The 144179-nt window shown below is 42.8% G+C and overlaps 2 protein-coding genes, 2 pseudogenes and 10 gene segments (V, D, J or C); 1 reads left to right on the top strand and 13 right to left on the bottom strand.

Moving 5' to 3' along the window:
* The window catches only part of LOC129407027 (immunoglobulin lambda variable 2-23-like), a 573-nt gene extending 448 nt beyond the window's left edge, over nt 1–125 (bottom strand). The window contains 1 exon segment of the V gene segment in view: nt 74–125. Coding sequence covers nt 74–125 — 52 coding nt within the window.
* Nucleotides 126–16605: 16480 nt separating this feature from the next.
* On the bottom strand, nt 16606–17221 carry LOC129407026 (probable non-functional immunoglobulin lambda variable 5-48). The segment is given in 2 exon segments: nt 16606–17036; nt 17156–17221. Coding segments are annotated over 2 exon segments (477 nt in total).
* Nucleotides 17222–21090: 3869 nt separating this feature from the next.
* LOC101550217 (immunoglobulin lambda variable 5-39-like) lies at nt 21091–30850 on the bottom strand. The segment is given in 3 exon segments: nt 21091–21245; nt 30316–30666; nt 30789–30850. Coding segments are annotated over 3 exon segments (552 nt in total).
* A 1945-nt stretch (nt 30851–32795) lies between these two features.
* LOC129407121 (60S ribosomal protein L37a-like) lies at nt 32796–33144 on the top strand. Its single transcript, XM_055147369.1, has one exon. The coding sequence runs from the start codon at nt 32821–32823 to the stop codon at nt 33097–33099; it is 279 nt and encodes a 92-aa protein (XP_055003344.1). The 5' UTR covers nt 32796–32820; the 3' UTR covers nt 33100–33144.
* Nucleotides 33145–45107: 11963 nt separating this feature from the next.
* On the bottom strand, nt 45108–45621 carry LOC129407025 (immunoglobulin lambda variable 2-23-like). The segment is given in 2 exon segments: nt 45108–45430; nt 45573–45621. Coding segments are annotated over 2 exon segments (372 nt in total).
* Nucleotides 45622–61960: 16339 nt separating this feature from the next.
* Nucleotides 61961–62513, bottom strand: LOC129407024 (immunoglobulin lambda variable 2-23-like). The segment is given in 2 exon segments: nt 61961–62316; nt 62465–62513. Coding segments are annotated over 2 exon segments (405 nt in total).
* Nucleotides 62514–74173: 11660 nt separating this feature from the next.
* LOC129407023 (immunoglobulin lambda variable 2-23-like) lies at nt 74174–74804 on the bottom strand. The segment is given in 2 exon segments: nt 74174–74529; nt 74695–74804. Coding segments are annotated over 2 exon segments (405 nt in total).
* A 6403-nt stretch (nt 74805–81207) lies between these two features.
* Nucleotides 81208–81911, bottom strand: LOC129407022 (immunoglobulin lambda variable 1-40-like). The segment is given in 2 exon segments: nt 81208–81716; nt 81863–81911. Coding segments are annotated over 2 exon segments (558 nt in total).
* Nucleotides 81912–86527: 4616 nt separating this feature from the next.
* Nucleotides 86528–87073, bottom strand: LOC129407021 (immunoglobulin lambda variable 2-23-like). The segment is given in 2 exon segments: nt 86528–86859; nt 87025–87073. Coding segments are annotated over 2 exon segments (381 nt in total).
* A 7617-nt stretch (nt 87074–94690) lies between these two features.
* Nucleotides 94691–95222, bottom strand: LOC129407020 (immunoglobulin lambda variable 1-44-like; annotated as a pseudogene).
* A 5356-nt stretch (nt 95223–100578) lies between these two features.
* Nucleotides 100579–101104, bottom strand: LOC101543541 (immunoglobulin lambda variable 2-23-like). The segment is given in 2 exon segments: nt 100579–100910; nt 101056–101104. Coding segments are annotated over 2 exon segments (381 nt in total).
* A 350-nt stretch (nt 101105–101454) lies between these two features.
* On the bottom strand, nt 101455–117171 carry LOC101551093 (uncharacterized). The gene is made up of 4 exons (XM_055147141.1): nt 117121–117171; nt 116630–117003; nt 101605–101773; nt 101455–101562 (listed from the first exon to the last, which is right to left on the bottom strand). Exons 1-4 carry the CDS (start codon nt 117169–117171, stop codon nt 101455–101457), a joined length of 702 nt encoding a protein of 233 aa, XP_055003116.1.
* A 164-nt stretch (nt 117172–117335) lies between these two features.
* Nucleotides 117336–123247, bottom strand: LOC101557461 (membrane-bound transcription factor site-2 protease-like; annotated as a pseudogene).
* Nucleotides 123248–132189: 8942 nt separating this feature from the next.
* On the bottom strand, nt 132190–142782 carry LOC101556914 (Ig kappa chain V-V region MOPC 21-like). The segment is given in 3 exon segments: nt 132190–132429; nt 142226–142617; nt 142737–142782. Coding segments are annotated over 3 exon segments (678 nt in total).
* Between the last annotated feature and the right edge of the window lie 1397 nt (nt 142783–144179).

Genomic DNA, 144179 nt, shown 5'->3' with positions numbered 1-144179 from the left:
CTTCATCGCACCCTCTCAACCCAGACCATGGTCTCCCACAAAATCACTTTCCCTACTTCCCACTGTCAGTCACCTGGGTACTGAGCTAGTAGGAGGAGGAGGAGGAGGACAGGAGGCCAGGCCATTGCAGAGACACCCTGGACTCTGATGTGGAGCTCACAAGGGAGACAACTGCACAAAGTCCCTCTTATCTTCCCCTGAGGGCAGAGCAGAAAGGAGCCCTTTATGCAAATAACCCCCTACCCCATCTGCCCCTGGGCCTACATTTGGTGAAAGCTGAGTTGGAGGGGGAATAGGGCAGCTACAGTGTGCTACAGGTCACAGTTTGTAATCCCCAGGGAGTGCAGAGCCCCAGCTGGCTCAGGGAGAAGCCCACAGCGCCACCAGCTGAGTCAGATGAAGATCCACCACAGAGTCCATCCAATGTGCCAGCACTATCCAAGCTGTACACATACAGCTACAACTGCTCCTTAGCTGAATCTCAGGAGCAGATTCTGAAGTTCCTAAACATTCATATTCAGGAGGTTTATTATGCTCATAGGGTATGATCTGTAAACATCAAAACCTGAGTGCCAAGTGAAGTGTCAGGCCTAAAATTCTCTGAGGGAAAAGGTATCAGCTTGATAAAGGTACTCAGCTACTTTGGTACCTCCTCAACAATCCCCTGAACCAGATGAGCACTTGCGGGTGGACGGTCCACAGAATAGATTTCAGGTTGTTTTTCTGCTAGGATGCCTCTCCCGGAGTGGACTCTTTCTCAGAATTTATTGGGCTTTGAGGTCAAGCAGGGGTACTTGACACAAAGAGTCAGCAGCTGTCTAGGGAACATGTGTGGTCATGCCTGGATCCCAATCTTGTTACCTGGCATCTCAGGACGAGATAGAATCACTGAAGAGCCACAATGTGTTTTCATTGAAAACCTGTTTTCCCTCTTCCCATGACTTTTTTTGTAGTGTCTTTTTGGTAGCATCTGGGAGGCCCATTCTTTGTTACTAAACTTAGGGTGTGACAGTTATCATGTAGAATAAAAACTATGTCTTTGACTGGAGTATATAGAATTAGGTGACTGTATTTATTTTTATCGAGATTCTGTTTTACAATGCTTTTAATAGTAGATTCACATGTGCATAATTCCAATACCAAATTTATTACTAATATCACCAATCCCCACACCATAACCAATATCATCCATCCCCTTCAACCCCATGCCATTGCCACAAACTCATTTGTTCTCTCATTATATTGCATTTCAAACTTTGCTTCTATTTGTTGAGTTATCGTTAAGTTTGACATATGAGAGAGCATTCTGTGTCTACCTCATTCTATTTGACTTCCTCAGCATAATATCCCCTCGTTTCATCTATGTTTTGCATGCTGAAAATTTTATGATTTTGACCTTGGTTAGAACTGCAGAATAGCCCATTTTGTATATGTACTACAATTTCTTAATCCATTCATCCAAAGTTTTGACTTTGGGTTGTTTTCACACCTATGAAGAGTGATAATAAACACTGGCATGCGCATATTCTTATGAATTAATATTTCCATGTTTTGCAGATAGATGCCAATAAGTAGTATCAGTGGATCAAATCGTAGTGTTATTCCTATTCTTTGAGAGATCTCCAGATTAGTTTCCACAGAGACTGAACCAAGTGATGTTCCCATCAGGAGTGGATGACAATTCTTTTATCACCACAACTGTTCCAACAATGTCTGTTACCAGTATATAAATATAGATCTAAATAGAGCAGTTCGTTTCAACATTGAGTTTTCAGAAAACAAACCTGAGTGGGATAAGATTTTCGTACGATGCCTCATCTCTCTTTGTCCCTATGATAGCCCCAATTGTGTCCACCCTTACAGACATACTCAGCCTTGTCCTTTCGCTGCAGCCAGAGATGAGCAGAATCCCTGCATTGGTCAAGACATCACTGAATTCAGAGAAACAACTGGGACCACCTGGGCCCTGATGTTTGTTGGAGTCCGTGTTGTAGTGCAGAAGATATCAGAGAAGTGTCTCTGGTTTCTGTTGGTACTAAGACAAGCTGTGGCCACCAACACAGAAGTCACTGCTTAGGGTACAGATGAGCTGATCCCCTAAAGGTATGGAGAGGGACAGAAAATGGGCGGCTAAGCCCGCAGAGGCTGGGAGAGAAAACCTGTAAAAAAGGCAGGTCATGGGGTAGAGTCCCATATTATTTCTTGGATCAGAGTTATGGGCTAAATCAAGCTGGAGGGTCTTCTCTAACCCCCCAACACCTGATCCTTCTATGCAGTGAGAGAGAAGCCAGAACAGAGGTCCAGGCCATGATACACAGAGGCCTTGATCCCACGGTAGGGCCTGTCTGACCCAGCCTCCCTTTCATCTCTACTCTCTTCTGAATCAGGAGCTCACCAAACAAATGAATTTCTACCCAGTGATTTCCCTGGTCCTCCCCACGCTATGGTGCTAGAACTCAGCTCACACCCAGATTCAGGAGGACAGAGATTTGCTTCACTCCAGGGAAAGCCCAGGGAGGAAGAACCTGCTGAGAGCACACACTAGCCCTGCTCATGGGAGTCTGTCAGGCTGAGGGGTCAGATCTGATGCATCTCCTCAGTGAGCATAGACGGAGCCCATCTCCCAGGAGTGGATGCTTTCGGCTAGAGTTTGTTCTTTAAATTATATTTTTTTATTTACTTTTTCTTGGTTTTACACTCTCATGGTGCATCTAAGACTCCTCTTTATGAGTATAATTCTCCTCATTCCCCCACACAAAAAGTTCTTTGAATATCCATTTCCTTCTTTCTTCAAACCAGCATAGGTTTCTATTTGTCTAGAACTCAATTTTGTTATATTTTGCCAATTATTTGCCACTTGACTTGCTTCAGTAATTCAGGTTCCAAATGCCAAGGAATCTACAGTAATTATGTTACACTTCTTCATCTCATTTAGCTTAATCAATGCAAGTAATCCCCAAAGCAAAATTACATCCATTTTAATAACAGCATTCCACATATGTATATACATGCATGTATTTTTTGTTGAATATTATATATATACTTATATGCCACAGCTACTAAGTCTACAATTTTTTAGTACAAATTTTATTTTATTGAATCACCATGTGGAAAATTACAATGCATTCAGGCTTAAGTCTCATTGATACAATGCTCAAACATCCATCCCTTCACTTGTGCCCATATTCCTCTACCAAAAATAAAACCCAGTACAGCTCCCATACCGCGCTCCCCCCACCTGAGTAACTGATAAATTTCACTTTGCTTTCTCTTTCCTTTGGTTACATTCAATATTTCAACAAAAACCTCACTATTATTGTTAGGAGTTCCCAACTAGGCTCAGACCTGTTGTGAAGAGATATTAGGTCGGTTTTGGATTTCTGTACTTTAGCAACTAAGTCCAGGGAGATTTCTTTCAGATATTAGATCATTGCAAGCTTATAACTCTCATCTGTGGTCATCATAATATGGCAGTCACCATGACCTTCAGCCCCGTCAATGAAGAGGGGAGAGAGAAAAATACCTTTCCCCTCCTGGGCAGGCATGGAGCTGCGGCTTAGTTCTCAGTCTGGAGACATTCTGCAAGGAGCTGCCAATACCAAAAGTAGTTTAGCAGACCTCTGGAGTGATGCTCATGCAGCTGGGCAGAGGTCGCACCCGAGCTGAATCTCAGCAAGACGATGTTCATGAAAAACGAACTGGTCCCTGAAGCTCCATTTGCTCTCAATGGAACGAACATCTCTGAATGCAGCAGCTATTTGTACCTGGGTCGAGAAATCAACATGAGGAACGACTTGGCGCCAGAACTGTGCAGGAGGAAGAGAGCAGCATGGAATGCATTCAAGAGCGTCGAAGAAGTGCTTAAGAGAACGAAGAACCTCCGACTCCGGGCACATCTTTTCAATTTCACCGTTCTTCCTGCACTTACATATGCCTCAGAGACCTGGGCCCTACACAAACACGATGAGAATGCTAGTAGGGTATCCCAGAGAGGAATCAAAAGAGCTATGCTGGGAAAATCATGTCTCACTCAAGTGAGAGTAGGAATCTGGAGTTCTGACCTCTGTCAATGGTCAAAAATCAGGGATGCTGTCTCGTTTGCCAAGGCATCAAAAATCAGATGGGCCAGGCAAGTAATATGATTCAGAGATGACCGCTGGACTAGAGCTTTACCGACTGGATTCCATGGGATGTCAGATGACCTCATGGCCGCCCACCAACTAGATGGTCAGATTTCTTTGTCAAATCCCTGAATGAACGATTTGAGGCTTTTCCTGTTCCTGGAGCAAGCAGACATCATTGGGCTGCTATAGCATGCGACAGGGACAAATGGAGATGTTACTGGCGCCCACTTGAACAAATCAAAGATCAACGGGACTACAAGTGATACAAGTGACAAGTGATATTTCCAATGATCCTATGTCATAGCTATTGTGAACATGGTGCTGTGAACATAAGAGTGCAACAGTCCTAACAGTTTAGCAGCCTGCTTGATCACATGGCATTTTCATTTGTACTTTTGTTAGAAATCTTTGGAAGGTCCTTAGGTTTCCAATGTTCCAACACTAATCCCACCACCTGTGTCAACTTCCCTCCACTAATTTCCCCAGTTTCCCTACCCTCAATCCTGCCTGGCTCCTTAACAAGCACATTTTTAAGATTCATTATTATACATTGGGCCCCATGCTTACAACATTGTTCCCTGGGTCTTAGATGCATACATAGACAATATCTGTACCTAACCAATGTTTCCAAGGAAACTGTCCCTGCCCCTCTTCCTTTCTGCCCATTTTCCTACTTTTCGATCTCACCATTTATCTCCTTCCATGACTTTTTCATTAGTATAATCTAGGACCAAGGGTTTGCTCCACTTTCATAACTTGCTCTTCATGTTCTTCTATATTCCAAAGATAAGTGAAATCATTTGGCATATGGCCTTCTTCTGATTGAATTCACTTAATATGATATTCTCCACATTCATCTGTGTTTCAGGGAATTGCATGACTTCACCATTAATTGCAAATTATTTTAGGCACTTTGGTTTATAGCACTGATAGTCATAGGGTGTCAGGCTAAAAATATTCAAACTACCCTCCACCAGAATGTCAGCTTCTCCCCCACATGTCCCACTGTGTACCCCCACATACTTATCTTCATATCCCATCTCCCCAGCAGTAATATGCTTCCTATTACAGACTAGCTCTCCATGCTTTTGTCATTGGGGATTAATTGCTTCTTTACTATATTAGTTTATATGCTACATAGGAGGGCTTATTATGTACCCTGGTGTCCATCTCCAGAAACGTTCCTGGTGCTTTTTTACTTTTTATAGCGACAGTGCTAATGATAAGTTTTAGATTTACCCATGGGAGGAAACAACTGCTGGGACTTGACACAGCCCTGGGAGCAGGAGATGGCACAGGTGCTGAGTCTGCACCGGAGTCCAGTGTGCTTTGGAAGGGTTGGCAATGAGGTGTGGTTGGCCGCAACTTTATGATTTTTCACAGGGAGGTGCCCACCTCTACAAACCCTATTGAAGATTCCAACTCCCTCTGCTAACTCATCAAACTTCTGTCTCATTTGTAATGTTTCCTGGACAAATGACCTGACAGTTTTAACAGAACAAAAAATTCATGGGACATGTGTCCGACTCATTGGGAGAACTGATATCAATAAACAGTTTTTCCGATATGATCATCTACATTTTTTTTTTGAAAACTAGATTGGAAACTATGATTGCCACACAATGTGAACCTGGTTGCCCTGGGGTGATGATGCAGAGGGATCTGTGAGCAAAGACTCATCCTTCTACAGAGGGGAGAAGACTGGTCATCCAGGTCCACAGGAGAGAGGAGGTTCTGCTGTTGGACAAGGAGCTTCCTGGGCTTGAACTGCTCTTGAGCCAGCAGAGCAGTCTGGAGGCTCTCTGTCTAGAGATGGTGAGTAATGGTGTTCAACCATTCAGAGATTTCACGTTGTGTGGGGTATTGGGGATGAGCTATGCCCGTCATGGTTCTTGTCTCACATTTCCTAGGATGACTGTGTTATAGGTCCACACCATATTTCTTTGATGCAGCCTCCGTAGGCACAGGTGATGCTGTCTCTGACACCCCACAACCATCAATGGATGAGTCACAAAAGTCTCAAGCAAGGAATCAAGTAAACAGTCATATGAGTCACACTTAGGAAAATGGATGCAAGCTACTGAGTGAGGAAATGTAGTACAAGAAGGATGCTAAGATCATCCTTGACCCCGGTGTTTGGAAAGGATACAGATATAGACAGAGACTGAGTGAAATCAAGCAGGGACGAGGTGAACAAGAAGTATGGGTTAACAGACATCAGGGCTTCAGTTTAACAATGGTTTGAGGGAGGTGTATAGAGATATACTCAAAATACACTTTCAACAGAAATGAAGAAATGAAAACATGGTATCTAAGCAGCAAACCCTGAAATTTTGTGATGTACCTATCAATTTGACAGGCAGTAATAAAGTGGGGCTGAGGATGACTAGGTAATCTGGGAAAACTAGTGAAGAAAATTTGACACTGGTGGAGGAAATGGTGTTGAATTATTGTATGCCTAAACAGCAATTCTAACTAACTTTGTAAATCACAGGTCTTTAATAAAATATATACGTGCATTCAATTCATATTTGTATTGTCTTTTGAAGAATAGGAAAATCTATCACTGTAAGTGGCATAAGGAGTACAAAAAATGAATAAAGGGAGGCCACTGAGACTGAAGCAATACACAGTTCATAGTGGGATATCCCACAGACAACTCCAACCCCGTCCAATGAGGATATGTGTGTGTTTCGTCAACTCACTTCATCCGTCCACTTGGCAGGTAGAACTGAAACCTCAGAACTATCTTTGTGGGGAGTCTTTCACACTCCTCACTCTTTCTCCTTCATAGTCCACCTTCAAACTCCATGGTTCACAGGAAACATCAATATCAGATTCACTGAAATATACAACATTTTATTTTTGCCTACTGTGAATGTTTACCATCAACATCCAACACTTACTTTTGTTCAATGATATAGACCAAAAAACAATCTTCTCTAAATTATCTGAAGTTCCCTTCACTCTTCGGTTTTCCTGTATCATTGGATGTTATTTATATTTTTCATCTTCCTTCCAATAGTGATTCTCTTTTAAAAAATTATGTCTGAAATTCTATTTTTCACCTGTAATTCCATTCAATGATATGCAGGATCAAGTTCTGCTAACAGGTAAAGTGAGTAATTACGGATTTGAAGAGTGAAAGCCCAGGTATTCTCCAGGTTTTCATTGACCTGGAGAACTTTCATCCACATAGGCATCACCTTAAGATATAAACTCGATGGCCAAAGAGATAAAACAGCAGGTAGGGCGCTTAACTTGCACACAATCACTCCCAGTTTGCTTCCTGATACCCCATAAGGTCTCCAAGCACTGTCAGGAGTTATCCTGAACACAGAGCCAGGAGTAAGCTCTGGGCACCACCAGGAGTTATTTAAAAAACAAAGAAGAAAAAATCTCAGATTCCTGAACAGTCCTAGGGTTAGTAAATTAATGATTGTCAAAATCTGATGCCCCCACTCTCACAGCTACAGTTTCTTTCCTTGGGGTGCCCATTCTCACAATGTTTGTTTGTTTTGTTTGGGTTTTTTTTTTTTTGGCTTTTTTTGGATCATATCCAGCAATGACAATGCTCAGGGGTTACTCCTGGCTCTGCATTCAGGAATTACAGCTAGTGCTGATCAAGGGACCATATAGGATACCAGGGATGGAACCTGGGTGGCTCATGTGCAAGGCAAACACCCTCCCTACTGTACTATTGCTCCGCCCCCACACAAGAGAATATTAATCCCTAGTGTTATACTTCCCAGAACTGAAAACCAAGGCTGTCACTGGTGGGGTTACTGCTGAGGGTCTAGGAGGGGACAGAAAAGCCTGCATGGGACTCCTAGTGGTGTCTGGGACCAAAAAGACACCCTGGGAGAAAGACCACAGCTAGGATTGTCCTTCATGGGCCTTGCCCTTCCCCTGTGCCTGTCTCTTTCTTTGTCTCTGTCTATCTCTCTCTGTCTCTCTCTGTTTCTCAGTCTCTCTCTCCCCCTCCCATATGTTCCTGAGTTGCAGTCCACACACAAGAGAGCAGCAGCAATGCCCAGTAGATTTTACCTACAATGTAACTTTGATTGTTTTATATCTGGTTTTATGAGTCACTGTTGGGGAAGAATAAGAAAGAACTTGGGGAGAATTTCTGAATGGAGTTTGTAAAAATGTGCTTTTTCAACTTCTACAAGACCGGTTCAGTGTTACCTGGGATGTTGTCCCACTTCCCCTGCTGTGTGTGTCACTGTGAGAAGCCCTGCTATGTGAAGTATGACAGTAATAGTCAGCCTCGTCCTTAGGTTGCAGCCCAGAGATGAGCAGGACCCCTGCATTGGTCGTGGCATCTTTGGACTCAGAGAAGCAACTAGAGACCTCAGCGGCCTAGTGCTTGTCTGAGTCTGATTTAAACCTCAGGAGATATCAGGGATGATCGTCCTGGCATCTGCTGGTACCAGAATACGTGGTAGTCCCCAATGCTGAAGCCACTGTACCAGTGAGTCTGGCAGTGCTTCCAACAGGTGAGGAGACAGAAGGAGGCTGAGTCAGGATAGTCTGACAGATGGAACATGGAATTTAAAACACTCATGTTGGACAGGGACTAGAGTGATCCCACAAGGGTTTGAGCCAGAGAGACTGACTGGACCCCTGCCCCAGAGCGCTGAGGTCTACCACTACCTGGGCAGTGGGAGAGGAGCATGAGGAGGAGAGGAGGAGAGGCCATGGTTCACAGCGCCCTCTGAACCCTGCAGTGGAGGTGCACTGATCGAGGCCTCTCTTATCCCTCGCCCAAGCTCACAGAGACCAGGAGCTCATGCAAATGTGCCTCAACTCAATGCTCCACCCTATATGGGACTGAGTCTCTGTGAACTGGAAATATTCTGTTCTGCAGTACAAAAAGAGTTAGTTTCCTGATGCAACATAGACCAGGCACAGTTTTGGGTATCCACTAGTGAGGTTAGGATCCAACTCCATCTGTCCCCACACCCACCCACCAAGTTTTACCATCTTGAAGGACTACTATATCTGAAAACACATTCTAAGGCCTACAGATATCATTTCCTGAATATCCCTGACCACACTTTCCACCTCCTCAATGACTGTATCTGGCAATTATTTTTGATTTTGGTTTTGTTTAGGAGTGGCCACACCCAGGAGCTTTCAGAGGTTACTTTTGGTCTATGCTATGGAATCACTCCTGGCAGGGCTCGAGGGGCCATAGATGGTGACAGGAATCAACCTCGAGTATGTCATGTCCAGGCAAGCATCCTACTTGCTGCACTCTCATTCAGGCCCTTGTCATTCGCCTTTGAACAATGACATTCACATTCTGACTGAGACCTCCAGTGCTAAGCACTGGGTAAATAGCCAAGATATACAAAGTACCAACAAAGATCAGCAACAGAAAACTCAAAAAACCTGATAAATAAATGGGAAGAGGAAATGAACTGACACAAAATTTATTGAAGAGACAAGCACTTACTTCAGTGAACAGTTTTGAAATGCTTGTTGGAAATATTTACCCAAACATATAAATTTATATTTAGATTATATGTTTATTGAAATTTTGGTAAATCAATGTTTATATCAAGAATTCTGTTTTATTAAATTACACCTTTGAAATATGTTTGAACAAAGGAAGTAGGAGAATTCCACTTTTTCTTACTTTTCAATGTTGTTTTGTCTAATCTACTTCCCTTCTATTCCATACTCATCTTAGGGTAGATTATTTTTGAGGATAGAAAAAGTTGTTCATGGAAATTTTAAAATATTTCATTAAATCTCTCAAATCTCATATAGTAGGCTTATCAACATTGAGTCTTCCAATTCTTGAAAACAGGATATTGTTGCATTTACTGAACATTTTCTATAAGTTTACAAAATCATCTTAGAGTTTCAAGTAAACATTCTTTTACTTCTTTAACTAAATCATTTCTTGTTCATTCTGATACCACTGGAAATGGAATTAATTTTAACTTTCAGTTATCATTTGTTCCAACTGATTAAGGTAAACAAGAAAGCAGGATAAGAGATTTTTCCTTCTATCATCCTACCACCTCAGCAGAAAAATATTAATTGCAATACACAAGGAAAAATAACTTTTTGTGCAGATTGGGTTCCAGATAGATTATGAAATATCACTGGATTCCAGAATCCATAAATATAATTTTGAGACAAAATATCCATGCTCCAATGGCAGACTCATCTATATTAGTCCCAACTAAAATTCCAGAACAAATCAGTTTTCTGAGGAATTTTCAAATTAGTTGGTCCTGAATTTGCAGCCAAATTACCATTAACTAAAGGACTTAGGAGAAACCTCATCCTCTTAGGTCCCAGGTAACATGTTCACAGAACCAAGACCCATAGTGTTGGCAATGAGGTGGCAGTGGCCCAGTGTAGAACCTGAGCGATTCCAGTCCAGCTTCCCACAGAACAGAAGGACATATGCTCTTCATCCCTAGGCAGGCCTGCCAAACTTGGTCTGACTGCAGATCCAGCCAGTCCCTCTCACTTGTAATACAAGTGGGACCTCCATGTGCAGAGCCCTGAATAGAGACACACCTTATTGTGTACCAATATAGGCAAAGCAACGTTGCTTCATCCTGATGCAGCCCTGGTATCAGACCCCAGCAGTTCTCTGTTCTGGTCCCACCCAGAAACATGGTGGAAGACATACTCGCCCTCATCCCAACTATGGAACATGGGGCATCCCAGTGACTAGGTGTCATCCCCTTCATCTACAATGAGCCACACATCTCTTGTGAACCCTGTCACATTTCCAGAGATAGCCCATATATTTTCACATCTGTACACAGCCCTCCACTCGATATCTTGATTCAGAGTTTTACTCTGAAAAATCTTACCCTTCTCTAGGGAACAACTCCACACACCAAGGTCCTAGAGGCAGCCTTCACCACTCTGAGACCATACAAAGTACACAGAATTCCATGGCACTTTTAAAATTTTTTTTTATTCACCGTGAGGTACAGTAGCAAAGTTTTTATGTTTGAGTTTCTATCATACAGTCATCCAACATCCATCCCTTTACCAGTGCACATTATCCACCACCAAAATCCCCACCCCCCCATTCCACATTTCCCCCTGCCTGTGTGGCAGACAATTTGCACAATACTCTCTTTCTCTACTTTAGTTACCTTCAATACTTCAAGATCAGACCCACCACCACTCATACCTGCCAAAAAGGCAATGATAGACAATGTGTTTTGTATTGTTTGTTTTGGATGCTATATAATGTCGCACAACCGCCCTAGGGGCTGCACGCTCTAGAAATTCTAAAATTTTAATAATTCGGGTCTGAAGAGATCACTGCAGCAAGTTGCCCGGGTTCAAGGTTCATTTCTGTGTCTCTGGATCCTGGCCGTGTGGGAGCTTAAGTAGATGGTGGCCAGGTGTTGCATCATCTCAGAGTCCCATTGGGTCGGGGTAAAGGAGGAGTGTCCACTTCTCCCCTGTCCCGTGATGCCTGGCATTTGGCGCCACCGTCACTCATACCTGGAGCTTATTGCTGACTTCTAGAAAATGGCGGTCTCTGGGGTTCCTACGGTGTAGGCAGAGTGATGTCACTTACCCACATCTGGAGCAGCCCACCAGAAACGGACTATTGCAAAATCCAGGGCCATCTTTATCTCTATGGCAAGTTGCTCAGGTCTGAGTTTCCTTTGTGTGTCTCCATGGCATTTTAAAAAGCTCTTAAACTGTAAGCCTGACTGTACACCTGCAGCAGCCATAATGCCTGTCCCAGCCCAGTGTAACATGGTCCTGAAGGCTCCTCGCCTGACCATGAAGAGAGTTTCATCTGTGAACACAGGACTAAAACCAACGCTTGGTAGCATTAGATCCTGCCCAAGGATGGGGTCCCTTCATTCAGCTCCTCTCTTGCAACCCCACAGCGCCCCCTACAGACCAGAGTTCATCTTCAGGATCTGCAAGGTTTTGGGACAACTGACTTTATTGCTACTGTACTAAAGTGCTTGATGACTTGTGTGCCAGTGAGTGTCCAGATTTAATATCACTCCCCATAGGAAGCACATTGAAAGAAATGATTACACATGTCTCAGTTTTTGTAATTCTTTCCATGCAATATTTCTGAGTAGGACAGATTTTCCACAACTTCCTCATCTTTCTGTGTCCCTGTGATAAGTTCCATTGTGTCCGACCACACAGAAAGTCAGTCTTGTCCTCAGGCTGCAGCCAGAGATGAGCAGGAGCCCTACAGTGGGCAAGTCATGTCTGAATTCAAAGAAGTAACTAGGATCTCCTCAAGTCCAGTGCTTGTTTGAGTCTGTGTGGCAGAGCAGAAGATGCCAGGGAGGGATCTCTTGCTTCTCTGGTACCAGTATCCACCAACAGTGAAGCAATTGCTCAGGGTACAGGTGAGGCTGCTGCTCCCAAAGTTAAGGAGAGGGACTGAGTGTGGGTGGCTGCGTCAGCACAGGCTGGGAGAGGAAACCTGCAAACACAGACAGGTGATGAAGCTGGGGCCACTATTATCTCACAGATCTGGTTTGTGGCTAATATTGACCATGGGTATTTCATGGCATGCCAAGTCCTTACCAATCAATGAAGTGAGAGAGATAGAGAGCAGGAGAAAGGGAGGAGTCCAGGTAATGGTGCACAGACCTCTTTTCCCAATGACAAGATCACCAGGCGAAAAGTTTCCACCCAGTTATTTTATAGTCCTCTGGGATCCGGTGAAGCTTGGCTCACACCCAGACTCAGGAAGATAGACATTTGCTTCACCTCTTGGAGTGCTCAGGGTGGAAGCACCTGCTGAGACCACACAAGGGCTCTGCTCAGGGGAGTTGGTCAGGTCCAAGAAGACACACCTGATGCATCTCATCAGTGAGCATGAGCCTCGCTCCCAGGAGCAGCTTCTTGGGAGGTTTAGACTTTAGTCTTCAGATATTTCTATTGACTTTTTAGACATCAAGATATTATGATATATCGATCTGCCTTCACCTCTGCACCTAGCACGTGAGTAACAACTGCCACTCTTCTCAATAAGTTTTTGAATCCCCCTGCAGTCCCTTCCTGTCCAACCCGGGGGTCCCCAAAGACTACTGCCAGCACCAGCCCCGGGGAGGGGGTCTGCCTTCAATTTTGTCCCCAGCATAACTAAGGAGGTAAAGGATCTCTACAAAGAAAACTACAAAACGGTACTCCACGAAATAAAAGAGGACAAGAGGAAATGGAAACATATTCCCTGCTCATGGATAGAAAGAATTAACATTGTCAAAATGGCAATACTCCCCAAAGCACTATACAGATCCAATGCGATCCCTATAAGGATAACCATGAAAAACTTCAAAGTAATGGATCAAACACTCCTGAAATTCATATGGAACAATAAACATCCATGAATAGCTAAAGCAATTCTTGGGGAAAAGACGATGGGAGTTATCACCCTCCCCACCCTTTAACTCTACTACAAAAAGGTAATAATAAAAACAGCATGGTACTGGAACAAAGGCAGAGCCGCAGACCAATGGAACAGGGTGGAATATCCCTACACACAACCTCAAATGTATGAATACCTAATCTTTAATAAGGGAGCAAGAAATGTGAAGGGGAGCAAAGAAAACTTCTTTAACAAATGGTGCTGGCATAACTGGACAACCACATGCCAAAAAAATGGGCTTAGACCTAGGCCTAACACCATGCACAAAAATCAAATAAATATGGATTAAAGACCTCAACATCAGACTAGAATTCATAAAGTACATTGAAGACAAGGTTGTCAAAACCCTCCACAAAATTGAAGCTAACAGTATATTCAAAGATGACATGCCACTGACCAACCAAGTGGAAACAGAGATAAACAAATGGGACTATATTACATTAAGAAGCTTCTGCATCGCAAAAGACACAGTAACCAAAATACAAAGACAATCTACAGAATGGGAAAGAATATTCACCCAAAACCCATCCGATAAGGGGTTGATATCAAGGATGTACAAGGCACTGGTTAGAATCTGCAAGAAGAAAACATCCAACCCCATCAGAAAATGGGGCAAAGAAATGAACAGAAACTTCCTCAAGGAAGAAATACGAATGGACAAAAGGCACATGAAAATATGTTCTTCACCACTAATCATCAGAGAAATGTAGACCAATACAACTATGAGATACCACCTCACACCACAGAGACGGGCACACATCCAAAAGAACAAAAGCAACTGCTGTTGGTATGGATGTGGGGAGAAAGGGACCCTCTACACTGCTGGTGGGAATGCCAACTGGTTCAGCCCTTTTGGAAAACAGTATGGATGCTTCTCAAAAAATTAGAAATTGAGCTCCCATTTGACCCAGCAACACCACTCTTGGGAATATATCCAGGAGAGGCAAAAAAAGTACAGTCGAAATGACACCTGCACTCACATGTTCATTGCAGCACTGTTTACAATAGCCAAAATCTGGAAAAAACCTGAGTGCCCGAGAACAAATGACTGGTTAAAGAAACTTTGATACATCTGCACAATGGAATACTATGCAGCTCTTAGAAAAGATGAAGTCATGACCTTTGCATATAAGTGGATCAACATGGAAAGTATCATGCTAAGTGAAATGAATCAAAAAGAGAGACAGACATAAAAATATTGCGCTCATCTGTGGAATATAAAGTAACAGGATGGGAGACTAGCACCCAAGAATAGTAGAGATAAGTACCAGGAGGTTGGCTCTCCAGCATGGAAGCTGGCCTCACACACTGAAAGAAGGAAAAGGCAGCTCAGATAGAGAAGGAAACACCAGGTAAAGTGGTTTGAGGACCCGCTGGGGATGGGAGATGCGCGCTAAAAGTAGACTATAGACCAAATGCGATGGCCACTCAATGCCTCTATTGCAAACCACAACACCCAAAAGGAGAGAAAGAACGAAAGGGAATGCCCTGCCACTGAGGTGGGGTGGGGTATGGGGGAATGGAGTGGGGGGTGGAAGGGATACTGGGATCATCAGTGGGAGAGAATGGGTACTGGTGGAGGGATGGGTACTCGAGCATTGTATGACTGAAACACAAGCACGAAAAGTTGTAATCTATAAAAAAAATTAAAAATAAATAAAAAGTAAATTTTTAAAAAGAAAAACATATTATGATACATCAAAAATGATATTATAATATGTCTAAGGATACAGTTAACTCCTCTTCTGTATATAATTCTCATCACTCCATAAACAAAAAGCTCTTCAAATATTCCATTTCCCCTTCTTCTGCTAATGACCAAGGTTTTAAACTGCATCTAAAACTTAGTTTTGTCAGGTTTTTGCCAGTCTGTTTCAATGATTCAGAGTCCACATTTCAATGAAAGCGTATTGTCCTATCCAAGGTGAAGTCCTTGTTTTGTTGCTTAACTTGTCTCTGGCTCAGCTATATCCTAGGTTTAATCTTCAATCCATTCTTCTCTCGTAGGAGAGCTAAACAGTAGAGGTAAGTGCTCCCGGGACTCCTTGAGAGCAGAAAATACACTCCATAATATGTTTCATGCTACAAGCCATCATTTTTTATTTTTAAGAATTTTGCACTATAGTTTAGCTAGTGCCTACCACCAAAGTACCAATGACCCTCCCCTCCCACAATTGTGCCTCCCTAGTCTGACATTCCCACCACTCTCCACATTAATTGTTGATTAATTGTTGAAAATTGTTGATAGACAGTTATTTTCTGGGCACAGACTATTATCTCCCTTAGTACCTCTGCTGTGCCCCACACACTCCATTTATCCTCCCACATGACTTGCAATCAACTTGTTTGTTCCCCTCAACATCTCCCCCAAATCTGTCATTCTCACATCTGTAATCCAGGTTCCAGATTTATTTTGGATTGCTATTGTCCATACCTTGATTTGTTGTGGTATTCGGTGGCATGAGTGGGGACAGCATTGGCCAGTCCTGTCACAACCCTGCATCCATTTTCACACCAGTATCCTGTGCCTTTTGTTTCATGTACTATACCCACCAGGTTGATGAGGGGATTACAATATATCATGCTACAGATAATATCACTACAACACAGAGAAATTCAAAGCTCACATCCACGGTGCAGGGTTAATGTTTTTAAAAGGTCCAGGATTTTGATCCAGATCATCTCCAATGGAAAACAATGTCTATCTTATGTTTTCAGCATTGGTGGGTAAATCATATCAATGAAGGAAGAGGAGACGCAGATATAGGGGGGGCGGGCTGGACAGGGATAGAGCATATCTAAAACAAGTTAAATGTAAACTGACAATGACCGGACATCTGCTGTCATGAGTCAGACCATGACTTCATTTCATCTTTCCACATCCACAAATCAGATAGTGTCCTGACTTCCAGTTCACACGTGAGGAACCAAAAATGGATGAATGAATATGGGAGCATGGACCTGAGGTCATCAGGGTCTGTGGGGCCAGCATCTTTGCTGACTGGGTGTGGTTGTGTCCTGAATCTGACCCAGGAGTGAGGTAGTCTGGAGGGCTCAGACTGGGAGCTCTGTGAACCCACACTACTGCTGGGGGAGGGGAGAAACATCCTGGACATAACTTGTGTACAGAGCAGAGCTGTGGGCAGGTTTTTGTCTCACTTCCCCATGAGTCTGGATCACTGTGAAAGATTTTGAGTTACCATGGTATGTAGCACAGTAATAGTCAGCCTCATCCTCAGCTTGCACCCCAGAGATGAGCAGAATCCCTGCATTGGCTGAAGTATCTTTGGATCCAGAGAAGCGGTTGGGAACGCCAGAACCCTGGCCCTTGTCTGATTCTGAGTAGTACTTCAGGAGATACCGGGGACGGCTGCTTTCCTTCTGCTGGTACCACCTGATCCAGTAACCACCAACACTGAAGCCACTGCTCAGCGTGCAGGTGACTCTGGCAGTTGTTCCAGGAGATGCAGAGAGGGATGATGGCTGAGTCAGTACAGGCTGAGAGAGGGAACCTGCAAACAGAGACACATGCAGGTGCTAGACAGAGACCAGGTTTGAGCTCCTTAAGACTCAGAGCCAGAGATCTGAACACGGAATATAAATTTATCTGGATCTCTGTGGCACATCCTACCTGTACAGTGACAGAGGAGCATAAGGAGGACAGGAATCCAGGCCATCCTGCACACAGACCCTCTGAGACCCTGAGCTGAGACTGGGCTGCCACAGGCATCTCTTATCTCCATCAGAGCCTTTGAGGAGGAGGGACTGTCTATGCAAATTTGTTGCGCATATTGGAGGTCTCTGCATCACCCTGAGGACCAGCTGAGATCTGTACTTGTCTGTCTTTCTTTTCTTTCCTTCTTTGTTTGTTTATTGTTCGTTCCTTCCTTCCTTCCTTTCTTTCTTCATTCCTTCCTCTCTTTCTTCCTTCTTTCTTTTCTTTCTCTCTCTTTTCCCTTTCTCTTTCTTCTCTCTTCCTTCCTTCCTTTCTTCCTTCTTTCTTTTCTTTCCCTTTCTTTTTCCCTTTCTCTTTCTTCTCCCTTCCTTCCTTCCTTCCTTCCTTCCTTCCTTCCTTTCCTCCTTCCTCCCTCCCTCTCTTTCTTTCTTTCTTTCTTTCTTTCTTTCTTTCTTTCTTTCTTTCTTTCTTCCTTCCTTCCTTCCTTCCTTCCTTCCTTTCTTTCTTTCTTTCTTTCTTTCTTTCTTTCTTTCTTTCTTTCTTTCTTTCTTTCTTTCTCTCTCTCTCTCTCTTTCTTTCTTTCTTTCTTTCTTTCTTTCTCTCCCTTTCTTTCCCTTTTTGAGTGTATTTTAAATTTCTTAAATTATTTTAGGCACTCTGATTTAAACTATTAACAATGGGAGTGTTCCCAGGCAAAAGCACATTCCAGCACTGCACCTCCAGCAGAGTGTGAGCTTCCCTCCATCATGCCCCAGTGTCTCTCCCAACACCTGTCCTATCACCCATCTCCCCAACAGTGATGTGCTTCCTGATAATGACTAGTTCTCAGTTTCTGTTGCTTTGTTTTTTGTTGTCTTTTTACAGTGCTGTATATGTTATATATGATAGACTTTATAATACCTCATATGAGGGATCACCATGTATATGTACTTCTCTAGAGAAGTCCCAGATGCTCCTGGTCAGAGGTTTTGATGATGAGTCTCGGATATACCCATGGCACTGACTAACGGGGAAACAACTGCTGGATTTTAACAGTGACCTAGCAGGAGATTCTGCCCAGCCAGAGGCAGCGCAGCTGCTGAGTTCTCCATCTGCCACACAAGCACCAGGCAGAGCCCAGGGTGTTGGGTGTGGCTTGTTGGGGAGGATTGTTTACAGAGAGGGGCCCTCTCTATAAACCCTATTGAAGATCCATAGCGCCCCCTGCTGCCCATTGTCAAATTTTACCCTCATTAGATAAATGTCAGAGCAGCCTCTCATAGTCAGAACACAAAAATCCATGGTTATCAAAAAACATAAAATCACCGTGATTTGTAGGCATCGTAGATGAGAAAATATGATTTTCATACAGTATTACAAGGACTCCTTGATTTGTTTCTTTTTATTCCACAGAGGAGTGAGATTGTCCTCTATTTGTCCTCCAGCCTTGGGTCATGAAAGCTTCTTTTTTGTTCTTTTACTTTGTCTTTTTTGTGTGTGCCGCATCTGATAGTGCTCAGAGCTTATTCCTGGATGTGAACTCAGCAATCATTCCTGGTGGAGTTCGGGGTACCATATGGGCACAACAGACTGAACACAGGTCTATCGAATGCAGGTCAAGTGCCCTACCCACTGTACTAGAGATCCAGCCCTATACCACAATTTTGTTATCCATTCTTGTGTTATCCATTCTTCTATTGTTGGACATTTTGAATGTTTCCGTATTCTGGCTACTGTAGTCATGCAATAATGAACATATATGGCATATATATTTGAATTAATTTTTAATGCAATTTTTAATTTAAGCATGATGATTTGCAGTTGTTTCCAGACTACATGTTTAAGTATAACATTTTGCAACACCATCCCAAAATGATTGATTTTGGGATTGATTTCCCTGGACCAAAGTCCCCAGGTTCCCTTTCCCCCACCCAGCCTCCCTCCTTTACAAGCACATTTTTGAGATTGATTATTATGGTATGAGTCCCATGTTTACAGTATTGTTCCCTGTATTTTCATATCAATGAGGGAAAAGGTGAAGCAAAAATCAGGAAGGAAAGCAAAACCTAAAATGCCATATATTTGTTAGGGAGCAGAGAGATAGTATAGTGAGTAGGGCATGTGCCTAGCACCCAGTTGAGCCGAACATTTCATAGGTCCCACAAGCACTGCTAGGAACAATTCCTGAATGCAGAACCAGGAGTAATCCCTAAGCATCGCTGACTTTTGGGGTTTGTTACCCCAAAACAAACCAATTAATAAATAAGTAATCGACCAATAAAATGTCAGATGTTTGAGTGAGAACGTCAGGCTCTGAGATCATTCTTTGTGGATTGATACTGACACAAGTCGCAATGCCTGCAAAAGGCTTGTGCAATTATTCTGCTGGAAAATGGTGCTGACCCCAGTGTCGCAGACAACAGTGGCCAGACTGCTTTCTGGATCCAATCCAGAAAGGCTTGGATTTCTGGATTGGCTATTCTGGATCCAATCACATAAATAGAAAGGAAAGTTTCTTTCTTATAATGCAGGCCATTGCTGCATGGGAGACAGCTCTCCCAAACTGAGTATGGGGGAGATGTGAAGGGAGTGAAACAACAGTGAGAGATATTAGCAACTGCTAGTATAAGTACAGAATAATTGGAAACCTCATACACTGAAATAGAGAAGTAACCGGTGCAATTTCTCAAACTACACATGTGACCACCCGTGATCATCTAGAATATTATCAAATGACTTGACCACTCTTCCCCTGGGATGAAAACTTACATTTAAACTAAGAAAAACTAGTAAATCAATGTTTCTAGCAGCCCTTTGCATAAGAACAAATAGATTATCAAATAACCTAACTGAGCATGTTCAGTTGAACAAATAAGAAATATATGGTATGTACATATAGTGGAATATGATTCAGAAAAAAACATGAATTTTTTCCAACATATCAGTTGGAAAAGACAAATACTATATCAATTTGCCCAAATGTGCACTAGAATCCAAAATAGGGGACAAACCAACATAAGAGTAAATAGATTTTGAGACAGCTTGAGTTTAGCTGAGGGGAAAGAGTAGGGGGGTGGTACACAGTGAAAGTAGCTGATTAAATGGAGCTGGATGGAAACTAGATGTGAGGTGGCAGATATATACACTCAATACTGAAAGGAGGTATGAAGCCAAAGACCTGAAACTTTTGCAGATTGTAAAACAGTGTGGATTCAGTAGCAGAATAAAATATTGTCCCATGTCACCTCATGCATGGGCCTAGAAATATTATGGAATAAAAATGTAAATAAAATAAAGGAGGTGCCACGTATCACAATTTTTCAGAGCCTATCTATGTAAAATATTTAAAACAGTAAAATGCATAAGGTTTGAACATCAATTAGTGATTTCCTTGGAGTGAGTAGGGTGGGGTAGAATGAGAAGAATCCTTGGTAGGGTTGAAATTTCTTTCCAGAATGATGAAAATCTGATTTTGGTGTTGACTATGCAACTCTGTCACTTCATGAAGCACATTTGAACTGAGCATTGTAAGTGTGCTTATACATGATTAATGAGAGTTTACATCCAGCATAGCTATTAAACACACCCAGTCTCAGAACAAGGAGCCATCATTGACCCCGTTCAGTGGGTCTGTGCTCAGAGTCACACTCAGACAGTGCAGTCTCCACAGCTCTGCTTCCTGTTTGACACAAGCTGACATAGGGACATCACTAAGAGCAGGGCTGGGTTTTGTCGCATTTCCCCTTGAGTCTGAAGCACTGTGTTATTTCTGGTGGTTTTGTCACGTGAAGAATAGTAATAATCAGCCTCATCCTCAGAATGCACGCCTGAGATGGTCAGAGAGGCCTTGTATTCAGTTTTTGAACCAGTGAACCGATCTGGAATTCCTGTAGGTCAAGTATTTTTAAGCATCACAGCTTTGGGGCAGCACCAAGAATCTGCTGGTACCAGCCTACACCATAGTAACCAACATTGTTGCTGTTTCCAGTGCAGGTGAGTGTGACTGTCTGTTCCACAGACCCTGACACTGATATCTCCTGCGTCAGTCCAGTCTGTGCCCAGGAGCCTGGAATGGAGCAATGAAAACACAGAGGTGAGACAGTTACTAGCCACAGCCTTTTCTCAAAACAAAGCATTTCCCCACCACCCCTGTTCCTCAACCCAGATCATGGTCTCCTGCATAATAATTTCCCCAGGTTGGCGTGTCAGTCACCTGGGTACTGAGCTAGCAGAAAGAGAAGCAGGACTCTACGTCACTAATCATCAGGGAGATGCAGATCAAAATAACCATGAGATACCACCTCACACCACAGAGACTAGCACACATCCAAAAGAACAAAAGCAACCACTGTTGGAGAGGATGTGGGGAGAAAGGGCCCCTTCTACACTGCTGGTGGGAATGCCAACTGGTTCAGCCCTTTTGGAAAACAATATGCACTATTCTCAAAAAATTAGAAATTGAGCTCCCATTTGACCCAGCAATACCACTGCTGGGAATATATCCAGGAGAAACAAAAAAGTATAGTGGAAATGACATCTGCACTTATATGTTCATCGGGCACTGTTTACAATAGCCAGAATCTGGAAAAAACCCGAGTGCCCTAGAACAGATGACTGGTTGAAGAAACTTTGGTACATCTACACAATGGAATACTATGCAGATGTTAGAAAAAAGGAGGTCATGAACTTTGCATATAAGTGGATCGGCATGGAAAGTGTCATGCTAAGTGAAATGAGTCAGAAAGAGAGAGACAGACATAGAAAGATTGCACTCATCTGTGGAATATAGAATAACAGAGTAGGAGACTAACACCCAAGAATAGTAGAAATAAGTACCAGGAGGTTGACTCCATGGCTTGGAAGCTGGCCTCACATTCTAGGAAAAAGGCAGCTCAGATAGAGAAGGGAACACCAAGTAAAATGTGGTTGGAGGCCACGTGGGGGAAGGGTGAAGCGTGCTGAATGTAGACTAGAGACTGACCACAATGGCCACTCAACACCTTTATTGCAAACCACAACACCTAATTAGAGAGAGAGAACAAAAGGGAATACCCTGCCACAGTGGCAGCAGCAGGGCTGAGGGGAGAAGGGGTTGGGGGGATGGGAAGGATGCTGGGTTTATTTGTGGTGGAGAATGGGCACTGGTGAAGGGATGGGTTCTCGAACTTTGTATGAGGGAAACATGAGCACGAAAATGTATAAATCTGTAACTGTACCCTCACTGTGACTCACTAATAAATAAATTTAAAAAAGAGAGAGAGAGAAGCAGGACAGGAGGCCAGATCATTGCAGAGACACCCTGGACTCGGATCTGGAGCTCACAAGGGAGACAACTGCACAAAGTCCCTCTTATCTTCCCCTGAGGGCAGAGCAGAAAGGAGCCCTTTATGCAAATCAACCCCTGCCCCATCTGCCCCTGGGCCTACATTTGGTGAAAGCTGAGTTGGAGGGAGAGCTGGGGCTATGAGGTCAAGCAGGGACACGACGCAAAAGAGTCAGCAGCTGTCCAGAGAAGATGTGTGGCCAAGCCCAGATCCCTGCTTTGGTACCTGGCAATTCAGGAGGAGTTAGACTCACCAAGGAACAACAATGTGTTTACATTGGAAGACTGTTTTCCCTTTTCCTTCCCTTTTACTGTAGTTGTTCTTTTGGCATGAACTGGGAGGCTCACACGTTGTTATACTAGCTTTTAGGTGTGTCGATTTTCATGTAGACTGAAAACTATGTCTTTGATTGAAGCATTTAGTATTAGTTGACTGTATTTATTTTTACTGAGATTCTGTTTTTCACAATGCTGTTAATAACAGTTTAACATATGCATAATTCAACACCACAATCATCACAAACATCACACTTTCCCTACACCAGGAACAATATCATCCATCTCCTTCAACCCAATTTCATTACTACCAAATCAATTGCTGTCCCGTTATATTGCCTTTGAACCTTTGCTGCTACTTTGCTGAGTATCTTTATGTTTTACAGATGAGACAGAGAGTATTCTGTGTCTACCTCATTCTATTTGACTTCACTCAGCATGATATCCTCTAGTACCATCTATGTCTTTCATGCTGCAAATTGCATGATTTTGGTCTTCATTAGAACTGCATCGTAGTCCATTTTGTATAGGTCCCACAATTTCTTGATCTATTTATTCAACATTTGGAATGTAGGTTGCTTTCACAACTTGGCTATTGCACTAAGAGTGACAATAAACACGGGTGTGCATATATCCTTTATGATTAATGTTTCTGTTTTTTCAAGTAGATGCCAAAAAGTGGTAAGAGTAGATAATATGGTAGATCTATTCCTACTCTTTGATAGATCTCCATATTAGTTTATACAGAGACTGAACCAGATGATATTCCCACCAGGAGTGAATGATAGTTCCTTTATCACCACAGCTCTTCCAAAAATGGTTGTTTCCAGAAATTTAGATATAATTGTAGCAGTTTGTTTAAACGTTGAGTTTTCAGAAAACAAGGCTGAGTGAACAAGGTTTTCCTACCATGACTCATCTTTCTGTGTCCCTATGATAGACTCAACTATGTCCACCCATACAGACATACTCAGCCTTCTACTTAGGCTTCAGCCAGAGATGAACAGAAGCCCCACATTGTCAGGGCATCATTGAATCCAGCGAACCAACTGGGATAACCTGGGACCTGGTGCTTTTTGAAATCATGTTGTAATACAGGAGATACCAGAGAAGGGTCTCTGGTTTTTGTTGGTACCAGTTCATGCAGTTGCCACCAATACAAAAGTCACTGCTTATGGTACAAATGAGTTGATCCCCTAGAGGTACTGAGATGGAAAGAGGGTGGGCAGCTAAGCCAGCACAGGCTGGGAGAGGAAACATGCAAAAAGGTAGGTCATGGGATAGGTATTATTTCTTGAATCAGAGTTATGGGCTAAATCAAGCTGGAGGGTCTTCTCTATCACCACAACAACACCTGATCCATCTATACAGTGAGAGAGAAGCCAGACCAGGGGTCTAGCCCATGATGCACAGAGGCCTTGATCCCATAGTAGGGCTGGTCTGACCCAGCCTCCCTTTCACTCTACTCTCTTCCCAATCATACACTTACCAGGCAAATGAATTTCCACCCAGTGACTTTCCAGATCTTCCCTGAGTCCTAGTGCTAGAGCTCAGCTCACACCCAGACTCAGGAAGATAGAGATTTGTTTCACTCTTAGGGAAAGCCCAGGGAGTAAACACCTGCTGAGAAGCACACACTTGCTCTGCTCAGGGCAGGCTGTCACAGCTGATGCATCTCCTCAGTGAGAACAGAGCCCAGCTGATGGGGTCACAGCTGATGCATCTCCTCAGTGAGTACAGAGCCCAGCTGATGGGGTCACAGCTGATGCATCCCCTCAGTGAGCACAGAGCCCAGCTCCCAGGAGTGGGTGCTTTTGGCTTGACATTTGTTCTGCAAATTATTTTTTTATTGATTTGTCCTTGGTTTTGCACTCTCATGGTGCATATAAGAATTTTCAGGGCTGGAGCAATAGTACAGCAGTATGGTGTTTGCCTTGCATGCAGCCTACTCGGGTTCGATTCCCAGTATCCCATATGGTCTCTGAGCACCACCAGGGATGACTCCCAAGTGCAGGGCCAGGAGTAACCCCTGTGTATTGCCAGGTGTGATCCAAAAAGAAAAAAAAAAAGAATTCTCTTTGTGAGTATAATTCTCATCACTCCCTCACACAAAAAGTTCTTTTAATATTCCATTTTCCTTCTTTCTGCTAACCAACACAGTTTTCTATGCATCTAGAACTCAATTTTGTCATATTTTGCTAACTATTTTACCACTTTACTTGCTTCAATAATCCAGGTTCCAAATACCAATGAAACTCTATAGTAATTATTTTTCACTTCTTCATCTTATTTAGCTTAATCAAAGCAAGTTATCCCAAAAGCAAAATTACATCAATTTTAATAACAGTGTTCCACATATGTATATACATGCATGTATATTGTTGAATATATTACATATATATTCATACATGCCATAGCTTCTAAGTCTAAGATTTGTGGAGAGGAAGCGTGTTTATACCACACCTGGCTGTGCTCAAAGCTTATTCTTGGCTCTATGATAAAAAACTATTCCTGGAAGTCTCAAGAAAACTTCTCCACTGTACTGTGTTCGGTCCATTAGTCTACTGTTCTATCAACAGGCATATTTTTCCACTGATTCTATGCTATGGCTCTTGTGAACATGTTGCTGTGAACATAGGAGTGCAACTGTCCTTTCAGTTTAGCAGCCTGCTTGATCATGTGACATTTTCATTTGTACTTTTGTTAGAAATCTTTGTAAGGTCCTTAGGTATCCAATGTTCCAACACAAATCCCACCACCTGTGTCAACGTCCCTCCACTAGTGTCCCCAGATTCCCTGCCCTCAACTCAGCCTACCTCCTTAACAAGCACATTTTTATGATTCATTTTTTGTACATTGGACCCCATGCTTACAACGTTGCTCCCTGGTCTTAGATGTGTATGTAGACAATACCTGTACATACTCAATGTTTCCAAGGAAACTGCCCCTGCCCCTGTTCTCTTCTGCCCATTTTCCCTACTTTTAGACCTCTCCATTTCTCTTATTGTTCGACTTTTTCATTGCTATAATCTAGGACCAAGGGTCTGCTCCACTTTCATAACTTGCTCTCCGTGTTCTTCTACATACCAAAGATAAGTGGGGTCATTCGGCATATGGCCTCCTTCTTCTGATTTAATTCACTTAATATTACATCCTCCATGTATATATGTGTTTCAGGGAATTGTATGACTTCATCATTAATTGCAACTGCCATTGCGTATGTATATCACAACTTTATTATTTATTCGTTTGTCATTGAACATCTGGGTTAATTCCATATCCTAGCTCTTGTACTAAGTGCTGCAGTGAACAATAGTATTCATCTGTCCTTTCAAATGGATGTTTTTGTGTCTTGGAGATAGAGAATTAACATTTTGGGAGGGGGGAGGTAGATGCTAACAAGTTGACTCAAATGGCAGCTAAAATTGCTTGTTTGATACATTTCAAAGTTATAAGAGAAAATCCCAAATGTTTTCCATAGAAACTGGACCCAGCCAACATTTCAGAAACCATGAATGAGAATTCCTATTTCCAACATCACAACAACAGCTGTTTTTTCCAGAAATATATACATATGTCTGTAAATACACATATATATTCTCACAGCTGTGAGGTAATACGTCATTGTCATTTTATTGTGTTTCCCTAAATAAGGGAAAACAGGCACTTAATTCACATGATTATTGGTCATCCCTATGACTTCTTTCTGAATGTGTCTATCTCTTCTCCCCATTTTATGATGGGGAGAAAAAAAACTGGTTTTTTTTTCACTAGTTTGGTGAGTGGCTTAAACTGTTAACTGTTTTAAAATTTAAAGGACAGGTTATATACTTGAAATAGTTGAAAGTGATTTATAGGGCCAGATAGACAGTTTAGAGGTGAATGCTTTAAAGATTTTACCTGTTAGTCCATTATCTGCATATTATGTATGAATATATCTTACATTCAGTTGTATGTCATTTTATTTTAGCTTTGCCATAAAAAGCTTTTTAAATTCATATAGTTGCATGTGCTTAATTTTTGTACAATGGAATCAAGCCATTGGAGACCTCTTAGAGAAATATAAATCCTTTGATATCTACATATTTCCTCATGTTACCCACACTTAGCTGAATTGCTTCCTTTTTCTGTGTCCCCTGAATAACTTTAAGCCAAGTATTTAATTCTCTGAATTGCTTAGATGATGCTGCAGTAGTTGATGAAAAGGGTAAGATAAGGAGGTAGAAAGGTGGAGTTCTGCTGTGTTTTTTTGTTTCTGTTTCCCTGTCTGTTTTTTTTTTTTTTTCAGGGATAAAACACAGGATTTTACCATGGAAGGCATGTGTTCTTTTTTTTTCCATTTTTACACATTCTATTTTCATAAAGTAGTTCAAAATAGTTCATGTCAGATAATATTCAAACACCCACCCCACCAGTGAGCATCTTCCCACCATAAAAAGAGTTAAGTGTGTGAAAATTGTTGTATTTCATTCTGGGTCAGCTACATGCAAGGAAAGCACCCTGTCCTCTAAACTCTAAATCTGGCCAGAGATGGTCAGGTGGGCAGCATTGGAGGCACTCTCGATGGACCCAGAAAACCTATCGGGAACCCCAGAGGGTCTGTTATTGTCTTTATAGATCACGTTTGTGGGGGCACTCCCAGGACGCTGCTGGTACCAGTGCACATAGTAAGATCCAAAGTTTCCACTGATACGGGTACAAGAGATAGTGATCTATCTTCTCCCCTGGAGACCCCGACGAGGAAGGGATCAAACCTAGCACAAACTGGGCCCAATTCCCTGAAAGGAAAGAAGAGAGAGATCCATGAAAGAGAAAGACCCAGTTCCCAGAGAGGAAGAAGAGGTTGTCATCTGATTGCTACCCCCAACTCTGCCCTGAAAAATTCCCTGCAGGCACTACCTGGGCAGGAGGCCAGGAAGGTGAGGAGCAGCAGAATTCAGGCAGTGTTGAAGACACCCCCACACTGTGTCCAGGGGTTGCCAGAAACACTGTGTCCTCCAGCACTTCATAGAGTCTCCTAATCCACAGGTCGGGAGGTTTTCATGCAAACCTTCCCCTTCCTGGAAACCTTGCAAGCCCCTCCTTAGAACTGGCCTAGACTCAAGCTGAGTAAAGAGAGATTAGATCAGAGGAAAGGATTTCCCCCCAGCAGGGCAAGGTGGATTCTGCTGGGCAAGAGATTCAAGACCACACAACACCGCCTCCTGGTGGATACAGGAGAAATTTCACAACTGGGCCAGTGCTATCCAGAGCTTCACTTAAACCAATTCACATCCCTGAGTTTTCGAGATCATAACCAAGATTCTTTGCACTGCACTTAATCTCACTTTGCATTTTATACTTCCTGACTGTACAAATTGACCATGACAATGTGAGTTATTCTGTGGATTATCATAAGGTGAATGAGCTGCATTAAAGGAAAGAAGTGGAATCCGCACTGAATTAAAATACAATGTAAGCTGGCGTAAAGAAGAACTTTCAGAAACAAAGATAATGTGCAGATTATGTATGATCTATGATGCAACAAGAAATATTATGAACACTTAACCAGATGGAGCATGCATAACTTCTAATATATGTTGAACTACATTGGCTATCATTTATTACAGATTTTTAGAAAGAAACTAGTTACAGGTTAACTGTTAGTTTGGGTATCAGTTCAACATAAATCTAGGGAATGGCTTTCCAGTTACTGGACTAGTAAGTCTGAGTGATTTCTCTGACTTCTCTAAGCTAAGTCTCCAGTTTGGCTAATTGCAGGTGTAACGGTGCCTCACAGGAGCCAGTGATGATTAATGGGGAGATTTTACACTGAGTATGTACGTCTGCATGGTAAGGGGAAAGTTCAGAGCTGAGCACCTGGGAGTCAAATGCAGGTGCCCAGCATGTCTAGAAGAGGCTGAGTGGTGACAATGACACAGGCCACCTGGTCGTTATATCATGACTTGATTTGATTTATTCACACCATACGAATTAGACAATTCGTATGCTGACCGACCTCCCCAGATGCAATCTTTATGTTAGTGCAGACCTGGAGCCAAAACAGATGTTTTGGCAAGTCTTTGAAGACTGCAAAGGTCAGGCCCTAAAACTTCTGGACCAGGACAGAGGGTGTCCAGGGGCTCAGTTTGAGCAGGTGTTTGAGCACAGTAGTGCTGGGGAAGGGGGGCTTCTCTGTGCAGACCAGAACAGTGTTCCTGTGCTTGTTGTGATTCTCCATTAATCTGGAATAAGTCTCAGATTAATCTATGGGACTGACTGAGGAGAAAAAGCTGCTGAAACTTAACAGAGAACATGGGGATGCTTGACAGCACACTGTGTCCTCAAGGCCTTTATAGGGCCTCCTAATGCACAGGTTGGGAGGTTTTTATGCAAACCTTCCCCTTTCTGGAAGCCATGCAAACACTTCCTTAAAATTGGCATAGACTCCAGCTGAGTAAAGAGAGAGAATAGATCAGGGGGAAGAATTTCTCCCCAACGAGCCAGGGTGACATCTACTGGCCAAGGGGAGAACTCACAGAATAGCCGCCTGGGAGTCAAGACAACACAGCACCGCCTCCTAGTGGACACAAGATGTGTCACTCCTCTACCCAAGCCACATCCTCAGAGTTCCAGATCATAGCCAAGCTTCCCGACACTGCATTTTAATCTCACTTCGCATTTTAGACTTCCTAACTGTACTGATGGGTCAAAACAATGTGACTTATTTTGTGGAATATCATAAAGTGAACAAGGTACATTGAAGGAATGGGAGTGGTATCAGCACTGAATTTAACTCCAAGGTAGGCTGGGGTAAAGAAGAGCTTTCCACATTAGAGAAGCAAAGAGTGTGTGCACAGAATGTAAGGTCTATAATGCTCCAAGGAACATGATGAACACTTAGTGATATATAGCCATATATGTTTTATTGTCATTTATGGTGTATTTGTAAAAAGGAAACTAGGTACAGATTTAGCTGTTGATTTGGCTATCCATTCAACATGAATCTAGAGGTTGGCTCGCCCGTTATTAGACTAGAAACTTTGAGTGACTTGTTTTACTTCTAGGCTAAAATACCAGTTTAGCAAATGGAGGTGTAATGGTGACTTGTGAGACACAGTGATATCTGATGGGAAACATTGCACTGAATATTTGCATCTGCAGACTAAGGGGACATCTCACAGCTGAGAACCTGGGAAGCAAAGAGCAGATGCACAGCGTGTTTAGAACAGGCTAAGGGGTGACAATGACCCAAGCTACCTTTTGCAGTGAGTTCACATGACTATATTCATATTTGACAATATCTTGACCTCCTGTTCTCAGGTGAGGACTCAAAGATGGAATGGAAGCACAGATCTGGGATCTCTCGGTAATAGTGTTGGGACAAGATCTCTGCTGAATAGAAAGGTCAACTCTAAACATTCTAGAGCAGGACTAAGAAAGTTGTGGGACTCAACCTGAGCGAGGGTGTGGGCCTACACCAGTGCTGGAAGAGGGAAGATAACTGCAAGACATCCTTTGCATGCAGAGCAGAGCAGTGGACAGGTTTTTGTCTCACTTCCCCATGACTCTGAATCACTGTGAGGATAAGCATTGCTGTACCATATAGCACAGTAATAGTCAGCCTCATCCTCAGCTTGCACCCCAGAGATGAGCAGAATCCCTGCATTGGCTGAGGTATCTTTGGAACCAGAAAAGCGATTGGGAACGCCGGAACCCTGGCCCTTGTCTGATTCTGAGTAGTAGTTCAGGAGATACCGGGGACGGCTGCTTTCCTTTTGCTGGTACCAGAAGATCCTGTTACCACCAACATTGAGGCCACTGCTCAGGGTGCAGGTGACTCTGGCAGTTGTTCCAGGAGATGCAGAGACGGATGGTGGCTGAGTCAATACAGGCTGGGAGAGGGAACCTGCAAACAGAGACACGTGATGGTGCTAGACAAAGACCAGGGTTGATCTAACTTGAGACTCAGAGCCAGAGATCTGGACACTGAATATGAGATTACTCTGCATCTCTATGTCACAACCCTACCTGTACAGTGACAGAGGAGCATAAGGAGGGCAGGAATCCAGGCCATCCTGCACACAGACCCTCTGAGACCCTGAGCTGAGACTGGGCTGGCATGGGCATCTCTTATCTCTATCAGGGCCATCAAGGAGGAGGGACTGTTCATGCAAATTTGTTGCCCATGTTGGAGACCTCTGCATCACTCTGAGGACCACCTGACATCTGCGCCTCTTTGTCTTTTTTTCTGCCTCTCTCTCTTTCTCTCTCTCTTTCTTTCTTTCTTTCTTTCTTCCTTTCATTCTTTCTTTCTTCATTTCTTTCTTCCTTTCTTTCTTTAGTTTTTTGGGTATATTTACAGGGTAAATATGATACAGGGTATATTAAAGATTTCTTAAGTTATTTTGGGCTGGAGTGATAGCACAGAGGTAGGGCATTTTCCTTGCACATGGCCGACCCAGGTTCGATTCTTCCGCCCTTCTTGGAGAACTTGGCAAGCTACTGAGAGTATCTCGCCCACACGGCAGAGCCTGGCAAGCTACCCGTGGCATATTCAATATGGCAAAAATAGTAACAAGTCTCACAATGGAGACGTTATAGCTGCCCGCTCGAGCAAATCAATGAGCAACGGGATGACAGTAACAGTGACAGTGAGGTTATTTTTGGCACTTTGATTTAAAAATATTGATAGTAGTATGGTGTCAGGCAAACGCACATTCCAAACTGCACCCCAAGCAGTGTCAGCTGCCCTCCATCATGGCACAATTTCTCTCCCCAACATCTGTCCTATCACGCCATCTCAACAGCCATATGCTACCTGATATAGGCCAGTTCTCAGTTTTTGTTGCCTTTTGTTTTAGTTGTTTCTTCACAATGTTATATATTTTATGTACCTGTTATACTTTATATACCTCAAATGAGGGAGAGATTGACTATGTATATGTATCTCTCTAGGGAAGTCCCAGATGCTCCTGGCCAGAGGGTCTGATGATAAGTCTCAGATTTACCCACGGCACTGACTGAAGGGGAAACAACTGCTGGAACTTAACAGTGACCTGAGCAGGAGATTCTGCCCAGAGAGAGGCATCTCAGCTGCTGAGTTCCCCATCAGCCACATAGACACTAGGGCTAGGAGGAGTGTTCACAAGGAGGGGACCTCTCTGCAAACTTTATTGAAGATCCACAGCTCCCCCTGCTGCCCACTGTCAAATTTTACTCTCATTAAATAAGGGTCAGAGCCAATGACCTTGCAGTCTGTCACAGTCAGAACACAAAACTCCATTATGTGTCCTACTGCCCTAGGGTAACTGATATCAATGAACAGCCTTTTCCAATAATATCACCCTGATTTTTAGGCATCTTAGATGAGATAAAATGACTTGCATACAGTATGAAAAAAATTACCTTAATTTCTCTCTCTACCACAAAAGAGTGATATCATCCTGTTTGTCCTCTGATCTTGGATTATGACAGCTTCTTTTTTGTTGTTTTGATTTGTCTTTTTTTATGTGTGTGTGCCACATCTGACAGTACTCAGAGCTTATTCCTGGTTGTGAACTCAAGAATCATTCCTGGTGGAATTTGGAGTACTTAGGATTGAACACAGGTCTATCACATGCAAGTACCCTACCCATTGTTCTATAGCTCCAGCCCCTATACCACAATTCTGTAATCCATTCTTCTCTTGTTAGATATTTTGAATGTATCCATATTCTGGTTATTGTACTCATGCAAAATTGAACATAGATGGCATATATATTTGAATAAAGTTTTAATTTAATCACTGTATCACTGTCATCCCGTTGTTCATCGATTTGCTCAAGCAGGTGCCAGTAAGGTCTTCATTTGTCCCTGTCGTGTGCTAGTGTAGCCCAACGGCATCTGCTCACTCCAGGAACACAAAGAGCACGTTGTTGTTACTGATTTTGCCATATTAAATATGCCACAGGTAGCTTCCCAGGCTCTGCCATGCGGGAAAAAGAAAAAAATAAAAATAAATAAAAATTTTTTAAAATAAAATAAAAATAGCTCTCTGTGTCCTGGGCTGGGTGGCGGCTCGATGGCTAAACGCACCAAGAAGGTGGGGATCGTGGGTAAGTACGGGACGCGATACGGCGCCTCCCTCCGGAAGATGGTGAAGAAGATCCAGATCAGCCAGCACTCCAAGTACACATGCTACTTCTACGGCAAGACCAAGATGAAGAGACGGGCCATGGGCATTTGGCACTGTGGTTCCTGCATGAAAACCATCGCCGGGGGCGCCTGGACCTACAATACCACTTCTGCTGTCACAGTCAAATCTGCCATCAGAAGACTGAAGGAATTGAAAGACAAGTAGAGCTGCTATCAGAAGCATTGCTAGCCTATAATAAATGGCTTAATTTAAAAATGAATAAATAAAATAAAAATAAAGAGGTTGCACTGCCACAAACATAGCCGCGAAATCCAGGAAAAATTCTGTTGCTCTCCTCCGGGAGCTTTGTTTTATAGTCTCTGGATCTTGGCCATTGATGAGATTACATGGCACCAAGGGGAATTTGTGGGTGTGACTGCCAAGCTACCGGAAAACTGGGGATCTGGGTGGAGGAGGCCCAGTCCCGATCCAAGCAGGCTTGGAGATCTCAGCCATGGGTCCCGTATACTTGGGTTCCTCTGTCGGTTCCTTCATGGGTGAGGTTCGTCTGAGCATGTGAAGAATGGCCTTGAGCATGACTGTGGCTGGGTTCCAGAGGTCTTCAGCTGCCGGGGCTCTGCTCAGGCTGGGAGGGAAACTCAACCTGCCCTCTCTGAGGGGGCCCCAGTGAAGACAGCCTGGCATGGGGACAGGAGATTTAATTTAATTTCTAAATTTTAATTAAATTTAATTTTTTATTTAATTTAATACAAATTTTAATTTAAACATCCTGATTTCTTGTTTCCAGACAACATGTTTAGGTATACAATGTTACAACATCATCCCAAAATGACTATTGATTTCCCTCCACCAGGGTCCCCAGGTTCCCTTCCCCCCTCCAGGCTGCATCCTTTACAAGTATATTTTTAACATTGATTATTGTAGTTAGAGTCCCATGTTTACAATATTGTTCCCTCTATTTTCAATAAATTCGTATACAAAAATCTATATACCACCAATGTGCCCAAGGATCCTTCCTTCCTTCTACCTCCCTCTTCATACTTCCCCATCCCTCCATTTCTCTCCTTACTTGGCCTTTTCACTGCTGACATCTAGGGCAAAGGGCTTGTTCTACTTTGGTAACTTGCACTCCTCCCATGCTACTTATATACCAAAGATAAGAGAGAGGATTCAGTATTTGGCCTCCTTCTAACTTACCTCATTAGCAGGGTATTCTCCAGCTCCATCCAAATGTCTGTGAACTTCCTGACTCCATGCCTTCTTGGGACTGTAAAGTATGCTGCTGTGCATGTATACAAAACCTTCATCTTCACTCCTCTGTTGTTGGACACCTGGGTTGATCCAAATCCTAGAAACTGTACTCAGTGCTGCAGTGAACAATGGTGTGCATTTTTCTTTCCAAGGAATGTTGGAAATGAATGATTTTGGGGGCTGGACTGAGCTATTAGGGCGAGCCCATGTAGACTGTACCATACAACGGACAGGAACATAGGGACCCATGAATATGGGCAAGATTTCTCGTGTGTCCTGACTGGTTTGAATGAAGCTGAACATTTTCCCCCTTCGAGCTGCCTTCAGAAAATAATTTTAGTATATTGTAAGGGGCAGTTTTCCATTTCCTACAGAAGCCTGGATGGTCTTTGACAATCAGATCTCAGGTGTTAGCCAGGCCTGATCTTTGACATTGTAGATTTCAGTTTCTGGCCCAGCATACTGTTTGGGATGTATATTTTGCCTGTGTTGCATAAACGTTCATGCGGTCGGAGGCGCTGAGATAAGGAACGCGGAAGAAATGTCTTGATTGGAGGACTAAGGCTCTCTCTGGCTCTTAACAAAGGCAGAGGGTCTTGTGGACCTCCTTTTATTGATCATGGTACCCCTAAAGGGCGCAATACAGTGACGTCACCAAAGGCATCAAAAGATGTTACAGGAAGAACATTGAGGCAACATTATTTCCTTGTATCCGCAGGCCAGTAATCTAGGCCTCCGGAAAGAAGATGCAAAACCAAAACTGAAACGTTGAACCGAGAGCCGCGCCACGAGAAACAGACCCTCCGCGCCTATTGACTGTGATCCTGAGGTCTCCTAACCCATTTTGGCACCAGAGCGGATGCTTGAGCCACGCATTTTGACTGTGAACTGAGCTACAACCTCGTGCAGCCCGGGGAGGGATTTTTTTCCCCTCTCCACCCCATTTTTCTGAGCGAAAATGGCGGCAGCGGTAGCAGCCACGCGGCTTGCAGTTCCCAAGACGGAAGGAGGAACCCAGGGAGACTGCCTCTGACCCACAATCAGGTCTAGGCGACCACTTCAGGGGGGTCCTCGTCTCTCTGCTGACAGACTTGCAGACATGGGCAACTGCCAATTTCTCTAACCATATCTGAAATGAAGAAAGTCAGTGGCTTGCAGGTTTTCTTCCTCGCTCCTTCACTTTCAAATGATTAAGAAATCATAACCAGGCCTAGAAAAAGAATTCAAGACTGTTCTGGAGATTACAAGGGGTTCTCAATAGATAAAAATCGTTTTACCAAAAAAAAAAAACAAACAAAAAACAAAACTGAAACCTTCCTTGGGCTAAAAGCACTTGGATTTACATCCCAAAGACAAAACTGGGCCCCCACCTGAAATCTACATCCCAAAGACTAGGCTGGGCCAGAGCCTACAATTTACAATATCAAGGGTCAGGCCTGGCTAAAACCATCTGCATGCCTAAGACCAGCCAGGCTTCTGTGAGAGAAGGAAAATTGCTCTTTTCAGTATGCTGAAATTATTTTTCTGAAGACAGCTTGAAGGGGGAAAATGTTCAGCTTCATCCAAACCAGTCAGGACACACGAGAAGTCTCGCCCATTTTCATGGGTTCCTATGTTCCTGTCCGTAGTACAGTACAGTATACATGGGCTTGCCCTGGTAGCTCAGTCCAGCCCCAACATGCCTGCCAGTTGTCTTTGGATGTAGATTTCAGGTGCAGGCCCAGCCTTGTCTTTGGGATGTAAATCTAAGTGCTTATCACCCAAGAAAAGTTTCAGTTTGGGTTTTGTATCTTCTTTCTGGAGGCCAAAATTACTGGCCTATAGATGCAAAAAAAAAAAATGCATGTTTTGCTGCCTCAATGTTCTTTCTGTAACTTCTTTTGATGCCTTTGATGATGTCACTGAATTGTGCCCTTTAGAGGTACCATGATCAATAAAAGGAGATTACAGGGCTCTCTACCTTTGTCACAGAGTCAGAGAGAACCTGGACCCTCCATGACATACATTTCTTCCGCATTCTTTGTCTCAGCACCTCCGACTGCATGAATGTTCATGCAACAAATGTTGCTATCTCTTGGGGATAGGGAATAATTTTTTAAATTTAATTTAATTTTATTTTATTATTTTTATTTTATTGAATCATTATGTGGAAAGTTACAAAGATTTCAGGCTTAAGTCTCAGTTATACAATGCTCAAACACCCATCCCTTCATCAGTGCACAAATTCCACCACAAAGAACCACAGAAAAGCTCCTCCCCACCCCCATCCCCCAGCCCCCCATCCCACCTGTGTATATATCTCTTCATTCTAAGCAATGGAAAACAAATTACCAAATGCTTCTTTTCCAGCAGGTCCGACTTTGGGGGGGTCGGACCTCCAAACAATAATAGTGAGTTTTTTGTTGAAATATTGAATGTAATCAAAGTAAAGAGAAAGTAAAGAGAATAATTTTTTTGTATTGAGGCATTGATAGTAGCTACAAGTGGTATAGTTGAGTCAAATAGAAACTCCATTATTAGTTATTTAAGAAACTTCCATATATTTTCCAGAAGTTGGACCTGGTGATATTTACACAAACTGAATAAGGTTACCTGTTTTATCACACCTGACAAACACTTGTTTTCAAATACATATATATGTAGATATAGACATAAAAATATATATAGCATTGTCTCTGGCTGCTATTTCTAGAATTTTCCCTCATGACAAGGGAAATAAGCACTATTTTTTCATGTGTTTCTTGACCCCCCCATATGTCTTCTTCGTGGATGTGTTTATTCATCTCTTCTCCCCATTTTTCATAAGGTTATTAGTATTTTGTTGTTGTTTCTTAACTCTGTGAGTGCTTTCTATATTTTTAGTGTTAGTCCTTATCTGAAGCATTATATATGAATATCGTCTCCCAGATAGCTGGATGTCTTTTTGTTTGCCAATCAAAAACATTTCAGGTCCGACATTTTATGGGTCCTTTGAGCAGGTATGAACTTTGTGGCGCGAAAAAAAAAAAATGTGTGCTTTGAACTTGAAACCGGGACACCTGGGCAGGCTCGGGCCAGGGCCGGAGCTCAGGCTCCGGCCAAGATTCAACCCAGGTGGCCATGCCTCTGCACAGCCGCGGGAATGCCGAAGGAGCAGGAACCAGAGGCAGCTATAAGACTTGGGGTTCCAGAGAGTGCTTGCAACCATGTATCCAGACTGTGAACTAAGCTTTTGCTCCATGCTGCTCCAGGAAGGGAAATGATTCAATTTCCAACTTTAATCTCCCTGGATTTAATTACTAAAATACAGAAATTGTAAATTTTTATCTCTTCATTCTCATCAGTGGAAAACTCAATATCAAATATTTCCTTGTCAATAGGGCTGTATTCTTGGGGGATAAATTCCAACAAAAATAGTGAGTCTGTGTTGAAACTCCAACAACAATAGTGAGTTTTGTGTTGAAATATGGAATGTGGGGCCGGAGCAATAGCACAGCAGGTAGGGCGTTTGCCTTGCACGCGGCCGACCCGGGTTCGATCCCCGGCATCCCATATGGTCCCCCAAACACTGCCAGGAGTAATTCTTGAGTGCAAAGCCAGGAGTAACCCCTGAGCATCGCTGGGTGTGACCCCAAAAAAAGCAAAGCAAAAAAAAAGAAATATAGAATGTAATCAAGGTAAAGAGAAGAGTGAAATTTATCAGTTACCCAGGTGGGGGTGGGGGGTAGGGGTGGGAGGCATACTGGGGTTTTTGGTGGTGGAATATGGGCACTGGTGAAGGGACAGGTGCTTGAACATTGTATAACTGAGACATAAGCCTGAGAACTTTGTAACTTTTCACATGGTGATTCAATAAAATAAGTTAAAAAAAAAAAAAATATGGTGTTTTAAAATAAAAAAAACATTCAAATTCTCAGTTACTTATACATCATTTGTGCCAGTGGAATTAGGTCATCAGAGATCTTTGCTTTGATATCTACATCCTTGCATTGCAAAAGCATGTTTGGGTCTGGAGAAGCAGCTCAGAACTCTGGAGTCTTGGCCCTTGTCTGAGTCTGTGTGATAGTTCAGGAGATACCGGGGAGGACTTCCTGGCTTCTTCCAGGTGCCAACTTATCCTCTGTTCCCCAACACTTCTTGCCACTTCTCAGGGTACATGGCAGTTGTCTCAGGAGATGAAGAGAGGGAGGGCAGCTGAGTCAACACAGGATGGGCAAGGGAAACTGCAAACACAGACATATGTGGGTGTTAGACAGAGACCAGTGTTCATCTGCTTGAGACTCAGAGCCAGAGCGTTGGACACTGACCATGAGCCTAATCTGACTCTCTTTGAACCATCCCTACCTGTGCAATGATAGAGGAGCACAAGGAGGACTGGAATCCAGGCCACCCTGCACACAGACCCTCAGAGACCCTGAACTGAGGCAGGGCTGACACAGGCATCTCTTATCTGCATCAGGGTCATCAAGAAGCTTGGGCTGTTCATGAAAATTTTTTGTTCATACTGGAGATTTCTGCATCACCCTGAGGACCAGTTGAGGTCTGCTCTTCTTTTCATTTTTCTTCCTTTAGCATAGTTAACATTTAAACATTTATTTTACACACTTCGCTTTATAGCATTCAGAATGGTAGGGTGTCAGGCTGAAAACATCCAAACAGTAACTCTCTTCCAGAATGTCAGCTTCTCTCCAACATGTCCCATTGTCTCCCCCAACACTTGTCCTATCACCTCATCTCCCCAGCAGTAATATGCTTCCTATTAAAGACCAGTTCTTGATATTTCTGTCTTTGAGGATTAATTGTTTCCTACCATATTACTTTATATACTACATATGAGTGTCTGTTATGTACCTAGATGACCTTCTCCAGAAAGTCCCTGGTGCAATTCACTCTTTATACTGACAGTGCTAATGATAAGTCTCCGATTTACCATTGGGAGGGAAAAAAAAACTGCTGGGATTTGAATCTGACCTGGGAGCAGGAGATTCTGCTCAGCCAGGGATGGCATAGCTGCTGAGTCTGCACCAGAGTCCAGTGTGCTGGGCAGGGTTGGCAAGGAGGTGTAGTTTGCAGGAACTTGAGGATTGTTCACATGGGGGTGGCCACCTCTACAAGCTCTATTGAAGATCCACAAGTCCCTCTGATTCACAACTCCCTCTGCTGCTAACTCATCAAACTTCAGTTTCATTTGCGATGGCCTGACAGTCTATAACAGAACTAAAAGGACAAGAAACATGTGTCCTATTCACTAAGAGAACTGGTATCAATAAACATCTTTTTCCATATGATCTCTTAGATTTTTTTTTTTTTTTTGCAAAAGAGAACAGAAACTGTGATTGCCACACAATGTGAACACAGTTGTCCGGGGGTGATGATGCAGAGGGATCTGTGAGCAAAAACGCATCCTTCTACAGAGAGGAGGAGACTCTTCATCCAGGTCCAGGGGAGAGAGGAGGTTCTGCTTTTGAACAAGCAACTTCCCAGGCTTGCTTGAGTCAGCAGGGCAATCTAGAGGCACTATGTCTAGAGAAGGTTAGTAACTGTATAAAAATAAAAAGAAAGGGCGAGGGCGCGCAGGTGGCGAGGCAGACGAAGGAAGGAAGAAGGCCAAACTGGTTGCTCGATCGGTTTATTTCATGTCCATCTCCATTCTCCTCTGATTCTCCTCCTGCTTCTTTCTCCCCCATCCTACTTCATTCTCTCTCTCTCTCTGCCTCTCTCCCGGCTCTCGGTCTCTCTCTCAATCTGTGGATCTGGCCCCCGTGGATCTGGCCCCCATGGATCTGGCTCCCATGGATCTGGCCCCGTGGATCTGGCTCCGGTGGATCTGGCCCCCAACCCACTCTTACAGCCTAGTTAAATCTCCCCAGCATGAGGGGGTTGGGGCATACACATAGGTGTGGTCAGCAATAGGGTAAGGTTCTTTTCCCTCAGGGGATGCTTCTCCTAGGACTTAATTCTCTATCAGCAGGAGGATCCACCCAAGGGCAGAGTCCCATGAATGTGTTTCTCTTCTCCTCAGCCAGCAAACATATAAGAATTCATAATATTAATTATTTTGTATGGACACAATAAGAGATGCATTAAAGCTTATAGAATTGCTCTCCTGGGGCCATCTCAATCTCAGACTACAGTGCTCAGGCCAGATCAGTCTTTCCTATCCCTGGCAGGGTCCCAGTCTCATAATTACTATTGGATCATGACAGCATTTGTCTATGATCAAGCTCTTAACTTATAGTTAAGAATTAGGCACTTTGGCCAGGCCCATCTCGATGCCAGGGTAGCACATAACTCACCGCTTGCCCTGGATCCTTCCCGTCCCACGTCGGGGACCCTACTTTGGGGTGCTAGGAACTGAGGGCAACTGAGGCTTAAGTGGAGAAAGCAGATGCCCAGGAGGGAATAGAGGCCAATTAAGTCTTAAGTTATAAAAACATAATATTGTCTTCTTGTGTCCATACAAAAAAGACATAGCTTTAAAGTAAATTATTCAAAAGGCATAAAGAGGAGAGAAAGGCAATGTTATAATATTCAGTGTCCTAGGAAGTTCTGACCTTACCAATTAACAGAGTTGGATTAAGGGAAGAGCAGATAAACTGGTAGAATTGGTTACAGATAAACAAAAGAATGGGAGTGACTCGGGAGCACTTTGATGGGTGTGACTGATAAACCTAAGCTCCTAGTGGCAAGGGGGAAAGGACAAACCAATGATATCCAACAGTAACAGTGCTCAGCCATTCTGAGAACTTCCACTGGGTGGAGTATTGGGGATGAGCTATACCCCTCCTGGTCCTGGCATCACATTTTCTAGGATGATTATGACATAGGTCTGTACCATATTTCTTTGTTGCAGCCTCTCTAGATACAAATGATGTTGCCTCTGGCACCCCAACAACCGTGAATGAATGAATAAGAAAAGCCCAAGCAAGAAACCAAAGGAATGGTTACAGTTACACTTAGGAAAATGCATGCAGAATACTGAATGGGGAAATGTATTGGAGTAAAAGAGGGATGCTAAGATCATCTGTCACTGAAGTGTTTCAATCAGATACAGATAGAAAATGAAAGAAATCAAGCAGGGAAGAGGTGAACAAGAAGTATGGGTTAATAGACATCAGGGCTTCAGTTTAACGGTGAAATGAGTGAGGAGTATAGCCATATACCCAAAATACACTTTCAAGAGAAATGAAAACATGATATCTAAGCAGCAAAGCCTGAAATTTTGTAATGTACCTATCAAGTTGACAGGCAGTAATAAAGTGGGGTAAGGATGGGGAGGGAATCTGGAATCTGGAGGGAAAGTGGAGGGTATTTGACACTGGTGGACGGATTGGTGTTGAATTATTGTATGCCAAAAATGCAACTATCACTATATATATAACTATATATATAACTTTGTAAATCATGACTCTTTAATAAGATATATGCATGCATTCAATTCATATTTATATTACCTCTTAAAAAATAGGAAAACCTATCACTGTAGGTGGCATGAGGAGTACAAAAATGAAAAAGAAAAAAAGAGGGAGGCCGCTGTGACTGAAGCACAAAACAGAGATCATAGGCAGGATATCCCACAGACAACACCAATCCATGGCCAGAGAGATAAGACAGCAGCTAGGGCACTTATCTTGCACACAATCAATCCTGTTTGTTTCCTGATACCCCCTAGTGGTCCCCAAGCGCTGCCAGGGGATCCCTGAACATAAAACTAGGAGAAAACTCTGGGCACCACCAGGAGTGATCTAAAAACCAAAGAGGAACGAAAGAAATCTCAGATTCCTGGACAGTCCTAGGTTTGGTAAACCAGTGATTGTCAGATCTGATACCCCAATTCCCACCACTACAGTTTCTTCTGCCTGGGATGCCCATTTTCACAAGTGAAATTTTGTTTGTTGGTTGGTTGGTTGCTTGGTTTTGGCTTATTTGTATCATACTTGGAAATGCTCAGGGGTTACTCCTGGCTCTGCACTCAGGAATTACTCCTGGTACTGCTCAGGGGACCATATGGGATACTGGGGAACAAACCTGGGACGGTCCTGTGCAAGACAAACACCTTTATCACTGTACCATCGTTATGGCTCCTCACAAGTGCATTTTAATCCCTAGTGTTATACTTCCCAGAACTACAAAACCACTGCTAAGGGCACAGAAGAAGGCAGGAAAGCCTGAACGGAACTCCTAGCAGTGTCTGGGACCAAAAGGACACCCTGGGATATAGACCACAGCTTGGCTTGTACCTCATGGGCCTAGGCTTCTCCTTCTCTCTCCCTCTCTCCCTCTCCTTCTCTCTCTCAGTTACTCTCTGTCTGTTTCTGTCTCTCTCTATCTGCTTTTGTCTTTGTCTCTGTCTGTCTGTCTATCCATCTCTCTCTCTCTTTCTCTCTCACTCTTTCTCTCCCCACCTACATGTTCCTGAGTTGGAGTCCAGACATGGGAGAGCATCAGCAATGCCCAGTAGATTCTACCTACAATGTAACATTTATGGTTTTATACCTGGTTTTCTGAGTCTTTTTTTTTTGGGGGGGGGGGTGGAAGAACAAAAAAGAACCTGGGGAAAATTTCTGAATGGAGTTGTACAAATGTGTTTTTTCAACTTCTACAAGACCAGCTCAGTGGTGCCTGGGATGTTTTCCCACTGCCCCATCTGTGTGTGTCACTGTGAGAAGCCCTGCTGTGTGAGGTATGACAGTAATTGTCAGCCTCGTCCTCAGGCTGCAGCCCAGAGACGAGCAGGATCCCTGCATTGGCCGGGGCATCTTTGGACCCAGAGAAGCAGCTGGGGACCACGGAGGCGTGGTGCTTGTCTGAGTCTAATTTAAACCTCAGAAGATACCGGGGAGATCTTCCCAGCATCTGCTAGTACCAGAATATGTGGTAGTCTCTAACACTGAAGCCACTGATCAGGGTATGGGTGAGTCTGGCAGTGCTTTCAAGAGGTGCAGAATCAGAGGGAGGCTAAGTCAGCACAGGCTGAGAGAAGGAACCTGGAAATACAAACACTCACGGTGATGAAGAGGGACCAGGGTGATCCTACAAGGATTTGAGCCAGAGACTGACTAGACCCCTGCCCCAGAGTCCTGAATTTATCCCTACCTGTGCAGTGGGAGAGGAGCACAAGGAGAGGATCCAGCCCAAGGTGCACAGCGCCCTCTGACCCCTGCAGTGGGGGGTGCACTCTCTTATCCCTCTCACAGGTTCACAGAGACCAGCAGCTCATGCAAATGTGCCTCAACTCAATGTCCCACCATATATGGGACTGAGGCTCTGTGAACTGGAAATATTCTGCTCTGCAGTGCCCCAAGAGATAGAGATAGTTTCCTGATGCAACATAGACCAGGCACCGTTTCTGAGTCTCCACTAGTGAGTTCAGGATCCAGCTCCATCTGTCCCCATAACCACCCACCAAGTTTGCCATCTTAAAAGACTTTACTATATCTGAAAACACATTATAAGGCCTACAGATATCACTCCCTGAATATTCCTGACCATCCCTTCCATCTCCTCAAGATCTGTGTCTGGCAATTACTTTTGATTTGGGTTTTGTTTGAAAGTGACCACACTCAGGGGCCTTCAGAGGTGACTTTTGGTCTATGCTATGAAATTACTCCTGGCATGGCTTGACGGGCCATAGATGGTGACAGAAATCAACCCTAAGTCTGCCATGTCAAGGCAAGCATCCTACCTGCTGCACTCTCACTCAGGCCCATGTCATTCGCCTTTGAACAATGACACTCAAACTCTGACTGAGACCTCGGGTGCTAAGTATGGGGTTAACAGCCAAGATATACAAAGTACCCACAAAGACCAGCAACAGAAGAATCCAAAAACAAGCGGTTTATATGGAGTTCAGAGTTCGAGCAGTCTTCAGCATTGGCCCTATTACAACAGTGGTCAGCAATTAGACAACAGTTAGTAACAGTTTCTAAGAAGGATACAGTGACCCCTCTCAGCCGGCCAGACCCAAATGCCCAGTTCCTTATCTAGGCAAATTTTTCAACTAGGAATTTACCAGAAACTGCAAGTCCTGCCAGGGAAACAGAAACTGAGGCTTTGTTGAGACTTAATGTTAGCTGCAGCCTGTCATGGCATTAGTTTCGCCCTCACATTTCTACCTTTTCTTTGAACTAAACTGAGGAGTTTTCCTCAGTCACAGGGTCATTAATATATTGGTATTGCTGCCTTAGGGCCAGAAGCTGTACTGTATTTCTTCTGCCCTTAATAAAACCACTAGCTTGTTCAGGATGCAGGTGCCGTGGTCAGGAGCAGAAGCAGGAGCAGTACGGGTTTCTGGTGGGACTGGATCAGGGTTACAAGTTGACCTTCCCAGTTCCCTTCCTATAACAATATATACCTGTGGCACAATCTTTACCATTAAACACAATTCAGGAGGACTGGAATCGTCAAAGTAGAAAGGGGACAAGCAAGGAATTTCGTGCAACCAATAACCTCGGTAGGTCCCTGAACAAACACATGTTGAAGTGTGGGCCCTAACTGGCACAGACCAAGGTTAATTGTACCTGTCTCAGTATCAGAGAGTACCCAGTGCCAAAATTGGGGCATGTAAGGAGCTCACTCTGCAGCTGTCACTAAGAGCATTCAGAAATAGAGAATAACCTGTGCCATCCCCATGGTCGCTTTAAGTCACTTTTTCCAGTCTTATCAAAAGAGGGTTGTCTCCCATTGTCCGGACATGTAGCTGGTAGGTGTTATCCTGTCTTCAAACGGGGAAGGCAGATTTTATGTGTGAAGCATGGACCCAGGTTTTTACTTCCATCCACCTTCAGAGCAGTTGGTGTGGCCAGGATCAAATGGTACAAGAACCTCTACACGGAGGCTCAAGGGTAACAGTCTCATGTCACCTGATCTAGACCAGCCAATGCATAAGGATGAAGAGTTACTAGTTCCCCATTACTCAGATTGGCACAGACGGACTGTGGGGGATCACTTAGACCAGGGCTAGGTTTTTGTCTCATTTCCCCTCAAGTCTGAAAGACTGTGGCATTATTGATATTGTAGTCATATGAAGCACAGTAATAATCAGCCTCATCCTCAGGCTGCACGCCTGAGATTGTCAGAGAGGCCTTGTTTCCAGATTTGGACCCCGTGAATCGATCTGGGATCCCAGTAGGTCGAGTACTTCCAAGCATCACAGTTTTGGGAGCAGCACCAGGAATCTGCTGGTACCAGCCCGCACCATAGGAACCAACATTGCTGCTAGTTCCAGTGCAGGTGAGGGTGACTGTCTGTCCCACAGAACCTGACACTGATACTTCCTGCATCAGTCCAGTCTGCGCCCAGGAGCCTGGAATGGAGCAATGCAGACAGAGGTGAGACAGTTACAAGCCACAGCCTGTTCTCAAAACAAAGCATTTTCCCACCACAGCACCCTCAACCCTGATCATGGTCTCCCACAAAATCACTTCCCCAGGTTCCCACTCAGTCACCTGGGTACTGAGCTAGCAGGAAAAGGAGGAGGACAGGAGGCCAGGCCATTGCAGAGACACCCTGGAATCTGATCTTGAGCTCACAAGGGAGACAACTGCACAAAGTCCCTTTTATCTTCCCCTGAGGGCAGAGCAGAAAGGAGCCCTTTATGCAAATCACCCCCTTCCCCTCTGCCCCTGGGCCTACATTTGTGAAAGCTGAGTTGGAAGGGGAGCAGGGGCAGCCTCCAGGGTGCTAGAGGTCACAGTTACTAATCCCCAGGGACAGGTTCTGTGGTAATTCCCCAAGCTGGCTCAGGGACAAGCCCTGAGCGCCACCTGCTTTGTCAGATGAAGATCAACCACAGAGACCAAACACTATGCCAGCACTATCCAAGTGTCAGCTGTCCAAATACAGATGCAACTGCTCCTAAGCTGAATCTCAGGAGCGGATTCAGAAGTTCCTAAACGTTCATATTCAGAGGGTTTATAATGCTCAGAGGGTATGATCTGTAAACATCAACATCTGAGTGCCAAGTGAAGTGTCAGGCCTAAAGCTCTCTGAGGGAAAAGGTATCAGCTTGATAAAGGTACTCAGGGACATTGGTACCACCTCAACAGTTCCCTGAACCTGATGAGCACTTGCAGGTGGCCGGTCCACAGAATAGATTTCTGGTTGTTTTCCTGGAGGGATGCCTCTCCATAATGGACTCACGATTTATTGGGCTTTGAGGTCAAGCAGGGACACTTGACACAAAAGAGTCAGCAGCTGTCAATGGAGCATGTGTGGTCATACCCAGATCCCTGTCATGGTACCTGGCATCTCAGGACGAGATAGAATCATTGCAGAGCCACAAAGTGTTTTCATTGAAAATCTGATTTCCCTCTTCCCATGCCTTTTTTTTGTAGTGTCCTTTTGGCAGCAACTGGGAAGCCCATTCTTTGTTAGGATACTAACCTTAGGGTATGTCCATTATCATGTAGAATGAAAACTATGTCTTTGACTGGAGTATATAGAATTTGGTAAGTGTATTTATTGAGATTCTCTCTTTTACAATGCTGTTAATAATAGCTTTACATACACGTAATTCCAACACCACATTGATTACGAATATCACAAAATCCACACCATAAACAATATAATTCATCCCCTTCTACCCCATGCCATTGCCACAAACTCAATTGTTCTCCCATTATATTGCCTTTCAAACTTTGCTGCTACTTTGCGGTGTTATCTTTAAGTTTGACATATGAGAGAGAGCATTCTGTGTCTACCTCATTCTATTTGACTTCCTCAGCATAATATCCTCTAGTTTCATCACGTTTTGCAGACTGAATATTGCATGATTTTGACCTTTGTTAGAACTGATTCATAGTCCATTTTGTATATATACTAAAAGTTCTTAATCCATTCATTCAAAGTTGTGACTTTGGATTGTTTTCACACCTTGGCTATTGCATGAAGAGTGATAATAAACACTGGCATGCACATATCCTTTTGGATTCATATTCCTGTGTTTTGCAGATAGACGCCAAGAAGTAGTATCAGTGGATCATATGGTAGTGTTATTCCTGTTCTTTGAAAGATCTCCAGATTAGTTTCCACAGAGACTGGACCAAATGACTTTCCCATGAGGAGTAGATGACAATTTCTTTACCACCACAACTCTTCCAACACTGGCTGTTACCAGTATATAAATATAGATCTAAATAGAGCAGTTTGAACATTGAGTTTTCAGAAAACAAACCTGAGTGGGACAAGATTTTCCTACCATGCCTCATCTCTCTTTGTCCCTATGATAGCCCGAATTCTGTCCATCCTTACAGACATACTCAGCCTTGTCCTTAGGCTTCAGCCAGAGATGAGCAGAATCTCTGCATTGGTCAAGACATCACTGAATTCAGAGAAACTACTGGGACTACCTGGCTCTGGCGCTTGTTGGAGTCCATGTTGTAGTGCAGGAGATACCAGAGAAGGGTCTCTGGGTTCTGTTGGTACTAATACTAGCCATTGCCACAAACACAGAAGAAATCACTGCTTAGAGTAAAGATGAGCTGATCCCCTAAAGGTACTAAGAGGGACAGAGGGTGGGTGGCTAAGCCCGCAGAGGCTGGGAGAGGAAACCTGCAAACAGGCAGGTCATGGGGTAGAGTCCAGCATTATTTCTTGGATCAGAGTTATGGCCTAAATCAAGCTAGAGGGTCTTCTCTATCACCCCAACACCTGATCCATCTATGCAGAGAGAAACCAGACATGATGCACAGAGGCCTTGATCCCACAGTAAGGCCGGTCTGACCCGGACTGTCTCTCATCTCTACTCTAATCTTAATCAGGAGCTCACCAGGCAAATGAATTTCCACCCAGTGACTTCCCAGGTCCTTCCTGTGCCATGGTGCTAGAGCTCAGCTCACACCCAGACTCAGGAGGACAAAGATTTGCTTCACTCTAGGGAACACACAGGGAGGAAGCACCTGCTGAGAGCAGACACTGGCTCTCTGAGTGGAGTCTGTCAGGCCTGAGGGGTCACAGTTGAGGCATCTCCTCAGTGAGCATAGACAGAGCCATCTCCCAGGAGTGGATGCTTTCGGCTTGGAGTTTGTTCTTCAAATTATATTTTTTATTGATATTTCCTTGGTTTTACACTCTCATGGTGCATCTAAGCCTCCTCTTTGTGAGTATAATTCTCATCATCCCACACACAAAAAAAGCTCTTTGAGTATCCATTTTCCTTCTTTCTGCTAACCTGCATAGTTTTCTATGTATCTAGAACTCAATTTTGTTATATTTTGCCAACTATTTGCCACTTGACTTGCTTCAGTAATTCAGGTTCCAAATACCAAGGAAACTCTATAGTCATTATTTTACACTTCTTCATCTTATTCAGTTTAATCAATTAAAGTTTTCTCCAAAGCAAAATTACATCAGTTTCAGTAACAGTGCTCCACATATGTATATACATGCATGTATATTTGTTGAATATTATATATATATATACATGCCACAGCTTCTATGTCTAGGATTTATGGAGAGGAAGCATGTTTATACCAGAATTGACTGTGCTCAAAACTTATTCTTGGCTCTATGATCAGAAATTATTGCTGGATATGAACTTGGTGGCACGGGAAAAAAAATGTTTTGAACTTGAAACAACAGGACGCTTGGGCAGTCTCGGGCCAGGGCCGGTACCGGCTCATGCTCCACCGCGAGATTCGACCCGGGTGGCCATGCCTTTGCACAGCCACTTTGCTGCTGAACGACCAGGATCCAGAGCCAGCTACATTACTTCTGGTCCCAGCAAGTGCTTGCAGCCATGTCTCCAGACTGTGAACTAAGCTTTTGCTCCATGCTGCCCCAGGAAGGGAAATGATGCAATTTCCACCTTAAATCTCCATGGACTTAATTACTAAAATACAGAAATCCTAAACCGCGAGGCTGCTATCGTGGCCGCGCGACTTTATATCTCTTCATTCTCATCTCATCAGTGGAAAACTAATTATCAAATGTTTCCTTGTCAATAGGGCTGTACTTTGGGGGGATAGACTCCAACAAGAATAGTGAGTTCTGTGTTGAAACTTCAACAACAATAGTGAGTTTTGTGTTGAAATATGGAATGTAATCAAGGTAAAGAGAAAATGAAGTGAAATTTATCAGTTATGCAGGTGGGGGTGGGGGGTTTGGGGGCGGGCGTGGGATTATACTGGGGGGGTTGTTGGTTATTTTTTTTGGTGGTGGAATATGGGCACTGGTGAAAGGACGGGTGTTTGAGCATTGTATAACTGAGACATAAGCCTCAGAACTTTGTAACTTTCCACATGGTGATTCAATAAAATAAATTTTTTAAAAAAGAAATTATTCCTGGAACTCTAAGAAAACTTCTCCATTGTACTGTGTTCAGTCCATTAGTCAACTGTTCAATTGATATGCATATATTTCCAATGATTCTATGTCATAGCTATTGGGAACATGGTGCTATGGACAAAGTGCAACAGTCCTTTCAGTTTAGCAGCCTGCTTGATCACATGGCATTTTCATTTGTACTTTTGTTAGAAATCTTTGTAAGGCCCTTAAGTTTCCAATGTTCCAATACTAATCCGACCACCTGTGTCAACTTCCCTCCACTAATGTCCCCAGTTACCCTGCCCTCAATCCAGCCTGCCTTCTTAACAAGCACATTTTAAAGATGTACTTATTGTACATTGTACATTGTTGTACATTGGTCCCCATGCTTACAACGTTGTTCACTGGGTCTTAGATGTATACCTAGACAATACCTGTACATAATCAATGTTTCCAAGGAAACTACCCCTGCCCCTGTTCCCTTCTGTCCATTTTCTCTACTTTTCGTCAACTCCATTTATCTCCTTCCATGGCTTTTTTTTTTTTTGCTTTTTGGGTCACACTCGGCAATGCTCAGGGGTTACTCCTGGCTTTGCACTCAGAAATCATTCCTGGTTGTGCTCGAGAGACCATATGGGATGCTGGGTATCGAACCGGGTTGGCCGCGTGCAAGGAAAACGCCCTACTATTTGTAGGACGTTTTGGAGTTCTATTACTCCAGCCCTCTTCCATGACTTTTTCATTACTATAATCTAGAACCAAGGGTTTGCTCCATTTTCATAACATGCTCTTCATGTTCTTCTATATACCAAAGATAAGTGAAATCATTTGGTATATGGCCTCCTTCTTATGATTGAATTCACTTAATATGATATCCTCCACCTCCATCTGTATTTCAGGGAATTGCATGACTTCATCATTAATTGCAACTGCAAAGCATGCCATTGGCTATGTATACCATCACTTTATTATTTATTCATTTGTCATTGAACATCTGGGTTAATTCTATATCCTAGCTCCTGGACTAAGGGCAACATTGAACAATAGTGCCAAAGAGCTCATAGTTGGTGGTCGTTCTGGGAGTTTTCTTCTTAAACTTTGCAGCGCTTTCTTCCCGCTCTGTGAAGTAGAATTTTGCACAAAGGAGACGGTGGTCAGATCCCGCTTGGAATTTTGGGACAACAGCTGCATGGGTCAGGCAAAACCATTGATTGAATATGATGTGGTCAATTTTGTTGTAGAACTGTCCACTGGGAGACTCCCATGTCTAACGTTTAGATTTGGCTTCTCAAGCTGCAAGTTACCATGGATGGCTCTTGGTAAATATGATGAACTCAGACAGTCTCTAACCCTCTTCGTTCCATTTTAGGACATGGGTCCTGATGTGAAGTTCTTCGGACAACCTTCTCAGTCCTATCTTGGCATTAAAATCACTGACAGAGACCTGGTAGAAGGTGTAGTCTTCTTTATAGAATTTCTCCAGCTGCATGTATAACTTCTCAATTTCTTCTTCATTGTAGTTGGATGTTTTGGATTTCTGTATTTTAATATTTTAGTAACTAAGTCCAGGGAAATTTATGCCAGAAATTGCATCATTGCATTAAGAGTGTGCAAATTGCATCAAGCATGAAAGAAAATTGCAGCCGCACAACTTCATATTTCTTCCTTCTCAGCAATGAAAAAATAATTATAAAAATGCTTCCTTTTCAGCAGGTTTGTTTTGGGGAGAGGGTAACTCCAATAATAATAGTGAGTTTTGTGTTGAAATATGGAATGTAGTCAAGGCAATGAGAAAGTAAAGTGAAATTTATCAGCTTCGCAGGTGGGGGGGGCAGTGGGAGGTATTGTGGGGTTTTAGGTTGTGGAATATGTGCACTGGTGAAGGGATGGGTGTTCGAACATTGAATAACTGAGACTTGAGCCTGAAAGCCTTGTAACTTTCCACTTAGTTATTCAATAAAAAAATAAATTATAAAAAATTAAAGAATAGTACATCAGATAGGATGCTTTTCTTTCATGCAATCAACCGGGGTTTAATTTTTGAAGCCCCATGTGGTCCCCTGAGTACCACAAGAAATGATTCCTGAGTGCAGATTCAGGAATAGACACTAAACATATCACTGTATGAAAAATAATTTAAGAATAAATAAAATTAAAACAAAAAAATTGTTGAACAGACTTGCCATAGCTTCTTACACACTTGAGGGCCAAATTGTTCCAATATTTTGGAATCCCAAATTGACATTGTGACAACACAGACAAATTTTGCCTGAAAAACTAGAAAGTATATTGGGTTAAAAAGATACTATAAGAGGGTCAGAGCAATAGCACAGTGGATAAGGCACTTGCCTTGCATGCAACAGGCCTGGGTTCAACTGCTGGCATCTATATGGTTGCTCTGAGCATCCACCAACAGAGATCCATGGCAGAAACAAAGCACCAAGTCTAGAGCACCACTGGGCATGTGTAAAGAACTACCCCCGCACTTGAGGGATGTGTGTTCGAGGGCTCTCTGGGCTGCTCTCTCACCACCCATGTTCGGTGCTCTTGAGCCACTTTCTATGGACAGGATTGGGACGGCTGTAGGCGATGGGAGGCGAAGGAAGAACGAGCGAGGACCAGGCTGATTGCTGACTAGTCACTGTTTATTCAATTTCTACTCTCTCTCGCTTTCTCTCTCTCTCTCTAGTCTCTCGCTCTCTCTCTCCCTCTCATCTCTCGCACTCTTCTTTCTTAGCTCCTCATTCCTCGATTCCCTCCCCGGATTCTGCCATCTGGATTCAGACTCTCTGGATCAGACTCTCACTACTCTTCTTGGATTCTGTCGCCAACTTGAGAGGCAAAAGTCCTACTCGCTGTGCTATTGCTCCAGCCCCTAGCATCCTACTCGCTGTGCTATTGCTCCAGCCCCTAGCAGCATCCAAATCTAGCTATTACTTTATGGATCATGACAGCATCTGTCCATGACCAAGCTCTTAATTTATCATTAAGCATTAGGCACTTTTTCATGCCCATCTCGATGCGAGGGTAGCACATAGTTCACCACTTGCCCTGCATCCATCCAATCTCTCATCGGGACCCTGCTTTTGGGGGTGCTAGCAAGTAAGAGCAGCTGAGGCTTAGGTCGACAGAACAGATGCCCAGGAGGAAAGTATCATTAAGAGTCAAATGACTCCCACATAACAAAAGCATAGCATTTACTACTGTCTTCCTGTGTCCATAGAAAAGGACATTGCTTCGAATATACTATACAAAGAACTTAAGGAGAAGGGAAAAAACGATATTTACAAGTCAGCTGAGCACAAAGAAAGAAGTTACAAATAAGCCAGAGGAAAGGGAGCACTGTGATGGGAACAACCCAATAAACCTAAACTATGAGGCTATGTTATCCTACAGGCATGGCCACAAAACAAAAAAAGTTGCGGAGGCTCAATTTCTTCAATAGTAACTATATTACTAGAATTGAAGACTTGTTCTTTGCTCTATTTTACATAATTATTTTTGTTTGATGATCATTCACTGTCACTATCATGCCATTGTTCATTGATTTGCTCGAGGGGGCACCAGTATCATCTCCTTTGTGAGACTTGTTACTGTTTTGGGCATACCGAATATGCCACGGAGAGTTTGCTTAATAATAATTTTTTGAATGCCAATGATATAGGTTTAAATGATGTCAAGTCTAGTAGTGACATATTGTAAGTCTCTCTAAATGTCAGATATTTGTTGGGGGCCAGAGAGATAGCATAGTAGGTAGGGCATTTGCCTTGTACCCAATTGACCCGAACCATCCATAGGTCCTCCAACCACTGCCAGGAGCAATTCGTGAATGCAGAACCAGGAGTAAGCCCTAAGCATCACTGGCCATGACCCAAAAACAAACCAAGGAATAAATAAGTAAACATCAATAAAATATTAGATGGTTGAATGAGAAAGTCAACCTCTGAGATCATTCTATCTGGGTTGATGCCGACTGTAGCCGCAATGCCTACAAGAGGCTTGTGCAACTGTTCTGCTGGAAAACGGTGCTGACCGCAGTGCTGCAGACAACAGTGCAAGTCTATTCTCCACGAGGCTGCCTTGGATCCAATCACATAAGTGAAAGCAGTTTCTTTCTTATAATACAGCCTATTCCTGCGTGGGAGGCATCTCTCCCAAACTAAGAGGGGGCAGGGTGGTTGGAATGAAGGGGGAGTGAAACAACAGTCAGAGATATTAGCAAATGTGTGAAAGTGCATACAAATTGGAAACCACATACAATGAAGGTAGACAAGTAAGCCAGTGAAATTTCTGGAAATATACATCTGACCACCCCTATCATCTAGAATGTTATCAAATGACTTGACCATTCTACCCCTTGTGATGAAAACTACATTTAAAAAAATGAAAACTAGTAAACCAATGTTTCTGGCAGTCCTTTGCATAAGAGCAAACAGGTTATCAAATAGCCCAAATGAGCGCGTTCAGCTGAACAATTAAACAATATGTGATATGTTCATATAGTGGAATACAATTCAGCAAAGAAACTTGCATTTTCACTATGCTTAGTCCAACTTAACAGCTGGAAATGACAAATATTATATCAATTTGCCCAAATAGGCAATAGAACCCAAAACATGGAACAAACCAACGAGAGAGTCAATCTTTAGATTTTGAGACAGCTTGGGGTTAGCGTAGGGGAGGAGTAGGGGCATGGAAGAGGGTGGAAGTAGCTAATTAGGTGGAAGTGGATGGAAACTAGATGTGAGGTGGCAGATACATACAGTCTGTACTGAAGTAGGTGTGAAGTCACACCCCTGAAACTTCTGAGGTTGTAAACCAGTGTGAACTCAGTAGTGAAGTAAACTGCTGTCATGCCACATGATGCTTGGGCCTAGAAATATTGTATAATAAAAATGTAAATAAAATAAAGGAGGTGCAAAGAATCATCATTTTTTTGAACACTTCATGGTGAAATATCCAGAACAGAAGCATTCATAAGGCTTGAGCATGGATTAGTGATTTCCATGGTGTGATGAGGGTGAGGTAGAATGAAAATATTCACTAATGGGCTTGAACTTTCTTTCCAGAAGATGACAATGTCGTAAAATTAGATTTTGCTGTTGACTGTGCTACTCCATCAATTCATGAAGCAAAGAATTTGAACTGAGCACTGTAAGTGTTTTCATACATGATTAATAATAGGTTACATCATGGCATGGCTCTGAAACACACCCAGTCTGAGAAGGAGGAGCCATCATTGGCCCTGTTCAGAGGGTCTGTGCTAGGAGTCACACTCAGACAGTGCAGTCTCCACAGTTCTATTTCCTGTTTTGACAGTTTATCATGGGGGGATCTCTTAAACCAGGGCAGGGTTTTTGTCTCATTTCCTCTCGAGTCTGAAGCACTGTGGCTCCGTTGATACTGTAGTCAAATGAAGAACAGTAATAATCAGCCTCATCCTCAGGCTGCAAGCCTGAGATGGTCAGAGAGGCCTTGTTTCCAGATTCAGAACCAGTGAACCGATCTGGGATCCCGGTAGGTCATGTACTTCCAAGCATCACAGTTTTGAGACCAGCACCAGGTATCTGCTGGTACCATCCTGCACCAAAGGTACCAACATTGTTCCTAGTTCCAGTGCAGGTGAGGGTGACTGTCTGTCCCACAGACCCTGACACTGATACTTCCTGCATCAGTCCAGTCTGCGCCCAGGAGCCTGGAATGGAGCAATGCAGACACAGAGGTGAGACGGTTACTAGCCACAGCCTGTTCTCAAAACAAAGCATTTTCCCACCACAGCAGCCCCTCAACACTGATCATGGTCTCCCACAAAATCACTTCCCCAGGTTCCCACTCAGTCACCTGGGTACTGAGCTAGCAGGAAGAGGAGGAGGACAGGAGGACAGGCCATTGCAGAGACACTCTGGACTCTGATCTGGAGCTCACAAGGGAGACAACTGCACAAAGTCCCTCTTATCTTCCCTGAGGGCAGAGCAGAAAGGAGCCCTTTATGCAAATCGCCCCCTACCCCTATGCCTCTGGGCCTACATTTGGTGAAAGCTTTGTTCCAGGGGGAGCAGGGGCAGCCTCCAAGGTGCTGGAGGTCATGGTTTCTAATCCCCAGGGAGTGCAGAGCCCCTGGTACAGTTTCAAAGCAAATTCCCCCAGCCTGCTCAGGGACAAGCCCACAGGACCACCTGCTGAGTCAGATGAAGATCCAACATAGAGACCATACAATGTGCCAGCACTATCCAAGTGTCAGCTGTCCACAAACAGATGCAGCTGCTCCTATGCTGAATCTTAGGAGCAGATTCTGAAGTTCCTAAACACTCATATTCAGCAGGTTAATTATGCTCCACAGGGCATGATCTGCAAAATCAACATCTGAGTGCCAAGTGAAGTGTCAGGACTAAAGCTCTCTGAGGGAAAAGGTATCAGTTTGATGAAGGTACTCAGCTACACTGATAACTCCTCAACAGTCCCCTGAATCCGAATAGAGTTCAGGTTGTTTTCCCGGAGCGATGCCTCTCCGGAATGGACTCTTTTTTATGATTTACTGGGCTTGAGGTCAAGCAGGGTCACTTGACACAAAATATTCAGCAACCTCAAGTGAACACATGTGATCATGCCCAGAACCCTGTCTTGGTACCCGGGATCTCAGGACAAGATAGAATCACTGAAGAGCCACAATGTGTTTTCCTTGAAAATCAGATTTCCCTCTTCCCATGACTTTCTTTGTAGTGTCCTTTTGGCAGCAACTGGGAGGCCCATTCTTTGTTACTAACCTTAGGGTGTGACAATTATCATGTAGAATGAAACCTATGTCTAGAATTCGGTGACTGTATTTATTTTTACCAAGATTCTGTTTTACAATGCTGTTAATAATAGCTTCACATGTGCATAATTCCAATACCAAATTCATTACTAATAACACCAATCCCCACACCAAACCAATGTCATCCATCCCCTTCTACCCCAAGCCATTGCCACCAACTCATTTGTTCTCCCATTATATTGCATTTCACACTTAGCCTCTACTTGCTGAGTTAGCTTTAAGTTGACATATGAGAGAGAGAGAGCATTCTGTGTCTACCTCATTCTATTTGACTTCCTCAGCATAATATCCCCTAGTTTCATTCTATGTTTTGCATGCTGAAAATTTTATGATTTTGACCTTAGTTAGAACTGCATAGTAGTCCATTTTGTGTATGTGCTACAATTTCTTGATCCATTCATCCAAAGTTGTGATTTTGGGTTGTTTTCACACCTTGGCTATTGCATGAAGAGTGATAATAAACACTGGCATAAACATATGCTTTTGGATATATGTTCCCGTGTTCTGCATATAGGTGCCAAGAATTAGTTTCAGTGGATCGTATGGTAGTGTTATTCCTATTCTTTGAGAGATCTCCAGATTAGTTTCCACAGAAACTGAACCAAATCACTTTCCCATCAGGAGTGGATGATAATTCCTTTATCACCACAACACTTCCAACATTGTCTGTTACCAGCATATAAATATAGATATGAATATATTTGTATATAAATCTAGATATATATTTTATATATAGATATATGTAAGTATATAAATATAGATATAGCAGTTCGCTTAAACATTGAGTTTTCAGAAAACAATCCTGAGTGGGACAAGGTTTTCCTACCATGCCTCATCTCTCTTTGTCCCTATAATAGACCCAATTGTGTCCACCCCTACAGACATACTCAGCCTTGTCCTTAGGCTTCAGCTAGATGAGCAGAATCCCTACATTGGTCAAGACATCACTGAATTCAGAGAAACAACTGGGAGCATCTGGGCTCTGGTGCTTGTTGGAGTCCCTGTTTTAGTGCAGGAGATACCAGAGAAGGGTCTCCGGTTTCTGTTGGTACTAATACAAGCTGTGGTCTCCAACACAGAAGTCACTGCTTAGGGTACAGATGAGCTGATCCCCTAAAGGTACTGAGAGGAACAGAGGGTGGGTGCCTAAGCCCGCAGAACTGAGAGAGGAAACCTGCAAACAAGCAGGTCATGGGGTAGAGTCCAGTATTATTTCTTGGATCAGAGTTATGGGCTAAATCAAGCTGGAGGGTCTTCTCTATCACCCCAACACCTGATCGATCTATGCAGAGAGAGAGAAGCCAGACAGGGGTCCAGGCCATGATACACAGAGGCCTTGATCCCACAGTAAGGCCGGTCTGACGTGGTCTCCCTTTTATCTCTGCTCTCTTATGAATCAGGAGCTCACCAAACAAATGAATTTCCACGCAGTGACTTCCCAGGTCCTTCCTGCACCATGGTGCTAGAGCTCAGCTCACACCGAGATTCAGGAGGACAGAGATTTGCTTCACTCCAGGGAAAGCCCAGGGAGGAAGCACCTGCTGAGAGCACAAACTAGCCCTGCTCATGGGAGTCTGTCAGGCCTGAGGGGTCACAGCTGATGCATCTTCAATGAGCATAGATAGATCCCATCTCCCAGGAGTGGATGCTTTCGGCTTGGAGTTTGTTCTTCAAATTATATATTTAATTGATTTGTTCTTGGTTTTACACTCTCATGGTGCATCTAAGACTCCTCTTTGTGAGTATAATTCTCCTCATTCCCCCACACAGAAAGCTCTTTGAAAATCCATTTTTCTTCTTTCTGCAAATCAGCACAGTTTTCTACTTGTCTACGACTCAATTTTGTTATATTTTGCCAATTATTTGCCACTTGACTTGCTTCTGTAATTCAGGTTCCAAATACCAAGGAAACTATATAGTAATTATTTTACACTTCTTCATCTTATTTAGCTTAATCAGTACAAGTAATCCCCAAAGCAAAATTACATTCATTTTAATAACAGCATTCCAGATATGTATACACATGCATGTATATTTGTTGAATATTATATAGATACAAATATATGTGTATATATATATGCATATATATATATATGCCACAGCTTCTAAGTCTAGGATTTGTGAAGAGGAATGGTTTTTATACCATAACTGACTGTGCTCAAAACTTATTTTTGGCTCTATGATCAGAAATTATTCCTGGAACTCTCAAGAAATCTTCTCCATTGAACTGTGTTCAATCCATTAGTCAACTGTTCTATTAATATGCATATATTTCCAATGATTCTATGTCATACTATTGTGAACAGGGAGCTATGAACAGAAGAATGCAACTGTCCTTTCAGTTTAGCAGCCTGCTTGATCACATAGCATTTTTTTTTAGGTTATCATTTTGTTTTATTAAATCACTACGTGGAAGATTACAATGCTTTCAGGCTTAGGTTTCAGTTATACAATGCTGAAACAACCATCCCTTCACCAGTGCCCATATACCACCAAGAAAAAAAAAAAGAAAAACCCACACAGTACACCTCCCATCACGCCCCTCCCACCCCCACCTTGTAACTGATAAGTTTAATTTTACTTTCTGTTTACTTTGGTTACATTCAATATTTCAACACAAACCTCACTATTGTTGTTAGGAGTAGCCCACTAGATTCAGACCTACTGTGAAGACGAAGGAGGTCGCACGGCCGCAGTAGTGGCAGCGCAGTTTTGAATTTCTGTACTTTAACAAGTAAGTCCAGGGAGATTTCTTCCAGATATTGGATCATTGCAGGCTTGAAAACCCAAGGCTTAGTTCTCAGGCTGGAGACATTCTTCAAGGAGTTGCCCATGCCGAAAGAGGTTTTGCTGGGTCTGTATTCACGCTCGTGCAGCTGTGGAGAAGCCACACATGCATGTGGCCCCCGGGATCACATCTCAGCGGTGGGAGGGGCCGGTGCCTTTCACCTTCCCAAGAGCACCCTCGTGTCCTTTTGCTGCAGTGTTTGTCGTAAATCCCATCTGTGGTCATCTTAATATGGCGGACACCGCGCCCTTCATCCCCGGAGAGAAAGAGGCGAGAGAGAGAGAGAGAGAGAAATACCTTTCCCCTCATGGGCGGGCACGGGGCGGCCGAGGCTTAGTTCTCAGGCTGGAGACATTCTGAGAGGAGTTGCCCAGATCACATAGCATTTTCATTTGTACTTTTGCCAGAAATCTTTGTAAGATCCTTAAGGTTTGCTCCACTTTCATAACTTGCGCTTCATGTTCTTCTATATACCAAAGATAAGTGAGATCATTTGGTATATGGCCTTCTTCTTCTGATTGATTTCACTTAATATGATATCCTCCACCTCCCTCTGTTTTCAGGGAATTGCATGACTTCATCATTAGTTGCAACTGCAAAGCATGCTATTGTGTATGTATTCCACAACTTTATTATTTATTCATTTGTCATTGAACATCTGGGTTAATTCCCTATCCTAGCTCTTGGACTAAGTGCTGAATTGAACAATAGTGCCAAAGAGCTCCCAGTTGGTGGTCATTCTGGGAGTTTTCTTCTTAAACTTTGCTGCCCTTTCTCCCCACTCCCTGAAGTAGAATTTTGCACAAAGGAGATGGTGGTCTGATCCCGCTTGGAATTTGGGACAACAGTGGCATGGATCAGGCAAAACTGTTGCTTGAATATGATGTGGTCAATTTTGTTGTAGAACTGTCCACCAGAAGACTCCCATGTCCAACATTTAGATTTACCTTCTGGAACTGCGAGTTACCATGGATGGCTCTTGGTAAACATGATGAACTCAGACAGTCTCTCACCCTGTCCGTTCCATTCTAGGACATGGGTCCTGATGTTGAGTCTTTGGACAACCTTCTAGGTCCTATCTTGGCATTAAAATCACTGACAGAGACCTTGTAGAAGGTCTTCTTTATAGAACTTCTCCAGCTCCATGTACAATTTCTCAATTTCTTCTTCTTCTTCATAGTTGGATGTTGGTGCATAGACGACAAAGATAAAAACTGCCAGTTATGAGCCACATCTATTCAAGCGTAAGCATCTGATTTGGGTTGTTAGGCATTCGAACAAATCAATGCTCATGGCCAAGTTTGTGTTGATGAGGATACCGACACCACTGATGCCTCTACTGTCACAGTTCTGAGCAACAGTTCTTCTCCAGTGTCAAAAACACTGTGATGTGATTGATGCCTTCTCTCATCTCGGTCAATGCAATGCCGTCATATTTGATCTTCTGTGCTTGCACAATCAGGTTCTCGATGTATGCTTCCGATGCCAGTGCATGTGTGTTAAAAGTGCAGATAGTCATTTTAGTCCTTCTTTGTTTTGGCAGCCTAGTTCAGTTCTGAGATTTTAGCAATGTCTCCTTGCTCATCTTTCTCAATGCTGCTGTATTGGGGGCTCTTCCAGAGGCAGGGGAATGAGGCCCATTTTTGTTAGTGTTTTTGGCATATCGAATATTCCGCGGGTAGTTTGCCAGGCTCTGCCGTGCAGGTCGCATGTTGGCATTGTCACTGTCACTGTCACTGTCATCCCATTACTCATCGATTTGTTCGAGAGAGTACAGTAATGTTTCTCATTGTGAGACTTATTGTTACTGTTTTTGATATCAAATACACCACCAGTAGCTTGCCAGGCTCTGCTGTGCGGGCGAGATACTCTTGGTAGCTTGCCAGGTGGAGTAATCAAACATGTGTCAGCTGCGTGAAAGGCGAATCCCCTAACAATTGTGCTATTGCTCCAACCCCATGTAGGCATTATGTAATAAAAATGAAAATAAAATAAAGGATGTGAAAAAGAGAGTCTCTTGCCCACACGCCTGGCTGTCTTCCCCAGGGCCCCTCAGAGGGAATGGGCTCCAGCTTCCCTCCCCACCCAAGCAGAGCTCCCGGCAGCCAAAGACCACCGGAATCTAGCTGCAGCCATGCTGGAGGCTCCTCTCTACACGTTCGAACAGGCCTCATACATGAAGGTACGGGCAGAGGAACCCAGGTATGTGTAATCCCATCAACGGTCAATATCCAGAGACTTAAAAACAAACTCTCAGAAGATATCTTTGGCCTACTTCTCCCTCTAGGAGAAACTGGCAATCTTCTGAGAGTTTCCTGCCCCAATGGAACAGCCTTGCAAGCTCCCCATGGTGTATTCATATGCAAAATCCAGTAACAAGCTGGATCTCATTCCACTGACCCTGAAGAGCCCCCAGTGCAACATCTTTAGGAGGGTCAAGTCCAAGTAGACTTCTAAGATCTCAGGGAAAGGACGAAATGAGATGTTACTGAGCCCAACCGAGAAATCGGTGATTAACGAGATATTGTGATTGTGATTGTGATGTGAAAAGTATCACAATTTTTTCGATACATGTATGTGAAATAACCAGAACAGAAAAATGCATAAGGTTTGAATTTGGACTAGTGATTTCTCTGGAGTGAGTAGGGTAGAATACCATGAAAAGAATCACTAATGGGTTTGAACTTTTTTTCCAGAATAATGAAACTGTTGTAAAATTAGATTTTGGTATTGAATATGCAAATCTGTCAATTCATGAAGCAAAAAATTTGAACTGGGCACTGTAAGTGTGTTTAAACATGATTAATAACTGGTTATATCTTGGCATAGCTATTAAACACAACCAGTCTGAGAAGGAGGAGCCATTATTGCCCTCGATCATTGGGTCTGTGCTCACAGTCACACTCAGAGAGTGCAGTCTCCACAGCTCTGTTTCCTGCTTGTCACAGGCTGAACTGTGGGAGACCACTTCAAAGAGGGCTGGGTTTTTGCCTCATTTCCCCTGGAGTCTGAAGCACTGTGGTCTTGCTGATACTGTGGTCCCATGAAGCACAGTAATAATCAGCCTCATCCTCAGGCTGCAGGCCTGAGATGGTCAGAGAGGCCTTGTTTCCAGATTTGGACCCCGTGAACCGATCTGGGATCCCTGAAGGTCGAGTACTTCTTATCATCACAGTTTTGGGAGCAGCACCAGGTATCTGCTGGTACCAGCCTGCACCATAGTTACCAACATTGCTGCTGGTTCCAGTACAGGTGAGGGTGACTGTCTGTCCCACAGACCCTGACACTGATCCCTCCTGCGTCAGTGCAGTCTGCGCGAAGGAGCCTGGAATGGAACAATGGAGACACAGAGGTGAGACGGTTTCTAGCCACAGCCTGTTCTCAAAACAAAGCATTTTCCCACCACAGCAGCCCCTCAACACTGATCATGGTCTCCCACAAAATCACTTCCCCAGGTTCCCACTGTCAGTCACCTGGGTACTGAGCTAGTAGGAGGAGGAGGAGGACAGGAGGCCAGGCCATTGCAGAGACACCCTGGACTCTGATGTGGAGCTCACAAGGGAGACAACTGCACAAAGTCCCTCTTATCTTCCCCTGAGGGCAGAGCAGAAAGGAGCCCTTTATGCAAATCACCCCCTTCCCCTCTGCCCCTGGGCCTATATTTGGTGAAAGCTGAGTTGGAGGGGGAGCAGGGGCAGCTACAGTGTTCTAGAGGTCACAGTTTCTAATCCCCAGGGAGTGCAGAGCCCCTGGTGACAGTTTTAGAACTGAGTTCCCCCAGGAGGCTCAGGGAGAAGCCCACAGCGCCACCTGCTGAGTCAGATGAAGACCCACCACAGAGTCCATCCAATGTACCAGCACTATCCAAGCTGTCCACATACAGCTGCAACTGCTCCTTAGCTGAATCGCAGGAGCAGATTCTGAAGTTCCTAAACGTTCATATTCAGGAGGTTTATTATGCTCAGAGGGTATGATCTGTAAACATCAAACCTGACTGCCAAGTGAAGTGTCAGGCCTAAAACTCTCTGAGGGAAAAGGTATCAGCTTGATAAAGGTACTCAGCTACTTTGGTACCTCCTCAACCATCCCCTGAACCCGATGAGCACTTGCGGGTGGCCGGTCTACAGAATAGATTTCAGGTTGTTTTCCTGGAGGGATGCCTCTCCCAGAATGGACTCTTTCTCACAATTTATTGGGCTTTGAGGTCAAGCAGGGACACTTGACACAAAGAGTCAGCAGCTGTCAAGGGAACATGTGTGGTCATGCCTGGATTCCTGTCTTGGTACCTGGCATCTCAGGACGAGATAGAATCACTGAAGAGCCACAACGTGTTTTCATTGAAAACCTGTTTTCCCTCTTCCCATGACTTTTTTTGTAGTGTCCTTTTGGCAGCATCTGGGAGGCCCATTCTTTGTTACTAACCTTAGGGTGTGACAATTATCATGTAGAATGAAAACTATGTCTTTTACTGGAATATCTAGAATTAGGTGACTGTATTTATTTTTACCGAGATTCTGTTTTACAATACTGTTAATAATAGATTCACATAGGCATAATTCCAATACCAAATTCATTACTAATATCAACAATCCCCACACCAAACCAATATCATCCATCCCCTTCAACCCCATGCCATTACCACCAATTCAATTGTTCTCTCATTATATTGCATTTCAAACTTTGCTTCTATTTTGCTGAGTTATCTTTAAGTTTGACATATGAGAGAGAGAGAGAGAGCATTCTGTGTCTACCTCATTCTATTGGACTTCCTCAGAATAATATCCCCAAGTTTCATCTATTTTTTGCATGCTGAAAATTTTATGATTTTGACCTTAGTTAGAACTGCATAATAGTCCATTTTGTATATGTACTACAATTTTTTAATCCATTCATCCAAAGTTTTGACTTTGGGTTGTTTTCACACCTTTGCTATTACATGAAGAGTGATAATAAACACTGGCATGCGCATATCCTTTTGGATTCATGTTTTCATGTTTTGCAGATAGATACCAAAAAGTAGTATCAGTGGATCATATGGTAGTGTTATTTCTGTTCTTTGAGAAATCTCCAGATTAGTTTCCACAGAGACTGGACCAAGTGACGTTCCCATCAAGAGTGGATGACAATTCTTTTATCACCACAAATCTTCCAACACTGTTACCAGTATATAAATATAGATCTAAATAGAGCAGTTTAAATATTGAGTTTTCAGAAAACAAACCTGAGTGGGATAAGATTTTCCTACCATGCCTCATCTCTCTTTGTCCCTATGATAGCCCCAATTGTGTCCACCCTTACAGACATGCTCAGCCTTGTCCTATCCCTGCAACCAGAGATAAGCAGAATCCCTGCATTGGTCAAGACATCACTGAATTCAGAAAAACAACTGGAACCATCTGGCCCTGGTGCTTGTTGGAGTCCGTGTTGTAGTGCAGAAGATATCAGAGAAGGGTCTCTGGATTCTGTTGGTACTAATACAAGCTGTGGCCACCAACACAGAAGTCACTGCTTAGGGTACAGATGAGCTGATCTTCTAAAGGTACTGAGAGGGACAGAAAATGGGTTGCTAAGCCCGCAGAGGCTGGGACAGAAAACCTGTAAAAAGGTAGGTCTTTGGATAGAGTCCCATATTATTTCTTGGATCAGAGTTATGGGCTAAATCAAGCTGGAGGGTCTTCTCTCTCACCCCAACACCTGATCTTTTATGCAGTGAGAGAGAAGCCAGAACAGAGGTCCAGGCCATGATATATAGAGGCCTTGATCCCACGGTAGGGCCTGTCTGACCCAGCCTCCCTTTCATCTCTACTCTCTTCTGAATCAGGAGCTCACCAAACAAATGAATTTCTACCCAGTGATTTCCCCGGTCCTCCCCGCGCCATGGTGCTCGAACTCAGCTCACACTCAGACTCAGGAGGACAGAGAGGAAGCCCAGGGAGGAAGCACCTGCTAGAGCACACACTAGCCCTGCTCATGGGAGTCTGTCAGGCTGAGGGGTCAGGTCTGATGCATCTCCTCAGTGAGCATAGACGGAGCCCATCTCCCAGGAGTGGATGCTTTCGGCTAGAGTTTGTTCTTCAAATTATATTTTTTTTCTTTTTTTTTTCTTTTTTTTATTATTATTATTATTTTTTTATTAATAGTTTATTTTTAATTAGTGAGTCAACGTGAGGGTACAGTTACAGATTTATACATTTTTGTGCTCATGTTTCTCCCTTACAAAGTTTGATAACCCATCCCTTCACCAGTGCCCATTCTCCACCACCAGTAAACCCAACATCCCACCCCCCCTTCCCAGTCCCGTCTCCCCCCACCCCACCCTGCCACTATGGCAGGGAATTCCCTTTTGTTCTCTCTCTCTGGTTAGGTGTTGTGGTTTGCAATAAAGGTGTTGAGTGGCCATTGCGTTCAGTCTCTAGTCTATATTTAGCCCGCATCATCTTTCCCCCACATGACCAACAACCACATTTTACTTGCTGTTCCCTTCTCTGAGTTGCCCAGAATGAGAGAACAGCCTCCAAGCCATGGTGACAACCTCCTGGTACTTATTTCTACTATTCTTGGGTGTTCGTCTTATAGTCTATTATTCTATAACAAATTATATTTTTTATTAACTTTTTCTTGGTTTTACACCCTCATGGTGCATCTAAGACTCCTCTTTATGAATATAATTCTCCTCATTCCCCCCCCCACAAAAGGTTCTTTGAATATCCATTTTCCTTCTTTCTTCAAACCAGCACAGTTTTCTATTTGTCTAGAACTCGATTTTGTTATATTTTGCCAATTATTTGCCACTTGACTTGCTTCAGTAATTCAGGTTCCAAATGCCAAGGAATCTATAATAATCATGTTACACTTCTTCATCTCATTTAGCTTAATCAATGCAAGTAATCCCCAAAGCAAAATTATATCCATTTTAATAATAGCGTACCACATATATATATACATGCATGTATTTTTGTTGAATATTATATATATACACATATATATATACCAGAGCTTCTAAGTCTAGGGTTTTTTAATACACATTTTATTTTATTGAATCACCATGTGGAAAAATACAATGTATTCAGGCTTAAGTCTCACTTATACAATGCTGAAACAACCATCCCTTCACTTGTGCCCATATTCCTCTACCAAAAATAAAAATACCCAGTACAGCTCCTGTCCTGGCCCCCCCACCCCGCACCTGAGTTACTGATAAATTTCACTTTCCTTTCTCTTTACTTTGTTTACATCCAATATTTCAACAAAGACCTCACTGCTATTGTTAGGAGTTCCCAACTAGAGTCAGACTGGTTGTGAAGAGATATTAGGTTGGTTTTAGATTTCTGTACTTTAGCAACTAAGCCCAGGGAGATTTCTTCCAGATATTAGATCATTGCAAGCTTATAACTCTCATCTGTGGTCATCATAATATGCCGGTGACCACGGCCTTCAGCCCGTCAAGGAAGAGGAGAGAGAGAAAAATACCTTTCCCCTCCTGGGCAGGCATGGGGCCGCGGCTTAGTTCTCAGTCTGGAGACATTCTGCAAGGAGCTGCCTATACCAAAAGTAGTTTAGCAGGCCTCTGGAGTCATGCTCATGCAGCTGCGGAGAGGTCGCACCCGAGGGGCCCCCGGATTCACATTTTGGGTGGGGCCGGTGTCCCCCCTAAGTGTAGGATTTGTGGAGAGGAAGTGTTTTCATACCATAACTGGCTATGCTCAAAACTTAATCTTGGCTCTATGATCAGAAATGATTCCTGGAACTCTCAAGAAAACTTCTCCATTGTACTATGTTTGGTCCATTAGGCTACTGTTCTATTAATATGCACAAATGCTGGCAGACTTCCACCACGTGTGTGGAAAGGTCGGATTGCAGCTGAATCTCAGCAGGACGATGTTTATGAAAAACAAATTGGTCCCTGAAGCTCCATTTGCTCTCAATGGAATGAACATCTCCGAATGCAGCAGCTATTTGTACCTGGGTCGAGAAATCAACATGAGGAACGACTGACTTGGCGCCAGAACTGTGCAGGAGGAAGAGAGCAGCATGGAATGTATTCAAGAGCTTCGAAGAAGTGGTTAAGAAACAAAGAACCTCCAAATCCGGGCACATCTTTTCAATTCCACCGTTCTTCCTGCACTTACATATGCCTCAGAGACCTGGGCCCTACACAAACAGGATGAGAATGCTATTAGGGTATCCCAGAGAGGAATCGAAAGAGCTATGCTGGGAAAATCATGTCTCACTCAAGTGAGAGTAGGAATCTGGAGTTCTGACCTCTGTCGATGGTCAAAAATCAGGGATGCTGTCTCATTTGCCAAGGCATCAAAAATCATATGGGCCGGTCAAGTAATATGATTCAGAGATGACCGCAGGACTAGAGCTTTACCGAATGATTCCAAGGGATGTCAGATGACCTTGTGGCCGCCCACCAACTAGATGGTCAGATTTCTTCATCAAATCCCTGAATGAACGATTTGAGGCTTTTCCTGTTCCTGGAGCAAGCAGACATCATTGGACTGCTATAGCACACGACAGGGACAAATGGAGATGTTCCTGGCGACCGCTCGAACAAATCAAAGATCAACGGGACTACAAGTGATACAAGTGACAAGTGATATTTCCAATGATCCTATGTCATAGCTATTGTGAACATGGTGCTGTGAACATAAGAGTGCAACTGTCCTTACTATTTAGCAGCCTGCTTGATCACATGGCATTTTCATTTGTGCTTTTGTTAGAAAGCTTTGTAAGGTCCTTAGGTTTCCAATGTTCCAACACTAATCTCACCACCTGTGTCAACTTCCCTCCACTAATGTCCCCAGTTTCTCTACCCTCAATCCTGACTGGCTCCTTAACAATCACATTTTTAAGATACATTATTGTACATTGGGCCCCATGCTTACAATGTTGTTCCCTGGGTCTTAGATGTTTACATAGACAATACCTGTACATAACCAATGTTTCCAAGGAAACTGCTCCTGCCCCTTTTCCTTTCTGCCCATTTTCCTACTTTTTGATCTCACCATTTATCTCCTTCCTTGACTTTTTCATTAGTATAATCTAGGACCAAGGGTTTCCTCCACTTTCATAAATTGCTCTTCATGTTCTTCTATATACCAAAGATAAGTGAAATCATTTGGCATATGGCCTTCTTCTGATTGAATTCACTTAATATGATATTCTCCACATTCATCTGTGTTTCAGGGAATTGCATGACTTCATCATTAATTGCAACTGCAAAGCATGCCATTGCGCATGTATACCACCACTTTATTATTCATTTGTCATTGAACATCTGGGTTAATTCCATATCCTAGCTCTTGGAATAAGTGCTGTATTGAACATAGTGCCAAAGAGATCCCAGTTGGTGGTCGTTCTGGGAGTTTTCTTCTTAAACTTTGCAGTTCTTTCTCCCTGCTCCTTGAAGTAGAATTTTGCAGGGAGACGGTGGTCTGATCCCGCTTGGACAACAGCGGTATGGGTCAGGCAAAACTGTTGATTGAATATGATGTGGTCAATTTTGTTGTGGAACTGTCCACCAGGAGAATTCCATGTCCAACCTTCAGATTTGGCCTTCTCGAACAGCGAGTTACCATGGATGGCTCTTGGTAAACATGATGAACTCAGACAGTCCTCACTCTGTTCGTCCCATTCTAGGCCACGGGTCCTTATGTGGAGGTCTTCGGATAATCTTCTCGGTCCGATCTTGGCATTACAATCACTGACAGAGACCTTGTAGAAGGTATGGTCTTCTATATAGAACTTCTCCAGCTCCATATACAATTTCTCAATTTCTTCTTCATCGTAGTTGGATGTTGGTGCATAGACGACTAAGATAGAAACTGCCAGTTATGAGCCACATCTATTCAAGCATAAGCATGCTTGAATAGATCTGGAGCTCACAAGGGAGACAACTGCACAAAGTCCCTCTTATATTCCCCTGAGGGCAGAGCTGAAAGGAGCCCTTTATGCAAATCAGCCCCTTCCCCTCTGCCCCTGGGCCTACATTGGTGAAAGCTGAGTAGGAGGGGGAGCTGGGGCAACCTCCAGGGTGCTAGAGGTCACAGATTCTAATCCCCAGGGAGTGCAGAGCCCCTGATGACAGGTTCAGAGCTAATTCCCCCAGCTGACTCAGGGACAAGCCCACAGCGCCACCTGCTGAGTCAGATGAAGATCAACCACAGAGACCAAACACTATGCCAGCACTATCCAAGTGTCAGCTGTCCAAATACAGATGCAACTGCTCCTAAGCTGAATCTCAGGAACAGATTCTGAAGTTCCTAAACGTTCATATTCAGGAGGTTTATTATGCTCAGAGGGTATGATCTGTAAACATCAACATCTGAGTGCCAAGTGAAGTGTCAGGCCGAAAGCTCTCTGAGGGAAAAGGTATCAGCTTGATAAAGGTACTCAGGTACATTGGTAACTCCTCAGAGTCCCCTGAACCTGATGAGCACCAGAGGGTGGCCGGTCCACAGAATAGATTTCAGGTTGTTTTCCTGGAGGGATACCTCTCCAGAATGGACTCTTTTTCATGATTTACTGGGCTTGAGGTTCAGCAGGGACACTTGACACAAAAGAGCCAGCAGCTGTCAAGGGAACATGTGTGGTCATACCCAGATCCCTGTCTTGGTACCTGGCATCTCAGGACAAGATAGAATTATTGCAGAGCCACAATGTGTTTTCATTGAAAATCTGTTTTCCCTCTTCCCATGACTTTTTTTGTAGTGTCGTTTTGGCAGCAACTGGGAAGCCCATTCTTTGTTAGGATACTAACCTTAGGGTGTGTCCATTATCATGTAGAATGAAAACTATGTCTTTGACTGGAGTATATAGAATTAGGTAACTGTATTTATTGAGATTCTCTCTTTTACAATGCTGTTAATAATAGGTTCATATATGTGTAATTCCAATACCACATTGATTACAAATATCACCAATCCCCACACCATAACCAATATCATTCATCCCCTTCTACCCCATGCCATTGCCACAAACTCAATTGTTCTCCCATTACATTGCCTTTCAAACTTTGCTTCTACTTTGCTGAGTTATCTTTAAGTTTGACATATGAAAGAGAGAGAGAGCATTCTGTGTCTACCTCATTCTATTTGACTTCCTCAGCATGATATCCTTAGTTTCATCGTGGTTTGCAGGCTGAATATTGCATGATTTTGACCTTTGTTAGAACTGATTCATAGTCCATTTGGTATATATACAAAAAGTTCTGAATCCATTCATTCAAAGTTATGACTTTGGATTGTTTTCACACCTTGGCTATTACATGAAGAGTTATAATAAACACTGACATGCGCATATCCTTTTGGATTCATATTCCCGTGTTTTGCAGATAGATGCCAAGAAGTAGTATCAGTGAATCATATGGTAGTGTTATTCCTATTCTTTGAGAATCTCCATATTAGTTTCCACAGAGACTGAACCAAGTGACATTCCCATCAGGAGTGGATGACAATTCTTTTATCACCACAACTCTTCCAACACTCTGTTACCAGTATAAAAATATAGATCTAAATAGAGCAGTTTAAACGCTGAGTCTTCAGAAAACTAACCTGAGTGGGACAAGATTTTCCTACCATGCCTGATCTCTCTTTGTCCTATGATAGCCCCAATTGTGTCCACCCTTATAGACATACTGAGCCTTGTCCTTTTGCTGCAGCCAGAGATGAGCAGAATCCCTGCATTGGTCAAGACATCACTGAATTCAGAGAAACAACTGGGACCACCTGGCCCTGGTGCTTGTTGGAGTTCGTGTTTTAGTGCAGGAGATACCAGAGAAGGGTCTCTGGGTTCTGTTCGTACTAAGACAAGCTGTGGCCACCAACACAGAAGTCACTGCTTAGAGTACAGATGAGCTGATCCCCAGAAGGTACTGAGAGGGACAGAGGGTGGGTGGCTAAGCCCACAGAAGCTGGGAGAGGAAACCAACAAAGAGGCAAGTCATGGGGTAGAGTCCAGCATTATTTCTTGGATCAGAGTTATGGCCTAAATCAAGCTAGAGGGTCTTCTCTATCACCCCAACACCTGATCCATCTATGCATAGAGAAACCAGACAGGGGCCCAGAACATGATGCACAGAGGCCTTGATCCCACAGTAAGGCCGGTCTGACCCGGACTGTCTCTCATCTCTACTCTCTTCTTAATCAGGAGCTCACCAGGCAAATGAATTTCCACCCAGTGACTTCCCAGGTCCTTCCTGTGCCATGGTGCTAGAGCTCAGCTCACACCCAGACTCAGGAGGACAGAGATTTGCTTCACTCTAGGGAAAGCACAGGGAGGAAGCACCTGCTGAGAGCACACACTGGCTCTCTGAGTGGAGTCTGTCAGGCCTGAGGGGTCACATTTCAGGCATCTCCTCAGTGAGCACAGACGGAGCTCATCTCCCAGGAGTGGATGCTTTCGACTTGGAGTTTGTTCTTCAAATTATATTTTTTATTGATATTTCCTTGGTTTTACACTCTCATGGTGCATCTAATACTCCTCTTTGTGAGTATAATTCTCATCATTCCACACGCAAAAAAGCTCTTTGAATATCCATTTTCCTGCTTTCTGCTAGTTAGCATAGTTTTCTATGTATCTAGGACTCAATTTTGTTATATTTTGCCAACTATTTGCTACTTGACTTGCTTCAGTAATTCAGGTTCCATATACCAAGGAAACTCTATAGTAATTATTTTACACTTCTTCATCTTATTTAGCTTAATCTATCCAGTTATTCCCAAAGTAAAATTACCTCAGTTTATTTTTTAAATTACATCAGTTTTAATAACAGCATACCACATATGTATATACATGAAAGTATATTTGTTGAATATTATATACATACATATATATATCACAGCTTCTAAGTCTAGGAATAGTGCAGAGGAAGGGTGTTTGTACCATAACTGGCTGTGCTCAAAAACTTACTCTTGGCTCTATGATCAGAAATTATTCCTGGAACTCTCAAGGAAACTTCCCCATTGTACTGTGTTTGGTCCAATAGTCAACTGTTCTCTTAATATGCATATATTTCCAATGATTCTATGTCATACCTATTGTGAACATGGTGCTGTGAACAGAAGAATGCAACTGTCCTTTCAGTTTAGCAGCCTGCTTGATCACGTGGCATTTTCATTTGTACTTTTGTTAGAAATCTTTGTAAGGTCCTTAGGTTTCCAATGTTCCAACACCAATCCCACCACCTGTGTCAATTTCCCACTACAAAAGTCCCCAGTTTTCCTGCCCTCAATCCAGCCTGCCTCCTTAATAAGCACATTTTTAAGATTCATTATTGTACATTGGGCCCCATGCTTACAACATTGTTCCCTGGGTCTTAGATGCATACATAGATAATACCTGTACATAAACAAAAATTCCAAGGAAACTGCACCTTCCCCTGTTCCTTGCTGCCCATTTTCCCTACATTGCGACCTCTATTTATCTCCTTCCTTGACTTTTCATTTATATAATCTAGGAATAGGGGTTTGTTCCACTTTCATAACTTGCTCTTCGTGTTCTTCTATATGCCAAAGATAAGTGAGATCATTTGGTATATGGCCTTCTTCAGATTGAATTCACTTAATATGATATCCTCCACATCCACCTGTGTTTCAGGGAATTGCCTGACTTCATCATGAATTGCAACTGTGCATGTATACCAGAACTTTATTATTTATTCATTTGACATTGAACAACTGGGTTAATTCCATATGCTAGCTCTTGGAAAAAGTGCTGCATTGAACAATATGCCAAAGAGCACCCAGTTGGTGGTCTTTCTGGGAGTTCTCTTCTTAAACTCTGCTGCCCTTTTGCCCCACTCCATCAAGTAAAATTTTGCACGAAGGAGACTGTGGTCTTATCCCGTTTGAAATTTTCGGAAAACAGCGGCATGGGTCTGGCAAAAATGTTGGTTAAATATGATGTGGTCAATTTTGTCGTGGAACTGTTCACTGGGAGACTCCCATGTCCAACATTTAGATTTGGCTTCTCGAGCTCCAAGCTACTATAGATGGCTCTTGTTAAACATGATGAACTCAGACAGTCTCTCAACTATTCATTCCATTCTAGGACATGGATCCTGATGTGGACAACTTTCTCGGTCCTACCTTGGTGTTAAAATCACTGACAGAGACCTTGTAGAAGGTGTGGTCTTCTTTATAGAACTCTCCAGCTCCATGTACAACTTCTCAATTTCTTCTTCATTGTAGTTGTCTGTTGGTGCATAGACGACAAAGATAGAAACTGCCAGTAATGAGCCACATCCATTCAAACATAAGCGTCCTATTCGGTAGTTAGGCACTCAATGCTCATGGCCAAATTCGTGTTGACGAGGACACTGACACCACCGACACCTCTACTGTCACCTGTTCCGAGGACCAGTTCTTCTCCAGTGTCCAAAACAATGTGATGTGATGATGCCTTCTCGTCCCAGTGAATCCAATGACACCATACTTGATTTTCTGCCTTGTAACATCAGGTCCTTGATGGATGCTTCCATCAAGTGTACAGTGTACGTGTTAAAAGTGCAGACACCCATTTTAGTCCTTATTTGTTTTGGCAGCCAAGTTCATCCCTGAGATTTTAGCAGCCTCTCCTTGCTCATCCTTCTCAATGCTGCTGTACTGGGGCTCTTCCAGAGGCAGGGGAATGAGACCCATTTTTGTTAGTGTTTTTGGCATATCGAATATGCCTCGGGTAGCCTTCCAGACTCTGCCATGTAGGTGGCATGTAGGTATTATGTAATAAAAATGAAAATTAAAAAAAGGACATGAAAAGTACCACAGTTTTTTTCTGATCCAATGTATGTGAAATAACCAGAACAGAAAAATGCATAAAGTAGGAACTTGGACTAGTGTTTTGTCTGGAGTGAGTAGCGTAGAGTAGCATGAGAGGAATCACTAATGGGTTTGAAATTTCTTTCCAGAATGATGAAACTGTTGTTTAGTTAGATTTTGGTGTTGACTATGCAAATCTGTCAATTCATGAAGCAAAAAATTTGAACTGGGCACTGTAAGTGTTTAAACATGATTAATAACTGGTTATATCTTGGCATAGCTATTAATCACACCCAGTGTGAGAAGGAGGAGCCATTATTGCCCTTGTTCAGTGGGTCTGTGCTCAGAGTCACACTCAGAGAGTGCAGTCTCCAGAGCTCTGTTTCCTGTTTGTCACAGGCTGACCTGTGGGAGACCACTTCAAACAGGGCTGGGTTTTTGCCTCATTTCCCCTCGAGTCTGAAGCACTGTGGCACTGTAGATATCGTAGTCAAATGAAGAACAGTAATAATCAGCCTCATCCTCAGGCTGCACGCCTGAGATGGTCAGAGAGGCCTTGTTTCCAGATTGGGACCCCGTGAACCGATCTGGGATCCCGGAAGGTCGAGTACTTTCTATCATCACAGTTTTGGGGGCAGCACCAGGTATCTGCTGGTACCATCCTGCGCCATAGGTACCAACATTGCTGCTGGTTCCAGTGCAGGTGAGGGTGACTGTCTGTCCCACAGACCGTGACACTGATCCCTCCTGCGTCAGTCCAGTCTGTGCCCAGGAGCCTGGAATGGAACAATGCAGACACAGAGGTGAGACAGTTACTAGCCACAGCCTGTTCTCAAAACAAGCCTGTTCTCCAAACAAAGCATTTTCCCTTCATCGCACCCTCTCAACCCAGACCATGGTATCCCACAAAATCACTTCCCCAGGTTCCCACTGTCAGTCACCTGGGTACTGAGCTAGTAGGAGGAGGAGGAGGACAGGAGGCCAGGCCATTGCAGAGACACCCTGGACTCTGATGTGGAGCTCACAAGGGAGACAAAGTCCCTCTTATCTTCCCCTGAGGGCAGAGCAGAAAGGAGCCCTTTATGCAAATCACCCCCTTCCCCATCTGCCCCTGGGCCTACATTTGGTGAAAGCTGAGTTGGAGGGGGAGCAGGAGCAGCTACAGTGTGCTAGAGGTCACAGTTTCTAATCCTCAGGGAGTGCAGAGACCCTGGTGAAACTGAGTTTGAGAGCTCAGTTCCCCCAACAGGCTCAGGGACAAGCCCACAGCGCCACCTACTGAGTCAGATGAAGATCAACCACAGAGACCATCCAATGTGCCAGCACAATCACAAGTTCAGCTGTCCGTAGACAGCTGCAACTGCTCCTAAACTGAATCTGAGAAGTAGATTATTAGGCTCCAAAACATCCTTATTTGGAGAGTTATTGTCCTCTACCCACCATTTGAAAACATCAACATCTGAATCCCATGAGAGGTGTCATACCCAGAGCTTTCTGGGGAAATTGATGAAGGTACTCAGCTTCACTGGTACCTCCTCAACAGTCTCCTGAACCTGGTGAGCACTGGGGTGATTGGCCCACAGAATAGATTTAAGGTTGTTTTCTTGAAGGGGTGTTTCTCCTGCAATGCACTCCTTCTTACACTTTCTTGGCTTTGAGGTCAAGCAGGAACATTGAACACAAAAGAGTCAGCTGCTGTTCAGGGAACACGTGTGGCCAACCTGGCGTCTCAGGCTGAGTTAGACACACTGAGGAACCACAACTGTAGCCAATTCTTGGTTATGGCATAAGTCTTTTAGTGGGCCGATTTTTATGTAGGATGTAAACCATGTCTTTGACTGGATCATTCAGTATAGTCTACTATACTTATTCTTACTGAGATGCTCTGGTTTAAAATACTGTTACTAATTGTTTCACATCCACATAATTCCAACACCACACTCATCACAAACATCATCCTATCCATTAGCTTTAGAAAAGTTTTTCTTATCATTCCTCATCTTTCCTTGTCCCTCTGATAAACCCAATTGTGACCATCCATACATACTTATTCAGCCTTGCCCTAAGGCTGCAGCCAGAGATGAGCAGAAGTCCTGCATTTGTCAGTGAATCATTGAATCCACAGAAGCAACTGGGACTACCTGAACCCTGGTACTTCTTGGAGTCCCTGTGGTAGTGCAGGAGACACCAGAGAAGGGTCTCTGGTTTCCCTTGGTACCATTGCATGCAGGTGCCACCAGCACAGAAGCCACTGCTCAGGGTGAAAATGAGGCTGATGAGAGAAACAAAAGAGCATAGCTAGGACAGCTTAGGCAGAGAAATTATTGAACAGGCAGGTCATGGGTCAGAGTCCAGTGTTATTTCTAAAGATCAGAGTTATGGTCTCAACCAGGATAGAGGGTTTTCTCTATAACCCCAAAACCTGATCAACAAAACAATCAGAGAGAAGCCAGAATAAGATTTCAGACCATGATCCACACATGCCCTAATCCACAGTGGGGCTAGTACACCCACACCTCCTTTGCTTCTCTGCTCTCTTCTCTATCACAAGCACACCAGGCAAATGAATTGACACCCAGTGAAGTCCCAGCTCCTTCATGAGCCCTGGTGCTCACATGCAGACTAAGGAAGATGAAGATTTGCTTTACCCTTGGGAGAGGCCAAGAAGGAAGCACCTACTGAGAGCACACAAGGGCCCTGCTCAGGCCAGTCTGTCAGGCCAGAGAGGACACAGCTGATGCATCTCCTCAGTAAGCACAGAGCCCAGCTCCCAGAGGTGGCTTCTCTGGGGTTTGGGTTTTATTCTTCAAATTATAAAAACATAAAATGTTTAGTTTTTATGCTATATCTTTGGTTTAGAGTAGCAAAATGTATCTAGGATTTCACTTTTCTCCTCATTATGTAGATAAATCTCATCACTCCCACAACAAAAAAATCTTCGAATATTCCATCCACACTTTTTTCTTCTAATGACCATAGTTTCACTGAAACTAGGCCTGTTTCATTGTATTTTGTTGGTTATTTTGCAAGTTTATTTGCATCAATAATTCAGGTTCCACATATCTATGAGACCATATGGTAGTTGTCTTATACCTTTAGCAAAATCATTGCAACTTATATCCATTTATCAAAAGGCAAAATTATATCTGTTTTAATAGCAGATTATTCCACGGTTTTATATATATGCCAATTCTAAGTCTAGGATTTTTGGGGAGAAGGTTGCAAAAGGAATGGTGTTTGTCTACACTTGGCTGCGCCTGAGGCCTATTCTTGACTTCTTTCTAATGCAATGCACAGAAGGCAGATCAAAACGGATTAAAGGCCTTAATATCAAAGCTGAATACATAAGATTCATGGATGGACAGAGACTGGCCCACATCCAAAAGACAAAAGCAACTGGTGTTGGCGCGGATTGGGGAGAAAGAGACTCTTCTTCACTCTGGTGGGAATGCTGACTTGTTCAGCCCTTTGGGAAAACAATATGTTCAATTCTCAAAAAATTAGAAATTGAGCTCCCATTTGACCCAGCAATACCCTCCTGGGAATATATTCCAGAGAGGCAAAAAGGTATGGTAGAAATGGCATCTGCATTTCTATGTTCATTGCAGCACTGTTTACAATAGCTACAATTTGAAAAAAACAGAGTGCCCAAAAACAGATGACTGCTTAAAGAAACTTTAGTACATCTACACAAAGGAATACTATGCAGCTGTTAGAAAAGATGAAGTCATGAAATTTGCATACAAGTGGATCAACATGGAAAGTATCATATGAGTGAAATGAGTCAGAAAGAAAGAGACAGACATAGAAATATTGCACTCACATGTGGAGTATAAAATAGCAGAGAGGTACAAGTTAGCAATGATGCAACTTCCCTCCACTAATGTCTCCAGATTCCTTTCTTTCCATCAGCCTGCTTCCTAAACAAGCACTTTTTTTAGTTCATTTTTGTAATTCAGGTTCCATGCTTATGCTGCTATTTTGTGTCACTGATGTGTGTGTATCTCTGTGAGATATTCCTGCTCATAACCAATGTTCCCAAGACCCCTGCCCACTGCCCCATTTTTCTTCTGTCCACCTCTCCTTACTATCCTATCACACCATTTCTCTCTTTCCTTGGCATTTTCATTACTGTAATCTAGAATCAAGATTTGGTAATTTCTTTTCCTTCCTTGTTATTCTATATACCAAAGATAAGTGAGATAATTTGGGGTATGAACACTTTCTTCTTACTTAATTCACTAATCATGACATCCTTCACCTCCATCCATGCTTCAGGGAACTTCAGAAGTTCATCATATCTTGGAAAGGCAAAGTATGCCACTGTGTATCATAACACCCTTCATTATTTGAAAATGAAATAATGAAATAAAACTTTAGGACCCAAATTCTTTCATGTCTGCCTCAGTTTACCTTCTCAGACATTTCCTAAACTCGCTGTTACTTACCGTATGCCCTCTTGCATCTGCTCTTTTTTTTTTGGCTTTGATTTTGTTTTCTATGTTTGTTTTGGCGCTACACTCAGAAGTGTTCATTTTTCATTAGATATCTGGGCTAATTCCATATCCTAGCTAATGTACTAAGTTCTGCATTGAACAGTGATGTTCATATGCCCTTTCAAATGGATGTTTTTGCATCTTAAGGATATGATAAAACGTTTTTGTGTTGGGGAGGGTAGATATTAACAAGTGGATAGTTGACTCAAATGGGAGATATTCTTGTTTTTCTCTAATAAATTTTAAAGTTTTAAGAGAAAATGACATGTTTTTCCATAAAGACTGAATCTTGTCACACCCTCACAAACCCTGAAAATGTGAATCCCATTTTCACCACATTCCTCATGTCAAGGATGACATGAAATATACCAATCTAGCATCTAATAACTGGTAATCCACATTATTGAGCTCTAGACTTTTATGTGGTAAAAAAAATTTACTGAGTGAATACTAAAGATGATACTCACTGATTCCATGGCTCAAAAATACAGAGATCTAATTCAGAAGAGAGAAAGGGCCTCTTAAGGTGCTGAACCAAGGGAGATGAAGGAGAAGAAAGGGCTGATAATAGAGCAGAGAAGAAACAATCAGAGAGTCACAAAGACCAGTAAATCAGCAAGAAATCTAGTGTTTGACACAAAGAAAACTCACAAGATCATATCATGGCAGGTGAGGGGCACAAAGATTCCTTCTTCATAACAGTAGAGAATTAAATAAACATCAACATCATTCAAGGAGGCCTCTTCAGTTTATTTTATTGCTTGAAATAGTTCTTTATTTTCCAATTTTGATTATCAAAACCCTAACCACAATAACCCGACTTTAGGACCCAAATTCTTTCATGTCTGCCTCAGTTTACCTTCTCAGACATTTCCTAAACTCGCTGTTACTTACCGTATGCCCTCTGGCATCTGCTCTTTTTTTTTTTTGGCTTTGATTTTGTTTTCTATGTTTGTTTTGGCGCTACACCCAGAAGTGTTCACAAGCTACTTATGCACTGGTTCTGCACGGAGGAGTGTATGGGATGCCAGGGTTCCAACTAGGGTCAGCCACAGGCAAGAAAGTTCTCTACCCACTGTGCTATCACTCGGTCTCCTCTAAGCTTTTGTTGTATAATTTAGGTTATCCAACTAGGTCTTGTGTCAATTTAGGATTGAGTATTAAGACATACTTTAGGAGGTGGCTCTACTATGTTTCCAACGCATTGTGAAAAAGATAAAAAAAAAAAAACAATAACTCTGCATTAATCTAACTAAAGATTGTGTGAGAGACTCAGTTTGGGACTTCCATAGCATGAGGTATCCTTTCTGGCCTCATATAACTTAGGTTATTCAGCTATAAACATACTTATTCAAGTTTTGTTATTGTTTTGGATGAAAAAATATTTGGGCTTGATGATAATTTTTTTAAATGCCAATGACATAGGTTTAAATGATGTCAGTTCTAGTTGTGAGATATGGTAAGTCTCTCTAAATCTCAGATATTTGTTGGGGGCCAGAGAGATAGCATAGTAGGTAGGGCATTGGCCTTGTACACAATTGACCTGAACCATTGAAAGGTCCTCCAAGCACTGCCAGGAGCAATTCGTGAATGCAGAACCAGGAGTAAGCCCTAAGCATCACTGGCTATGACCCAAAAACAAACCAAAGAATAAATAAGTAAACATCAATAAAATGTTAGATATTTGAGTGGGAAAGTTAGCCTCTGAGATCATTCTATCTGGGTTGATGCCGACTCAAGCAGCAATGCCTAGCCTACAAGAGGCTTGTGCAACTGTTCTGCTGGAAAACAGTGTTGACCCCAGTGCTGCAGACAACAGCGTAAGTCTATTCTCCACGAGGCTGCCTTAGATCCAATCACATAAGTGAAAGCAAAGTTTCTTTCTTATAATACAGCTTATTCCTGTGTCGGAGACATCTCTCCCAAACTAAGAGGGGGCCGGATGGTTGGAATGAAGGGGGAGTGAAACAACAGTCAGAGATATTAGCAAATGTGTGAAAGTGCATACAAATTGGAAACCACATATAATGAAGGTATACAAGTAAGCCAGTGAAATTTCTGGAAATATACATCTGACCACCCCTATCATCTAGAATGTTATCAAATGACTTGACCATTATACCCCTGGTAATGAAAACTTATATTTAAACTAACAAAAACTAGGAAACCAATGTTTCTGGCAGTCCTTTGCATAAGAGCAAACAGGTTATCAAATAGCCGAAATGAGCGCATTCAGCTGAACAATTAAACAATATGTAATATATTCATATAGTGCAATATAATTCAGCAAAGAAACTTGCATTTTTACTATGCTTAGTCGAACTTATCAGCTGGAAATGACAAACATTATATCCATTTGCCCAAATATGCAAGAACCCAAAATATGAAACAAACCAACGAGAGAGTCAATCTTTAGATTTTGAGACAGCTTGGGGTTAGCGGACGGGAAGAGTAGGGGCATGGAAAGGGGTGGGAGTAGCTAATTAGATGGAAGTGGATGGAAACTAGATGTGAGGTGGCAGATACATACAGGCTATGCTGAAAGTAGGTGTGAAATCACACCCCAGAAACTTCTGAAGGGTGTAAACCAGTGTGAACTCAGTAGAAGAGTAAACTGCTGTCCCATGCCACACCATTCTTGGCCTAGAAAGATTGTATAATAAAAATGCAAATAAAATAAAGAAGGTGCAAAGAACCATAATTTTTTTGAATGCTTCATCGTGAAATATCCAGAACAGAAGCATTCATAAGGCTTGTACATGGATTAGTGATTTCCATGGTGAGTGTAGGGTGAGGTAGAATGAGAAGATTCACTAATGGGCTTGAACTTTCTTTCCAGAAAGATGACAATGTTGTAAAAATTAGATTTTGGTGTTGACCGTGCAACTCTGTCAATTCTTGAAGCACAATTGAACTGAGCACTGTAATTGTATTTATATGGATTAATAACAGGTTACATCATGGCATAGCTCTTAAACACACCCAGTCTGAAAAGGAGGAGTCATCATTGGCCCTGTTCAGCGGGTCTAGGCTAGGGATCACTCTGAGACAGTGCAGTCTCCACAGCTCTGTTTCCGGTTTTGACAGTTTATCATGGGGGGGAGGGGCACCTAAAACAGGGCTGGGCTTTTGTCTCATTTCCCGTCGAGTCTGAAGCACTGTGGCTCCGTCGATAATGTAGTCATATGAAGCACAGTAATAATCAGCCTCATCCTCGGTCTGCACACCTGAGATGGTCAGAGAGGCCTTGGTTCCAGATTGAGAACCAGTGAACCGATCTGGGATCCCAGAAGGTCGAGAATTTCCTTTCATCACAGTTTTGGGGGCAGCACCAGGAATCTGCTGGTACCAGCCTGCACCATTGGTACCAACATTGGTGCTGGTTCCAGTACAGGTGAGGGTGACTGTCTGTCCCACAGACCCTGACACTGATACTTCCTGAGTCAGTCCAGTCTGCGCCCAGGAGCCTGGAATGAAGCAATGGAGACACAGAGGTGAGACAGTTACTAGCCACAGCCTATTCTCAAAACAAAGCATTTCCCACCACAGCAACCCCTCAGCCCTGATCATGATCTCCCACATAACACTTCCCCAGGTTCCCACTGTCAGTCACCTGGGTACTGAGCTAGCAGGAACAGGAGGAGGATAGGAGGCCAGGCCATTTCAGAGACACCCTGGACTCTGATCTGGAGCTCACAAGGGAGACAACTGCACAAAGTCCCTCTTATCTTCCCCTGAGGGCAGAGCAGAAAGGAGCCCTTTATGCAAATCAGCCCCTTCCCCTCTGCCCCTGGGCCTACATTTTGTGAAAGCTGAGTTGGAGGGGGAGCTGGGGCAACCTCCAGGGTGCTAGAGGTCACAGATTCTAATCCCCAGGGAGTGCAGAGCCCCTGATGACAGGTTCAGAGCTAATTCCCCCAGCTGGCTCAGGGACAAGCCCACAGCGCCACCTGCTTTGTCAGATGAAGATCAACCACAGAGACCACACAATATGCCAGCACTATCCAAGTGTCAGCTGTCCAAATACAGATCAACTGCTCCTAAGCTGAATCTCAGGAACAGATTCTGAAGTTCCTAAACATTCATATTCAGGAGGTTTATTATGCTCAGAGGGTATGATCTGTAAACATCAACATCTGAGTGCCAAGTGAAGTGTCGGGCCTAAAGCTCTCTGAGGGAAAAGGTATCAGCTTGATAAAGGTACTCAGCTACTTTGGTACCTCCTCAACCGTCCCCTGAACCCGATGAGCACTTGCGGGTGGCCGGTCTACAGAATAGATTTCAGGTTGTTTTCCTGGAGGGATGCCTCTCCCGGAATGGATGAAGAGTTATAATAAACACTGGCATGCACATATCCTTTTGGATTCATATTCCCGTGTTTTGCAGATAGATGCCAAGAAGTAGTATCAGTGAATCATATGGTAGTGTTATTCCTATTCTTTGAGAATCTCGATATTAGTTTCCACAGAGACTGAACCAAGTGACATTCCCATCAGGAGTGGATGACAATTCTTTTATCACCACAACTCTTCCAACACTCTGTTACCAGTATAAAAATATAGATCTAAATAGAGCAGTTTAAACACTGAGTCTTCAGAAAACAAACCTCAGTGGGACAAGATTTTCCTACCATGCCTCATCTCTCTTTGTCCCTATGATAGCCCCAATTGTGTCCACCCTTATAGACATACTCAGTCTTGTCCTTTCGCTGCAGCCAGAGATGAGCAGAATCACTGCATTGGTCAAGACATCACTGAATTCAGAGAAACTACTGGGACTAACTTGCCCTGGTGCTTGTTGGAGTCCATGGTTTAGTGCAGGAGATACCAGAGAAGGGTCTCTGGGTTCTGTTGGTACTAATACAAGCAGTTGCCACCAACACAGAAGTCACTGCTTAGGGTACAGATGAGCTGATCCTCTAAAGGTACTGAGAGTGACAGAAAATGGGTGGCTAAGCCCACAGAGGCTGGGACAGAAAACCTGTAAAAAGGCAGGTTAAGGGGTAGAGTCCCATATTATTTCTTGGATAAGAGTTACAGGCTAAATCAAGCTGGAGGGTCTTCTCTCTCACCCCAACACCTGATCCTTCTATGCAGTGAGAGAGAAGCCAGAACAGAGGTCCATGCCATGATATACAGAGGCCTTGATCCCACGGTAGGGCCTGTCTGACCCAGCCTCCCTTTCATCTCTACCCTCTTCTGAATCAGGAGCTCACCAGGCAAATGAATTTCCACCCAGTGACTTCCCAGGTCCTTCCTGTGCCATGGTGCTAGAGCTCAGCTCACACCCAGACTCGAGGACCAAGATTTGCTTCACTCTAGGGAAAGCACAGGGAGGAAGCACCTGCTGAGAGCACACACTGGCTCTCTGAGTGGAGTCTGTCAGGCCTGAGGGGTCACAGTTGAGGCATCTCCTCAGTGAGCACAGACAGAGCCATCTCCCAGGAGTGGATGCTTTCGGCTTAGAGTTTGTTCTTCAAATTATATATTTTATTGATATTTCCTTGGTTTTACACTCTCATGGTGCATCTAAGCCTCCTCTTTGTGAGTATAATTCTCATTATCCCACACACAAAAAACTCTTTGAATATCCATTTTCCTTCTTTCACCACATAGTTTTCTATGTATCTAGGACTCAATTTTGTTATATTTTGCCAACTATTTGCTACTTGACTTGCTTCAGTAATTCAGGTTCCAAAAACCAAGGAAACTCTATAGTCATTATTTTACACCTCTTCCTCTTATTTAGCTTAATCAATGCAGTTATCCCTAAAGTAAAATTACATCAGTTAATTTTTTTATTACTACAGTTTTAATAACAGCGTACCGCATATGTATATACGTGAAAGTATATATGTGGAATATTATATACATACATATATATATCATAGCTTCTAAGTCTAGGAATAGTGGAGAGGAAGGGTGTTTATACCATAACTGGCTGTGCTCAAAAACTTATTCTTGGCTCTATGATCAGAAATTATTCCTTGAACTCTCAAGGAAACTTCCCCATTGTACTGTGTTCGGTCCAATAGTCAACTGTTCTCTTAATATGCATATATTTCCAATGATTCTATGTCATACCTATTGTGACCATGGTGCTGTGAACAGAAGAATGCAACAGTCCTTTCAGTTTAGCAGCCTGCTTGATCACGTGGCATTTTTATTTGTACTTTTGTTAGAAATCTTTGTAAGGTCCTTAGGTTTCCAATCTTCCAACACCAATCCCACCACCTGTGTCAACTTCCCACTACAAATGTCCCCAGTTTCCCTGCCCGCAATCCAGCCTGCCTCCTTAATAAGCACATTTTTAAGATTCATTATTGTACACTGGGCCCCATGCTTACAACGTTGTTCCCTGGGTCTTAGATGCATACATAGATAAGACCTGTACATTAACAAAAACATAAACAAAAAGGAAACTGTCCCTTCCCCTGTTCCTTGCTGCCCATTTTCCCTACTTTGCGACCTCTCCATTTATCTCCTTCCTTGACTTTTCATTTCTATAATGTAGGAATAGGGGTTTGTTCCACTTTCATAACGTGCTCTTCATGTTCTTCTATATACCAAAGATAAGTGAGATCATTTGGTATATGGCTTCCTTCTTCTGATTGAATTCACTTAATATGGTATCCTCCACATCCACCTGTGTTTCAGGGAATTGCCTGACTTCATCATTAATTGCAACTGCAAAGCATACAATTATGCATGTATACCAGAACTTTATTATTTATTCATTTGACATTGAACATCCGGGTTAATTCCATATCCTAGCTCTTGGACAAAGTGCTGCATTGAACAATCTGCCAAAGAGCACCCAGTTGGTGGTCGTTCTGGGAGTTCTCTTCTTAAAGTCTGTTGCCCTTTTGCCCCGCTCCAAGAAGTAAAATTTTGCACGAAGGAGACTGTGGTCTTATCCCATTTGAAATTTTGGGACAACAGTGGCATGGGTCAGGCAAAAATGTTGGTTAAATATGATGTGGTCAATTTTGTTGTGGAACTGTTCACTGGGAGACTCCCATGTCCAATGTTTAGATTTGGCTTCTCGAGTTCCAAGCTACTATAGATGGCTCTTGGTAAACATGATGAACTCAGACAGTCTCTCACCTATTCATTCCATTCTAGGACATGGGTCCTGATGTGGAGTTCTTCAGACAACTTTCTCGGTCCTACCTTGGTGTTAAAATCACTGACAGAGACCTTGTAGAAGGTGTGGTCTTCTTTATAGAACTCTCCAGCTCCATGTACAACTTCTCAATTTCTTCTTCATTGTAGTTGTCTGTTGGTGCATAGACGACAAAGATAGAAACTGCCGGTAATGAGCCACATTTATTCAAACGTAAGTGTCCGATTCGGTAGTTAGGCATTCAATGCTCATGGCCAAATTCGTGTTGACTAGGACACTGACACCACCGACACCTCTACTGTCACCTGTTCCGAGGACCAGTTCTTCTCCAGTGTCCAAAACAATGTGATGTGATGATGCCTTCTCGTCCCAGTGAATCCAATGATGTCACACTTGATTTTCTGCCTTGTAACATCAGGTCCTTGATGGATGCTTCCATACCAGTGTACGTGTTAAAAGTGCAGACAGCAATTTTAGTCCATCTTTGTTTTGGCAGCCTAGTTCAGCCCTGAGATTGTAGCAGCCTCTCCTTGCTCGTCCTTCTCAATGCTGCTGCACTGTGGGCTCTTCCAGTGGCAGGGGAATGAGACCCATTTTTGTTAGTGTTTTTGGCATATCGAATATGCCTCGGGTAGCCTGACAGGCTCTGCCAGTAGGTGGCATGTAGGTATTATGTAATAAAAATGAAAATTAAAAAAAGGACATGAAAAGTACCACAGTTTTTTTCTGATCCAATGTACGTGAAATAACCAGAACAGAAAAATGCATAAAGTAGGAACTTGGACTAGTGTTTTGTCTGGAGTGAGTAGTGTAGAGTAGCATGAGAGGAATCACTAATGGGTTTGAAATTTCTTTCCAGAATGATGAAACTGTTGTTTAGTTAGATTTTGGTGTTGACTATGCAAATCTGTCAATTCATTAAGCAAAAAATTTGAACTGGGCACTGTAAGTGTTTAAACATGATTAATAACTGGTTATATCTTGGCATAGCTATTAATCACACCCAGTCTGAGAAGGAGGAGCCAATATTGCCCTCGTTCAGTGAGTCTGTGCTCACAGTCACACTCAGAGAGTGCAGTCTCCACAGCTCTATTTCCTGTTTGTCACAGGCTGACCTGTGGGAGACCACTTCAAACAGGGCTGGGTTTTTGTCTCATTTCCCCTGAGTCTGAAGCACTGTGGCTCCGTCGATAATGTAGTCATATGAAGAACAGTAATAATCAGCCTCATCCTCAGGCTGCAAGCCTGAGATTGTCAGAGAGGCCTTGTATTCAGATTTGGACCCCGTGAACCGATCTGGGATCCCGGAAGGTCGAATACTTTCTATCATCACAGTTTTGGGGGCAGCACCAGGTATCTGCTGGTACCAGCCAACAACATAGGTACCAACATTGCTGCTGGTTCCAATGCAGGTGAGGGTGACTGTCTGTCCCACAGACCGTGACACTGCTCCCTCCTGCGTCAGTCCAGTCTGCGCCCAGGAGCCTGGAATGGAGCAATGGAGACACAGAGGTGAGACAGTTACTAGCCACAGCCTGTTCTCAAAACAAGCCTTTTCTCAAAACAAAGAATTTTCCCTTCATCGCACCCTCTCAACCCAGACCATGGTCTCCCACAAAATCACTTTCCCTACTTCCCACTGTCAGTCACCTGGGTACTGAGCTAGTAGGAGGAGGAGGAGGACAGGAGGCCAGGCCATTGCAGAGACACCCTGGACTCTGATGTGGAGCTCACAAGGGAGACAAAGTCCCTCTTATCTTCCCCTGAGGGCAGAGCAGAAAGGAGCCCTTTATGCAAATCACCCCCTACCACTTCTGCCCCTGGGCCTACATTTGGTGAAAGCTGAGTTGGAGGGGGAGCAGGGGCAGCTACAGTGTGCTACATACAGGTCACAGTTTGTAATCCCCAGGGAGTGCAGAGCCCCTGGTGACAGTTTCAGAACTGAGTTCCCCCAGGAGGCTCAGGGACAAGCCTACAGCGCCACCTGCTGAGTCAGATGAAGATCCACCACAGAGTCCATCCAATGTGCCAGCACTATCCAAGCTGTCCACATACAGCTGCAACTGCTCCTTAGCTGAATCTCAGGAGCAGATTCAAAGTTCCTAAACATTCATATTCAGGAGGTTTATTATGCTCATAGGGTATGATCTGTAAACATCAAAACCTGAGTGCCAAGTGAAGTGTCAGGCCTAAAACTCTCTGAGGGAAAAGGTATCAGCTTGATAAAGGTACTCAGCTACTTTGGTACCTCCTCAACAATCCCCTGAACCAGATGAGCACTTGCGGGTGGCCGGTCTACAGAATAGATTTCAGGTTGTTTTTCTGCTAGGATGCCTCTCCCGGAGTGGACTCTTTCTCAGAATTTATTGGGCTTTGAGGTCACGCAGGGGTACTTGACACAAAGAGTCAGCAGCTGTCTAGGGAACATGTGTGGTCATGCCTGGATCCCTATCTTGGTACCTGGCATCTCAGGACTAGATAGAATCACTGAAGAGCCACAATGTGTTTTCATTGAAAACCTGTTTTCCCTCTTCCCATGACTTTTTTTGTAGTGTCTTTTTGGCAGCATCTGGGAGGCCCGTTCTTTGTTACTAACCTTAGGGTGTGACAGTTATCATGTAGAATGAAAACTATGTCTTTGACTGGAGTATATAGAACTAGGTGACTGTATTTATTTTTATCGAGATTCTGTTTTACAATGCTTTTAATAGGAGATTCACATGTGCATAATTCCAATACCAAATTTATTACTAATATCACCAATCCCCACACCATAACCAATATCATCCATCCCCTTCAACCCCATGCCATTGCCACAAACTCATTTGTTCTCTCATTATATTGCATTTCAAACTTTGCTTCTATTTGTTGAGTTATCGTTAAGTCTGACATATGAGAGAGCATTCTGTGTCTACCTCATTCTATTTGACTTCCTCAGCATAATATCCCCTCGTTTCATCTATGTTTTGCATGCTGAAAATTTTATGATTTTGACCTTGGTTAGAACTGCATAATAGTCCATTTTGTATATGTACTACAATTTCTTAATCCATTCATCCAAAGTTTTGACTTTGGGTTGTTTTCACACCTTTGCTATTACATGAAGAGTGATAATAAACACTGGCATGAGCATATGCTTATGAATTCATGTTTCCGTGTTTTGCAGATAGATGCCAATAAGTAGTATCAGTGGATCAAATGGTAGTGTTATTCCTATTCTTTGAGAGATCTCCAGATTAGTTTCCACAGAGACTAAACCAAGTGATGTTCCCATCAGGAGTGGATGACAATTCTTTTATCACCACAACTGTTCCAACAATGTCTGTTACCAGTATATAAATATAGATCTAAATAGAGCAGTTCGTTTCAACATTGAGTTTTCAGAAAACAAACCTGAGTGGGATAAGATTTTCCTACGATGCCTCATCTCTCTTTGTCCCTATGATAGCCCCAATTGTGTCCACCCTTACAGACATACTCAGCCTTGTCCTTTCGCTGCAGCCAGAGATGAGCAGAATCTCTGCATTGGTCAAGACATCACTGAATTCATAGAAACAACTGGGACCACCTGGGCCCTGATGCTTGTTGGAATCCATGTTGTAGTGCAGAAGATATCAGAGAAGGGTCTCTGGTTTCTCTAGGTACTAATACAAGCTGTGGCCACCAACACAGAAGTTACTGCTTAGGGTACAGATGAGCTGATCCCCTAAAGGTACTGAGAGGGACAGAAAATGGGTGGCTAAGCCCGCAGAGGCTGGGAGAGAAAACCTGTAAAAAAGGCAGGTCATGGGGTAGAGTCCCATATTATTTCTTGGATCAGAGTTATGGGCTAAATCAAGCTGGAGGGTCTTCTCTAACCCCCCAACACCTGATCCTTCTATGCAGTGAGAGAGAAGCCAGAACAGAGGTCCAGGCCATGATATATAGAGGCCTTGATCCCACGGTAGGGCCTGTCTGACCCAGCCTCCCTTTCATCTCTACTCTCTTCTGAATCAGGAGCTCACCAAACAAATGAATTTCTACCCAGTGATTTCCCCGGTCCTCCCTACGCCATGGTGCTCGAACTCAGCTCACACTCAGACTCAGGAGGACAGAGAGGAAGCCCAGGGAGGAAGCACCTGCTAGAGCACACACTAGCCCTGCTCATGGGAGTCTGTCAGGCTGAGGGGTCAGGTCTGATGCATCTCCTCAGTGAGCATAGACGGAGCCCATCTCCCAGGAGTGGATGCTTTCGGCTAGAATTTATTCTTCAAATTTTATTTTTTATTAACTTTTTCTTGCTTTTACACCCTCATGGTGCATCTAAGACTCCTCTTTATGAGTATAATTCTCCTCATTCCCCCCACAAAAAGTTCTTTGAATATCCATTTTCCTTCTTTCTTCAAACCAGCACAGTTTTCTATTTGTCTAGAACTCGATTTTGTTATATTTTGCCAATTATTTGCCACTTGACTTGCTTCAGTAATTCAGGTTCCAAATGCCAAGGAATCTATAGTAATTATGTTACACTTCTTCATCTCATTTAGCTTATTCAAAGCAAGTAATCCCCAAAGCAAAATTACATCCATTTTAATAACAGCATTCTACTTATGTATATACATCATGTATTTTTGTTGAATATTATATATATATGTACATATATACCAAAGCTTCTAAGTCTACAATTTTTTAATACAAATTTTATTTTATTGAATCACCATGTGGAAAATTACAATGCATTCAGGCTTAAGTCTCATTGATACAATGCTGAAACATCCATCCCTTCACTTGTGCCCATATTCCTCTACAAAAAAAAAAAACCCAGTACAGCTCCCATCCTGCGCTCCCCCCACCTGAGTAACTGATAAATTTCACTTTGCTTTCTCTTTCCTTTGGTTACATTCAATATTTCAACTACAACCTCACTATTATTGTTAGGAGTTCCCAACTAGAGTCAGACCTGTTGTGAAGAGATATTAGGTTGGTTTTGGATTTCTGTACTTTAGCAACTAAGTCCAGGGAGATTTCTTTCAGATATTAGATCATTGCAAGCTTATAACTCTCATCTGTGGTCATCATAATATGACAGTCACCATGACCTTCAGCCCCGTCAATGAAGAGGGGAGAGAGAAAAATACCTTTCCCCTCCTGGGCAGGCATGGAGCTGCGGCTTAGTTCTCAGTCTGGAGACATTCTGCAAGGAGCTGCCGATACCAAAAGTAGTTTAGCAGACCTCTGGAGTGATGCTCATGCAGCTGGGCAGAGGTCGCACCCGAGCTGAATCTCAGCAAGACGATGTTCATGAAAAACAAACTGGTCCCTGAAGCTCCATTTGCTCTCAATGGAACGAACATCTCTGAATGCAGCAGCTATTTGTACCTGGGTCGAGAAATCAACATGAGGAACGACTTGGCGCCAGAACTGTGCAGGAGGAAGAGAGCAGCATGGGATGCATTCAAGAGCGTCGAAGAAGTGGTTAAGAGAACGAAGAACCTCCGACTCCGGGCACATCTTTTCAATTTCACCGTTCTTCCTGCACTTACATATGCCTCAGAGACCTGGGCCCTACACAAACAGGATGAGAATGCTATTAGGGTATCCCAGAGAGGAATCTAAAGAGCTATGCTGGGAATATCATGTCTCACTCAAGTGAGAGTAGGAATCTGGAGTTCTGACCTCTGTCAACAGTCAAAAATCAGGGATGCTGTCTCGTTTGCCAAGGCATCAAAAATCAGATGGGCTGGTCAAGTAATATGATTCAGAGATGACCGCTGGACTAGAGCTTTACAGACTGGATTCCACGGGATGTCAGATGACCTCGTGGCCGCCCACCAACTAGATGGTCAGATTTCTTCGTCAAATCCCTGATGAACGATTTGAGGCTTTTCCTGTTCCTGGAGCAAGCAGACATCATTGGGCTGCTATAGCACGCGACAGGGACAAATGGAGATGTTCCTGGCGCCCGCTCGAATAAATCAAAGATCAGTGGGACTACAAGTGATACAAGTGAAAAGTGATATTTCCAATGATCCTATGTCATAGCTATTGTGAACATGGGGCTGTGAACATGAGAGTGCAACTGTCCTAACAGTTTAGCAGGCTGCTTGATCACATGGCATTTCATTTGTACTTTTGTTAGAAAGCTTTGTAAGGTCCTTAGGTTTCCAATGTTCCAACACTAATCCCACCACCTGTGTCAACTTCCCTCCACTAATCTTCCCAGTTTCTCTACCCTCAATCCTGCATGGCTCCTTAACAAGCACATTTTTAAGATACATTATTGTACATTGGGCCCCATGCTTACAATGTTGTTCCCTGGGTCTTAGATGTTTACATAGACAATACCTGGACATAAGCAATGTTTCCAAGGAAACTGCTCCTGCCCCTTTTCCTTTCTGCCCATTTTCCTACTTTTTGATCTCACCATTTATCTCCTTCCTTGACTTTTTCATTAGTATAATCTAGGACCAAGGGTTTCCTCCACTTTCATAGCTTGCTCTTCATGTTCTTCTATATACCAAAGATAAGTGAAATCATTTGGCATATGGCCTTCTTCTGATTGAATTCACTTAATATGATATTCTCCACATTCATCTGTGTTTCAGGGAATTGCATGACTTCATCATTAATTGCAACTGCAAAGCATGCCATTGAGCATGTATACCACCACTTTATTATTTATTTGTCATTGAACATCTGGGTTAATTCCATATCCTAGCTCTTGGACTAAGTACTGTATTGAACATAGTGCCAAAGAGCTCCCAGTTGGTGGTCGTTCTGGGAGTTTTCTTCTTAAACTTTGCAGTTCTTTCTCCCTGCTCCTTGAAGTAGAATTTTGCAGGGAGACGGTGGTCTGATCCCGCTTGGACAACAGAAGCATGGGTCAGGCAAAATTGTTGATTGAATATGATGTGGTCAATTTTGTTGTGGAACTGTCCACCAGGAGAATTCCATGTCCAACCTTCACATTTGGCCATCTCGAACTGCGAGTTACCATGGATGGCTCTTGGTTAAACATGATGAACTCAGACAATCCTCACTCTGTTCGTTCCATTCTAGGCCACGGGTCCTTATGTGGAGGTCTTTGGATAATCTTCTCAGACCTATCTTGGCATTAAAATCACTGACAGAGACCTTGTAGAAGGCATGGTCTTCTATATAGAACTTCTCCAGCTCCATATACAATTTCTCAATTTCTTCTTCTTCTTCATAGTTGGGTGTTGGTGCATAGATGACAAAGATAGAAACTGCTAGTTATGAGCCACATCTATTCAAGCATAAGTGTCTGATTCGGGTTGTTAGGTATTCGAACAAATCAATGCTCATGGCCAAGTTCCTGTTGATGAGGATACTGACAACACTGACGCCTCTACTGTGACAGTTCCGAGGAAAAGTTCTTCTCCAGTGTTCAAAATAGTATGATAGTGTGATGTGATTGATGCATTCTGGTCTCAGTCAATCCAATGACATCATATTTGATCTCCTGCGCTTGCACAATCATGTCCTCGATGGATGCTTCTGATGCCAGTGTACGAGTGTTAATAGTGCAGATAGTCATTTTAGTCCTTCTTCGTTTGGGCAGCCTAGTTCAGTTCTGAGATTTTAGCAGCCTCTCCTTGCTTGTCCTTCTCAATGCTGCTGTATTGGGGGCTCTTCCAGAGGCAGAGGAATGAGGCCCATTTTTGTTAGTGTTTTTTGCATATCGAATATGCCGAGAGTAGCTTGCCAGGCTCTGCCGTGCAGGTGGCATGTAGGCATTGTCACTGTCACTGTCATCCCATTACTCATCAATTTGTTCAAGAGGGCACCAGTAACATTTCTTATTGTGAGACTTTTTGTTACTGTTTTGGATATTGAATACACCACAAGTAGCCTGCCAGGCTCTACTGTCTGGGCACAATACTCTTGGTAGCTTGCCAGGTGGAGGAATCCAACATGTGTCTGCTTCGTGAAAGGCGAATCCCCTAACAATTGTGCTATCGCTCCAGCCCCATGTAGGCATTATGAAATAGAAATGAAAAGAAAATTAAGGAATTGAAAAGTGCCACAATTTTTTCAGATACATGTATGTGATAACCAGAACAGAAAAATGCATAAGGTTTGAATTTGGGCTAGTGATTTCTTTGGAGAGAGTAGGGTAGAATAGCATGAGAAGAATCACTAATTGGTTTGAACTTTCTTTCCGGAATTATGAAAATGTTGTAAAATTAGATTTCGGTGTTGACTATGCAAATCTGTCAATTCATGAAGTAAAAATTTGAACCGGGCACTGGAAGGGTGTTTAAACATGTTTAGTAACTTCCCGACTGGTTCAGCCCTTTTGGAAAACAATATGGACAACTCTCAAAAAATTAGAAATTGAGCTTCCATTTGACCCAGCAATACCTCTTCTTGGAATATATCCCGGAGATGCAAAAGGTATAGTAGAAATGACATCTGCATTTCTATGTTCATTGCAGCACTGTTTACAATAGCCACAATCTGGAAAACCAGAGTGCCCAAAAACAGATGACTGGTTAAAGAAACTTTGGTACATCTACACAATGGAATACTATGCAGCTGTTAGAAAAGATGAAGTCATGAAATTTGCATATAAGTGAATCAACATGGAAAGTATAATTTGAGTGAAATGAGTCAGAAAAAAAGAGGCAGACATAGAAAGATTGCACTCATAAGTGGAATGTAAAGTAGCAGAGATGTACAAGGTTGCAATGTTGCAAATTTGGCAGAAATTTCTCTGGACTTAGTTAATAAAATACGAAAATACAGAACTGCAAAACAGCGCAGCCTCTATTGCAGCCACTCAACCTCATATCTCTCCATTTTCAGCAATGGAAAACAAATTATCAAATGCTTCCTTTTCAGCAGGTCCAACTTTGGGGGGAGAAACTCCTAACAATAATAGTGAGTTTTTCATTGAAATGTTGAATGTAATCAAAGTAAAGTGAATCAGCTCAACAGGCGGGGATCGGGGCGGAAGGGGTGGGGGGGTGTGGGGGAGGTATACTGTGATTCTTGGTGGTGGAATATGTGCACTGGTGAAGGGATGGGTTTTCAAGAATTATATAACTGAGACTTAAGCCTGAAAGCTTTGTAACTTTCCACATGTTGATTCAATAAAAAATAAATTAAAAAAAAAAGAAAAAAAATGATTAATAACAGGTTACAGCTCGGCATAGCTATTAAACACACCCAGTCTGAGAAGGAGGAGCCATTATTGACCCTGTTCAGTGGGTCTGTGCTCAGAGTCACACTCAGACAGTGCAGTCTCCACAGCTCTGTTTCCTGTTTGGCACAGGCTGACCTGTGGGGGATCACTTAGACCAGAGCTGGGTTTTTATCTCATTTCCCCTTCAGTCTGAAGCACTGTGACACCGCTGACACTGTTATCCCATGAAGTACAGTAATAATCAGCCTCATCCTCAGACTGCACGCCTGAGATGATCAGAAAGGCCTTGTTTCCAGATTTAGACCCCGTGAATCGATCTGGGATCCCGGTAGGTCGAGTACTTTCATACACACAGTTTTGGGGGCAGCACCAGGAATCTGCTGGTACCAGCCTGCACCATTGGTACCAACATTGGTGCTGGTTCCAGTGCAGGTGAGGGTGACTGTCTGTCCCACAGACCCTGACACTGATACTTCCTGCGTCAGTCCAGTCTGTGCCCAGGAGCCTGGAATGGAGCAATGGAGACACAGAGGTGAGACAGTGACTAGCCACAGCCTGTTTTCAAAACAAGCATTTTCCACCACAGCAGCCCCTCAATCCTGATCATGGTCTGGCACATAATCACTTCCCCAGGTTCCCACTGTCAGTCACCTGGGTACTGAGCTAGCAGGAAGAGGAAGAGGAGTGGAGGCCAGGCCATTGCAGAGACACTCTGGACTCTGATCTGGAGCTCACAAGGGAGACAACTGCACAAAGTCCCTCTTATCTTGCCCTGAGGGCAGAGCTGAAAGGAGCCCTTTATGCAAATCACCCCCTTCCCCATCTGCCCCTGGGCCTACATTTGGTGAAAGCTGAGTTGGATGGGGAGCTGGGGCAGCCTCCAGGGTGCTAGAAGTCACAGTTTGTAATCCCCAGGGAGTGCAGAGCTCCTGGTGATAGATTCAGAGCTGAGTTCCCCCAGCTGGCTCAAGGACAAGCCCACAGCGCCACCTGCTGAGTCAGATGAAGATCCACCATGGAGATCATCCAATGTGTCAGCACTATCCAAGTGTCAGCTGTCCAACAGATGCAACTGCTCCTAAGCTGAATCTCAGGAGCAGATTCAGAAGTTCCTAAACGTTCATATTCAGGAGGTTTATTGTGCTCATAGGGTATGATCTGAAAACATCAACATCTGTGTGCCAAGTGAAGTGTCGGGCCTAAAGCTCTAGGTACTCAGGTACATTGGGAACACCTCAACCTCTGAACTCGATGAGCACTTTCTTGTAGTGGGTCTTCAGAATAGATTTCAGGTTGTTTTCCTGGAGGGATAACTCTCCAGAATGGACTCTTTTTCACGATTTACTGGGCTTGAGGTCAAGCAGGGACACTTGACACAAAGAGTCAGCAGCTGTCAAGGGAACATGTGTGGTCATACTGGATCCCTGTCTTGGTACCTGGCATCTCAGGACGAGATAGAATCATTGCAGAGCCACAATGTGTTTTCATTGAAAATCTGTTTTCCCTCTTCCCATGCCTTTTTTTGTAGTGTATTTTTGGCAGCAACTGGGAAGCCCATTCTTTGTTAGGATACTAACCTTAGGGTATGCCCATTATCATGTAGAATGAAAACTGTGTGTTTGACTGGAGTATTTAGAATTAGGTAAGTGTATTTATTGAGATTTTCTCTTTTTCAATGCTGTTAATAATAGCTTCACATATGCGTAATTCCAATACCACATTCATTATGAATATCGCCAATTCCCACACCATAAACAATATCATCCATCCCCTTCTGCCCCTTGCCATTGCCACAACTCATTTGTTCTCTCAATATATTGCATTTCAAACTTTGCTTCTACTTTGCTGTGTTATCTTTAAGTTTGACATATGAGAGAGAGAGAGAGCATTCTGTGTCTACCTCATTCTATTTGACTTCCTCAGCATGATATCCTCTAGTTTCATCATGTTTTGAAGGCTGAATATTGCATGATTTTGACCTTTGTTAGAACTGCTTCTTAGTCCATTTTGTATATATACTAAAATTTCTTAATTCATTCATACAAAGTTGTGACTTTGGGTTGTTTTTACACCTTGGCTATTGTATGAAGAGTGATAAAAACCATGGCATGCATATATCTTTTTGGATTCATATTCCTGTGTTTTGCAGATATATGCCAAGAAGTAGTATCAGTGGATCAAATGGTAGTGTTATTCATGTTCCTTGAGAGATCTCCATATTAGTTTCCATAGAGACTGAACCAAATGACTTTCCCATCAGGAGTAGATGACAATTTCTTTATCACCACAACACTTCCAACACTGTCTGTTACCAGTATATAAATATAGATCTAAATAGAGCAGCTTAAACACTGAGTTTTCAGAAAACAAACCTCAGTGGGACAAGAGTTTGCTACCATGCCTCATCTCTCTTTGTCCCTATGATAGCCCCATTGTGTCCACCCCTACAGACATACTCAGCCTTGTCCTTAGGCTTCAGCCAGAGATGAGCAGAGTCACTGCATTGGTCAAGATATCACTGAATTCAGAGAAACTACTGGGATCACCTGGGCCCTGGTGCTTGTTGGAGTCCGTGTTGTAGTGCAGGAGATACCAGAGAAGGGTCTCTGGGTTCTCTTGGTAGTAAGACAAGCTGTGGCCACCAACACAGAAGTCACTGCTTAGGGTACAGATGAGCTGATCCCCTAAGGGTACTGAGAGGGACAGAGGGTGGGTGGCTAAGCCCACAGAAGCTGGGAGAAGAAACCTGCAAACAGGCATGTCATGGGTTAGAGTCCAGAATTATTTCTTAGATCAGAGTTATGGCCTAAATCAAGCTGGAGGGTCTTCTCTATCACCCCAACACCTCATCCATCTATGCAGAGAGAGAGAAGCCAGATAGGGTTCCAGGCCATGATACACAGAGGGCTTGATCCCACAGTAAGGCCGGTCTGACCCGGTCTGTCTTTTATCTCTACTTTCTTCTTAATCAGGAGCTCAGGAGGCAAATGAATTTCCACCCAGTGACTTCCCAGGTCCTTCCTGTGCCATGGTGCTAGAGCTCAGCTCACACCCAGACTCAGGAGGACAGAGATTTGCTTCACTCTAGGGAATGCACAGGGAGGAAGCACCTGCTGAGAGCACACACTGGCTCTCTGAGTGGAGTCTGTCAGGCCTGAGGGGTCACAGTTGAGGCATCTCCTCAGTGAGCACAGACAGAGCCATCTCCCAGGAGTGGATGCTTTCGGCTTGGAGTTTGTTCTTCAAATTATATTTTTTATTGATTTATCCTTGGTTTTACCCTCTCATTGTGCATCTAATGAGCATCATTGTGCATCTAATGTCCCTACTTTTTGACCTCTTCTTTGTGAGTATAATTCTCATCATCCCCCAAATAAAAAAGCTCTTTGAGTATCCATTTTACTTCTTTCTGCTAACCAGCATAGTTTTCTATGTATTTCAATTTTGTTATATTTTGCCAACTCTTTGCTACTTGATTTGCTTCAGTAAATAAGGTTCCTAATACCAAGTAATTATTTTATACTTCTTCATCTTGCTTAGTTTAATCAATTAAAGTTATCCCCAAAGCAAAATTACATCAGTTTTAATAAGTGTTACATATATGTATATACATGTATGTATATTTGTTGAATATTACATATATACATATATACATGCCACAACTTCTAAGTCTAGGATTTGTGGAGTGGAAGCATGTTTATATCAGAATTGGCTGTGCTCAAAACTTATTCTTGGCTCTATGATCAGAAATTATTCCTGGAACTCTCAAGAAAACTTCTCCAACATACTTTGTTTGATCCATTAGTATACTGTTCTATTAATAAGCATATATCTCCAATGATTCTATGTCATACCTATTGGGAACATGGTGCTGTGGACAGAAGAGTGCAACTGTCCTTTCAGTTTAGCAGCCTGCTTGATCACATGGCATTTTTATTTGTACTTGTGTTAGAAATCTTTGTAAGGTCCTTAGGTTTCCAATGTTTCAACACCAATCCCACCGCCTGTGTCAACTTCCCTCCACTAATGTCCCCAGTTTCCCTGCCCTCAATCCAGCCTGCCTCCTTAACAAGCACATTTTTAAGATTCATTATTGTACATTGGTCCCCATGCTTACAACGTTCTTCCCTGGGTCTTAGATGTATACATAGACAATACCTGTACATAACTAGTGTTTGCAAGGAAACTGCCCCTTCCCCAGTTCCTTTCTGCCCATTTTCCTTACTTTTTGACCTCTTCATTTATATCCTTCCTTGACTTTTTCATTACTATAATCTCGGAAAAAGGGTTTTCTTCACTTTTATAACTTACTCTTCATGTTCTTCTATATAGCAAAGATAAGTGAAATCATTTGGTATATTGCCTTCTTCTTCTGATTGATTCACTTAGTATGATATCCTCCACCTCTATCTATATATCAGGGAATTGCATGACTTCATCATTAATTGCAACTGCAAAACATGCCATTGTGTATGTATACCACCACTTTATTATTTATTTATTTGACATTGAACATCTGGGTTAAGTTGCTATCCTAGCTCTTGGACTAAGTGCGGCATTGAACAATAGTACCAAATAGCTCCCAGTTGGTGGTTGTTCTGGGAGTTTTCTTCTTAAACTTTGCAGCCCTTTCTCCCCGCTCCGTGAAGTAAAATTTTGCACGAAGGAGACGGTGGTCTGATTATGTTTGGAATTTTGAGACAGCAGTGGCATGAACTGACAAAACCATTGATTGAATATGATGTGTTCAGTTTTGTTGTGGAACTGTCCACTGGGAGACTCCCATGTCCAACGTTTAGATTTGGCTTTCTGGAACTGCGAGTTACCATGGATGTCTCTTGGTTAACATGATGAATTCAGACAGTCTCTCACCCTGTTAGTTCCATTCTAGGACATGGGTCCTGAGTAGAGTTCTGCAACAACCTTCTGGGTTCTATCTTGATGTTAAAATCACTGACAGAGACTTGGTAGAAGGTGTGGTCTTCTTTATAGAACTTCTGTAGCTCCATGTACAACTTTTAAATTTCTTCTTCATCGTAGTTGAATTTGGTGCATAGAGGACAAAGACAGAAACTGCTTGTAATGAGCCACTCCACTCAAACGTAAGAGTCCGATTCGGGTTGTTAGGCATTTGAAAAAATCAATGCTCATGGCCAAGTTTGTGTTGATGGGTACACCGACACCACCAACACCTCTACTGTCACATGTTCCAGTGAATAGTTCTTCTCCAGTGTCCAAAACGGTGTGATGTGATCGATGCTTTCTCATCTCGGTCAATTCAATGATGTCATGGTTGATCTTCTGCGCTTGCAACATCAGGTACTTGATGGATGCTTCCATACCGGTGTATGTGTTAAAAGTGCAGACAGTCATGTTAGTCCTTCTTTGTTTTGGCAGCCTAGTTCAGCTCTGAGATTTTAGCATCCTATCCTTCCTAGTCCTTCTCAATGCTGGTGTATTGGGGGGGTCTTCCAGAGGCAGGGAAATGAGGCCCACTTTTTCTAGTGTTTTTGGCATATCGAATATGCCGCAGGTAGATTGCCAGGTTTTGCCATGCAGGTGGCATGTAGGCATTATGTAATAAAAATGAAAATTAAAAAAAAAGATATGAAAAGTATCACAATTTTCAGATCTAATGGATATGAAATAACCAGAACAGAAAAATGTATAAAATTTGAACTTGGACTAGTGATTTGTCTAGAGTGAGTAGCATAGAGCAACATGAGGAAAATCACCTAAGGGTTTGAACTTTCTTTCCAGAATGATGAAAATGTTGTAAAATTATATTTTGGTGCTGACTATGCAAATCTGTAAATTCAATGAAGCAAAAAATTTGAACTGGGCACTGTAAGTGTGTTTGAAATGATCAATAGCTGGTTACATGTTGGCATAGCTATTAAACATACCCAGTCTGAGAAGGAGGAACCATCATTGACACTGTTCACTGGGTCTGTACTCAGAGTCACACTCAGACAGTGCAGTCTCCACAGCTCTGTTTCCTGTTTGGCACAGGCTGACCTGTGGGAGACCACTTAGACCTGGGCTGGTTTTTTGTCTCATTTCCCCTCGAGTCTGAAGCACTGTGGCATTTCCAAAATGGAGTCCCATGCAGAACAGTAATAATCAGCCTCATCCTCAGGCTGCACCCCTGAGATTGTCAGGGAGGCCTTGTTTACAAATTCGGACCCCGTGAATCGATCTGGGATCCCTGAGGGTCGAGTACTTCCAATCAACACAGTTTTGGGGGCAGCACCAGGTATCTGCTGGTACCAGCCTGTAGTATAGATAGCAACATTGCTGCTGGTTCCAATGCAGGTGAGGGTGACTGTCTGTCCCACAGACCCTGACACTGATCCCTCCTGCGTCAGTCCAGTCTGCGCCCAGGAGCCTGGAATGGAACAATGGAGACACAGAGGTGAGACAGTTACTAGACACAGCCTGTTCTCAATACAAAGCATTTTCCTACCATTGCACCCTCTTAAAGCAGACCATGATCTCCCTCATAATAATTTCACCAAGTTCAAGTCAGTCACCTGGGTACTGAGCTAGAAGGAAGAGGAGGAGGACAGGAGGACAGGCCATTGCAGAGACACCCTTGTTTTGGTCTGGAGCTCACAAGGAGAAAACTGCAAAAAGTCCCTCTTATCTTCCCCTGATGAGAGAGCAGAAAGGAGCCCTTTATGCAAATCACCCCCTGTCCCATCTTCCCCTGGGCCTACATTTGATGAAAGCTGAATTGGAGGGGGAGCAGGGGAAGCCTCCAGGGTGCTAGAGGTCACAGTTTCTATTACCCAGGGAGTGTAGAGCCCTTGGTGACAGATTCAGAGCTGTGTTCCCCCATCAGGCTCAGGGACAAGCCCACAGCGCCACCTGCTGAGTCAGATGAAGATCAACCACAGAGACCATCCAATGTGCCAGCACAATCATAAGTTCTACTGTCCTAGGACAGTTGTAACAGCTCCTAAGCTGAATCTTAGAAGCAGATTCTTGAGCTCCAAAACATCCATATTGGGAGAGTTATTGTCCTCATAGCGCACCATCTGAAAACATCAACATCTGAATCCTATGTGAGGTGTCATAACCAAAGCTTTCTGGGGGAAATTGATGAAGGTACTCAGCTTCATTGGTACTTCCTCAACAGTCTCCTGAACCTGGTGAGCACTGGGGTGGCTGGTCTGCAGAACAGATTTAAGGTTGTTTTCTTGAAGGGGTGTCTCTCCTGCAAAGCACTCCTTCTCACAATTTCCTGGGCTTTGAGGTCAAACAGGAACATTTAACACAAAAGAGTCAGCAGCTGTCCAGGGAACACGTGTGGCCAACCTGGCATCTCAGGCTGAATAAGTCACACTGAGGAACCACAACTGTAGCCTATTCTTGGTTATGGTACAAGTCTTTTTTTTTATTTTTAATTAGTGAATCACCGTGAGGGTACAGTTACAGATTTATATATTTTTGTGCTCATGTTTCCCCTATACAAAGTTCGAGAACCCATCCCTTCACCAGTGCCCATTCTCCACCATCAGTAAACCCAGCATCCCTCCCACCCTCCCCAGTCCCATCTCCCCCCACCCCACCCTGCCACTATGGCAGGGTATTCCCTTTGTTCTCTCTCTCTGATTAGGTGTTGTCGTTTGCAATAAAGGTGTTGAGTTGACATTGTGTTCAGTCTCTAGTCTACATACGGCCCGCGTCACCCTTCCCCCGCATGACCTCTGACCACATTTTACTTGGTGTTCCCTTCTCTGAGTTGCCCAAAATGAGAGACCAGCCTCCAAGCCATGGAGTCAACCTCCTGGTACTTATTTCTACTATTCTTGGGTGTTAGTCTCCTATTCATTATTCTATATTCCACAGATGAGTGCAATCTTTCTATGTCTGTCTCTCTCTTTCTGACTCATTTCACTTAGCATGATACTTTCCATGCTGATCCACTTATATGCAAACTTCATGACCTCATTTTTTCTAACAGCTGCATAGTATTCCATTGTATAGATGTACCAAAGTTTCTTCAACCAGTCATCTGTTCTAGGGCACTTGGATTTTTTCCAGATTCTGGCTATTGTAAACAGTGCTGCAATGAACATATAAGTGCAGATATCATTTCGATTATACTTTTTTGATCCTCTGGGATATATTCCCAGCAGTGGTATTGCTGGGTCAAATGGAAGCTCAACCTCTAGTATTTTAAGAATCGTCCATATTGTTTTCCAAAAGGGCTGAACTAGTCGGCATTCCCACCAGCAATGTAGAAGGGTGCCTTTCTCCCCACATCCTCTCCAACAGTGGTTGCTTTTGTTCTTTTGGATGTGTGCTAGTCTCTGTGGTGTGAGGTGGTATCTCATGGTTATTTTGATCTGCATCTCCCTGATGATTAGTGATGTAGAGCACTTTTTTATGTGCCTTTTGGCCATTCGTATCTCTTCCTTGGGAAAGTTTCTGTTCATTTCTTTGCCCCATTTTCTGATAGGGTTGGATGTTTCCTTCTTGTAGAGTTCAACCAGTGCTTTATATACCATTGATTTCAACCCCTTATCTGATGGGTATTGTGTAAATATCCTTTCCCATTGGTAGATTGTCTTTGTATTCTGGTCACTCTATCTTTTGAGGTTCAGAGCTTTTTAGTTTAATGTAGTCCTATTTGTTGATCTCTGTTTCCACTTGGTTGGCCAGTTGCATGTCATCTTTGAAGATACCTTTATCTTCAATATTGTGGAGGGTTATGCCGACCTTGCCTTCAATGTGCCTTATAGTTTGTGGTCTGATGATGAGGTCTTTAATCCATTTTGATCTGACTTTTGTGCATGGTGTTAGGTCGAGGTCTAAGCCCATTATTTTACATGTGGTTGTCCAGTTGTGCCAGCATCATTTGTTAAAGAGGTTTTCCTTGCTCCACTTCACATCTCTTGCTCCCTTATCAAAGATTAGATGATCATACATTTGAGGTTGTTTCTAGGGATATTCCACCCTGTTCCATTGGTCTTCGGCTCTGCCTTTGTTCCAGTACCATGCTGTTTTAATTGTTACCGCTTTGTAGTAGAGTTTAAGGTTGGGGAGGGTGATGCCTCCCATCATCATTTTCCCAAGAATTGTTTTAGCTATCCATGGGCGTTTGCTGTTCCATATGAATTTTAAGATTGCTTGATCTGTTTCTTTGAAGAATGCCATGGGTATCCTTATAGGGATCTCGTTAAATCTGTATAATGCTTTGGGGAGTATTGCCATTTTGACAATGTTTGTTCTCCCTATCCAAGAGCAGGGTATATGTTTCCATTTCCTCATGTCCTCTTTTATTTCATGGAGTAGTGTTTTATAGTTTTCTTTGTAGAGGTCCTTCACTTCTTTAGTTAAGTTGATTCCAAGGTATTTGATTTTCTGGGGCACGATTGTGAATGGGATTGCTTTTTTCATGTCCCTTTCCTCTGTCTCATTGTTTGCATATAGGATGGCCATGGATTTTTGGGTATTGATTTTATAGCCTGCGACTTTACTGCACAGGTCAATTGTGTCTAAGATTTTCTTACTAGAGCTTTTAGGCTTCTCTAGGTATAGTATCATATCGTCTGCGAATAGTGACAGCTTGATTTCTTCCTTTCCGATCTGAATCCCCTTAATATCTTTTTCGTGCCTGATGGCTATTGCTAAAACTTCCAGTACTATATTAAAGAGAAGTGGTGAGAGTGAGCATCATTGTCTTGTCCCCGATCTTAGAGGAAAAGCCCTTAGTTTTTCTCCGTTGAGGATAATGCTTGCTATAGGTTCGTGGTAGATGGCTTTGACTATCATGAGAAAAGTTCCTCCAAACCCCATTTTGGTGAGAGTTTTTATCATGAATGGGTGTTGGATCTTGTCAAATGCTTTCTCTGCATCTATTGATATGAACATATGGTTTTTATCTTTACTTTTGTTGGTATGCTGGATTATGTTGATTGATTTCCGAATGTTAAACCATCCTTGCATCCCCGAGATGAATCCCACTTGGTCACGGTGTATGATCTTTTTGATGAGTTGTTGGATTCTATTTGCTAATATTTTGTTGAGGATCTTTGCATCGGTGTTCATCAAGGATATTGGTCTATAGTTTTCTTTGTTAGTGGTGTCTTTGTTTACTTTTGGTATTAGGGAGATATGTGCTTGATATTTATGGGCCTATTCAGGTATTTCAAGTCTTCTTGGTTAAGTCTTGGGAGATTGTAGGAGTCAAGGAATTCATCCATTTCTTTTAGGTTCTCTTGTTTCGTGGCATACAGTCTTTCAAAGTAGTCTCTGATGATCTTTTGAATCTCCTTGGTTCTTGTTGTGGTGTCCCCCTTTTCATTTCTGATTCAGTTTATTAGGGTTTTCTCTCTTTCTTTCTTTGTGAGTCTTGCTAGCAGTTTATCAAACTTATTTATTTGCTCGAAGAAGGAGCTCTTTGTTTCATCGATCTTTCGGATTGTTTTTCGGGTTTCAATATCGTTAATTTCTGCTCTAAGTTTTATTATTTCTTTCCTTCGATCTGGTTTGGGTTCCTTTGGCTGGTCCTCTTCTAAGATCTTGAGCTGCGAAGTCAAGCTATCTATATAGGCCCTTTCTTCCTTCCTGAGGAAAACTTGCAGAGCTATAAATTTTCCCCTTAGCATGGCTTTAGCTGCATCCCATAGGTTCTGGTAGCTTGTGTCTTCATTCTCATTTGTTTCGAGGTATCTCTTGATTTCTTCCTTGATTTCCTTCATGACCCACTCATTGTTCAATAGTGAGTTGTTTAATTTCCAAGTGTTTGATTTGGTTCTCCGCGTCTGTGCGTGATTAACTTCCATCTTCAGTGCATCATGGTCTGAAAAGATAGTTGATACAATTTCTATCTTCCCAATTCTATTAAGGTATAATTTGTGACCCAGACGTGGTCTATTTTGGAAAACGTTCTGTGTGCGCTGGAAAAGAATGTGTATTCTCTTTTTTGGAGTGTATAGCCCTGTATAGGTCTATTAGCCCTGTCTCCTCCATTTCTTCCTTCAGAGCCATTATTTCCTTACTGAGTGTTGTTCTTGTCGATCTATCCAGAGGTGATAAGGCAGTGTTGAAGTCTCCAACTACTATCGTGGTGCTAGTTATGTCCTCCTTAAATTCTGTTAGGAGTTCTTTTAAGTATTTAGCTGGTCGTTCATTAGGTGCGTATACGTTTAAGAGTGTGATTTCTTCCTGTTGTACATATCCCTTGATGAATAGAAAATGACCTTCTCTGTCCCTTCTGATCTTATTCAGCCTGAAATCTATGTTGTCCTAGATTGGTAGGACTACTAGTATGGCCACCCCCGCTTTTTTTAAATTTATTTATTTTTAATTAGTTAATCACCGAGAGGGTACAGTTACAGATTTATACAATTTTGTGCTCATGCTTCCCTCATGCAAAGTTCGGGAACCCATCCCTTCACCAGTGCCCATTCTCCACCACCAGTAAACCCAGCATCCCTCCCACCCTCCCCAGTCCCATCTCCTCCCACCCCACCCTGCCACTGTGGCAGGGCATTCCCTTCTGTTCTCTCTCTCTAATTAGCTGTTGTGGTTTGCAATAAAGGTGTTGAGAGGCCTCTGTGCTCAGTCTCTAGCCATCATTCAGCCCGCAACACTTTTCCCCCGCATGGTCTTCAACTACATTATAGTTGGTGATCCCTTCTCTGAGTTGCCCTTTCCCCAGAATGTGAGGCCAGCCTCCAAACCATGGAGTCAACCTCCTGGTACTTATTTCTACAATTCTTGGGTGTTAGTCTCCCACTCTGTTATTCTATATACCACAGATGAGTGCAATCTTTCTATGTCTGTCTCTCTTTCTGACTCATTTCACTCAGCATGAAACTTTCCATGCCGATCCACTTATATGCAAAATTCATGATCTCCTTTTTTCTAACAGCTGCATAGTATTCCATTGTATAGATGTACCAAAGTTTCCTCAACCAGTCATCCGTTCTAGGGCATTCAGGTTTTTTCCAGATTCTGGCTATTGTAAACAGTGCTGCGATGAACATATAAGTGCAGATGTCGTTTCGACTAGACTTTTTTGCCTCTCTGGGATATATTCCCAGTAGTGGTAATGCTGGGTCAAATGGGTGCTCAATATCTAATTTTTTGAGAATCGTCCATATTGTTTTCCAAAAGGGCTGAACCAGTCGGCATTCACACCAGCAGTGTAGAAGGGTGCCTTTCTCCCCACATCCTCTCCAACAGTGGTTGCTTTTGTTCTTTTGGATGTGTGCTAGTCTCTGTGGTGTGAGGTGGTTTCTTGTGGTTGTTTTGATCTGCATCTCTCTGATGATTAGTGATGTAGAGCACTTTTTCATGTGCCTTTTGGCCATTCGTATCTCTTCCTTGGGAAAGTTTCTGTTCAATTCTTCGCCCCATTTTTTGATGGGTTGGATGTTTTCTTCTTGTAGAGTTCAACCAGTGCTTTATATACCATTGTTATCAACCCCTTATGTGATGGGTATTGTGTAAATATCCTTTCCCATTCTGTGGATAGTCTTTGTATTCTGGTCCCTGTATCTTTTGCAGTGCAGAAGCTTTTTAGTTTAATGTAGCCCCATTTGTTGATCTCTGTTTTTACTATGTTGCTTATTTCCGTGTCACCTTTGAAGATACCTTTATCTTCAATATTGTGGAGGGTTTTGCTGACCTTGTCTTCAATGTACCTTATGGTTTGTGGTCTAATGTTGAGGTCTTTAATCCATTTTGATCTGGTGTCAGGTCAAGGTCTAAGCCCATTTTTTTGCATGTGGTTGTCCAGTTGTGCCAGCACCATTTGTTAAAGAGGCTTTCCTTGCTTTACTTCACATCTCTTGCTCCCTTATCAAAGATTAGATGATCATACATTTGGGGTTGTGTGTAGGGATATTCCACCCTGTTCCATTGGTCTACAACTCTGCCTTTGTTCCAGTACCATGCTGTTTTAATTGTTACTGCTTTGTAGTAAAGTTTGAGGTTGGGGAGGGTGATGCCTCCCATCATCATTTTCCCAAGAATTGTTTTAGCTATCCGTGGGCGTTTGTTGTTCCATATGAATTTTAGGATTGCTTGATCCGTTTCTTTGAAGAATGTCATGGGTATCCTTATAGGGACCGCGTTGAATCTATATAATGCTTTGGGGAGTATTGCCATTTTAACAACATTGATTCTACCTATCCATGAACAGGGTATATGTTTCCATTTCCTCATGTCCTCTTTTATTTCATGGAGTAGCGTTTTATAGTTTTCTTTGTAGAGGTCTTTTACTTCCTTAGTTAAGCTGATTCCGAGGTACTTGATTTTCTGGGGCACGATTGTGAATGGGATTGCTTTTTTCATGTCCCTTTCCTCTGCCTCATTGTTTGCGTATAGGAAGGCCATGGATTTTTGGGTTTTGATTTTGTAGCCTGCAACTTTACTGTATAAGTCTATTGTTTCTAAGAGTTTCTTAGTAGAGAGGCTTTAGGCTTCTCTAGATATAGTATCATATCGTCTGCAGTAGTTAGAGTTTGATTTCTTCCTTTCCTATCTGGATGCCCTTAATCTCTTTTTCTTGTCTAATAGCTATCACGAGTACTTCCAGTACTATATTGAAGAGGAGTGGTGAGAGTGGGCATCCTTGTCTTGTGCCTGATCTCAGATGAAAGGCCCTTAGTTTTTCCCCCTTGAGGATTATGCTTGCCATAGGCTTGTGGTAGATGGCTTCGACTATCTTGAGGAAAGTTCCTCCAAACCCCATTTTGGTGAGGGTTTTCATCATGAATGGGTGTTGGATCTTGTCAAATGCTTTCTCTGCATCTATTGATATGATCATATGGTTTTTATCTTTACTTTTGTTGATATGCTGGATTATGTTGATTGATTTCCAAATGTTAAACCATCCTTGCATCCCTGGGATGAATCCCACTTGTTCGTGATGTATGATCTTTTTGACGAGTTGTTGGATCCTATTTGCTAATATTTTATTGAGGATCTTCGCATCGGTGTTCATCAGGGATATTGGTCTGTAATTTTCTTTCTTAGTGGTGTCTTTGTTTGCTTTTGGTATTAGGGAGATGTGTGCTTCATAGAAACTGTTTTAGAGAGTTCCTGTTTTTTCAATTTCCTGGAAAAGTTTGAGGAAAACAGGCAACAGGTCTTCTTTAAATGTTTGGAAGAATTCGCCAGTGAAACCATCTGGGCCTGGGCTTTTGTTTTGGGGGAGGTTTTTGATTAAAGTTTCAATTTCCTTAACATTGATGGGCCTATTCAGGTATTCCAAGTCTTCTTTGTTCAGTCTTGGGAGATTGTAGGAATCAAGGAATCCATCCATTTCTTTTAGGTTCTCCTGTTTTGTGACATATAGACTTTCAAAGTAGTCTCTAATGATCTTTTGAATCTCACTGGTTTCGTTATGATGTCCCCCTTTTCATTTCTGATTCGATTTATTAGGGTTCTCTCTCTCTCTCTCTTTCTTTGTAAGTCTTGCTAGCAGTTTATCAATCTTATTTATTTTCTCAAAGAACCAGCTCTTTGTTTCATTGATCTTTCGGATTGTCTTTTTGGTTTTCATGTCATTAATTTCTGCTCTAATTTTTATTATTTCTTTCCTTCGGTCTGGTTTGGGTTCCTTTTTCTGGTCCTTTTCTAAGGTCTTGAGTCATGAAGTCAAGCTATCTATGTGGGCCCTTTCTTCCTTCCTGAGGAATGCTTGGAGAGCTATAAATTTTCCCCTTAACATGGCTTTAGCTGCGTCCCATAGGTTTTGGCAGCTCTTGTCTTCATTCTCATTTGTTTCTAAGTATTTTTTGATTTCTTCCTCGATTTCCTTCCTGACCCACTCATTGTTCAACATTGAATTGTTTAATTTCCAGGTGTTTGATTTGATTCTCCATGTCGGTGAGTGGTTAGCTTCTATCTGCAGCGCATAGTGGTCTGAAAAGATGGTTGATACAATTTCTATTTTTCTGATTCTATTGAGGTATGTTCTGGGGCCCAGTGCATGGTCTATTTTAGAAAAAGTTCTGTGTGCACTGGAAAAGAATGTGTATTCTTTCTTTTTGGGGTGTAAGGCCCTGTATAGGTCTATTAGGCCTCTCTCTTCAATTTCTTCTTTCAGAGTCAGTGTTTCCTTGTTGAGTTTTGTTCTTGTCGATCTATCTAGAGGCGATAAGGCTGTATTGAAGTCTCCGACTACTATTGTGCTGTTAGTGATGTCCTCTTTGAAGTCTGTTAGGAGTTGTTTTAAATATTTAGCCGGTCGTTCATTAGGAACGTATATGTTTAAGAGTGTGATTTCTTCCTGTTGTACATATCCCTTGATAAGCAGAAAGTGACCTTCACTGTCTCTTTTAATCTTTTTCAACCTGAAATATATGTTGTCGGATACTAGGATGGCCACTCCAGCTTTTTTAAGGGGGTTGTTTGCTTGCAGGATTGTTTTCCATCCTTTGACTTTGAGTCTATGTTTACTCTGTTTTTTTCAGGTGTGTTTCTTGCAGGGAACAGAATGTTGGGTTTAATTTCCGGATCCATTTTGCCACTCTGTGTCTCTTGATAGGTGCATTTAGGCTGTTGACATTGAGAGAGATTATTGTGATGGGGTTCTGTGTCATCTTTCTGTGGGATTTATTGTTCTTATGGGGCTCCTACTTGTCTTACAGTAGCCCCTTTAGACCTTCTTTCAAGTTTGGTTTTGAGTCTATGAAGTTTCTGAGCTGTTGTTTATCTGAGAAATAGTGTATGGTTCCTTCGAGTTTGACTGAGAGTTTAGCCGGATAAAGTATTCTTGGTGAGGCATTCATTTCGTTGAGTTTTTTCACTATATCCCACCATTGTCTTCGGGTTCGGAGGGTTTCCTCTGATAGGTCTGCTGTAAGTCTGAGGGGTGCTCCTTTGTATGTGATTTCCTTCTTTGACCTTGCTGCTTGCAGAATTGTGTCTCTATCCATAGCATCCGTCATTCTGACTATGATATGCCTTGGAGTCTTTTTATTCAGGTCTCTTTTTGCTGGTACTTTTCGGACTCCTTGTATCTGGATGCCTGCCTTCTCCAGCTCTGGGAATTTCTTAGCAATGATGTCTTTGACTGTGTTTTTTTCATTGGGGTTACTTCCCTGTGGTTCTGGTACTCCAATGATTCCAATGTTGTTCCTCTTGAAGTCATTCTCCAGGGCTCTGATTCTTTCTATAGCCATTTGGGTCCCTTTTAGCTGGCACCCTTCGGACTCCTTGGATCTGGATGTCCGCATTCTCTAGCTCTGGGAATTTTTTAGCAATGATGTCTTTAATTGTGTTTTTTCCATTGGGATTGGTTCCGTGTGGTTCCAGTACTCCCATGATTCTTATGTTGTTTCTCCTGAGGTCATCCCCTAGGACTCTAATTCGCACCAAAGCCATTTTGAGGTCTTTTGCCATTATTTGTTGTTCCCTATATGCTTTGTGCAGCTCATCTTCAAGTTCACTGATTCTGTCTTTCGGCTGTAGTCATTCTACTATTGAGGGCTCCTACGGAGTTTTTAATTTCATCTACTGATTCTTTTAATTGTGTGACTTCTGTTCATAGCTTTGAAATTTCTGCTCTCATTTCAACCTGAATTATCTCGGTGGACCATTCCACTGCTGCATCCATATCCTCCCTTAATTTATTGGATGTTCGTTCCATAGTTGCTTTGAGTTCGTGAACCATCCTCACGATTTCCTCTCTGAATTCTTTATTCGAGAGGAGGTTGTATTTCTGGGAAGTTGCTGCTGAGGTTAGTGAGATACTTTCTTCGCTCTCTCCTGGTGGTGGGGATTTTAGCTGTTTCTTCATGTTGTTATGGGCTTTATTATCAGGTGCTCTCCTTAGCTTGGGAGGGGCCTCAACTGAAGATGTGGGGCTATGCTCTTTTTACAAAGGACTTTTATGTGCAAATTGATGTGTTCACTGACAGTTTTCATGAAATTAAGATAGGCTAGGTTAGTTGACTATTAGCGTATAGTGACTAAGATGACCAGGAAGTTCTTCAGAGGAGTAGATTCTATCAATTGTGGCCAAAGGACAATGCATGAAATGGTAGAAAACAACCATGGCTGTGTAAGTGGCCGCCGCTCCGGAAAAAGGCCACGCCCACTTTTGAGGCCATGCCCCCTGAGGTGAGGACACGCCCCTAACCTGTAGAATGGGAGTGGTCAGGACCCAAGGGTTCAGAGGCCGAAAGGTGCCAGGCGGGGGTGGGGGAGTCAGGGCAAGCCCCAAACCGCGGGCAGGGGGCGGCAAAAAAGCAGTACAAGTCTTTTAGTGGGTCGATTTTTATGTAGGATGTAAACCATGTCTTTGACTGGATCATTTAGTATAGTTTACTATATTTATTCTTACTGAAATTCTCTGGTTTAAAATACTGTTAATAATTGTTTCACATCCATATAATTCCAATACCACACTCATCACAAACATCATCCTATCCATTAGCTTTAGAAAAGGTTTTCTTATCATTCCTCATCTTTCTTTGTCCCTCTGATAAACCCAATTGTGTCCATCCATTCAGACATATTCAGCCTTGCCCTTAGGCTTCAGCCAGAGATAAACAGAAGCCCTGCATTTGTCAAGGAATTATTGAATCCACAGAAGCAACTGGGACCACCTGGACCCTGGTACTTTTTGAAGTCCGTGTGGTAGGGCAGGAGATACCAGAGAAAGATCTCTGGTTTCTGTTGGTACCATTGCATGCAGGTGCCACCAGCACAGAAGCCACTGCTCAGGGTGAAGATGAGGCCTATGAGAGAAACAAGGGAGCGTGGCTGAGTCAGCTTAGGCAGAGAAATTATTGCAACAGGCAGGTCATGGGTCAGAGTCCAGTGTTATTTCTAAAGATCAGAGTTATGGTCTTAACCAGGCTAGAGGGTTTTCTCTATAACCCCAAAACCTGATCAACTACACAGTCAGAGAGAAGCCAGAACAAGATTTCAGACCATGATCCACACATGCCCTAATCCACAGTGGGGCTAGCACACCCACACCACCTTTGATTCTCTGCTCTCTTCTCTATCACAAGCACACCAGGCAAATGAATTGACACCCAGTGACTTCCCAGCTCCTACCTGAGCCCTGGTGCTCACATGCAGACTAAGGAAGATGAAGATTTGCTTTACCCTTGGGAGAGGCCAAGGTGGAAGAACCTGCTGAGAGCGCACAAGGGCTCTCAGCAAGACTTGCAAGCAGACTTGCCTTGCTCAGGCCAGTCGGTCAGGCCAGAGAGGACACAGGTGATGCATCTCCTCAGTAAGCACAGAGCCCAGCTCCCAGAGGTGGCTTCTCTGGGGTTTGGGTTTTATTCTTCAAATTATGTTTAGTTTTTATGCTTTATCTTTGGTTTAGAGTAGCAAAATGTATCTAGGATTTCACTTTTCTCCTCATTATGTTTATGGTTCTCATCACTCCCACAACAAAAAATCCTTGAATATTCCATCCACCCTTTTTTCTTCTAATGACCATAGTAGTTTTCACTGAATCTAGGCCTAAGTTTCATTGTTTTGGATTTTTGGGGAGAAGGTTACAGAAGGAATGGTGTTTGTCTACACTTGGCTGTGCTCAAGGTCTATTCTTGACTTCTTTCTAATACAATACACAGAAGGCAGATCAAAATGGATTAAAGGCCTTAATATCAAAGCTGAATACATAAGATTCATGGATGGACAGTGACTTGCCCAAATCCAAAAGAACAAAAGGAACCGGTGTTGGCGCGAATGTGGGGAGAAATGGACTCTTCTTCACTGCTGGTGGGAATGCCGACTTGTTCAGCCCTTTTGGGAAACAATATGGACAATTCTCAAAAAATTAGAAATTGAGCTTCCATTTGACCCAGCAATACCACTCCTGGGAATATATCCCGGAGAGGCAAAAAGGTATAGTAGAGTTGACATCTGCATTTCTATGACCACTACAGCACTGTTTACAATAGCCACAATCTGGAAAAAAACAGAGTGCCCAAAAATAGATGACTGGTTACAGAAAGTTTGGTACATTTACACAATGGAATACTATGCAGCTGTTAGAAAAGATGAATTCATTAAATTTGCATATAAGTGGATCAACATGGAAAGTATCATGTTGAGTGAAATGAGACAGAAAGAAAGAGAAAGACATAGAAAGATTGCACTCGTATGTGAAATATAAAGTAGCAAAGAGGTACAAGCTTGCAATAATGCAACTTCTGGCAAAATTTTCTCTGGACTAACTACTAAAATACTAAAATTCAGATATCCAAAAGCTCGTGGCCACTATTGTGACCACAAGACCTCATAGCTCTTCATTCTCAGCAATGGAAAACAAATTATCAAATACTTCTTTTCCAGCAGGTCCGACATTTGCGGGGGGGGGGGTGTCTCCAAACAATAATAGTTAGTTTTTTATTGAAATATTTAACGTAATCAAAGAAAAGAGAAAATAAACTGAAATTTTTCAGCTACACAGGCGGGGTTGGGTGCTAGGTGGTGGAGTGGGTGGGGGGATGTTTACTGTGGTTCGTGGTGGTGGAATATGTGCACTGGTGAAAGGATTGGTGTTCGAGCACTGTATAACTGAGACTTAAGCCTGAAAGCTTTGTAACTTTCCACATGGTTATTCAATAAAATAAATAAAATTTTTAAAAAGAGAAAAAAAAATAAGAGTCATGGATTGAAAACTTAGGCAGAACCTTCCATGAAGCTAAAAGCATTTTCAAAGATGAAGCACCACAAACCAAGCAACATCCCTCCACCAATGTCTCCAGGTTCTCTTCTCCCCATCAGCCTGCTTTCTAAACAAGCACATTTTTAGTTCATTGTTGTAATTCAGGTTCCATGCTTATACTACTATTTTGTGTCACTGATGTGTGTGTGTGCCTGTATGAGGTATTCCTGATCATAACCAATGTTCCCAAACTCCTGCCCCCTGCCCCTGTTCCATTCTGTCCACCTCACCTTACTTTCCTATCACACCATTTCTCTGTTTCCTTGGCTTTTACATTACTGTAATCTAGAATCAAAGTAATTTGGTAATTTTTTCCTTGTAATTTTATATACCAAAGATAAGTGATATTATTTGGGGTATGACCTTCTTCTTCTAACTTAATTCACTAATCATGATATCCTCCACCTCTATTCTTGCTTCAGGGAACTTCAGAAGTTTATCATATCTTGGAAAGGCAAAGTATGCCACTGTGTATGCATACCACCCTTCATTATTTATTCATTTGTCATTAGATATCTGGGCTAATTCCATATCCAAGCAAATGCACTAAGTGCTGCATTGAACTATGATGTTCATATGCCCTTTCAAATGGATGTTTTGCATCTTAAGGATATGATAAAACATTTTTAGCTGGGGAGGGTAGATATTAACAACAAGTGTATAGTTGACTCAAATGGGAGGTATTCTTGTTTTTTCTGATAAATTTCAAAGTTTTAAGAGAAAATGACATGTTTTTCCATAAAGACTGAATCTTGTCACACACTCACAAACCCTGAAAATGTGGATCCCATTTTCACCACATCCCTCATGTCAAGGATGACATGAAATATACCAATCTAGCATCTAATAACTGGTAATCCACATTATTGAGCTCTAGACTTTTATGTGGTAAAAAAAATTCAACTGAGTGAATACTAAAGATGATGTTCACTGACTCAATGGCTCAAAAATACAGAGATCCAATTCAGAAGAGAGAAAGGACCTCCTAAGGAGCTGAACCAAGGGAGATGAAGGAGAAGAAAGGGCTGATAATAGAGCAGAGAAGAAACAATGGGAGACTGACAAAGACCAGTGAAACAGCAAGAAACCTAGTGTTTGACACAAAGAAAACTCACAAGATCATATCATGGCAGGTGAGGGGCACAAAGATTCCTTCTTCATAACAGTAGAGAATTAAACAAACATCAACATCATTCAAGGAGGCCTCTTCAGTTTATTTTTTATTGCTTGAAATAGTTCTTTATTTTCCAATTTTGATTATCAAAACCCTAACCATAACAACCCAGACTCTATTACCCAAATTCTATCATTTCTGCCTCAGTTTACCTTCTCAGACATTTTATAAACTCGCTGTTATTTACCGTATGCCCTCTTGCATCTGCTCTTTTTTTAGCTTGATTCTATTTTCTTTGTTTTGGCGCCACACCCAGCAGTGTTCACAAGCTACTTCTGCACTAGTTCTGCACTGAGGAATCACTACTGGCAGGCTTGAGGAGTGTATGGGATGCCAGGGTTCCAACTAGGATCAGCCACAGGCAAGAAAGTACTCTACCCACTGTGCTATCAATCTGTCTCCTCTGTGCTTTTGTTGTGCAATTTAGGTCATCCATGTAGTTCTCATCAATATCTTGTATCAATTTAGAATTGAGTATTAAGACCTACTTTAGGAGGTGACTCTACTTACTATATTTCCAACGCATTGTGAAAAGATCAAAAAACAACAACTCTGCACCTAATCTGACTAAAGATTGTGTGAGAGACTCAGTTTGGGACTTCCATAGCATGAGGTATCCTCTATTGCCTCATATAACATAGATTATTCAGCCATCAACATACTTATTCAAATTCTGTTATTGTCTTGGATGAAAAAATATAACCTGAAACTCAAGGTGATCATAATCTTTCCTGAAAGTGGGCAAGAATGTTACCCACAGGATTTAGGATAAGGGCCTCCCAGGATCTAAACACATGCTCTGCACCAGAGTGATGTAGCCAGGTACAATTTTTACCTCCAGGAAGAATTTTGGGCAGAGTTTAGAGATGATTTTGTTGTCATAACTGAGGCAAGGGTGGGAGTTCATACATTTCTAGATGGCAATGGCCAGAGATGCTGTTAAGATTTTACAGCACATGGAAGAGGCACTGCCACAAAGCAGTGGTAATCGAGAGCTCAAACACTGAGAAACTGAATCTCATGCTGTGGTGGATGGAAAGAGTAGGAGACATTAATTACGATAAAGAAGTACAAATGTTGAATTATTAGTCTGTTTTGTTTATGTTTGCTTGTTTGATGATGCCTCCAGGGATAAAACACAGGGCCTGATCATGAGTGGAATATGTTCTACAACTGGCTGAACTCTCAACCAAGAGATTTGGTCTTTAGAAAATGAAACGGAGAAAACTTGAGAGTCAAAGTAGCGCACAGGGGAGAGCAGCCACACCTGACAGAGCTGAGTTGGTGGGACATGAGGGTTCTGGGGAGTTTGGGTCTCAGTTCCCCATGGGTCTGGAGCACTGGGGGACTATAGCTGCTATCATACGACTGGCAATAATAGTCAGCCTCGTCTTCAGGCTGCTCCCCAGAGATGGTCAGGTGGGCAGCATTGGAGGAACTCTCGATGGACCCAGAAAACCTACTGGGAACCCCAGAGTGTCGGATATTGTCTTTGTAGATCACATTTGTGGGGGGACTCGCAGGGCGCTGCTGGTACCAGTCCACATAGTAGGAACTGATATCTCCACTGCTGCGGGTGCAAGAGATGGTGACCCTCTGCCCTGGAGACCCCAACACAGAGGGGATCTGACTCAGCACAAACTGGGCCCTGAAAGGAAAGAACTCAGAGATCAGTGAGACAGAAGGACCCATTCCCAGAGAGGGAGTGGTCATCATTAGTTTCCATTCCCCTCCCTGCCCTGCAAATTCCCTGGAGGCACTACCTGTCAAGTAGGCCAGGAAGGTGAGGAGCAGCAGGGTCAGGGCCATGCTGAAGACACCCCCACACTTTGTCTCCAGGGTTTGACGGCCACACTGTGTCCTCAAGGCCTTTATAGGGCCTCCTAACGCACAAAGTGGGTGGTTCTCATGCAAACCTTCTTCTTTCAGAAAGCCATGCAAGCCCCCCTTAAAATTGCCCGAGAGTAAAGAGACTAAATCAGGGGCAAGGATTTCTCCCCAAAAGGATAGGGTGACATCTGAAGGTCAAGAGGAGAGCTCACAGCTGAGCAACTGAGGAACCAAAATCAGGTCACCAGCATATAGAGATGCGCCCTCTGGTGGACACAGGAGATATATCACTCCTGAGTCAGCTTGTGTTCCAAACTCCAACCCATATCCCTCAGGTTCCCAGATTATAACAAGGTTCTTTGCACAGCGTCTTAATTTCATTTTGCATATGACACTTCATACCTCTGCAAATGACCAAGACAATGTAAATTTTCTGATGCTCATTGAAGTAGTCTATTCACAGTATGTGGTAGTGTCTGCACTGAATTGAACACCAAAGTAGGTTGGGGCATAGTAGAACTTTTCACGCTATCAGTTACCAAGGTTATGTGCACATAATGAATCATCTATGATACACCAATAAACATTATGAACTCGGTGAAATAAAGCATTTGTAACTTCTAAATGTTATTTTAATTACATTAACTATTATTGATTGATTTGTGAAAAGCAACTAGGTATAGGTTTCCTTGTTGAGTTGGTCATCAGTTCCACATGAAGCCAAAAGTTGGCTTTCCATGATTGGTCCAGTAGCCAAGTGTGTTTACTTCCCCACACTAAAATTAAAGTTTGTGGCTTTCTTCTTGCTCTCTCTCGCTCTCTTACTCTCACTCTCTACCTCTCTACATCTCTCTCTCTCTCTCTCTCTTGCTCTCTCTTATTTTGTACATTATGGTTGGTAATATGGGCATAAGAGGTCATAGTGTTTTTTCAGGGTGTTCCATATTTTATCAAGAAGGCAAGGCTTCTTTTGTTTTTTAACTGGGTGAAGACTTTGGGATGTGGATGTAGGTGCAGAGTCAACCACACACTTTAAAAATTAATTAAAAATTTTAGAAAACATTGTTACCTGAAATGTAGAATATTCCACATCACTCAGAATAAGAACATCTTATGAAACCACAGGATCTTTCTCCTCTACCAACTCTCCCATAATATGCAGCACAGGATCTTTGGCACACAGCCACATAAGACAGAGTGGAGGTGAGTATACCCTGTGACAGATAGCAACATCTGTGTGTCCTCTTACACATGGTTGTCCCACACCAAATTTTTCTACTATCCCTTGGGTTGTATGGAGAGCCTTATCAATATCTACACAAATACCCAACTTTCTAAGCCCTTCATTCCAAGGGACTCTCCCCTTTACTTGGGTTGCGGTGTGAGAGATAATACTGAAAGTCGTAGAGCACTTACAGAGCATGGATGAGACTCTGAGATATATCCCCAAAATAGCATGACCCCGGGTACCTTCAATATGTAACCAATTGCCACAGAACTGTGCTGCACAGCAGTCAGAAGAGCACGGCCAGCCAGCACCACCAGACTCAATTCTAGAAATTACCTCTGTGTGCCACCTGCAATGCCCAAGGCCGTGTTCTCTTTTGAAAAGTGAAAAACATCTGTGTGGTTGGGGGGCACATTCTTTGGCATCTTGAGACAGATAAGAGGCACATTATAAGGCACATAACGGACCCTGTGACATTAAGAAAAAGAAAAAGATTGTGGTAGAGTGGCATGAGCTGCAACAGCCACTGCTCAATCCTGTCACAGCCCTGTGGCCATGAACACACTCAGTGTGCTGTGTCCTTGTCCCAGGCACTTCCCCTCCAGGTTGATAGGATGGTACTACATGCCATGCTACAGGTAATGTCATCCTCTCATAGAAAAATCTGGAGCTCATGGCTGTTTAATCTCCAAGGCAGCTAGGGAAATCCCCCGTGGCCTCCCTCTCGCCAAACTGAGTCAGTGGCCCATGCCATGGGTAGACAAAGAAGGAAATGAGGGCCAAGCTGGTTGGTGATCAGTTGCCATTTATTCCATTCTCCCCACATGCCTGTTTCAGTCTCACTAAATTCTCCATTCTAGTCTCACACTGGCCCTAATTCCCGTCTCCTCCTGTCTCTCCCACCCATCTCTCCACACTCCATCTCGCAGCTTGATCTTTCTCTCTCCACATGCCTGATCCTCAACTTCCCCTACATTCTTCTTTCTCTATTCCCCTTGCTTGTCTCTCTGTGCTTCATCTTGCTACCTTAGTTTGTCTCTCATCTTTCCCCAACTGTCTCACATTGGCGTAGCCATACACCCTGTCTGGTAGCATATGAAAACGTTTCCTTTGAAGGGAGAAGGCAGATGGAATAGAGAAGGAATCAGTAATAAAATGATGGTTGGAGGAACCAGTTGTGATGGGAGATGCATGCGGAAAGGAGATAATGGACCAAACATGAAGACCTCTCGGTGTCTATGTTGCAAGCCTAATGCCCAAAAGTAGAGAGTATGGGGAATATTGTCTGCCATGGAGGCAGGGGGAGAATGGGAAAGAGGGGTATACCCGGGATATCGGTGGTGGGGAATGTGCACTGGTAGAGGGATCAGTGTTTGATCATTGTAAGATTGTAACCCAAACATGAAAGCTGTAACTATCTCACAGCGATTCAATAAAAATTTTTAAAATTTTTTAAAAAGAAAAAAAAGAATATCTCAGTTTCTATTTTAAATTCTTTTCTTAAAGGATTATGCTAACCCTTTCCCTCTCTTAGTGGAAATATTTTGAGCGTGCTAATAAAATTTATTATGTATCTAATTATGCACAAGCTTTGTATCACTTCATTTTGTAGCATATAGACCAATATATTTTAATCACTGACTTTAGTGGTGTTTCAAAAACGAAAATATAAAATATATAAGGCTATCACAAAATTAAGAGACTATTTAAATGTTTAATACTATTGCAAAACCTGTATTATTTTTTGAAAATATCCTTCAAAAGTGTTGAACAGCTCTCCTCCAAGATGTAATCCCTGTGGCCGCATGTGTGTGCGGCTTCTCCGATGCTGATCGACCATGATCCGGAGGTCAGCTAAACTACTTTTGGTACCAGCAGCTTCTTGCAGAAATGTCTCTAGACTGTGAACTAAGCCACGGCTCCATGCTGCCCCAGGAGGGAAAAGGTTTTTCTCTCTTGGCTTTTTTTCCTTTTCGGGTAAGGACGGTGTGGCCACCGCCATCTTATAAGGACCATTAAACAGGTACGAGCTTGTTGCAGCGGGACGTGAGGGTGATCTCGGGATGGGGGCGATACCAGCAGGCTCTTTATGCAATTTGTATGCTTGATGCAATTTGCACACTTGATGCAATTTGCTTGCGCGCTTGATGCAATTTGTTTGCTCTTGATGCAATGATGCAATTTCCGGCATAAATTTCCCTGGACTTAGTTAATAAATACTAAAACATTGAAATCCAAAAACCCAGGGCCGCTATTGCAGCTGCACAACTTCATATCTCTTCATTCTCAACAATGGAAAACTAATTATAAAATTCTTCCTTTTCAGCAGGTTTGTTTTTGGGAGAGGGTAACTCCAACAAAAATAGTGAGTTTTGTGTTGAAATATGGAATGTAATCAAGGTAAAGAGAAAGTAAAGTGAAATTTATCAGCTAAGTAGGCGGTGGGGTGGTGGGAGGTATTCTAGGGTTTTTGGTTATGGAATATGTGCACTGGTGAAGGGATGGGTGTTTAAGCATTGTATAACTGAGACTTAAGCCTGAAAGCTTTGTAACTTTCCACATAGTGATTCAATAAAAAGAATAGTACATCATATAGGATGCTTTTCTTTCATGCAGTCAACCGGGATTTAATCTTTGAAGCCCCATGTGGTCCCCTGAGTACCATAGGAAATGATTCCTGAGGGTAGATTCAGGAATAAGCGCTAAGCATATCACTGTATAGAACAAAATTTAAAAAATAAATTACTAAAATTAAAACTAAAAAAAAAAAGTGTTAAACAGACCTGCCATAACTCCTTACACGCTTGAGGGCCACATTGTTTCAATATTCCTGAATCCCAAATTGACATTGTGACAACACAGACAATTTTTGCCTGAAAAACTAGAACGTGTATTGGGTTAAAAAGATACTATAAAAAGGTCACGAATAAAAAGACCCCAAGGCATATCATAGTCAGAATGATGGATACCATGGATAGAGACACAATTCTGCAAGCAGCAAGGACAAGGAAGGAAATCACATACAAAGGAGCACCCCTCAGATTTACGGCCGATCTGTCAGAAGAAACCCTCCGAGCCCGAAGACAATGGTGGGACATAGTGAAAAAACTCAACGAAATGAATGCCTCACCAAGAATACTTTATCCGGCTAAACTCTCACTCAGACTCGAAGGAACCATACACTACTTCTTGGATAAACAACAGCTCAGGTCCTTCATAGACTCAAAACCAATCTTGAAAGAAGGTCTAAAGGGGCTACTGTAAGACAAGGAGGAGCCCCATAAGAACAAAAAATCCCACAGAAAGATGACACAAAACCACATCACAATAATCTCTCTCAATGTCAATGGCCTAAATGCACCTATCAAGAGACACAGAGAGGATAAATGGATCCGGAAATTAAACCCAACATTCTGTTGCCTGCAAGAAACACACCTGAACAAACAGAGTAAACATAGACTCAAAGTCAAAGGATGGAAAACAATCATCCAAGCAAACAACCCCCTTAAAAAAGCTGGAGTGGCCATCCTGGTATCCGACAACATAGATTTTAGGATGAAACGTGGGACAAAACTGTTGGTGCTCACTGTGTAGTGAAGGTGCAGTGGATGTCCTACATATAACATATCAATGTGAGGTGGGTGCTTCACTTTTATTAAGCGAGTCTGAGTTTCCAAAGATGGTATTATACAGAAACTTGAGGCTTTCTGACAATCTCTATTGGTTCGACAAACTTGGGTGACTTCAATTGCTTTCCAGGCAGGTAACATGTATGCAAACGCTTATTGAAATTATTTCTGTAGGAAAACCACACATCTGTGAGACTGTGATTGTTACAGCACTCAGCTGAACCACCTAGTCGCTTGTACTGGGAACCATCTAGTCACTCTAACTGGGAAGCTTAACTGCTGTAAAGTTGATGCGCTTATACAGTAACCAATTTGGGGCTCATAGAAGATGGTATCTAGACACTCATTCCAGTCTTGTACATTAGTAACAGAACAATCCTGTAGATGGGTGATAAAGTCTCCCACAAAAAGGCCTCTAGGTTCAACGGCAGGCGAGTCCTCAGCCATTTCAGTGATAAGCACCCCAACTCCAGTGTAGTAAAATGGCAGGAGAATTACAGGGAGGAGAACAAGAGCTAAAATACCCAGGAGTGCAAGGACAAAATTATGCCAGATACCTGCACAAAATATCCTTAGTTGCTGGACTGGTGATATAAGTTGCAAATTAGTGGTGAACAGATCAACAAATGCTCCCGGATAAATGATAAAGAGAAAAATTCCAAAGCCATTAAAGCGAACTTGTTCCCTAATAGCTGTTATTCCATGTCCGATTTCATGTACAACACCGCTAATGAGGACTGCAGCAAAGAAATAGGTCAGTTGGTTGACGGGTAAATTTATACCAGGAACCACAACTTGTAGAACTTGCTCATTGTTAAACGAAGAAGATGAGAAAGAGAAAGAAGAGGAAGAGGAAAAGGAGGAGGAAGAGGAGGAAGAGGGAGTGTCATTCATCATTTGTGCTAAAGTCTGCATCAGCGTTTTTCCCAGGAGGAAAAAAGAGCTGAACATGACAATCATGCCAAACACCATTCCAAAATTGAACCATTGGTAAAGCACCCGCGCTTTCCTCCGTCAGCAGCTGTAAAAGGCAGGATTGAAAACAGCAGTCTGACATCTTATGTGAAAAGGGGAGATGCTCAATCTATTGTTTTCCAGCCAGTCTTCATAAGAATTCGTAAAATACACAGAACCAAGTCAGCCAGGTAGACGACAGTCCAGCCACCCACACCACCACCAGCAGCAACACCGGAATCATTGTGGCTGCGGCCGGCAGGCGAGCCCACGCAATGCTGCTCCCAGTGAGCCACAATCAGCCAGCCTGGTGGCCCCTATGGCCCCAATTTCCGCGCCAGAACCAATCGGGACCCTGCTTTAGGGAGTGCTAGGAAGTAAGAGCAGCTAAGGCCTAGGTCCAGAGAACAGATGCCCAGGAGGAAAGTATCATTTAGAGTCAAATGACTCCCACATAACAAAAGCATAGCATTTACTACTGTCTTCCTGTGTCCTTACAAAAGGACATTGCTGCGGAACCAGAGACAGCTTTAGGAATTGGGGTTCCAGCAAGTGCTTGCACCCATGTATGGAGACTGTGAACTAACTTTGGCTACATGCTGTTCCAGGAAGGGAAATGATTCATTTTCAAACCTAAATCTTCGCCGACTTAATTACTATAATACAGAAATTGTAAACCACGCGGCTGCTATCGCGGCCGCGCGACATTTTATCTCTTCATTCTCATCAGTGGAAAACTTATTATCAAATATTTCCCTGTTAATAGAGCTGTATTCTTAGGGGATAAATTCCAACAAAAATAGTGAGTCTGTTTTGAAACTCTAACAACAATAGTGAGTTATGTGTTGAAATCTGGAATGTAATCAAGGTAAAGAGAAAAGGAAGTGAAATTATCACTCACGTACGGGGTGGGTTGGGGGGTGAGAGGTGGGATGTATACTTTTTTGTTTGTTTGTTTGTTTTGTTTTTGCTTTTGTTTTTGTTTTTATTGGTTGTGGAATATGGGCACTGGTGAAGGGATGGGTGTTTGAGCATTGTGTAACTGAGATATAAGCCTGAGAACTTTGTAACTTTCCACTTGGTGATTCAATAAAATAAATTTTAAAAAAAGAAAAAAAAGGACATTCTTCAAATATACTATACAAAGAACTTAAGGAGAAGGGAAAAACGATATTTACAAGTCACCTGAGCACAAAGAAAGAAGTTACAAATAAGCCAGAGGAAAGGGAGCACTGTGATGGGAACAACCCAATAAACCTAAACTACCTGAGGCTATATAATCCTACAGGCATGGTCACAAAACAAACCAAAAAAAGTGGGGAGGCTCAATTTCTTCAATTGTAACCATATTACTAGAACTGAAGACTTGTTGTTTTGCTCTATTTTACATAAATTTTTTTGTTTGATGATCACTGCCACTGTCACTGTCATCCTGTTGCTCATCGATTTCCTTGAGGGAGCACCAGTAATATCTCCGTTGTGAGACTTGTTACTGTTTTGGGCAAACCGAATATGCCACGGGGAGCTTGCTTGATGATAATTTTTTTAAATGCCAATGATATAGGTTTAAATGATGTCAATTCTAGTTGTGAGATATTGTAAGTCTCTCTCTAAATGTCAGATATTTGTTGGGGCCCAAAGAGAAAGCATAGTGGGTTGGGCATTTGCTTTTCACCCAATTGACCCAAACTGTCAAAAGGTCCTCCAAGCACTACCAAGAGCAATTCGTGAATACAGAACCAGGAGTAAATCCTAAGCATTATTGGCTATGACCCCAAAACAAACCAATGAACAAATAAGTAATCAATCAATAAAATGTTAGATGTTTGAGTGAGAAAGTTAGCCTCTGAGATCATTCTATCTGGATTGATGCCTACTGTAGCTGCAATGCCTACAAGAGGCTTGTGCAACTGTTCTGCTGGAAAACGGTGCTGACCCCAGTGTTGCAGAGTCTGTTCTCCACGAGGCTGCCTTGGATCCAATCACATAAGTGAAAGCAAAGTTTCTTTCTTATAATACAGCCTATTCCTGCATGGGAAACATCTCTCCCAAACTAAGAGGGGCAGGGTGTTGGAATGAAGGGGGAGTGAAACAACAGTCAGAGATATTAACAAATGTGTGAAAGTGCATACAAATTGGAAACCACATACAATGAAGGTAGACAAGTAAGCCAGTGAAATTTCTGGAAATATATATATGACCACCCCTATCATTAGAATGTTATCAAATGACTTGACCATTCTACCGCTTGTGAGGGAAACTTACATTAAAACTAACAAAAACTAGGAAACCAATGTTTCTGGCAGTCCTTTGCATTAAAGCAAACAGATTATCAAATAGCCCAAATGAGCACATTCAGCTGAACAAATAAACAATATGCAATATGTTCATGTAGTGGAATATAATTCAGCAAAGAAACTTGGATTTTTACTATGCTTAGTCCAACTTATCAGCTGGAAATGACAAATTGTATCAATTTGCCCAAATGTGCAATATATGCAAAATATGGAACAAACCAACAAGAGAGTCAATCTTTAGATTTTGAGACAGCTTGGGGTTAGCGAAGGGGAAGAGTAGGGGCATGGGTGGAAGTAGCTAATTAAGTGGAGGTGGATGGAAACTAGATGTGAGGTGACAGATACATACAGTCTAAACTGAAAGTAGGTGTGAAGTCACACCCTGAAACTTCTGAAGGTTGTAAACCAGTGTGAACTCAGTAGCGGAATAAACTACTGTCCCATGCCACATCATTCTTGGGCCAAGAAACATTGTATAATAAAATTTAAATAAAATATAGGAGGTGCGAAGAACCATCATTTTTTTTAATGCTTCGTTGTTAAATATCCATAACAGGAGAATTCAAAAGGCTTGAACATGGATTAGTGATTTCCGTGGTATGAGTAGGGTGAGGTAGAATGAGAAGATTCACTAATGGGCTTGAACTTTCTTTCCAGAAAGATGACAATGTTGTAAAATTAGATTTTGGTGTTGACTGTGCAACTCTGTCAATTCTTGAAGCACAATTGAACTGAGCACGGTAATTGTGTTTATATGGATTAGTAACAGGTTACATCATGGCATAGCTCTTAAACACACCCAGTCTGAGATGGAGGAGCCATCATTGGCCCTGTTCAGTGGGTCTGTGCTCAGAGTCACACTCAGACAGTGCGGTCTCCTGTTTCCTGTTTTGACAGGTTATCATGGGGAATCACTTAGACCAGGGCTGGGTTTTTGTCTCATTTCCCCTTGAGTCTGAAGCACTGTGGCACTGTTCATACGGTCATCCAATGAAGAACAGTAATAATCTGCCTCATCCTCAGGCTGCACGCCTGAGATTGTCAGAGAGGCCTTGTTTCTAGATTGGGACCCCGTGAACCGATCTGGGATCCCGGTAGGTCGAGTACTTCCTATCATTACAGTTTTGGGGGCAGCACCAGGAATCTGCTGGTACCATCCTGCAACATAGGTACCAACATTGCTGCTGGTTCCAGTACAGGTGAGAGTGACTGTCTGTCCCACAGACCCTGACACCGATCCCTCCTGCGTCAGTCCAGTCTGCGCCCAGGAGCCTGGAATGGAGCAATGAAGACACAGAGGTGAGACAGTTACTAGACACAGCCTGTTCTCAAAACAAAGCATTTTTCCACCACAGCAGCCCCTCAACCCTGATCATGGTCTCCCACAAAATCACTTCCCCAGGTTCCCACTGTCAGTCACCTGGGTACTGAGCTAGCAGGAAGAGGAAGAGGAGTGGAGGCCAGGCCATTGCTGAGACACCCTGGACTCTGATCTGGAGCTCACAAGGGAGACAACTGCACAAAGTCCCTCTTATCTTCCCCTGAGGGCAGAGCAGAAAGGAGCCCTTTATGCAAATTACTCCCTTCCCCTCTGCCCCTGGGCCTACATTTGGTGAAAGCTGAGTTGGAGGGGAAACAGGGGCAGCTACAGTGTGCTAGAGGTCACAGTTTCTAATCCCCAGTGAGTGCAGAGCTCCTGGTGATAGATTCAGAGCTGAGTTCCCCCAGTTGGCTCAGGGACAAGCCCACAGCGCCACCTGCTGAGTCAGATGAAGATCCACCACAGAGACCATCCAATGTGCCAGCACCATCACAAGTGTCAGCTGTCCACAAACAGATGCAACTGCTCTTAAGCTGAATCTTGGAGCAGATTCTGAAATTCCTAAATGTTCATATTCAGGAGGTTTATTATGCTCATAGGGTATGATCTGTAAACATCAACATCTGAGTACCAAGTGAAGTGTCAGGCCTAAAGCTCTCTGAGGGAAAAGGTATCAGCTTGATGAAGGTACTCAGGTACATTGGGAACTCCTCAACCCCTGACACTTGAGGGTGGCCTGTCCACAGAATAGATTTCAGGTTGTTTTCCTGGACGGATGCCTCTCCCGAAATGGACTCTTTCACTATTTACTGGGCTTGAGGTCAAGCAGGGGCACTTGACACAAAACAATCAGCAGCTGTCTATCAAAACATATGGGACGCAGCTAAAGCCGTGTTAAGGGGAAAATTTATAGCTCTCCAAGCATTCCTCAGGAAGGAAGAAAGGGCCCACATAGATAGCTTGACTTCATGACTCAAGACCTTAGTAAAGGACCAGAAAAAGGAACCCAAACCAGAACGAAGGAAAGAAATAATAAAAATTAGAGCAGAAATTAATGACAATGAAACCAAAAAAAACAATCCGAAAGATCAATGAAACAAAGAGCTGGTTCTTCGAGAAAATTAATGAGATTGATAAACTACTAGCAAGACTCACAAAGAAAGAGAGAGAGAGAACCCTAATAAATAGAATCAGAAAAGAAAAGGGGGACATCATAACAGAAACCAATGAGATTCAAAAGATCATTAGAGACTACTTTGAAGGTCTATATGCCACAAAACAAGAGAACCTAAAAGAAATGGATGAATTCCTTGATTCCTACAATCTCCCAAGACTGAACAAAGAAGATTGGAATACCTGAATAGACCCACCAATGTTAAGGACATTGAAACTGTAATTAAAAATCTCCCCAAAAACAAAAGCCCAGACCCAGATGGATTCACTGGTGAATTCTTCCAAACATTTAAAGAAGATCTGTTGCCAGTTCTTCTCAAGTTTTTCCAGGAAATTGAAAAAACAGGAAATTTCCAAAACAGTTTCTATGAAGCACACATCTCCCTAATACCAAAAGCAAACAAAGACACCAACTAGGAAAGAAAATTATAGACCAATATCCCTGATGAACACCGATGCAAAGATCCTCAACAAAATATTAGCAAATAGGATCCAACAGCTCATCAAAAAGATCATACATCACGACCAAGTGGGATTCATCCCAGGGATGCAAGTATGGCTTAACATTCAGAAATCAATCAACATAATCCATCATATCAACAAAAGTAAAGATAAAACCATATGATCATATCAATAGATGCAGAGAAAGCATTTGACAAGATCCAACATCTGTTCATGATGAAAACCCTCACCAAAATGGGGTTTGGAGGAACTTTCCTCAAGATAGTCGAAGTCATCTACCACAAGCCTATGGCAAGCATTATCCTCAATGGGGAAAACTAAGGGCCTTTCCTCTATGATCAGGCACAAGACAAGGATGCCCACTCTCACCACTCCTCTTCAATATAGTACTGGAAGTACTTGCGATAGCTATTAGACAAGAGAAAGAGATTAAGGGCATCCAGATAGGAAGGGAAGAAATCAAACTCTCACTATTTGCAGACAATATGATACTGTATCTAGAGAAGCCTAAAACCTCTACTAAGAAACTCTTAAAAACAATAGACTTATACAGTAAAGTTGCAGGCTACAAAATCAATACCCAAAAATCCATGGCCTTCCTATACGCAAACAATGAGGCAGAGGAAAGGGACATGAAAAAAGCAATCCCATTCACAATCGTGCCCCAGAAAATCAAGTCCCTAGAATCAGCTTAACCAAGGAAGTAAAAGACCTCTACAAAGAAAACTATAAAACGCTACTCCATGAAATAGAAGAGGACATGAGGAAATGGAAACATATACCCTGCTCATGGATAGGGAGAATCAATATTGTCAAAATGGCAATACTCCCCAAGGCATTATACAGATTCAACGCGATCCCTATAAGGATACCCAGGACATTCTTCAAAGAAATGGATCAAGCAATCCTAAAATTAATATGGAACAACAAATGCCCACGGATAGCTAAAACAATTCTTGGGAAAAAGACGATGGGAGGCATCACCCTCCCCAACCTCAAACTTTACTACAAAGTGGTAACAATTAAAACAGCATGCTACTGGAACAAAGGCAGAGCTGCAGACCAATGGAATGGGGTGGAATATCCCTACACACAACCCCAAATGTATGATCATCTAATCTTTGATAAGGGAGCAAGAGATGTGAAGTGGAGCAAAAAAAGCCTCTTTAACAAATATGCTGGCACAACTGGACAACTACATGCAAAAGAATGGGCTTAGACCTCGACCTGACACCATGCACAAAAGTCAGATCAAAATGGATTAAAGACCTCAACATCAGACCACAAACCATAAGGTACATTGAAGACAAGGTCGGCAAAACCCTCCACAATATTGAAGATAAAGGTATCTTTGAAGATGACATGCAACTGGCCAACCAAGTGGAAACAGAGATCAACAAATGGGACTACATTAAACTAAAAAGCTTCTGCACTGCAAAAGATACAGTCACCAGAATACAAAGACAATCTACAGAATGGGAAAGGATATTTACACAATACTCATCAGATAAGGGGTTGAAATCAATGGTATATAAAGCTCTGGTTGAACTCTACAAGAAGAAAACATCCAACCCCATCAGAAAATGGGGCAAAGAAATGAACAGAAACTTTCCCAAGGAAGAGATACGAATGGCCAAAAGCACATGAAAAAGTGCTCTACATCACTAATCATCAGGGAGATGCAGATCAAAACAACCATGAGATACCACCTCACACCACAGAGACTAGCACACAGCCAAAAGAACAAAAGCAACCGCTTTTGGAGAGGATGTGGGGAGAAAGGGACCCTTCTACACTGCTGGTGGGAATGCCGACTAGTTCAGCCCTTTTGGAAAACAATATGGACGATTCTCAAAAAATTAGAAATTGAGCTCCCATTTGACCCAGAAATACCACTGCTGGGAATATATCCCAGAGAGTCAAAAACAATATAGTCGAAATGACATCTGCACTTATATGTTCATCGCAGCACTGTTTACAATAGCCAGAATCTGGAAAAAAAACCCGAGTGCCCTAGGTCATGAACTGTGCATATAAGTGGATCAGCATGGAAAGTATCATGCTAAGTGAAATGAGTCAGAAAGAGAGAGACAGACATAAAAAGATTGCACTCATCTGTGGAATATAGAATATCAGAGTAGGAGACTAACACCCAAGAATAGTAGAAATAAGTACCAAGAGGTTGACTCCATGGCTTGGAGGCTGGCCTCACATTCTGGGGAGAGGGCAACTCAGATAGAGAAGGGAACTCAGATAGAGAAGGGAACACCAAGTAAAATGTGGTTGGAGGCCATGCGGGGGAAGGGTGATGTGTGCTGAATGTAGAGTAGAGACTGAACACAATGGCCACTCAGAGAGAGAAAACAAAGGGAATACCCTGCCACAGTGGCAGGGTGGGGTGGGGGGAGATGGGATTAGGGAGGGTGGGAGGGATGCTGGGTTTATTTGTGGTGGAAAATGGGCACTGGTGAAGAGATGGCTTCTAGAACTTTGTATGAGGGAAACATGAGCACAAAAATGTATAAATCTGTAACTGTACCCTCACGGTGATTCACTAATTAAAAAATAAATAATTTTTTTTTTTTTTGCTTTTTGGGTCACACCTGGAGATGCACAGGGGTTACTCCTGGCTCTGCACTCAGGAATTACCCTTGGCCATGCTCAGGGGGCCATATGGGATGCTGGGATTTGAACCCGGGTCGGCCGCGTGCAAGGCAAACGCCCTACCCGCTGTGCTATCTCTCCAGCCCCCAAAATAAATAAATTATTAAAAAAAGAGTCAGCAGCTGTCAAGGGAACATGAACATCTGGGTCATGCCCAGATCCCTGTCTTGGTACCTGGGATCTGAGGACGAGATAGAATCACTGAAGAGCCACAATATATTTTCATTAAAAATGTATTTTCCTTCTTCCCATGACCTTTTTGTAGGGTCCTTTTGGCAGCAACTGGAAGGCCCATTCTTTGTTACTAACCTTAAAGTGTGTCAATTATCATGTAGAATGAAAACTATGTCTTTTACTGGAGTATCTAGAATTAGGTGACTGTATTTATTTTTACCGAGATTCTCTCTTTTACAATGTTGTTAATGATAGCTTCACATGTGCATAATTCTAATACCACATTCATTACTAATATCACCAATCCCCACACAATAAACAATATCATCCATCCCCTTCAACCCCATGCATTTCCAGAAACTCATTTGATCTCTCATTATATTCCATTTCAAACTTTGCTTCTACTTTGCTGTGTTATCTTTAAGTTTGACTTATGAGAGAGAGAGAGAGAGAGAGAGAGAGAGAGAGAGCATTCTGTGTCCACCTCATCCTATTTGACTTCCTCAGCATAATATCCTCTAGTTTCATCTATGTTTTGCAGGCTGAAAATTGTGTGATTTTGACCTTTGTTAGAACTGCACAGTAGTCCATTTTGTATATATACTACAGTTTCTTAATCCATTCATCCAAAGTTGTGAATTTGGGTTGTTTTCACACCTTGGCAATTGCATGAAGAGTGGCAATAAACACTGGCATGCACATATCCTTTTGGATTCATGTTTCCGTGTTTTGCAGATAGATGCCAGGAAGTAGTATCAGTGGATCAAATGGTAGTGTTATTCCTATTTTTTGAGAGATCTCCAGATTAGTTTCCACAGAGACTGAACCAAGTGATGTCATCAGGAATAGATGACAATTCCTTTATCACCACAATACTTCCAGCACTGTCTGTTACCAGTATATAAATATAGATCTAAATAGAGCCGTTTGTTTCAACATTGAGTTTTCAGAACACAAACCTGAGTGGGACAAGGTTTTCCTACCATGCCTCATCTCTCTTTGTCCCTCTGATAGCCACAATTGTGTCCACCCCTACAGACATACTCAGCCTTGTCCTTAGGCCTCACCCAGAGATGAGCAGAATCTCTGCATTGGTCAAGACATCACTGAATTCAGAGAAACTACTGGGACCACCTGGCCCTGGTGCTTGTTGGAGTCCGTGTTGTAGAGCAGAAGATACCAGAGAAGGGTCTCTGGGTTCTGTTGGTACCAATACAAGCAGTCGCCACCAACACAAAAGCCACAGTTCTGGGTGCAGAATAGGCTGATGCCCCTAAAGTTACTAAGAGAGACAAAGTGTGGGTGGCTAAGCCAGCAGAGGCTAGAAGAGGAAACCTGCAAAGACGAAGGTCATGGGTTAGAGTTCAGCATTAATTCTCAGATCAGAGTTATTGGTAAATCAGACTAGAGGGTCTTCTCTGTCACCCCAACTCCTGATCCATCTATGCAGTGAGAGAGAAGCCAGACAGGGGTCCAGGCCATGACAGACATAGGCTCTGATCCCACAGTAAGGCAGGTCTGACCCAGCCTTCCTTTCTTCTCTATGTTCTTCCCAATCACAAGCTCACCAGGCAAATGAATTTCCACCCAGTGACTTCCAAGGTCCTTCCTGTGCCATGGTGCTAGAGCTCAGCTCACACCCAGACTCAGGAGGACAGAGATTTGCTTCACTCTTAGGGAAATCCCAGGGAGGAAGCACCTGCTGAGAGCACACACTGGCTCTCTCAGGGAAGTATGTCAGGCCTGGGAGTTGGAGCTGATGCATCTTCTCTGTGAGCATAGACAGAGCCCAGCTTCCAGGAGTGGATTCTTTAGGCTTAGAGTTTGTTCTTCAAGTTATATTTTTTTATTGATCTGTCCTTGGTTTTACACTTTCATGGTATATCTAAGACTCCTCTTTGTGAGTATGATTCTCATCACTCCCCCACACAAAAAGCTCCTTGAATATCCATTATTCTTCTTTCTGCTAACCAACATAGTTTTCTATGTAGCTAGGACTCAATTTTGTTATATTTTGCCAATTATTTGCCACTTGACTTGCTTCAGTAATTCAGGATCCAAATACCAAGGAAACTCTATAGTAATTATTCTGCACTTCTTCATCTTACTTAGCTTAATTAATGCAAGTAATCCCCAAAGCAAAATTACATTCATTTTAATAACAGCATTCCACATATGTCTGCACATGCATGTACATTTGTTGAATATTATATATATGTACATATATATTTACCACAGCTTCTAAGTCTAGAATTTTTGGAAAGGAAGGGTTTTTATACCATAACTGGCTGTGCTCAAAACTTATTCTTGGCTCCTTGATCAGAAATCATTCCTGGAACTCTCAAGAAAATTTTTCATTGTACTATGTTCAGTCCATAAGTCAACTGTTCTATTAATATGCATATGTTTCCAATGATTCTATATCATACCTATTGTGAACATGGTGCTGTGAACAGAAGAATGCCACTATCCTTACAGTTTAGCAGCCTGCTTGATCACATGACATTTTCATTTGTACTTTTGTTAGAAATCCCTGTAAGGTCCTTAGGTTTCCAATGTTCCAACACTAATCCAACCACCTGTGTCAACTTCCCTCCACTAATGTCCTCAGTTTCTCTGCCCTCAATCCATCATGCCTCCTTAACAAGCACATTTTTAAGATTCATTATTGTACATTATGCTTACAATGTTGTACCCTGGGTCATAGACAATATGTGTACATAACTAATGTTTCCAAGGAAACTGCCCTGCCCCTGTTCCTTTCTGCCCATTTTCCCTACTTTTAGACAACTCCATTTATCTCCTTCCATGACTTTATCTATAATCTAGGACCAAGGGTTTTCTTCACTTTCATAAAGTGCTCTTCGGGTTCTCCTATATACCAAAGATAAGTGAGATCATTTGGTATATGGCCTCCTTCTTCTAATTGAATTCACTTAATATGATATCCTCCACATCCATCTGTGTTTCAGGGAATTGCATGACTTCATCATTAATTGCAACTGCAAAGCATGCCATTGCGTATGTATACCACCACTTTATTATTTATTCATTTTTCATTGAACATCTGGGTCAATTCCATATCCTAGCTCTCGGACTAAGTGTTGCATTGAACAATAGTGCCAAAGAACTCCTAGTTGGTGGTTGTTCTGGGAGCTTTCTTCTTAAACTTTGCAGCCCTTTCTCCCCACTCCGTGAAGTAAAATTTTGCACGAAGGAGATGGTGGTCTGATCCTGTTTGAAATTTTGGGACAGCAGTGGAATGAACAGGCAAAACCATTGGTTGAATATGATGTGGTCAATTTTGTTGTGGAACTGTCCACCGGGAGACTCCCATGTCCAACGTTTAGATTTGGCTTTCTGGAACTTCGAGTTACCATGGATGGCTCTTGGTAAACATGATGAACTCAGACAGTCTCTCACCTTGTTCTTCCATTCTAGGACATGGGTCCTGATGTATAATTCTTTGGACAACGTTCTCGGTCCTATCCTGATGTTAAAATCACTGACAGAGACCTTGTAGAAGGTGTGGTCTTCTTTATAGAACTTCTCCAGCTCCAGGTACAACTTCTCAATTTCTTCTTTGTCATAGTTGGATGTTGGTGCATAGACGACAAAAACAGAAACTGCCAGTAATGGGCCACATTTATTCAAATGTAAGCATCCAATTAGGGTTGTTAGGCATTCGAATGAATCAATGTTCATGGCCAAGTTTGTGTTGATGAGGACACTGACACCACCGATGCCTCTACTGTTACATGTTGCAATGAACAGTTCTTCTCCAGTGTCCAAAAGGTGTGATGTGATCAATGCCTTCTCGTCTCGGTGAATCCAACGACATCATACTTGATCTTCTGTGCTTGCACCATCAGTTCCTCGATGGATGCTTTCGATACCAGTGTACGTGTGTTAAAAGTGCAGACAGCCATTTAATCCTTCTTCGTTTGGCAGCCTAGTTCAGCTCTGAGATTTTAGCACCCTATCCTTGCTCATCCTTCTCAATGCTGCTGTATTGGGGGCTCTTCTAGAGGCACGGGAATGAGGCCCATTTTTGTTAGTGTTTTGGCATAGCGAATATACCATGGGTAGCTTACCAGGCTCTGCCGTGCAGGTGGCATGTAGGTGTTATGTAATAAAAATGAAAATTTTAAAAAGGATATGAAAAAGTACCACAATTTTTTTCAGATCCAATGTATGTGAAATAACCAGAACAGAAAAATGCATAAGGTTCAAACTTGGACTAGTGATTTCTCTGGAGTGAGTAAAGTAGAGTAGGATGAGAAGAATCACTGAGGGGTTTGAACTTTCTTTCCAGAATGATGAAAATGTTGTAAAATTAGATTTTGGTGTTGACTATGCAAATCTGTCAATTCATGAAGCAAAAAATTTGAACTGGGCGCTGTAAGTGTGTTTAAACATAACTAATAACAGGTTACATCATGACATAGCTATTAAACACACCCAGTCTGAGAAGGAGGAACCATCATTGACACTGTTCAGTGGGTCCGTGCTCAGAGTCACACTCAGACAGTGCAGTCTCCACAGCTCTGTTTCCTGTTTGGCACAGGCTGACCTGTGGGGAATCACTTAGACCAGGGCTGGGTTTTTGTCTCATTTCCCCTTTGAGTCTGAAGCACTGTGGCATTGTTGATACTTTTGTCCCATGCAGAACAGTAATAAATTGCCTCATCCTCAGGCTGCACGCCTGAGATAATCAGAGAGGCTTTGTTTCCAGATTTAGACCCTGTGAATCGATCCGGGATCCCAGTAGGTCGATTACTTCCAAACATTACAGTTTGGGGGGCAGCACCAGGTATCTGCTGGTACCAGCCTGTATTATAGTTACCAACATTGCTGCTGGTTCCAGTGCAGGTGAGGGTGACTGTCTGTCCCACAGACCCTGACACTGATACTTCCTGTGTCAGTCCAGTCTGCGCCCAGGAGCCTGGAATGGAGCAATGAAGACACAGAGGTGAGACAGTTACTAGCCACAGCCTGTTCTCAAAACAAGGATTTTTCCACCACTGCAGACCCTCAACCTTGATCATGGTCTCCCACAAAATAATTTCCCCATATCGGCATGTCAGTCACCTGGGTACTGAGCTAGCAGATAGAGGAGGAAGACAGGAGGCCAGGCCATTGCAGAGACACCCTAGACTCTGATCTGGAGCTCACAAGGGAGACAACTGCACAAAGTCCCTCTTATCTTCCCCTGATGGGACAGCAGAAAGGAGCCCTTTATGCAAATCGCCCCCTGCCCCATCTGCCCCTGGGCCTACATTTGGTGAAAGCTGAGTTGGGGGTGAGCAGGAGCAGCCTCCAGGGTGCTAGAGGTCACAGTTTCTAATCCCCAGGGAGAGCAGAGCCCCTGGTGACAGATTCAGAGCTGAGTTCCCCCAACAGGCCCAGGGACAAGCCCACAGCGCCCCCTACTGAGTCAGGTGAAGATCAACCAGAGACCATCCAATGTGCCAGCACCATCACAAGTTCAGCTGCCCTGAGACAGATGCAACTGCTCCGAAGATGAATCTTAGAAGCAGATTCTTAAGTTCCTGAACATCCCTATTGGGAGAGTTATTGTCCTCCTACCCACCATCTGAAAACATCAACATCTGAATCCCATGAGAGGCGTCATACCCAAAGCTTTCTGGGGGAAATTGTTGGATTCCATGTGATAGTGCAAGAGATACCAGAGAAGGGTCTCTGGTTCCTGTTGGTACCAATACATGCAGCTGCCACCAACACAGAAGCCACTGCTCAGGGTGCAGATAAGGCTGTTGAAAGAAACAGAGGGAGCGTTAGTCTGGGAAATAATTGCAACAGGTAGGTGATGGGGCAGAGTCCAGTGTTATTTCTCTGGATTAGAGTTATGGGTTTAATCAGGCTGGAGAGTTTTCTCTATAACCTCCAAACCTGATCAGCTACACAGTCAGAAAAATGTCAGAACAAGAGTTCAGGCCAAGATCAACATAGGCCCTGATACACAGTGAGGCTATTCAGCCCCCATCTCCTTTGCTTCTCTACTCTCTTCTCTATCACTAGCACACCAGGCAAATGAGTTTTCACCCAGTGACTTCGCAGCTCTCCCTGAGTCTCGGTGCTCACACGCAGACTCAGGAAGATGAAGATTTGCTTTACCCCTTGGGAGAGGCCAGGGAGGAAGCACCTGCTGAGAGCACACAAGGGCCCTGCTCAGGGGAGTCTGTCAGGCCAGAGAGGACACAGCTGATGCATCTCATCAGTAAGCACAGAGCCCAGCTCCTAGGGGTGACTTCTTTGGGAGTTGGGGTTTATTCTTCAAATTATATTTAATTGTTATGCTTTGGCATTTGTTTAGAGTAACAAGATGCATCTAGAATTTAACTTTACTCCTCATTATAGAGATAATTCTCATCACTCCCACATCAAAAAATCTTTGAATATTCCATCTCCCCTTCATTCTTCTAATGACCATAGTTTTCACTGAAACTAGGATTTAGTTTCATTGTTTTTTGCCAGTTATTTTGCAAGCTTATTTGTATCAGTAATTCATGCTCCACATATCTATGAAACTATATGGTAATTACCTTACACACTTATTATAATCAATGCAAGTTACATCCATTTATCCTAAAGGCGAAATTATATCTGTTTTAATAGCAGATTATTCCATATTTGTATATATATGCCACAACTTCTAAGTCTACGATATATGGGGAGAAGGTTGCAGGAAGAATGGTGTTTGTCCACACTTGGCTGTGTTCAGAGTCTATTCTTCACTTCTTCTAATGCAATGCACAAAAGTCAGATCAAAATTAATTAAAGGCCTTAATATCAAAGCTGAATCCGTGAAGTTCATGGACGAAAACTTAGGCAGAACCTTCCATGAAGGTAAAAGCATATTCAAAGATGAAGCACCAGAAACCAAACAACATCCCTCCACTAATGTCTCCAGGTTCCCTCCACCCCCCACTCAGTCTGCTTCCTAAACAAGCACATTTTAAAAATTCATTGTTGTCATTTGGGTCCCATGCTTGTACTATTATTCCCTGTCACTTATGTGTGTGTATACACAATACCTGTTCATAATCAATAGTCCCAAGACCCCTGACCCCTGTCCCTGTTCCCTTCTGCCCACATCTCCTTAGAGACCATTTATCTCTTTCCTTGGCTTTTTCATTACTGTAATCTAGGACCACAGTAATTTGGTAATTTGCTTTCCCTTCCATGTTATTCTATATACCAAAGATAAGTGAAGTAATTTGGCATATGACCTTCTTCTGAATTAATTCACTAAACATGATATCCTCCACCACCATCCATGTTTCAGGGAACTGCATGAGTTCATCATTCCTTGGAAAGGAAAAGTATGACATTATGTATGCATACCACACCTTCATTATTTATTGATTTGTCATTTGATATCTGGACTAATTCCATATCTAAGCTATTGTATAAGTGCTGCAGTGAACAATGGTGTTCATACATCCTTACAAATGGATGATTTTGCATCTTAGGGATACAATATAACATTTTTGTGTTGGAGAGGGATAGACACTGACAAGTGGAAAGTTGACTCAAATGGGAGCTATTCTTGCTTTTTCTGATAAATTTCAAAATTGTAAGAGAAAATCACATGCTGTTTTCTATAGAGACAGAATTTTGTGACACTCTCACAAACCTTGAAAATGTGGATCCCTTTTCACCACATCCCAACAACTGTTTTATATATACATATATATATATATATTCTTACTGCTGTGCAATGATCATTGTTTGTCATTTTGATTTATATTTCCAAAAATAAGGAAATAGGAGTATTTTTCACATGCTTATTGGTCATCCATATGTTTTCTTCATAAATGTGCCTATTTATCTTTTCCTTCCATTTTATGTTGGAGTTATTGTTTGGTTTGGGTTTATTAGTTTTGTGAGTACTTTATAGATTTTAGTGTTAGTCCTTCATTTGAAGTATTATGTAGCAGTATCTTCTACCCTCGGTTGTGTGTCTCTGTTTTAGCAATAGTTATTTTTGACATGCAGAAGCTTTTGAAATTCACGTAATGGCACTTGATTAATTTTTTCACTGGAAAATCTCCGGGCCATCGCAGACCCTTTGAGAAACATGAATCCTTTGATATCTGCGTCCTTCCTTTGTATCACCTATGCTTACCTGAAGTGCTACCTTCAATCTGCACCCACTGAACCATTTTTAACTCAAGTATTGCACTGTAGCACTGTCATCCCATTGTTCATCGATTTGCTCAAGCGGGCACCAGTAACATCTCCATTGTGAGATTTGTTGTTGTTACAGTTTTTGGCATATCAAATATGCCATGGGTACCTTGCCAGGCTCTGCCGTGCGGGCAGGTATGCTCGGCAGCTTGCCGGGCTCTCCGAGAGGGACAGAGGAATCGAACGCGGGTCAGCCTTGTGCAAGGCAAACACCCTACCCGCCGTGCTATCGCTCCAGTCCCAAGTATAAATTCTCTTAATTATTTAGATGATCGACCAATTTTCCTATCTTCTGTTCTTTGAAACTTATTTTGATCCCTCTCATCATTCCTACCAATTCATTTCCATAATTCTAAAGATTTTAATTAAAACATTTAGTGCTTGATATCTTACACACAAACAGACACAGACACACACACACACACACATACACACACACACACTGTGGAGTAAATTTAGCATATCCCTTAGGCAAACTCAATTCTCCTTGGTGGCTATGTGCCAGGGTAACAGAAATAGAAAGTGATAAGACCCAGAGTTTATGCATGAGGAGACTGGTTTCCTGAGAATGAAAAAAAAAAAATGTAGCCTCACGTTATGGGTGACATGACACAGACCTATTAGGCATCTAATAACTGACAAATCACATTAATGAGCTCTAGATTTCTATCTAGTAAAGAAAAATTCAACGGAGTGAATACTAAAGATGATATTGACTGATTCAATGACTCAAAAATACTTAGCATCTAATTCAGAAGAGAGAAGGACCTCCTAAGGAGCTGGACCAAGGGAGATGAAGGAGAAGAAAAGGCTTATAATAGAGCACTGATAGTAGAAAGGGCTGATAATGTTTCTGAGAGGAAACAATAGGAGAGTGACAAAGACCAGTAAAACAGCAAGAAACTGCAGTGTTTTACACAAAGAAAACTCACAGGCTTATATGATATTAATTCAAGTGCACACAGGTTCCTTCTTCATAACAGTGAAGAATTAAACAAACATCAATACCATTCAAGGAGGCCTCTTTGGTTTGTTTTATTGCTTGAAATAGTTCTTTATTTTCCCATTTTAATTGTCAAAGACCTAACCACAAAAACACAGACTCTATGACTCAAATATTATCCATGGTTCCTTAATTTACCTTTTCAGATATTTCCTAAACTCTCTATCTCTTACTGTATATCCTCTTGCATCTGCTCTTTTTTTTTTTTTTGGCTTTGATTTTGTTTTCTTTGTTTGTTTTTGAGCCACACCCAGCAGTGCTCAGAAGCTACTCCTGGTTCTGCACTGAGGAATCACTTCTGGCAGGCTTGAGGTGTTGTGCCCAAGTTTCAGATCCCCAGTCTTTGAGAGACTAAGTTCACACACAATAATGCAAAAGCAAAGAAACTTTATCACTAGCTTGAGCTATTGCTAACTCGAGCTAGGGTCCAAATCTCATCCAAGGCAGAGGAGTCTTGACAAGGACCCTGACTCCAAAACACAAAGGGTTTATATAGGGTTCAGAGTTCAGAGCAGTTTATATACTGATCTATTTTTAACATTGGCCCTATTACAACAGTGGTCAGCAATTAGACAACAGTTAGTAACAGTTTCTAAGGAGGATACAGTGACCCCTCATGACCAGCCAGACCCAACCGCCCAGTTCCTTATCTAGGCAAATTACTCAACTAGGAATTTACCAGAAACTGCAAGTCCTGCTTCAGGGAAACAGAAACTGAGGCCGAGTTGAGACTTAACGTTAGCTGCAGCCTGTCATGGCATTAGTTTCGCCCTCACATTCCCACCTTTTCTTTGAACTAAACTGGGGAATATTCCTCAGTCACAGGGTCAATAATGTATCGGTATTGCTGCCTTAGGACCACAAGCTGTACTGTATTTATTCCACCCTTCACAAAAACCACTAGTTTGTTCAGGATGCAGGGGCCCATGGTCAGGAGCAAAAGCAGGAGCACTAGGGGTCCCAGGTTCTGCCGTGTGGCAGGTTACTCTCGGTAGCTTGCCAGGCTCTCTGAGAGGGAAGGAGGAATCAAACCTGAGTGGGCTGCGTGGAAGGCAAAGGCCCTACCCGCTGTGCTATCACTCCAGCCCAACCATCAAAGTTTTTATTCAAATTCTGTTATTGTTTTGGAAGAAAAAACGTAACTTGACACTCAAGGTGGTCATAATCTTGCTAACAGTGGATTGAATGATATCCACGGGATTTAGGAAAAAAGAATCCCAGATCTAAGCACATACTCTGCACCAGAGTGATGTAGCCAGGGACACTTTTTCCTTCAGGTAGGTTCATGGGGCAGAGTCTAGAGATGTTTTTGTTGTGATAACTGAGGCAGGGTGAGAGCTCATTCATTTCTCGATGGTAAAGGCCAGAGATGCTGCTAAAGATTTTACAGCAGGCAGAAGTGCTGCCACAAAGCAACGGTAATTCAAGAGTTCAGACATTGTAAAAATTCATCTCATGCTTTTGTGGATGGAAAGAATAAGAGAGATCAACTAAGATAAGGAAGTAGACGGGCTGGAGTGATAGCACAGCGGGTAGAGCATTTGCCTTGCACGCGGCCGACCCGGGTTCAATTCCCAACATTCCATATGGTCCCCCCCGAGCACCGCCAGGACTAATTCCTGAGTGCAGAGCCAGGAGTGACCCCTGTGCATCGCCGGGTGTGACCCGAAAAGCAAAAAAATAAACAAAAAAACAAGATAAAGAAGTAGAAGTGTTGAATTGTTAGTTTTGTTTCTGTTTGCCTGTTTGTTTGATGCTTCCCAGGGATAAAACACTGACCATGAGAAGCATATATTCTACAACTGACTGAAATCTCAACCAAGAGATTTGGTATTTTGAAAATGAAACGAAGAAAACTGAACAGACAATGAAAATTTGGAAGTCAAAGAAGAGTACATGGGAGGGCAGCCATACCTGACAGAACTGAGTTGATGGGGCAGGAGGGTTCTGGGGAGATTTGGTCTCACTTCCCCCATGGGTCTGGAGCACTGGGGGACTATAGCCGCTATCATCATAGGACTGACAATAATAGTCAGCCCCGTCTTCAGGCTGCAACCCAGAGATGGTCAGGTAGGCAGTATTGGAGGAACTCTCGATGGACCCAGAAAACCTATCAGGAACCCCAGAGGGTCTTTTATTGTCTTTATAGATCACGTTTGTGGGGGGACTCCCAGGGCGCTGCTGGTACCAGTGCACATAGTCAGAACTGATATCTCCACTGCTGCGGGTACAGGAGATGGTGACCTTCTCCCCTGGAGACCCTGACACAGAGGGGATCTGACTCAGCACAACCTGGGCCCAAGTCCCTGAAAGGAAAGAACACAGAGATCAGTGAGACAGAAGGACCCATTCCCAGAGAACAGGGAGAGGTCATCATTAGTAGCCATTCCCCTCCCTGAAATAAAAAATTCCCAGTAGGCACTACCTGTGCAGGAGGCCAGGAAGGTGAGGAGCAGCAGAGTCCGGACCATGCTTAAGATGCTCCCACACTTTGTGTCCAGGGCTGACAGCCGCACTGTGTCCTCAAGCCCTTTATAGGGCCTCCTAATGCACAAGTGGGAGGTTTTCATGCAAACCTTCCCTTTTCAGAAAGCCATGCAAGCCCCTTCTTAAAATTGGCCTAGAGTAAAGAAACTAAATCAGGGGGAAGGATTTCTCCCCAAAAAGGGTAGGGTGACATCTGAGGGTCAAGGGGAGAGCACACAGCTAAGCAGCTGAAGAACCAAATAGGCGGCCAGCCTATAGAGACGCGCCCTCTGGTGGACACAGGAGCTATGTCAGTCCTGAGTCAGAGTTTGTATTCCAAACTCCAACCCACATCCCTCAGATTCCCAGATTATAGCAAGGTTCTTTGCACAGCATCTTAATCTCATTTTTTATTACACTGAGTAACTCTACAAATAACCAAAATGATGTGAATTCTTCTGTTGGGTGAATAGCCCATTGAAGTAGTCCATTCACACTATGTAATATTATCTGCACTGAATTTAACTTCAAGGTAGGTCAGGGAATGTAGTACTTTTCACACTATCAGTGACAAAGGTTACGTTCACATAATATATCATCTCTGATGCACTAAGAAACATTATAAACAAGTAAAATATAGCATTGATTAACTTCTAAATGTAGTATTAATTTACACAGACTATTATTGATGCTGATTTGTGAAAAGCAACTAGGTACGGGTTTCCTTGTTGACTTGTTCATCAGTTCAACATGAAGCCAAGAGCTGGCTTTCCATGATTGGCCCAGTAACTAAGTAATTTTACTTCCCCAGACTGAAAATCAAGTTTGCATCTTTCTTCTTGCTCTCTCGCTCGCTCGCTCTTGCTCTCCCTCTCTCTCTCTTGCCCTTGCTCTCTCTCCACCTCTCTTTTTCTCGCTCTCATTCTCTCCATATCTCTCTCTCTCTCTTTTTGTGCACTATGGTTTGTAATACAGGTACTAAGAGGTCATCGTGTTTTTTCAGGCTGTTCCATATTTTATCAGGAAGGTACAGCTGGAGTATCTGGTTTTTTATTTTTGTTTTTGTTTCTGTTTTTAACTGGGAAGGCCTCTTGTGGGATGTGCTTATAGCTGCAGGTTCTACCACCCACTTTAAAATTTTTTTAAAAAATTAGAAAACGCTGTTACCTTAGTTGTAGAATATTCCACATCACTCAGAATAAAAACCTCTTATTAAGCTGTAGGTCTTCCTCCTCTACCAACTGGCCCATAATATGTAGCATGGGATTTTTGACACCAGTCACTTAAGACAGACATAGTGTAGGTGACTATGCCCTGTGACAGATGGCAACATCTGTGTGTCCTCTTGCATGTTTGTCCCACACCAAATTTTTCTACTATCCCCTGGGTTGTGTGGAGAACT

This window comes from Sorex araneus, chromosome 9, assembly GCF_027595985.1.
Source record: "Sorex araneus isolate mSorAra2 chromosome 9, mSorAra2.pri, whole genome shotgun sequence".
Classification (NCBI taxonomy): Eukaryota; Metazoa; Chordata; class Mammalia; order Eulipotyphla; family Soricidae; genus Sorex; species Sorex araneus.
Note: the sequence above shows the minus strand (reverse complement) of the source record. Positions and strands in the feature narration are given on the sequence as shown.

Excerpts from the sequence above, each read along its gene's own strand:
- LOC101551093 (XM_055147141.1), bottom strand. The coding sequence starts at position 117,171 with ATGGCCCTGACCCTGCTGCTCCTCACCTTCCTGGCCTACTTGACAGGT. Across the intron at positions 117,004-117,120 it reads TGGCCTACTTGACAGGTAGT|TTTGTGCTGAGTCAGATCCC; the intron begins GCCTCCAGGGAA and ends TTCAGGGCCCAG. Across the intron at positions 101,563-101,604 it reads ATTTCCCCCAGAAAGCTTTG|ATGGTGCGCTATGAGGACAA; the intron begins GTTATGACACCT and ends TGATGTTTTCAG.
- LOC129407121 (XM_055147369.1), top strand. The coding sequence starts at position 32,821 with ATGGCTAAACGCACCAAGAAGGTGGGGATCGTGGGTAAGTACGGGACG.